At 45.2% G+C, this 144,179-nt stretch overlaps 5 protein-coding genes, 1 long non-coding RNA gene and 1 other non-coding gene across 14 annotated transcripts in view; 5 read left to right on the top strand and 2 right to left on the bottom strand.

Annotated features, from left to right (window-relative positions):
* Positions 1-26,806, top strand: part of LOC147029088 (protein RCC2-like) — a 164,158-nt gene extending 137,352 nt beyond the window's left edge. For both annotated transcript variants that reach the window (XM_085880054.1, XM_085880053.1), the window contains 8 exons: positions 1,380-1,468; positions 2,283-2,397; positions 3,610-3,776; positions 4,336-4,516; positions 4,630-4,735; positions 5,044-5,116; positions 20,711-20,788; positions 21,304-26,806. In XM_085880054.1, the coding sequence (XP_085736180.1) occupies positions 1,380-1,468; positions 2,283-2,397; positions 3,610-3,776; positions 4,336-4,516; positions 4,630-4,735; positions 5,044-5,116; positions 20,711-20,788; positions 21,304-21,408 (914 nt within the window). In that variant the 3' untranslated portion in view covers positions 21,409-26,806. The remainder of the gene's footprint in view (positions 1-1,379; positions 1,469-2,282; positions 2,398-3,609; positions 3,777-4,335; positions 4,517-4,629; positions 4,736-5,043; positions 5,117-20,710; positions 20,789-21,303) is intronic.
* Positions 26,807-38,937: 12,131 nt separating this feature from the next.
* PRKCI (protein kinase C iota) lies at positions 38,938-88,854 on the top strand. 6 transcript variants are annotated; one of them, XM_085880020.1, is made up of 20 exons: positions 38,940-39,357; positions 40,665-40,726; positions 44,035-44,156; positions 44,367-44,456; positions 53,857-53,907; positions 54,181-54,266; positions 54,517-54,648; positions 55,249-55,324; positions 56,427-56,479; positions 56,654-56,797; positions 69,538-69,635; positions 79,478-79,564; positions 79,730-79,865; positions 80,143-80,230; positions 80,314-80,439; positions 82,665-82,679; positions 86,491-86,570; positions 86,760-86,849; positions 86,967-87,085; positions 87,423-88,854. In XM_085880020.1, the coding sequence occupies exons 2-20, from the start codon at positions 40,689-40,691 to the stop codon at positions 87,508-87,510; spliced, it is 1,719 nt and encodes a 572-aa protein (XP_085736146.1). In that variant the 5' UTR covers positions 38,940-39,357; positions 40,665-40,688; the 3' UTR covers positions 87,511-88,854. The 6 variants fall into 6 exon arrangements, with proteins under 6 accessions (XP_085736144.1, XP_085736146.1, XP_085736143.1 ...); XM_085880018.1 differs by lacking the exon at positions 40,665-40,726 and having other exon boundaries at positions 38,938-39,357; positions 87,426-88,854; XM_085880017.1 differs by lacking the exon at positions 40,665-40,726 and having other exon boundaries at positions 38,945-39,357.
* Positions 88,855-92,604: 3,750 nt separating this feature from the next.
* SEC62 (SEC62 preprotein translocation factor) lies at positions 92,605-104,248 on the top strand. The gene is made up of 8 exons (XM_085880026.1): positions 92,605-92,760; positions 94,886-95,000; positions 95,410-95,515; positions 99,942-100,140; positions 100,358-100,438; positions 100,570-100,630; positions 100,729-100,848; positions 101,879-104,248. The coding sequence occupies exons 1-8, from the start codon at positions 92,725-92,727 to the stop codon at positions 102,280-102,282; spliced, it is 1,122 nt and encodes a 373-aa protein (XP_085736152.1). The 5' UTR covers positions 92,605-92,724; the 3' UTR covers positions 102,283-104,248.
* LOC147029084 (uncharacterized) lies at positions 104,232-107,879 on the bottom strand. 2 transcript variants are annotated; one of them, XR_015057821.1, is made up of 3 exons: positions 107,494-107,879; positions 106,600-106,695; positions 104,232-106,441 (listed from the first exon to the last, which is right to left on the bottom strand). It is a non-coding gene; the product is annotated as an uncharacterized LOC147029084 (long non-coding RNA). The 2 variants fall into 2 exon arrangements; XR_015057820.1 differs by having other exon boundaries at positions 104,232-106,695.
* Positions 107,295-107,348, bottom strand: LOC147029085 (U7 small nuclear RNA). The gene has a single exon (XR_015057864.1). It is a non-coding gene; the product is annotated as a U7 small nuclear RNA (small nuclear RNA).
* Positions 107,880-108,030: 151 nt separating the features above from the next.
* CENPS (centromere protein S) lies at positions 108,031-129,723 on the top strand. The gene is made up of 5 exons (XM_085880027.1): positions 108,031-108,165; positions 111,440-111,563; positions 112,244-112,277; positions 126,415-126,481; positions 129,065-129,723. The coding sequence occupies exons 1-5, from the start codon at positions 108,115-108,117 to the stop codon at positions 129,215-129,217; spliced, it is 429 nt and encodes a 142-aa protein (XP_085736153.1). The 5' UTR covers positions 108,031-108,114; the 3' UTR covers positions 129,218-129,723.
* Positions 129,724-142,971: 13,248 nt separating this feature from the next.
* LOC147029082 (uncharacterized) overlaps positions 142,972-144,179 on the top strand; it is a 136,785-nt gene continuing 135,577 nt past the window's right edge. The window contains exon 1 of the mRNA XM_085880025.1: positions 142,972-144,179. This exon is cut by the window's right edge and continues 4,949 nt beyond it. The gene's annotated coding sequence lies outside the window, so the exon portion shown is untranslated.

Raw genomic sequence — 144,179 nt, 5'->3', positions numbered from 1 at the left:
CAGAGGGGCACTGCATCAGCGGCACCGCCGCACCCATGCAAGAACTGATACTTACGTGCAGCTACGCGTTGTTGTGTACGAACCACCACGACCGCAAGTTGATTGTACATCTGGAATGTGGATTACGTGTCCAAGTTAAATGCGACCGTCACTGATGCTGCATTTGTCGCTCACCTCGATCGACTTACTCAAACGTGTATTGTTCATTATGAGATGTTCAAAAAAAAAAAAAATACAAATTAAGCCACAAATTCATGCAGATTTACACAGTCAATGGAATAGGATTGCAACTTTTGCATTTTAAATACATTTTGATGAATTATAATAAAAAAATGTGGAGTTTGTGTGGGTCACCTTTCCAAATATCCCGCCGAGGCTGATCCGCGTGGTTCAAGGACTCTGTGCAGTTTTAGACATCTGTCATGATAAATAATAATTATTAATAACTCTCTTATCTGAAGCCATTATCAGATTTTAAGGTCGTTTTTTATTTATTTTTATTTTTTAGCAAATTGTGGCCGTTGTGGCCAACAAGTAGTTAACAGATCCGGATGAAATGTGGTGGGCACGTTGGGCGTGTGACAAGGACGAAATGTTTCGATTTTGGTGAAGATCCGGATCCGGATCTGGATCCGACGAATTGAATTTTTAAAGCGATTCTTCGCCATTGAGACATCGGACCAAAAACGATCGCATAGCACGATATCTCAAAAATGTATCGGGCCCGGTATGTTTTCGTGGATCAGGGATTACGTGGCGGAGGTATGCGCTCTACCGAGTGCCCTTAAAGTTGTAAGTTGTGTTGCTCTTTGAATCTCCCAAACAATTTTGCTTTCTTCGAGATTTCGTTTTATTTCCGTTTCTTTCTCTCCGTACCAGTCAAGGTTTTTGTGTTTTTTTTTTTTTCGCATCCTTACATCCATTGTGTCCTTCAGCTCAAAGGGCATCTTTCAAAGTTTTATATTAGAAATAATTTCGTCTTCCCGATAAAGACATTAACAGCGGACACGCCATTGTTCAGACACCATTTTGGAGACAACATTTTACAACGCCCCCTTCCTGCCATCTCTCTCCATTCTGTCGGCCTTTCTCATTCTCTCGCAGCATTTTGTTCTCGGTCCAGCTCCAAGGTTGTCATAGCAACAGTACTGCACCACAAAACTTTTGCTGTGCCCATTGTAACTGAGAATAATCAAACATACAATTTCCTCAAAGACCTCTCTTTCTCTGTCACACATTGTGATGCCATTACATTGAATACGACTCTGTTAATGGCACCAAAAATATATATATATAAATATATAATTCTTCCCAAAATGTCTTTTATTTTCACATAGTCGTGTTCCTTCTTTAAAATTCCTTCATTTTATCTTTTGCAGAAGAAGGAACGGTGTTTGCCTTTGGGGAGAATCGACTGGGGCAGCTGGGCTTAGGAAATCAGACCGACGCTGTGCCGAGCCCAACACAGGTGACTCATTGCTGATCCACCTGGTGAAGTTACTATTTTTAGCAATTAAGAGAACAGACAGATCACCATGGGTAGGACAACTCGGATAACCTTTGGGTAAGGCTGTTTTCAGTTCATTGGAACTGCCGATACGTACCCATTGAGGTCTGTTTTTCGAAATATATCTTCATGCAGACCTGCATCGCTTCAATGTCCTCATGTAGGGTGACCGCCTCTGTTAAGATGATAAGATGCAAATGTATGGTTTCCTTGTCCGGGTGCCTGGAGCGATTTCATCTTACCCCTGCTGATGGCGAGTTCCCTCTTTGAAGTGCTTGCTTCGAGGCTAGGCAGCAGATTTTGCTGACAATCAGCAAACGTGACAATCATAAGGTCACCGGTGTAGGTTTTTTTTGTAGTTCAGGAGCAAGGAAGGTGGTCCACGTGAGAACACATACTAACGTCGATGACACCTTACCTGCGGCACAAAAGGAACACATTTGGTATGATCCTGGAATATTTTTTGGACAGAATGGCTGAAGATCATCAAAACCTGGAGATAACACCTTGAGGTGGGATTTTATCGAATTAGCCTGTGCAATGCCCGTAAAGGAGCGGTTCTTAAGGACTTTGCTTACATCGTAGATAGATTTGTTCGGTGTCAAAATATCCTGGCTCGGAACTTTTATGTTCAGAATTGACTCTTCAATGCACATGACTGAAAGAAATGAATGGACAGCATGATTGACCACGTTTAAACCAAATGTGATACCAGGTTTATTTCACCCAGGAAACAATGCCTGGAGATTGGCACGCTCATTCCTTGCCTTCATAGATTTCGTACACTGGCAAGCCGATCGTGCGCGTGGCATGTGGAGCGGAGTTCAGCATGGTGCTCGACTGTAAGGGCGGCTTATATTCCTTTGGTTGTCCTGAGTATGGGCAGTTAGGTGAGTCACTTTTTAATTTAATTTTTGTTTTCGACAGCGTTGCACTTCATTAACTCCGCCACCGAAGGTAGACGGAGGTTAGGTTTTCGCCCCTGTCTGTCTGTCTTTGAGCAGGATATCTCAAAAACTTATGGACACATTTGGACAAAACTTGGGGGGTCACAAGGACAAATTGATTCAATTTTGGTCAAGATCTGGATCCGGATCCGGATCCGGATCCGGATCCGAGAATTTAATATATATATATATATTTTTTTTGTGATTCTTCATTATTGAGAGACGAGCCGAAACCCCGTCACAGACGGATTTGGTTCATTCAACCACCCTCACCAGCTCACCCACACTCGAGGGACATGGACTGGACAGGGCGTGCTTGCCCCTGCCCCTGCCCCATTCCCCCCCCCCCGCCTTCAATTTGCTTAACCCCGCTCAAAAATTAAATTACCCCGGCCCCGCCTCTTCACTCCCCGCCCCTCCCCGTCTCTGATTCCCCGCCCCACTTGCCCCCGGGCCCCGCCCCCTGTCCACCCCCTCACACTCAACACCGCCTAATTCACCCCAGCCCCCGCCCACTCACCCCCTGCCCCATTTCCCCCCGTCTCCCGCTTTCAATTTGCTTACCCCCGCCCAAAACATTGCTTACCTTGCCTCCCGCCTCTTCACCCCCTGCCCCCCCCTCTTCACTCCCTGCCCCCATCTCTTCATCCCCCGCCCCACCTTGTCATTCCTCGCCCCCGTCTCAACGAAAAGTGTTTATTCTGCTTCAGAGTTGAAAGTTGACTATTGCCACTATGTGCGATGCACTCTTACAGGTACGAAGTTTCTTTCAGTCCAGGTCACAGTACGTGACACGACCGCAAGGAGGAGCACAAAATTGGTCCTTCAGTGTTCATATACAGATAGGGACAAAAACGATATTTGTCATGATATTTCAAAAAGTTGTGGATGTATTATGGCAAAACTCAGTGGATGATTTGGGTAGATGACAAGAACAAGCCGATTAGATATTGGTTATGGTCCAGCCTGCAGATCCAGCCTATCAATGGCATACAAAAGGTAAACTGTTCAGCCTGGCGGAGGTATGCGCTCGACGGAGTACCGTTCTAGTTACACCTGGAATTAAGCTTGTAGTTCAACTTGTCATGGTGCCTTGAGACGATCAGCTTTCCATTTAATGTGGCATAGATTGTTACCTTTATCGTCTACCCACAGGCCACAACTCAGATGGCCGGTTTGTGGTACGTTCCCAGCGTACCGAGTTTGCATGTGGTCTAGCTCCACGCCGCATCGCCTTCTTTCTGGAGAAGACAAGGGGAGGACAGGTGCTGCCTGTGTCAAACGTCCTTGTGAAGGACATGGCATGTGGGGCCAATCACACGGTGGGTTCCTTCAGTTCCAAACTTTGTTGTGGAAGTTTGTTTTAAACATGCAAAACACAGTGATGGCTATCTCGGGCAGTGATAATATCCTTAATTGCAAGCACAACGTCATTTATAAACACTGCTGCATTGTTTTCAGTCAAGAGGTTGGTGTAGGTAGTGCTACCTTTTTGAGGTAGCATTTTACTTGCTCATCCCAAATTGCCCTGAGAGCATAAAGAGTCAACCACAAAATGTAGACGAGACCAGAACATACAGGGCACATCGATTACCCCTTCCTTGAAGATTTTTATTGAGCCAGTGAATTCCAATTCAGATGGTGGTAATTTTCTGAGACAAGCCTGGGTTCCAGAGCCTTAAAATTCAAATTTTTAACTGCAGCCTTCAGAAATATTTTCACCCACAATCTTTGGGATGTCATTCCATTGTTATTGCAACTAGACACCCACTATATACGCTTGTCGCCGGCTCCTCAAGAGGAATATAACAATCAAAAGAGAGGGAAAGAGCAGAGAGTAGAACACAGAAACATTTGCCACTCTGTCTTCATGTTCTCCAGCTTGCACTGGATGTGCATAAACGCGTGTTCTCCTGGGGGTTCGGAGGTTACGGGAGGCTGGGCCACGCGGAGCCCAGAGATGAGATGGTGCCGCGCTTTGTCAAGGCCCTGGATAGACCAGGTCATGGAGTGGCGCGAATCTGTGCTGGCTTCTCCTGCTCTCTCGCCGTCCTTGACTCTGGTTAGGCAGTCTCAATTTTGCACATAGCTTAACAAACATAACTTGAGATTGAGTTCAGCTGTTTTACTGCAACTACACTCATCCTGCAACCTTGCATGATTTGTTGCATTCAGGATCTTTGTACTTTTGGGGTTCCACAAACACGGCACGAGATGCCACCATGTACCCCAAAGCTGTGCAGGAGCTCTGCGGTTGGCGTGTACGCAGTCTCTCATGTGGGTATGTCCCACCAGGCAATGCACACACCCCGAGTAACACGTGACGACAGGATGTCAATGTTACTTCGGTGCCACTTTGTTAAATAAAAAGCGGCTTCACTATTAGTTCACAATTTAACAACTCGTCACCTTCCAGCTCCAACCCATAGTCATCATTTTATGCAATCCCACTGTAACTCCAACGCTGCTTCCCATCTCCAACGTCTGGTCATTGGTAATTGCACCCACAGCCTTCACTTTAAAAGTACTTTGCAGCACCCTCACTCTCATCTGACACTCACCCCTCCCTACTCCACACCTTGTGAACAGAAAGAGCAGCATTGTAATTACTGCTGATGACAGCACAATCAGCTGGGGACCCTGGCCGACATATGGAGAGCTGGTAATACAACGCACCTCTCACACATCTCATTGTGTTTTAAATGATCTGAGGTTATAAAGATACTGTCTGACTGTGTTATCTGCTAAAGTATTTATGTAATGGGCTTGTCCTGCACATATAACGTTCACATTCCTTTTATACAAGGACTTCTGTGGTCACTGACAAGCATATTGGCCCCATGAGGTTTTCTGATGTTACATGAGGCAGATGTGACCATCCAGCCCATTACTAACATGAAATAATATCATGAATAACAATGTTCATTCCCCAGTTTTTGTTTGATGTAAATTTGTGTACGTAGTGACAACATACAAGTTGCCATAGAAAAGGGTTCAGCATAGAGTTAACTACGTTGATTCCAAAGCTAGTTCAAATCAGCAATGAGGAGCAGCTAAAGGAGACAGGACTCTGTACATCAGAAAAGAGGTGATTATGATAAGATATGATGGAGATGTTTAAGATAATGAAGAGTCTCGATTAAATAAGTGCAAAAGAGTCTTTCAGCGGAATAGACGTTGATAGGAACAGGAGTCAAAGCCCGAGGATAAAGAAGACGAGGGTTAGGAGGGTAATGTGGCGAAGGTCTTTCACCTAGAGAGTAGTTGGTGCATGGAATGGTCTCCCTGAACAGGCAGTCATAACAGAAACAGTAGATAGGTTAAAAATGGAATGAGATAGGTACCTAGAAGCATTGGGATAAAGAGGTACAGGGATATTGGCAGACTGGTCGGTAGCTTAGTGTGATTGTATATACTATTTGTCGGGTATGTGTAGCAAGTGTGATGTCCATGAGAGGGTCTTGACACAGCCCATCACCATTTTCACCACCACCACCACCACCACCATCATCTCAAGGAGATGGGGATGGGCCTGGCATCTGCCTGGGGGATGGCCAGACGGAGGCCCCTGGAGTACCGGCGGAAAGTGGATGCAGCGACGTGCTGTTCTGGCACATGCTTCCATACCTGACCTGACACCACCACCCCCATTCAAAAAAAAAATATATATATATATATATGTATATATATATGGAGGTGGATGGAGTACTTTTAGGTGGATGGAGTACTTTGAGGAGCTGATGAATGAAGAAAATGAGAGAGAGAAGGTTGGAAGAGGTGGAGATAGTGAATATGGAAGTGGGGTGGATCAGTAAGGATGAAGTGAGGACTGCTATGAAGAAGATGAAAAGTGGAAAGGCGGTTGGCCCAGATGGTATACCAGTGGAGGCATGGAAGTGCTTAGGAGAGATGGCAGTGGGGTTGTTAACCAAATTGTTTAATGAAGTCTTGGAAAGTGAGAGGATGCCGGAGGAGTGGAGATTAAGTGTACTGGTTCCGATTTTCATGAATAAGGGTGATGTGCAGAGCTGTGGAAATTACAGAGGGATAAAGTTGTTAAGCCACACCATGAAGTTGTGGAAAAGAGTAGTGGAAGCTTGGTTGAGAGGAGAGGTGACGATCTGTGAGCAGCAATATGGGTTTATGCCAGGAAAGAGCACCACTGATGCGATGTTTGCTTTGAGAATGTTGATGGAGAAGTATAGGGAAGGCCAGAAGGAGTTACATTGTGTGTTTGTGGATTTAGAGAAAGCTTATGATAGGGTGTCAAGAGAGGAGTTGTGGCATTGTATGAGGAAGTCGGGAGTGGTAGAGAAGTATGTGAGGATCGTGCAGGATATGTATGAGGATAGTGTGACAGCGGTGAGGTGTGCGGTAGGAATGACGGACCGGTTTAAGGTAAAAGTGGGATTGCACCAAGGATCGACTCTGAGCCCTTTCCTGTTTGCAATGGTGATGGACAGGTTGACGGACGAGATCAGACTGGAGTCCCCATGGACTATGATGTTCGCGGATGACATCATGATCTGTAGGGAGAGTAGGGAGCAGGCTGAGGCGAGCCTCGAGAGGTGGAGGTACACACTGGAGAGAAGGGGAATGATAGTCAGTCGGAGTAAGACGGAGTACATGTGCGTAAATGAGAGGGAGGGTGGTGGTATGGTGCGGTTGCAAGGAGTTGAGCTGGGGAAGGTGGATGGGTTTAAATACTTGGGATCAACTGTCCAAAGTAACGGAGAGTGTGGGAGAGAAGTGAAAAAGAGAGTGCAGGCAGGATGGAGTGGGTGGAGAAGAGTTGCAGGAGTGATTTGTGACAGAAGGGTAGCTGCAAGAGTGAAGGGGAAAGTATATAAGACGGTAGTGAGACCAGCTATGTTGTATGGTTTGGAGGGGGTGGCGCTAACAAAAAGACAGGAAGCGGAGCTGGAGGTGGCAGAGTTAAAGATGCTGCAATTCTCGTTGGGAGTGACGAGGACGGACAGGATAAGGAATGAGTATATTAGAGGGACAGCGCAGGTAGGACGGTTTGGAGACAAAGTGAGAGAGGCGAGATTGAGATGGTTTGGACATGTGCACAGGAGGGAAGCGGAGTATATCAGGAGAAGGATGTTGAAGATGGAGCAGCCAGGCAGGAGGAGAAGAGGAAGGCCAAAGAAGAGGTTCATGGATACGGTGAGGGTGGACATGCGGGTGGTTGGAGTGTCAATGGAAGATGTGGAGGATAGAGCGAAATGGAGACGGTTGATCCGCTGTGGCGACCCCTAACGGGAGCGAGCCGAAAGAAGAAGAAGAAGATATATATATATATATATATATATATATATATATATATATATATATATATATATATATATATATATATATATATATATATATATATATATATATATATTGTTGTGGTTGACGAAATTCGCAAACCACCATTCAGGTCCCTTAGGTGAGATATCTCTGTAAGTATATGTGTAGTTAGGCCCAAACCCGTTGTTTAGAGGGAATAAATGTCATTCATTCGGGCGGCGACCCTTCTAGATAGCCGTTTTTCTTTTACTATCTTTATTTTGGACCAGCCGCCATTACTACCATTACTACCACCACCAACCACGTCTCAACAGCCATCACACAACAACCATCAACCGCAACGCCGCTTCACAACCACAGCCACGACCCTTGCCGTCACATCTCGCTCTCGCAACCATCGCATCACCGCCATTCCCGCGCCGCTTGTGGACACCGATCCTGGACTCGTGCAGGGCGCGCGCCGAGCGGCGGGTGCAAAAACACCAGCCTTTCCGAAGAAATCGGATCAAAAACGATTCACGCCCACTTCTGTTCCGTCCTATCAGTGAGCATGGGGCGATTTTGCCCCGCCTCCAGGTGCGTCGGAGTATAATCGCTATATGCAGATTCGCGGATCAAAAAGCATTCACGCCCGCTTTTCCTCTGTCCAATGGGGAGCCAGCCAGAGGTAAAGGGTCGAAGGTGAAGGAGCGAAGCCACGGGGGCTATAAAGGGCCGCGTTCGCTCGCCAAAAAGGCAGTTGAGTTGGGAAGAGTCGGAGAGTTGAGTTGGGAAGAGTTGGCAGTTGAGTTGGGAAGAGTTGGCAGTTGAGTTGGAAAGAGTCAGTCAAGGAGAGTTGAGAAGAGAAGAGTCGGAGAAAGCAGTTGGACGGAGCTGTGGAGAGTGGGAGAGTTGGAGAGGTGGCGGCGGCGAAGGCAGTCGAGAGGGCGCTCGTGTCAGAGTCGGGGAGCTGCGGAGAGGGGAGGCCGATAACGCGACCGAGGTCGCGGTGGAGACGCTCGTCGCGGGACCCGAGCCAGCGAGATATCCTCATCCCCCCCGAGCATCAACAACCCCCTCCTGTTTCCCCCTGCGCTGAGATAGTGTGAGAAGGGGGCCCCGTTCCCACCCCATTCCAGACACTGTCCACGAGGCCCGCGGAGTCGGGGCGCCACCGCCATTTTGCGGCTCATCACCAGACGGGTAGGCTCGACGCGGTCTCGGCCCCAGGCCCGTCTGCCCCCCCTCATCGTTGAGGGTGGTCCCTTTTTCTTTTGCTTTGAGTATATGTGTTGTCGGCGCCGTCTGTGAAGTAAAACTGTATAAGTGTTGCCGTGTGCTCGGTAGTCGGTTAGATCTGCATTGTTGCATTTGCTTTTTGTGCAGAATTGTGTGTTTCTTCTATTTTTACATTTGCTTTTGGTGTATAATTGTATATGTGTGCTATCCGTGTGCCATCGCGAAATAAATGTGCTTTATGTTGAACTGTTTTTCCCGTTTCGCTTCGTCTTTTCCTTTATTGAATCTCCATCTTACTTCACGTAAAGGGTTGGTAGTGGGCTAAATACGCCCGAGAATTAATCGAACCGTCGAGGCTGACGATAACACCGCTCGGTTATCCCGATAGTACGGAACGGGTCGCTTAAAGTTGCCCGTGTCCGAAGTCGACCTGCGGCGAGGTGCGATCGCCCGGTCTATCCTCCGTGTGGGTACTTAGGTAGGTCGAATTTGGCGAGCAACCCTATCCCACGCGGGGGGCCGATTGGCACGATCGTGGTGAGGCCGAAAGGCCCACCCGTGACTAGTTCCCGGCGTTAGTCCGAGAGGGTCACGACGGGATTGTCCGTCCAGTGGGCGACGTGCCGCGATTCGAGTTACGTGGCCGCTCGCACGCCGGCGGGCGCGAATCAGCAACACTGGTGTCAGGTCGTGCGATATAAACTCATCGCCCTCCTAGCGGCACTGGTGTCGGAGAACGGGAAAACGGGCTCTCCTGTCTCCAGCTAAATTCACGGGAATCGGTCCAGGGGTGAGAGGAGCGACCCCCGATTCCCTCCAAATTACGAGCGAGCTAAATTAACCCTTTACGAGAAATAAGATGGCGTCTCAAGGCGAGCGGGAGCCGGGGGTAGTAGAAATGGATATAGAATGTGTAGAATCCATGGTCCAGGATGAAATACCCGTGCAGGAAATGTCGGTTGTGCAGGAACACGAACTCGCCCAACTGAACCCAGAGCCCGAAATAGGTGCGGCGGCGGCCGCGGTGTATGACACCTCCCCTCCCCCCCTCCGCCAAAACCCCCCGATCCTGGCCGAATCGGCTCACCCAAGCGCACCCGACATGGCCCAGCTATGCGCCATGCTGGCAGGAATCAGTGGGGACATGCACGAAATGAAAACAAAAATGGAAACAAACACGAACGAAATAAAAGGCATGAACAAGCAAATGAACGAAGTGAAAACGAAAATGGATGCGAATACACAGCAAATGAACGAAATGGAAACAAACATGAAGGAAGAAATGAAAGAGCTGCGGGGTGAGACGCAGAGCATGGGCCGAAGCCTGCAGGCGGGCATGAAGGCAATGGCAGCGGAGCTCAAAATGGCAACTCCACGTGTGGGAGCGAACGAGCTGGGAGGGAGTGCAACGGCTGTCAGGCCCGCGGTGGAGGCGGGTAAGGAGAAAATAATTCGGGGGACGTATTGGGCTAGAAGCGTGACGGAGACGTGCACGAGGGAGATAAGAGACGAGGTGAAAGTAATTGCGAGGGAGAGAAAAGAACAATTAATACGGAAAGCAAGGAGGAGGTACGCGGAGATCGTGAAAGAGCAAGGAGTGAAAAACAGGGAAGGACGGGAGCGACTTAAGGAGAAAGCAAGGTTGACCTACATAAAGATAAGGGAAAGACGCCAGAAAGAAGCAGAGACCAATAGACACGAGGAGACGACAGAAAGAATAAAATGTATAGAGACACGGGAGATAGAGGGTGAATTGGACAAGGTTAGTGACGCACACACACACACAGAGGTAGTGGAGGATAGTGAGGGTGAGCTCGCGGAGCGTGTAGGGACCCAGTGCGAGCAGCGGGATGGCCTCCTCCAGGAACGAGGGGAGGGAGTATGCCCCCTTGAGGTGAGTCACGACCAGGTGAGTTCGGTCGTGCTTTGCGAGTTCGGAGGGAGGAGTGCTGTGGACAGGTGCCCGGAGAGCTTGGGGGGTATAGAGGCCCCGGAGACCCTTGTGGGGACACGAATCCCCAGTGTGGTTGTCCCGGTGTGTGTGGTGTCGAGGTGTGTGTTCACGAGTGTGGCGAAATGCGTGCTGCGACGCACGCATAGCGCGGGTCCAAGGGCGTGTGTGAGAGCGACCGGGTGGGTGACAAAGACCCCGTGTGTGGAAGCGACCCCGTGTGTGAGTGGTGTGGTGGTAAGTGTGCAGAAGGGCGTGCTTCCCAGCACGCCGTGTGTGGATGAGACACTGCGGGCGAGTGCCCCCGCGTGTGTGAGTGAGACACCGCGGGCGAGTTCCCCCGCGTGTGTGAGTGAGACACCGCGGGCGAGTGCCCCCGCGTGTGTGAGTGAGATACCGCGGGCGAGTGCCCCCGCGTGTGTGAGTGAGACACCGCGGGCGAGTGCCCCCGCGTGTGTGAGTGAGGCACGATGTGTGAGTGAGACACCGCGGGCGAGTGCCCCCGCGTGTGTGAATGGTGTAGTGGCGGGTGTGCCAAAGGGCGTGCTTCCCAGCATGCCGTGTGTGGATGGGGCACCGTGTGTGAGTGTCGCCGTGTGTGTGAGTGAAGCGGCCAGTATGAATGGAGCACTACGTGTGAGTGGTATGGGTAGTGTGAGGGAAACGGCATGCGTGAGTGAAACGGCCAGTATGAATGGAGCACCACGTGTGAGTGGTATGGGTAGTGTGAGGGAAATGGCACGCGTGAGTGAGCGGCCGAGTGTGAGAGAGACAGCGTGTGCCAGGTCTTTGTGTGTAAGGGAGATGTCGGTCGGCATGTGTGAACATGCAGCCGCGTCTCCCGGTGTGAGTTTAATGGTGAGGTATGTGAGCGTCGTAACACGCGGGAGTGCGTGTGTGGAATGGAGACGGAGACGGCGACAGAAGAAAGAAAGCCGAGTAGCGGCTGTAGTTGTTTCGGGGACCGTGCCGGGTTCACCCAGCAGCGAGCACGAGGTCCGTGCTGTGCAACGCACGAGGCCCCCACGTGCTCGCTTGCGGGAATGAAGTCCCGGTCCGGAAACGCACGCGGTGGATTTGCCGATCCCGCGGACGGACAAAGTTTAGGCAGGATTACGGATTTGGACCGGACGGGTTCTCCACGCGATCGTGTGTGTTAAGCTCCAACGGGCAACGCACATGTGTTCGCGTGGGGAACCCCTCGAGACGTGGGGCTTGTGTTTTTTTTTATGCGCACGGTGACGTCATGGCTGCACGTGGGGTTGGAATCCGGCAGGAGGGGTATCCCTGCTGGATGGTACCGTCCAAGGAGGGACGAGGTACACGTGCAGCTGCATGACGTCACGGGCAGGTGCAAAGTGCGCGAGCTGTGAGTTGCCGCGCTGGTGCTGCGCATGTAAAAAAAAAAAAGAAAGAAAAAAAAGCAAGCCTCACTTTCGGGTGCACAGGATTCCTGGGCAAGGGGTGGAAGACCCCCTTGACCAGGGCACAGGATGGAAACTAGTTAGGGGGAAGGGTTAGCTTAGCTAGACCGGCTCCATGGGGCAGGGGTAAGTCCTCATGGGGCCCGTGGAATGGATTAGTTAGAGGGATGATAGCGAGATTTAGGTTGGGTAAATAATTTTTGGGACATTTGAGAACAGTGACAGACAGTGAATGTGTAGTGGGGACGTAGCTTAGCTACGTAGTGTTAAAAGGAACGTGCTGTAGTTTAAGGGACGACGTGGGAGCACGAGTTAGTTAGGGGAGGTAGTTAGAAGGATGGCAGAGTTCAGCGGTGAGTGTGTTGAAGAGTTGTTGGTGAGTGAAGTGGAAGCATGTGCTTGGTGAGTGAGTGAGGCCAGCGGGTCTGTGTGTATGGAGCGAATGGGGACTGCATGGTGCGACGAGTGATTGGGGAGAGGAGTGACTCCTGCCCAAGGGACCCCGGGGTCAGTGTAGACTGAGTTAGGGGGTTAGTCAAACTGAAAAATGGAGGTTGTTTTGTTGTTGGTGGGAGTGTAGGCTCGAAACCCGTTTGGAGGGGTGCAGGAGCCCTGTTGACTGGCTGGGAGCGTGGCTGCGAAAGGTGAGTATCGCTGAGTGGGTACCCCGGGCACCAGGCTAGTCGGCCGTAGTAGGCCAAGGGCCCATGGGAGGCCGGGATAGCGTAGTGGGCACGGGTGCGCCTGCTTGGTGCGGGGGCCCGGGGCGCCATTAGCCGCGTGGGCAGTGTTGTGGGCACGGGTGACCCTCGGAAAGGGGCCTGAGAAGCCAGCCTGCCACGTGTGCGTTTCAGGGGAGGTGCCATGGGGGGCACTCCCCGGTGTTTAGGGAGCTGGTAGGCTCGGAGGCAGTGTAGTGCCCGGGGGTGCCATCGTCGGAGAATCAGCAGAGGGTCGTGCCTGCCAAAGGGAGCCACGTGTCCCAGCCATGAGACCGTGTGAGGGCACGGGAAGAAAATTGGGGGGCGAGGCCCAAAATTGTAAGGACACCAACACAGGCGACGGGAATCTGGGTTGTTAGAACCAATAGTTTAAGCGAGAGGCGCTTGTTGAAAGCCCCGGGGTAGTTTAACAGTTAAATGGTTAGGGTAGATAGGAAGTGTACCCCTCCGCACCATCCATCCCCTCGCTCTCGTTGTGGGCCGCTGGACCCACATTGGGTTAGATCGCTGAAGTCTGGGGAGGCCATCCTGAGGCTTGAATTGGGCCTCGACACAGGATTTTAGCTCTCCCTTGTTCCCCTCCGGGAAGGGAACGTAGGGGCTGGGAGTAGGCTAGGTGACAGGATAGGTTAGCCGAACAAGGACGGTACAGGGGGTTAGGGGACGATTTATAGTGGGGAAGTAAAAAAAAAAAGAAAAAAAGTTGGGGCTAAATTGGGGTTTGACAAATTAAGGGAGTGGGTATAGACAGTGACAGGCAAAGGCGATAGGTTGGGAGGGAGACCGTAGGGTAGGTCCGAGCCCGCCTTCCGAGTGGCCAGCACCACCGCACTCCCTCCACCAACCTCCACTGAACGGCAAAGGCTGGCCAGCTTCATCTGCTGGCTGCGTTGCTGCAAGGCAGAGGCCGGCCAACTTCATCGGCAGCTGTTGTTTTGCTGCAAGGCCTGTGCCGGCTGGATCGGCTGCAGCTGCTGTGCTGCAAGGCCTGTACCGGCCGGATCGTCTGCAGCTGTTTTCTGCAAGGCCTGTGCCGGCCAGTTCATCTGCCGGCTGTGTTTGCCTGCAGCGGCCTTGTTCTGCAGGCTGTGTTTGCCTGATCACCTTTGCCATGCCATGCCCACTGCCCCTGTTCAACAGCCCCGTTCAACTTTTGCTTTGCCCCCCCTGTTCATTGCCATGTGCGCCAGGATCAGAAAGCAACAGTTTGCAAGCTGCAAGAACTGCCCTGTTGGCAGCTACAACACGGGCCTGCAGTGGCGGCCCGTGCACCGTGTTTGCGTGCATCCATTCATCCATCCATTCGTTGTGCTCATTGCGTGTGCCACTTGAGCTGGCACGGAGACTGCGTTTGTGCAGCCCATGCCCCGTTGTGGTTCACTGCGTTCAGTTCAAAAGGGAAGGCCTTGGACTGCGTGTGAGCAGCCGGCCACGTTCCCTGTCACCTGCATTGTTTGAGCCAGAGACTGCATGCGAGCAGCCTGGCTCCCTGCTAACTGCTTTCTTTTTGCAGAGTTCAGTGATCCTGGGCCATGGTTTAGTGTAAAATTTGTAAGTTAAGGTTAAGATGTACTGTAAATATGAGTGCGCCCCCGGCATGTCTGTCCTAGCGCCGGCAATTTTATTTAAGTCGTCCGTGTGAGTGAGTTTGTTTAGGTAGTTACTCAGCCCTCAGGTTATTTATTTTGGGGACACGAATACCATGAATGTCGCACTCAGGGATCCGTAGGTAAAATGTACTAGGGGAAAACTACACATGATGGCACACGAAAATTTGACGACTCGGGACGAGTCTGTAAAAAGGGGAGGGGGTAGTGTTGTGGTTGACGAAATTCGCAAACCACCATTCAGGTCCCTTAGGTGAGATATCTCTGTATGTATATGTGTAGTTAGGCCCAAACCCGTTGTTTAGAGGGAATAAATGTCATTCATTCGGGCTGCGACCCTTCTAGATAGCCGTTTTTCTTTTACTATCTTTATTTTGGACCAGCCGCCATTACTACCATTACTACCACCACCAACCACGTCTCAACAGCCATCACACAACAACCATCAACCGCAACGCCGCTTCACAACCACAGCCACGACCCTTGCCGTCACATCTCGCTCTTGCAACCATCGCATCACCGCCATTCCCGCGCCGCTTGTGGACACCGATGCTGGACTCGTGCAGGGCGCGCGCCGAGCGGCGGGTGCAAAAACACCAGCCTTTCCGAAGAAATCGGATCAAAAACGATTCACGCCCACTTCTGTTCCGTCCTATCAGTGAGCATGGGGCGATTTGGCCCCGCCTCCAGGTGCGTCGGAGTATAATCGCTATATGCAGATTCGCGGATCAAAAAGCATTCACGCCCGCTTTTCCTCTGTCCAATGGGGAGCCAGCCAGAGGTAAAGGGTCGAAGGTGAAGGAGCGAAGCCACGGGGGCTATAAAGGGCCGCGTTCGCTCGCCAAAAAGGCAGTTGAGTTGGGAAGAGTCGGAGAGTTGAGTTGGGAAGAGTCGGAGAGTTGAGTTGGGAAGAGTTGGCAGTTGAGTTGGGAAGAGTTGGCAGTTGAGTTGGAAAGAGTCAGTCAAGGAGAGTTGAGAAGAGAAGAGTCGGAGAAAGCAGTTGGACGGAGCTGTGGAGAGTGGGAGAGTTGGAGAGGTGGCGGCGGCGAAGGCAGTCGAGAGGGCGCTCGTGTCAGAGTCGGGGAGCTGCGGAGAGGGGAGGCCGATAACGCGACCGAGGTCGCGGTGGAGACGCTCGTCGCGGGACCCGAGCCAGCGAGATATCCTCATCCCCCCGAGCATCAACAACCCCCTCCTGTTTCCCCCCGCGCTGAGATAGTGTGAGAAGGGGGCCCCGTTCCCACCCCATTCCAGACACTGTCCGCGAGGCCCGCGGAGTCGGGGCGCCACCGCCATTTTGCGGCTCATCACCAGACGGGTAGGCTCGACGCGGTCTCGGCCCCAGGCCCGTCTGCCCCCCTCATCGTTGAGGGTGGTCCCTTTTTCTTTTGCTTTGAGTATATGTGTTGTCGGCGCCGTCTGTGAAGTAAAACTGTATAAGTGTTGCCGTGTGCTCGGTAGTCGGTTAGATCTGCATTGTTGCATTTGCTTTTTGTGCAGAATTGTGTGTTTCTTCTATTTTTACATTTGCTTTTGGTGTATAATTGTATATGTGTGCTATCCGTGTGCCATCGCGAAATAAATGTGCTTTATGTTGAACTGTTTTTCCCGTTTCGCTTCGTCTTTTCCTTTATTGAATCTCCATCTTACTTCACGTAAAGGGTTGGTAGTGGGCTAAATACGCCCGAGAATTAATCGAACCGTCGAGGCCGACAATAACACCGCTCGGTTATCCCGATAGTACGGAACGGGTCGCTTAAAGTGGCCCGTGTCCGAAGTTGACCTGCGGCGAGGTGCGATCGCCCGGTCTACCCTCTGTGTGGGTACTTCGGTAGGTCGAATTTGGCGAGCAACCCTATCCCACGCGGGGCGCCGATTGGCACGATCGTGGTGAGGCCGAAAGGCCCACCCGTGACTAGTTCCCGGCGTTAGTCCGAGAGGGTCACGACGGGATTGTCCGTCCGGTGGGCGATGTGCCGCGATTCGAGTTACGTGGCCGCTCGCAAGCCGGCGGGCGCGAATCCGCAACAATATATATATATATATATATATATATATATATATATATATATATATATATATATATATATATATATATATATATATATATTGTGTCTGTGCCGTTGATTGTTATCTCCATAATTAGCGTTTCAGAGGGTGGAACGGAGCCCTTCCATGACTCAAAGTGTCCACCTTCGTTTCAGTGAAGCATCGTGATTCATGGCCTAATTTGTGAAACTTTCTTGTTCGCAGAGTTTTGTTCCAAGGTCTCTTTTCAGGGACGTCACAGCTCTGGACAGCCTCCAACTGCAGTTCATTTGTAGTAATGTTCCCAAGAATGGTTTGTCGGAACTTGTTGAGGTTCTTCTGTATCATTCGCATTGCTCCAGTTATTATCACTGGAACAATTTTGGTGCTCTTCGGCTTCCAGGATCTTTTCGCTTCATTCTTGAGATCATGATATTTGGTCGTTTTCTTGATTCCTGCGTTATTTCGACCAAAATCACTGGGTACTGAAACCTCAATTAGCAATATCTTATGGTCCTTTTTGTATTGAGGGAGGCACACCCGTGCGCTCCCCCATTATGCACCTTCCCTGCCATCAAAAGCGATCATTTTTTTTTCAGATGTATTGAGGTGTATATAACCGAAGATGTGGTCATGGAATGTGGGATCATCCGATATTCCTCAGACCACAGCTGATGTTGAGCGTTGCGTTCAAAATGGATCTGAATTGTATCATTCAGTTTGTTCCCATGGTGGATACTTCATGATTAATGAATTACCGGAATGATTTGTCATCGGAGATGCTTCTTTTCTCTGAACCATTCGTGAACCAAGAAGTGGAATGGTATCCTAAATATCAGATAATCCAGAGTCCCCATCATTCTGTTTGAATTTGGCAATCAGTTTGTGTTTTCAAGACTCAAGAACATGCTTTTTGACCGTGGGAAATTCTCCATGGTGCACAACAATCGGCATCAAATGTGTTGGAGAAGAAATCTTTGTTACGAGTGATTCACATCATCGAGATGTTTAAGGCAAATGTTCAACTTATAGCAAAACCATAATTCTGATCGAAGGTCACTTCCATGTCAGACCTTGTTCAATACGTCAGACATTGATTTGTTTTGATCATTATGTCAGTTGTTTCATTATATGCAATGTCTGTGTTTCATTCAATGGGATTTTTATGATGAGACAATAATTAAAATAAATGTTGAGTTTTGAACGAAAGTTTTTTCATCGGAGTACTTTTCAAGTGTATTAGAGCATTCTTTGTCTATATTTAGAATCGTCTTTAGAAAAAAAAAAACATGTGTGGGAATAGTCCCACAAAAAAATGTCCCACTCGCCCTGCTCGGCAAAATTATATTTTTCAGTGCAATGTAAATTTTTGCATCTTCCCCCAACCTAAAATCATGGATCTGCACCTGGTATCTGAATATTACGTCCTGTCAAAGTGCTTTGTTTTCTATGCTCACATAAGATGGGATAATAGGTCGTACGTGACCATTCTGTCCTTGTTTTCAATGAGTGCTTTTGGTTTGTGTTTCCATGAGTTTTATGGAACTGGGATATTACATTTTTGCAAATGTGCCAGTGGATTACTCTACATAGCATGTTGTGCCTTTGTGTGTACAGCTGCTCTGCCATGAGTGTTTTACATCCCAATAGGAGGTGGCTTGTACTTTCTGTTTCGACCTTGCAGAACCAACACTTGTCCGATTGACTCAGTCCCACCATTTCTTAAACCATTCATGTAGTGTCCTTGGTCTTGGGCATTTATAATAATTCATTTTCTGTCCCAATTGAGCTGACCTCTTCTCAACCATTCCAGTAATCTCTCTTTGTCCATTCCCAATGTGTCAAACTCTTTTTAAAAATATTTTTCTGCTCTTTTGTCTTTCTCACATTTGTCACTACACGTCTGTTGATATTTCATCTTGTATTTTTATTTTGTCTTTTTGCAATTGTTACGGCTGTATTTGTTGTTGTGTTAGTTTTCAGGATCAGCCTCATTCGACACACGTATTCTTTGGCAATTGTTTGTGACATATTTGGTGGCCCTTTTATACAATGAGGTATTTGTATGATGCTTTGCTGTTGAGATCCTTTATTGTTGTATCTCAGTCGATATTTATGTTGTCCGTTTTTTTGTTGGTTTACCTTGTACGAAAGTGCATACTTACTGAGGCCAAATTCCATTCGAATGTCGAGTACTGTTTCACTAATTTCAGTTGTTCTACCAATTTTTTGTCTTTGGTACAAAGAGTTTTGGATCATCCATGTACGGTAGATGTTTCACATTCCCTGACTCCTTGGAAGTTCTCTTAATGCACGTACAGGGTGTATCAATGTCCTTGCTCATTAGTGAGGTTTCTCAGTGGGTCCAGGGCCAGGCAAAACAGGAGGGGCGAAATGCTATATCACCTTGGAAGATCCCTCGACACATCTTCACTGCTGCTATTTTGATCCTTCCTTCCGAGTGTTGCAGTATCAATGTGCTATTCCAAAGCTCCATTGCTTTCTCAATCAGTTTGATTATTTGGGGATTGATTTTGTACAATTTTATCATCCATGAATGTCGGACACAATCAAAAGCTTTTTTGTCGTCTATCCAGGCTGTGGACAATTTGTTTCTTCTGGTTTTATGCTTAAGTATGGCTTTCTTGGTCTACCATTTCATTACCCTCTGTGAGCCATTCATCATTGCCATCATTACCTTGTCTAACAACTGGTTTTGTTTTTCCCCTTTGTTAACTTCATCATAAAATTTTTTTTTTATCTTCCTTGCTCTTCATTTCCATTTTGAGTTTTTTTAGCAACCATGACCTTTAGGTCTTTGTCCTTGGAGATACATACATACATATATATGTATATATATATATATATATATATATATATATATATATATATATATATATATATATATATATATATATATATATATATATACATGTACATACATACATTGGATTCTCTTTAATAGCTTTGGACTTTTGTTTCCTCATATCAACTGCTGCATTTGTCCTGTTTTCTTTCTCAGTTGTTCTCTATTTCATTTGTCCCCATTTCCATGGTGGTACTTGGTCTTTGTGTGGAGGGCCTGGTTTATTTTTCTTGCGATGATGTTTTCCTGTCACTTTTTCTTGAACGAGCCATGCTGCCGCAAAGCTCAGAGTGTTGATTTCCTTCAATCCGGTTGACCTTGGAATGATTTTTCTGAGTGCCGTGTTGGCTCTTCCTCTCCAGTATTTTCTGTCCCTTTGTTATGTTCTATTTTGTAGAGTTGTGGTCTTTCTCTGAGTGCTATGAGCCTCATTTACTCTATTTTGTTGGCCAGCTTATCCTCCAGTTCATGCTGCTCTTCATCTTCATCGTCCTCGTCTTCTTGCTTTACCTCATTTTGCCATTCTCCTCTTCTTCCTGCCCATCATCTGCAATTCATCTTCCTCCTCTTTGTGCCCATCACTATCCACCCTTCCCGTCCTTCTATTCCCCCCCCCTCAATGACTTGTCATACCCGTCGCTGGTGCAATACTGCACCCTCTCCCATGCCACGCCAGCTTCCCAGAAGGTGCACTTGACAACTCCTATTGCATACACCACCCCATAGAACATGTCTGAGTTCTGCAAAACTCGAGGTTCTTGGAAATATAATGAAAGCAATTTTTGTTCTCCAGTGTTGAAGCATATCATTCAATTTAAATAAAGGTTTGCAGGAGTTTAAAGAAAGGTTTAAAGGCTTATAAATTAATTAATTCCTGGTGGCACCACCGTTTTACCAGTGTCTATTAGATCACCCAATCTGACACGTTACATTAGTTCTTCGCGCCTGTTGTTTGTGCCATTTATAACATCCTTAAAAACACAAAGTTTCCTCTTTGGAATGATTTTCAAGTTTGTTTGACAGGCAGACAAACAGAGTAAAAATATTATCCCACTCATTTTCATCAAAGGAGTAAGTTATTTTCGCTGAGTGCTTCTTGTTGTTTTTATTTATTTATTTAATGATTTTGGGACCTTTTTTTTCAGGGGTATGGAGAGGGTCGGCCACGATCCTCGTCTGTGCCACAGGAGCTCAAGAAGCTGGATGGAATCTACATCCAGGAGGTATTTGAACTCTTGCCTTGAAATTCTCATCTCAGATCCATTCTTATTGTTTCTATGCAGCATATGACTGTGGGGTGGCATCCCACAGGAAGGTGATGGCAGGAATTTGGAATTTGTTCAGGGTGTACCGGCGTTAGCTTGCCTCCTCTTCGGGAAGGACACCTAGAAAGTTTAACGTCCATCCGAGGGACAGCACACACATTGATGAATCACCCTGCCTGGGAAGCACCAGGATGACAGTTTATAGCTGGGTCTTGTTTAACAACCACCTCTAGAGCAACCTTGCCGCAACCTCGATGCCTCATTAAATCTATAGATTCAGGCTCATGACTGACTTTGACAATTACAAATGACCAACAGTCCTTGCTTTAGCTCTACCTCTTGAGGTCAACCATGGGGTCACACGGCCATGAATCCAGTCCGAGCTATTTCCATTTTCTCGTTTGCTTTGAACTCCATTTTTTGTTCTTGCTCCATCATCATCATCACGTTTATTCTCACACCATCTGCTGCAGGTGGCAATGGGCTTTGCTCACTCGCTTTTCCTCGCCCGTGATGAGACGGCTGAAGACCGAGAGAAGATTGAAAAACTGCCCGAGTATAGCCCGCGCCCACTGTAATTCCTTCATCGCTGCGTTCCATCATCCTTCTACAGCAACACATCGACTGCTTTTCCGCAATCAATTCACGGTCCTGCTTCACTGTGAAGGATCTGTTTTATCCACCATTATACACACACAATTATCAATTATAAATGTGTAATGCAAACATTTCTCGGTGAACTGTAATCGGTGAAAAGTTTGTTTTTTGAAACTTTAACAACAAACGGTAGCTGAACATACCCAAAGCTGAACTTTTGCTGGTTCTCCTCATCATTAGTTATTTTAATTAATTCTTTTGAAGTTGAGATTTCTTTTTATTGTGGAGAACGGTAATTGAGTTATTTAAAAAAAAAAATTTTTTAATCAGTTGAGGTTTTTTTTCTTTTTCAGGTTGGAGGTTAAACTCATCTTGTCAAGCAGTAGATAACCAGTTTAAATGGAGCGTGCCGGTTTTTTTTTTATTTTTTACGGTGGCCTGCTCCAAGTTGAAGGGTGCCCATTGACCCCGACTCAATTTTTGCAAAATTCATGTTTGCCTCGTTTTCACAAACTTGCTTGGTAAAACGTTCACTTTTAGAACACAAATTTAAACCTGTTGGAACTTAGACTCATGCAAACCTTGAATTTTGTTTTAGTTTCATCATGGGGGCATGGTCAGATATCCATCTGGCCCCTGGCCTTTGATATGCATCGTATGGCATGGTCAGATGTCCGTCTGGCCCCTGGCCTTTGATCGTATGGCATGGTCAGATATCCATCTGGCCCCTGGCCTTTGATCGTATGGCATGGTCAGATGTCCGTCTGGCCCCTGGCCTTTGATATTCATCATGTGGCATGGTCAGATGTCCGTCTGGCCCCTGGCCTTTGATATGTATCGTATGGCATGGTCAGATGTCCGTCTAGCCCCTGGCCTTTGATGCTGCTGTCACTTCTCCGAGAGTAAACACATTAACTTCATGGGAAATAAGCATTTGTGTGGAAACAAAGGTTTATCTCGAAAAGTGTTCACTAAACAGAGGCAACAGTGTTGTAGGTGAATGTTCATTTCAAATGAAAATGTTTGTGAGTTCACATGAATGAAGAATATCTCTCCTCGTTGCTGGCAATACAATAACTTGCGTCTCCTCGTGTTTGGCTCAGAAATATATATATATATATATATATATATATATATATATATATATATATATATATATATATATATATATATATATATATATATATATCTGCAGTTCAAGGTTCAGGTGGATGTTTCATTACAGAATATGTAAAAATAATAGTTCACTGCTGAAAGTTTGTGCAATATTTTCTTCCCCGAGCAAGTTATGCAGGAAGTGACGTCGATAGTAGTCAAAGCACCCTGGGCAAAATCAAGATGGCGGCCAGCATAATCACTTGTGAAGTGGGATAGAGGTGTCTCTTGAAGTTCCTGGTGAAGGTAAAACAAACGGCTGAGTTCCACGGGAGACTATCTGTGCAACTTGGTGATTCATGACTTTCACACAGTTTGTTTAAATGTTGCAGTGAGTTTTAAAATGGCCACAAATTCGTGCGCGATCTTGGATATCATAGCACGCAACTAATTTCAATCAATGAAGCAAACATAAAACGTATTGAGCAGCTAATTTTGGAGAATCCCCGGATCACTTGAGCCGAAATTGCAGGATAAGTGGATGTCGGTGTTGGAAGTGTGGAAACAATCATTCATCCTTACTTGAAGTTCAATAAGGTTAGCGCAAGGTGGATAAACAAAGGACTTCGTGTTTCATCGAAATCTATAACTTGTGAGGCTGTTTCAACACGAGCTCCTGGAATGCTACCAGAGGGAATCGAATGGTTTATTGAATAAGATTGTGACAAGTGATGAGACCTCATTGGATCATTTCGTGCGAGAATCGAACCAAGCCAGGCAAGGAGTGGATCGAGATATTCTTGGTCCCATATTCCAAAAACATTCGAGGTTCAGGCATGAGCCAGAAAAACAGGCATTTGGACCACTCGAAGAACATTTGGGTGGCATTGAGTTTGTGAACGATGAAGACGTCAAAGCATGTGTCCAGAAATTGCTATACAGTCTACCCATCCCAAAGATTTATACACAGGTGTCAAGGCACAGCGAGCATAATGATTGGACAATCGCGTATGTGAGGCAAGGGAATACCTGAAGAAATAGGTGACGTTTCATCAAGCTCACCTGTACTTTTTGTGTTTTTCCGGAATAGAGTCCACATCAACCTTGAACTACGTGTGTGTGTGTGTGTGTGTGTGTGTGTGTGTGTGTGTGTGTGTGTGTGTGTGTGTGTGTGTGTGTGTGTGTGTGTGTGTGTGTGTGTGTGTGTGTGTGTGTGTGTGTGTTGTGCCTCTGATGTTTTTTCCTTTTTCTCGACTACGTATATTAAAGCTTTAGCCGTAAGATATTTTGGAGAAACGTCATTTGGCATAACTAGGTGAGAGGTGGAAATTTTTCCGAGTGAACTCGGCTTCCCAGGACAGGGTTAACAGTCTCCTGCAATCATTACTTCGATAACTAACTGTTGTTTTGATGATGGTGTTTGCTACAATCCATTGCATTTCACAAAATGGACCTGCAGACAGTGTTGAAGGATGTGTTCCTATCCCACTGGTTTAGGGAGCTGTTGGAGGGTTTAGAATGTGGTTACGGTGCCTTTTATTAATCATTACCTCCGCCACGGAAGGTGGATGGAGGTTATGTTTTCACCACTGTCCGTCTGTCCGTCTGTGTGAGATATCTCAAAAAGTTGTGGACGCATCATGACCAAACTCTGTGGATGAGATGAATCGGTGACAAGAACAAGCGGATTCGGTTTTCGTTCAGGTCTGGATTCATATTCGGCCTATCAGTGGGATGCGCAATGCAAACAGTTCGGCTTGGCGGAGGGATGCGCTCCACCGAGCGACGTTCTCGTACAAAAACTTGTCTCTCCGTGTGTCGACCTCAAATCTCAGCTATATTTTTTTTTGGAATAACTAAAACAAGTTGATGGTCTTGTTTCTTCAAATACAATAGAATACCCAAAAAAGGTGATAATCACTGAATATAATTATATTACCCAACACCATTGCTTTGTCTTTTTCTTGGAATGTTCCTCCTGCAATTATGAGGCTCGATGTTAATGAATGTAAGATAAGGGTACAGTCAGTGTAAGACAACTTTCTGGTTTATGTCAGGTGTGGTTTTTGCTTCATCCATTCGCCGGCCCCCACGGCAAGAAAATACAAAATTCTCTTTGTCCACCGCAGAACCCACCTGTGGTCTCATTAAAATGGTTACCATGCCAACAAATATATTCCAGTTTCATAGGCTGTGGGATTTTTGAACCGTTAACGCTTGGTACATGTCGGTACCATTATAGTGCTGCAAAAGAATGTTCTTGGTAGATCTAGTACATTGTACAAGGTACTCAAAGCACAATATGGAACACATGGATGACATTGCCATCCTGGATTGCCTTACAACAATTTGGAACGTTTGCACCGATTTGGGATACATGATCAAATTGATACGGCGGGGGGGGGGGGAGGATCTCAATCATGCCAGATGAAGGTGCAACTGATCTTGATATTGATTGCATTCTGCAACCGACGTCGTTTGAGTGACGACGTGAATCCAAGACAACGATGTGCTTGTTTTTGCCACGTGTTGGGTGAAAGATGATCTGAAAGAGCACAAAATGTTTATTTCACCGGTTCCATGAATTCTCAATTTTAATGCTCCTGGAAATAATAGCGATGGACATTTCCGTTCCTTGCACTGGTTTGGAGATTGAGCATCCATGAACTTTCACCAGATGTTGCATTCTGACTCGTGACGTAAAGTTTTTCATGGAAACATTGCCATATTTTGCGCCGAGTCACTCTTGAGCTGCTCTTTCTTGATAATTTGCTTGATGAAAGCTTAAAACCTCAAGTGGAGCGACTCAAGGTAGACATCTTCTTGCTCGGAGTTTGTCAGTGCAACGACGTATTATTTTGGGGGACCGGATGATCTTTGTGCCCCGTCAAGATGCCCCTCGATAAATCACTGAGGCTTGCTCTCTTAAAATTCTTCGGAAAAGAAAAACACACTTTGTAGCGAGCTTTTTGTTGGTCTAACAGACGATGTGGCACGTCACGTGACGAGGTGCTTGATCACAAATATTTGCGTACATTTAAGAGATTTAAATATTTTGTTTTTGTGTTTTTTTTTACTTTTGAGTATTAGCCACACACATTATCCTGAAGTCAAAAGAGCGGTAAAATACTGCACAAAGAGATGTGTTTGTTTGATTCTGGATGTAGTGATTGGTATGTTTCGTCCCATCTCTGGGTTTAATCTTTCGGGCTTGGTGGTTGCGCGTGGTGAGGCCCACAAGTACGGTCTCCGTTTGTATTGGAAAATCGTGTTTTCATTTATTTCACATTTTCATCATCTTGGAGTGTCCTTTAAATGTCATTCAGAGTAATTTTGTTTCGAGGCTCTTTTTATAGTTGTCTATGATCGCTGGGTGGCTTTTTGTTCAAGTTTAATTGATTGTTGTTGCAATGTTTCCATGTATCTGTCTTCAGTTTTCTCTTTGATAGATTTTATCATTCCTGTTGCAGTTCTTTTCAGGTTTTATGACATGTTTGTGTGTGTATATATATATATATATATATATATTGGTACTTTTTCTCATTTATTTTCTCTCTGCTCTGATTAAACCAAAGCTTTCAGTCTGTGTTACCCTTTGGAAATATGTTGTCTTGTTACATGTTTTACCTCCGAATAATTTTGCTGCATTTTCATCTTAAAGGGCCTGGTGTTGTCAATGATGCGGTACCTGATGTGTAGACCGTTCATCAAAGTACATCTGTGGGTAATGAGTGTCGGAATATTCACCGTTGATGTTTGACTTACATTTTCATTCGGAATGTCCTGTCTCCGTACAAAGGCACACAATTCACAAAACCTTCAAGCAGGGTTGGGAAGAAGATTATTAGATTTTGCGCACGGCCAAAGGGTGTATTAATTAAGTCTCTATGTTATCGATCACACGACAGCTGTTCTTTAGATTCGAGTTTTTTTTTTTTTTTAAGTGTTTTTGTGATGTGTATGGAGGCAATGGTCGAACCAAACATTATATGCCGAAATGCATTCAGTCCGCTATCATCGCTTATCTGTTCGTTTTGCTTTTGAAAACAGAAGTAAACATTTTATTATGTTGTTATAAATAAAAATATGGTCAATTATGGAGAATCTTTTAAGATTTCGTACAGTCCTCTGTCTGGCTACCCTGCGGCGAGCCGTGGTTTCCTGTTGTATCGTCACTGCGGTAGGGCAAAGTCTGTGCAGTGGTGTGTTGCATTGTGCCATTCACAAAAGTACAATGAAGTTTCTTTTGTTATGGTTGTTTCAAATAAATATCCTAACTGAGTTCACCTCTTGTTGATTCATTTCGTTTTGGATGCATATGGGACGCCCAGTTTTACATCCATCCGAGGGACTGCCTGTGAGACATCAGGATGGCAGTTTATAGCTGGGGGCTATATTCAAACCCTCAAGGTATGCACACTCGACAGGTGGAAGCAACTGGCTGGGGATTCAAATGCGGGCTGGATGGCTCAGACAGGTGCAAGTGTGCGTACGTCGAGGTCTCGGCCAACCTTTCATCTTTCGTGAAAAAGTCACTGGTATGGAAATATAATTTCAGTATTGCTTTGATCTCATGACCTCCATAAGGCCACATTTATTCATTATTTAAGCACAACGGCCAAGTTTTCTCTTTTTTTTCACCACTTTCTTGTATATTTCCATATTTTCTCCTCTTCCTCCCCAAACCACATACCCTCTCTATTCTCAATTGGTCCAACTCCTTTTTCCTCTTTTGATGTATGAAATCATTTGCATGTAGCCCTAAACTATAACTGACTGCAAACTGTTATTAGACCTGTTGTTGCATACATCTGTAATTTCATATCAATAACTCATCTCTCAGTTAACAATCACAACAACCAACCTCGAGGACCGTGTCAGGAATTGTAGGTTTCTGTGCAAAATGCATAAAATTAGCATATTGCATTACTAATTAGAGAATAATTAGATAAGTCAACATATTGTGAAATTTTTTTGTTTCTTTATCATGATCATTACTTTATGATCTGTGCCTGTGCAAATTTTCAATTTCATTGGACCATCGACGGCCAATATCTAAGGGGGTGCTTGGAGTCCTTCTCTCCCCCCCCCCAGTCAGGAAATTTCAAAATCACTCAGTTCACTTCAGGTTAAAGCTAGATTTTCACAGTTTTAGTCTTGGACATGTGTTTCTCAATTGAGGTTTTAAAACATCAAGAATGCCATCTGTTCTTGGCTGTTAACGCTGGAAACTCGTGTTCAAATCCAATACACTGTCCTATATATTATTTGTCACATATTTACTCATGTCCTTGTGATTGATGTAAAAGTACATTGTTAAAAGTACATTGATGAAAAAGCACTGAGATGCATCTTAGTTGTAAAGCCAAATTCATGGTCATACAAGCTACGCCTGCTGTCTTTCTGCCCCCCCCCCCCCATAAAAATACCTTTTTATACATATGGGGAAAAAAGAAGTAAGTTTTTTTTTTATTTTATTTTATTTTTGAGAAAAACACCTTTTTATAAAAATAAAAAAGGAAGAATGAACAATCTGAGCACAAAAGTGAAATATTTGGACAAAACTCAACACGTGTACTTTAACCTGAAGACCAAAGTACATGGTCATACAAAGCATCTAAAATTAATGCACAACAAACAGCGAACAAACATGGAACAACTAGAGGGGGAGCACTCAGTAGAGTGCAAAACCTCCGCCGCCAAAACTGCTTGGTCACTCAAGTGAACCTGATATCCTATTCATTCAATTTGACGTCAACAGTGCTCACAGAGTTATAGTTTGCAACTTTCCCTTTTACTTTTAACTTTTACATACTCAATTCACGCCTGGTGTTGGCGCAGTGGTTAGGGCAGCGGCTTGGGATCCAAAAGGTCCTGAATTCAAGCCCCGTTGGGCCACTGAATTAATACACCAGGGGGTTGACTCAGCCTGTCATCCTTCCGAGGTCGGCGAAATGAGTACCAGTATACTGGGCCGGTGTATACCCGGTTAAAATAGGTGTACCATATCCCTGTGTCGTAAGAGGCGACCAGGGTTGCGTCAGGAAGGGCATCCGGTGTAAAACATGTGCCAAATCACAATGCGGATCATATGGATTATCCGCTGTGGCGACCCCGAACAGGAACAGCCGAAAGAAGAAAAAGATACTCAATTCATTCGTCATAACTAGATTCCTTGAGACAGAAATTGATTTTACATGGGTTTTTTTTTTTTTACATGGGATTTTACATGGGATTTTACATCCACCTGAAGTTCCAAAATCAGCCGCAATTATAATTTTGGCATGTTTTTTGTTGGAAATCACTTTTAACATGTAGAAATGCAAAAAAATAATCGAAATTTTGATGAAAAAAAAGTTACAAATTTTTTTTTTCTCTAACAATTTTTTTTTTGGGGGGGGGGGGGTTGGAAATCACTTAAAACATGTAGAAATGCAAAAAAAAAAAAATTAAAATATTTTTTGAAAATGGCCGCAATAGCGGCCCTATTGGATTTTGGACCAAGTCCAAAATCTAATGACATGATCCTTGGACCAGACCTAACCCCCCCCCCCCCCACCAAGTTTCGTCGAAATCCGTCAAGGAGTTTTTCCGTAATACTGTTCACAAACAAACAAACAAACAAACAGAAAGGGGTGAAAACAGTAACCTCCGATCTTCGATGGCGGAGGTTAACAAGGAGCATACATGGAACAAACAGGGAACAAATAGGAAACATATATGGAACAAAGAGGGAACAGACAGTGAACAAACAGTTAATGAACAATGGACAAACAAGGGAATAAAGAGGGAACAGAAAGCGAACATCGCGGGAACAAACAAGGAACAACCGTTTGTCTTCTACCGCAACCCCCTTCTGGTGAAACTGCCACAATCAAGAATCACTGCTCACCTTCACTCTTTCACTCATCTTTTTATTCCCACCTCGAGAACAAACTCACACACACTCTTCAATCCCATTCTTCCCTCCAGGTCTTCAAAACAGCAATTCACCACCATCTCTCATCTTCCCCCATCCAAAACCACGATCTTATCTAACCCGTTCATCCACCCCAAACCAACCTCCTTCAAACCAACCCTGTTTTGCTTCCTTCCCAGTGCCCATCTTGGTTACCCCGTGTACCCCATCCCATCCTTTTCCCTTACACAGACATCCTAATGTCTCGATTCCCCACTGCTTTGTGTTTCCCTCTTCCACCCCTCTTGTCTCCTGCTCCCTTTGTTATATGTTCTGTGTGTTAGGTCTCATACGAGCCTCGACAATGTACACAAAAAAATGAAACGGGGAACAAACGGAGAACATGTAAATATACAGTGAAGTAGAGAGAACATACGGATATCAAACAAGAAACAAATAGCAAGCATTCAGAGATCAAACAAGGAACATACAGTGAAATACATTACACAAACAGGGAACATACAGAGAACATACAGGGAACATACAGGGAACATACAATAAAATACAGGGAACATACAGATAACAAACAGGGAACATACAGAGAAAAAACAGTGAACATACAGGGAACATACAGAGAACAAACAGGGAACATACAGAGAAAAAACAGTGAACATACAGCGAACATACAGAGAAAAAACAGTGAACATACAGCGAACATACAGAGAACAAACAGGGAACATACAATAAAATACAGGGAACATCCAGCGAACATATAGGGAACATACGGAGAACAAACAGGGAACATACAGAGAAAAAACAGTGAACATACAGAGAACATACAGAGAACAAACAGGGAACATACAGATAACAAACAGGGAACATACAGGAAACATACAGAGAACATACAGAGAAAAAACAGTGAACATACAAAGAACAAACAGGGAACATACAGCGAACATACAGAGAACAAACAGGGAACATACAGCGAACATACAGCGAACATACGGATATCAAATAAGAAACAAATAGCGAGCATTCAGAGATCAAACAAGGAACATACAGAGAACAAACAGGGAGCATACAGTAAAATACAGGGAACATCCAGCGAACATACAGATAACATACAGGGAACATACAGGGAACATACAGAGAAAAAACAGTGAACATACAGGGAGCATACAGTAAAATACAGGGAACATCCAGCGAACATACAGATAACATACAGATAACATACAGGGAACATACAGAGAAAAAACAGTGAACATACAGAGAACAAACAGGGAACATACAGATAACAAACAGGGAACATACAGAGAACAAACAGGGAGCATACAGAGAAAAAACAGCGAACATACAGAGAACAAACAGGGAACATACAATAAAATACAGGGAACATCCAGCGAACATACAGGGAACATACGGCGAACATACAGAGAACAAACAGGGAACATACAGAGAAAAAACAGTGAACATACAGAGAACATACGGATATCAAATAAGAAACAAATAGCGAGCATTCAGAGATCAAACAAGGAACATACAGAGAACATACAGAGAACAAACAGGGAGCATACAGTAAAATACAGGGAACATCCAGCGAACATACAGAGAACATACGGATATCAAACAAGAAACAAATAGCGAGCATTCAGAGATCAAACAAGGAACATACAGTAAAATACAGAGAACATCCACTGTACATACAGAGAACAAACAGGGAACATACAGTAAAATACAGGGAACATCCAGCGAACATACAGAGAACATACGGATATCAAACAAGAAACAAATAGCGAGCATTCAGAGATCAAACGAGGAACATACAGTGAACATACAGAGAACATACACTGAACATACAGAGAACATACAGGGAACATACACTGAACATCCAGAGAACATACTGTAAAATGCATGAAACAAACAGGGAAAATACAGAGAACAAACAGGGAACATACTGTAAAATACATGAAACATACAGAGAACAAACAGCGAACAAACAGAACATACAGTAAAATACATGGAAGATGCAGAGAACATATAGAGAACATTCAAAGATCAAACAGGGAATATATAGCAAAATATAGGTAACATGCATTGAACAGACAGTAAACAAACAGGGAACATATAGAGAGCAAACTGGGAACATACAGAGTACAAACAGGGAACATCCAGGGAACATACAGGGAGCAAACTGGGAACATAAAAAGAACATACAGTGAACATACGCATGTTTGCCCAAAGACAAAAAATGAACAGGTATGCAACAAGCACTTTCTATCTCTACCTTCAGTCATCATAAACAAGGTGTTTTTTGGGGGTTTTTTTACTTTAAAACAGAAGACTATCGGCTTGCATTCCATACATGAGAGGCACTTTGAGCAAATAATTGATTTCTCTAACCCAACCTGTAACTGGAGAGGTCAGATTCGACTGACCAAACGAAGAAAAGAGAGCCAGGTGGGAGACATCCTCAAGTAAATAGACTCGGTGATCTAATGGTTAGAGCGTCAGATAAATGAACTATTGTTTTCAGACGGAAGAAAGAAGCCTATTGTTTTCAGGTCAAAAGGGCAAAGATCAAGGTCACATAAAATCATCATTTTCATCTGATTCATTTGAAAGTTTAACAGGATTTGCAGATTGGGTCACTGAATTGTTTCACCGAAAATCACAACGATCGATTGTGCATGCGCAGAGAGGAGTGAGATAATATTTTTACTCTGTCTGCCTGTCTGCCAATCAAACAAAATAGAGAAATAGGGGCATTACCCCTTACCTGGGCGCTCACCTGGTAGAATGGGGATACTAAGGAGGAAGTCAACCTGAGACGGAATCAGCAAAATGTACCAATGAACCATTGTTATAGGAAATACTTATTTTGTGGAGCAACCCCACCCCCCTCTCCGACCACTCTTGTAAACCCACTTAGACCCCAATTTTTTTAAATAACGTGAACAAACTTTGGCACATTATGGGTGATGAAGGTTGTCATCAAGTTTCATCGAAATTGTGTGTGTAGTTTCTGAGAAGAGAGAAAATACCTATTTTGGGGAGAACCCTCCCCCTTTCCACCCCCACCACCACCGTATACACTTTGAGGGCCAGATTTTTTTTTAATGCCATGAACAAACTTTGGTATATACATGGTGATGAAGGTTGTGGTCAAGTTTCATCAAAACCGTTTGTGTAGTTTCAGAGAAGGAGTTTCAAGCGTTTGTGGACAGACGGATCGACGGAAGATGCGCCATTCCATAAACTCCCCGGAACTACATTCCAGGTGAGCTAAAAATCATTTCAAAGAGGAAACCTACTGTTGTGAAGGACGGTATAAAGGACACAAACAACAGGCACGAAGAATGAATGCAACGAGTCAGACAGGGTGATGTAATAGACACTGGGTAAAACTTCCGTCCAAACATAAATACCGCCCGGACGCATCCGGAGCCAAGTTGTCTGGAGACAAACACTGCCCGGACACGTCTGGAGACAAACACTGCCTGGACACGTATGGAGACAATCACTGCCCGGACAAGTCCAGAGACAAACACTGCCCGGCCGCGTCTGGAGCAAAGCTGGTGGGAGACAAACACTGCTCAGACACATCCGGAGACAAACCCTGCCCGGACACGTCTGGAGACAAACACCGCCCAGACATAACCACCGTCCGGATATGTTCAGAGAGAGAGAGAGAGAGAGAGACAGACTCGGGGGTAGAGGAGTTAGCAGAGAGAATATGTTATGCTTTCTGAACAACACACACACACACACACACACACACACACACACACACACACACACACACACACACACACACACACACACACACACACACACACACACACACACACACACGTACTTGGCCGACATCGCCAATGTTTTGTGAATCGGCAGGTTGGAGGCAGTGTGATGTCCAACTATAGTACTTACTGAAAACAACCCAGAAGCCTTGAGTAGGTTTCACCGAAAAACTGCGTTACATTTACATCGACATTTCAGGGATATGTTCACAAACATTATTCTTTATAAACAGCTGCATGTGATGGGTGAACAAAAAATTGACTCGATAATTTAGAAAACACGTTGATACGGCAAACAGCTAGAAAATCGGGTGTTATTTCACAACTCACTCAAAATGACGGAGCACGAACCACTCGCTCGGGGTGACGGAGCACAAACCACTCGCTCAGGGTGACAGAGCACAAACCACTCTCTCAGGGTGACGGAGCACGAACCACTCACTCAGGGTGACAGAGCACAAACCACTCTCTCAGGGTGACAGAGCACGAACCACTGGCTCAGGGTGACGGAGCACGAACCACTCGCTCAGGGTGACGGAGCACGAACCACTCGCTCAGGGTGACGGAGCACGAACCACTCGCTCAGGGTGACAGAGCACAAACCACTCGCTCAGGGTGATGGAGCACAAACCACTCGCTCAGGGTGATGGAGCACAAACCACTCGCTCAGGGTGATGGGGCATGGACCACTCACTCAAGATGACAGAGCATGAACCACTCGCTCAGGGTGATGGAGCAGAAACCACTCGCTCAGGGTGACGGAGCACGAACCACTCGCTCAGGGTGACGGAGCATGAACCACTCGCTCAGGGTGACGGAGCACGAACCACTCGCACAGGGTGATGGAACACAAACCACTTGCTCAGGGTGACCGAGCACGAACCACTCGCTCAGGGTGACAGAGCACAAACCACTCGCTCAGGGTGACAGAGCACAAACCACTCTCTCAGGGTGACAGAGCACGAACCACTGGCTTAGGGTGACGGAGTACGAACTCACTCAGGGTGACGGAGCACGAACCACTCGCTCAGGGTGACGGAGTACGAACCACTCGCTCAGGGTGACGGAGCACGAACCACTCGCTCAGGGTGACGGAGCACGAACCACTCGCTCAGGGTGACGGAGCACGAACCACTCGCTCAGGGTGACGGAGCACGAACCACTCGCTCAGGGTGACGGAGCACGAACCACTCGCTCAGGGTGACGGAGCACGAACCACTCGCTCAGGGTGACGGAGCACAAACCACTCGCTCAAGATGACAGAGCACGAACCACTCACTCAGGGTGATGGGGCACGGACCACTCACTCATGGTGACGGAGCATGAACCACTTTCTCAGGGTGACGGAGCATGAATCACTCACTCTGAGTGACGTGGCATGGCAAAAGCGTCCGCAGTGAGTGAAAGATTCACTCAGAATCACAAAGTGCTGTACCGCTTTCAACAATAGGCGCTCAGCAAGTGGCTTCAGCACTCCAATTAAATGGTTGATAAGGAAGGGTTGGTTCGGCTGTTGTTGCATTCCAAAAAGGATCCCTTTAACTTTAAAGCCCGTCTTCACTGCGCACGCAGCAGTTAATGAAATAAAATGAGCCTATAAATCAGCCATTTTGCCTGCTCTTCTGTGCATGTGTCATGTGGTACATTGGTTTGGGGTCGCGCAAATGTTGTAACTTTTTATTAAAAAGTCCATTTTAAAGGTCCCATGACAGTCAAAACTTTCTGGTTATTTATATATTAACTTGACCTTCCCAGTGAAGAAATCACCCATGTTTCTTTTTTAAAATCAAAAATTGGATAATAATTAGACCAATATTTCGAACATTTCTGGTGCTTTTCACAACTTTCTATGCCCCACCCATTAAAAAAGTTGACTTCAGCGAACCACAGGTCACGTGACCGTTGACGTCATCTCCAGAACGCGACTCGCACAGAGTGGATCGATTAGACGTCGCACACCGTATAAAGTACGTACAAATGCATGTGCACATGTGTTTGTTATCTCACTGATCGTCTTAATTCCTGTGATTGTTTCGCGAAAGTTTTTAAGAGTTTTAGTCTTACTTTCGAAAATGCCTGCTTGGCGAGGTATGATTCCACATACATACAAGCCAGGTATGGCTGTACTCGACATACATGGGTTTATTCAAAAGTGAAGGTACTGCTTCCATTGGCTTGCTATTCATTAACATTTAGCCAAAATGCTGTAATAAATGAACAGGGAAAAATATGTTGGCACAACTACGAAAGACAAATTTATCTGTCCTATTACACGGCCTCATATCCTCGGGACTCTTACGCATTGACTTATACATTGTGTGCATGCTAATACAAGTTACTTGTCAACTCTATAGAGTCTAGACGAGTCCGATAAATCCGTCGTCCGTCCGACCAGTCCGATAAATCTGACGTGCTGTAGCTTTCTTTTATTATTCTCTTTTCTTCATTGTTTTTCAATGTAGGAATAAAATAAATAAAAATGCAACAGAACGTCAGATTTATCGGACTACTCTAGACAATTGTGTCACAAGGTGTGTTCTGCACACAAGTTTTCATCGTATCCGGACAGCGAGATTGCTTCGTTTTATGCGCGGAGAGATACGGCCGATGACATGCGCCGGCCTTGTTTGCGATAAATTCGTCACAGAGCAACATGTCCGCTGCGCTGTGCTGGTCACGTCACCTCACTAAAATATTTCTGATATCGAGCAGTATGCAAGTCGAATTTACATCATTGAATTACGAATAGGATTTAGTCTAACCAGTTGTTATTGCAGAGTCTTCCTTCGATGTCCTCCCGATCATCATGAATTCCGGGAATTTCATCGCCAGTTTCCTCTGCTTGTCCTGCTTCGGGCTCAAACTGCTAAGGCCGTATTCCATTTCCAGCTGCCTGAACTTCACCTCCCGCGACTACGTACATGAGGTCATGTGGGTTAAGTAGATTTCGGCAGAATTTTTAGGGGCGTTCCTGAAGAGGTTTTTTTTTTTTAAATTTTACATTTTACAGAACGAGTTTTGTGAAAAAAACATTGTCAGATCTGAAATCACGATGAAAAACTCCTCTAGGACATATATATGCAATTTCAGTACTTTTGGGTGTCATGGCACTTTTAAACCAGATTTGCTTTGATTCTCTATAGAGCACCTCGCGAAACCTCTAAAAATATAGACACAGATCTGGCAACCGCTATGGATGGGCAGTCCTTCTGGGGGACAGCGTGTGAGGTCAAGCAGTGAATTAAATCATTTAGCTCAACGAAGCTGGTTAATTTTGGCACGTTACTAAATTTTTTGTTCATTCAATATAATTCTCCAAACAGTAGAAAAAGGTAAGTTTAATGTTTTGGAAATTTCACATTTTCTTGTGTATCTATGAAGAAGGAGGGAACATGGCCTTGCTTGCTTAAAGTGAATAGGTGTATCAGCTTAGTTATAAGACTCGTTATTTCTTTAAATTATCAGATTTCACAACAGATTTTGACACTTATTTAGTCCGGACGATATCCGATCCTCAAAACCGAAATAATATTTCGATGATATACCTTAATTAGTCCGTGAAAGTACATCGTGGAAAATCGTATCATATAATGCATGAAATCGCTCCAAGCTCCAAATTTGGAAACTATAGAACTTACAAAAGTGATGTACACAGCGATTCGGAGCTGTGATGAACGGGCATTCGATAACATGAGTGAGGAAAGTGAAAACAACAATTTTATCCTTAAGAAATCGTTGCAGCCTGTTCCAAGTCAAGGCATGGTTGAGCAGGCCCCCAAAAAATATGGCGGCATCAGATCCCCGTGAGGTTACCAAGGAAACGCCTTAAAAACCGAGAGAGTGAGGTGGCCGAGGATCGCCTGATGAAGGATATAATTAAATAAGGCCGTTAATTATCTTCATAAAGGGTGTTTTAATGAACCCAAACACCCAATTTTCACTCTTGTATTTCCTTGGAGTTTTCTTAGTATGCATGCAAAGTTTCAGGCTGCGAGGTTTGATGGTTTTGGAGTCATACAGGAGACACACTGACGCACGCACACACACACACACACACACACACACACACACACACACACACACACACACACACACACACAGACACAGACATTTATTGGTGTCGATTGATTTATTAGACGTGATCGACAAAGCTCATGACGTCACACATCTAAGTTACCTGAGGGACACATTGCACATCGGCTGCAGGTCGCTCCTGGGGTGTGTGGGTGTGTAGGTGTGTGTGTGCCATTCTCAGACAGCTTGCTATCGCTTGCCAAGCCAGCCGTTCCTTAACAGCGTCAAACGGAATGCTCCCTTGAGTTTAAGGGACTTGGCGAGCGCTCCACAAGAAACTTGGTAGCTGTACTGGTCCCAGGTCACTTGCCATCTGTGTGAAGGACACCGTGAGGTCTTTAACGTCCACCAGCCAATGCCGGCAGCCAGGACGCCCGGCTTAACGGCGATCTTCGGGTCGGCGCACACATGATGAACCACCTTGCCTGTGAGACACCAGGATGGCAGTTTATAGGTGCGTCGGGATTCGAACCCAGGTACAGGTGAGACGGCTGAGAAGCGAGTGAGTGTGCGTACCCGTCGGCCTCCCCCCCCTCCCCTTTTGAATCGAGGTGTCATGTGGTAATTACACCTTTTATTTTTGATCGCGGACATCCTTGTTAACAAAAAGGTCATTGTGTCCCCCCCCCCACCCGAGGAAAGGTCGTCGTGAGTCTTCAAAATGACGTCACCACTGAAAAATCAATGTGAACGCCGGACCCGTGCGAGAAAAAAAAAACAACACATCACCGATTTGTTCGCTCACGTGACATAGAACCGTCTTTCAATTGGCTAAAAGTTTTGGGGAGCTCGATTTGGACCTGGGGAGCTCGATTTGGACCGGTCCACTTTTGATTTACCGTCGTGCGCATCACGGGGCCGGTAAACGATCGTAAACATCATTGTAAACACCATAGTAAACATCATTGTAAACACCATAGTAAACACCATTGTAAACACCATAGCAAACACCATAGTAAACATCATAGTAAACATCATAGTGAACACCATAGTAAACATAGTAAACACCATAGTAAACATCATAGTAAACACCATAGTAAACATCATAGTAAACACCATAGTAAACACCATAGTAAAGATCATCGTAAACACCATAGTAAACATCATTGTAAACACCAGAGTAAAAATCATCGTAAACACCATAGTAAACATTGTAAACACCATAGTAAAGATCATCGTAAACACCATTGTAAACATCATTGTAAACACCATAGTAAACATCATTGTAAACACCAGAGTAAAGATCATCGTAAACACCATAGTAAACATCATTGTAAACACCATAGTAAACACCATAGCAAAGATCATCGTAAACACCATAGTAAACACCAAAGTAAACACCAGAGTAAACATCATAGTAAACACCATCGTAAACATCATAGTAAACATCATAGTAAACATCATAGTAAACATCATAGTAAACACCATAGTAAACACCATAGTAAACACCATAGTAAACATCATAGTAAACACCATCGTAAACACCATCGTAAACACCATCGTAAACACCATAGTAAACACCATAGTAAACATCCGTGTGATGTGGAGACTAAACAATATGTTTCACATTTAAATGAATCCATGGATGAACACGTGGAAGTTATGGACGAGTTATCCGGAAAACAACCGGGGGAAAGATAAATGAGGAAGTTCGAGGTGAACCCCGTTCGCTCAGAGAAAAAATCAGTCGAGTGAAGGAAATGATCGGGAGACTTTACAATGTGGGGATCGGTGGGATTTCCGAGATGAAAGGATAATTTATTGTTGGGATCATAAACATAAACAACAACAACAACAACAACAGGAAAAACTTTTTTTTTTTTTTAAAGAAAAGAGAAAGAAGTTTCGGTCCTGGATGAAGAGTTCTTGACAATTTGTACTTCGGCTGGAGTCGAGGAGGGTCGTTTCTCGCAGGGACAGGTTTGTTTGAAAGGATCGGGTCGTTGACGTGTCGACTCGGGGCGAGAATACCGGTGAAGGAAGAACGGAGAGTGGGACGGTGGAACCAGCAAGATGTCTCAAACGGAGGAGGGGAGCCGCGTTCGAGTCAAGGCTTACTACAACGGGTGAGACACACACACACACACACACACACACACACACACACACACACACACACACACACACACACACACACACACACACACACACACACACACACACACACCCACACACCCACACACCCACACACCTACACACACCGACACACCCACACTCCTACACACCCACACGTACACACCCACACCTACACACCCACACCCACACACCCACACACCCACACACCTAGACACCCACACACCCACACACCCACACACCCACACGGCCGCCCACACGCCCACCGACACGGCCACCCAGACACCTACACACCCACACACGCACACGGCCACACACCCACACACCCACACACCCACACACCCACTCATCCACTCACCCACACACCCACACACCCACTCACCTACTCACCCACACACCCACACACCCACACACCTACACGCACACACCTCTACACGCACACACACACACACACCCACACACCTACACACACCGACACACCCACACTCCTACACACCCACACTCCTACACACCCACACCTACACACCCACACACCCACAGACCCACACACCCACACACCCACACACCCACACACCCACACACCCACACACCTACACACCCACACACCAACACACCCACACACCCACACACCTACACACACCCACACACCCACACACCCACACACCCACACACCCTACACACCCCCTCACCCACACACCCACAGACCCACACACCCACACACCCACACACCCCCACACCCACACACCCACACCCCCACACACCCACACACTCACACTCCTACACACCCACACCTACACACCCACACACCCACACACCCACACACCCACACACCCACACACCCACACACCCACACACCTACACACCCACACACCCACACACCCACACACCTACACGCACACACACCTACACGCACACACACCTACACGCACACACACCTACACGCACACACACCTACACCTACACACACACGTACATTGGTGAGACACACACACACAGACACACACCACACACGACACACACACATGACCTCGTTCTGGTGTTGTATAACCTCGGGGTTGTGCGAATAACTTGCACTTTCAAATTCCTTGTCCCTCGACTCAGTTGGTAAACACCCCTTTACACCCTCCCCTCCCCCTCCCCTCCTCCCTCCCCTCCCCCTCCCCTCCTCCTCCCCTCCCCTCCTCCTCCCCTCCCTCCCCTCCCCTCCTCCTCCTCCCTCCTCCCCCCCCCATCCCATTCGTTGTTGAACCTCATCAACTCGATCCGTGTTTGTCACCCTTTGTTATCCCCATCTGTGAAGGAGCCGACTCCCATTATCTGGTGGATGTTAAGGATCCCACGGTGTTTCCCAACGAAGAGCAGGCGAGTCATCTCCGTCACCCCAAACCAAATTCCTGACATCCACACTCTGGCTACCGCTGGAAAGCCAAAGTCGATGCAGCTTGTGTAATCCTTACAGTGAAACTGCTTTGGCAGCACTGAACCTACCTTCGGGTGGAGGTGCAGATATGTAGGTACATATGACCAGAGGTGATCAACCCCACGTGATTTCCCACGTTTGTGGGCGTCAGCTTTGCCACATCATCACCCGTTTGTATCCGTGACAAATTGTGTGACTCAGATTGATGGATTGCATCTATTTTCAGGAAGAACAACCGTGGCAAGAGATTATTGTTGATCATCACTACCATTGTGCTTGCAATGCTTCAGCAACAACTCGGACTGACCTAATAAGGGGCCACTTCCGTGGGACTCTGACTCGGAACTGAACCCGAGCTCCAGCTCGTGCTCGTTGAGTGATGAGTGTTGGGATTTCCACCCGCCAGTCGTGGTATGATGTGACGTTAACCACGTGACACATCGGGAGCGCTGCGACTCGACCTCTGTGCGTCGAATGCATCCGAAGCAAGACTTGAGCGAGTGTAGTGTCTGCAACGCAGCACAATTGGCAATCTACATATTGCATACACTCCTTTAGTTTTGAAAATAGTGCTGGCAGGATGGCCTCGAGGTACGAGCACTCGCCTCTAAGCTGTCTCGCCTGGGTTTTAATCCCAGCCCAGTTATAAGCTGCCTTCCTGGTGGTTCATCAAGGTGTGTGCCGTCTCTCGGATGGATGTTAAACGGGGATACCTGTCTGCCGGCAATGGTCATCTGTGGACGTTAAAAATCCAACGGTGCCGTTCGTGAAGACTGGGCGAGTTGTCGCAGGCATCCTGAACAAATCCCAAATTCCTTCTCACACCTTCCAAGGGCACTGCATCAGAGGCACAGCACACAAAGGAAGACGTTTTGAAAATGTGGCAACATAATCATCCACTCACACTACGGAGTGGATTATAAATCAAACTAACCAGCGTCCTATAATCAGAAAACTTGTAACTGTGGACATTAGAAGGGCGCTCGGTGGAGCGCTCACCTCCGCCATGCAAATGCCGGATGCAATAGAACATATCGAGCCCATCTCTCAATGGTGAAGAATCGCTTTAAAAATTAAATAACCCATCTCCAGATCCGTATTCGGATCTTCACCAAAATCGAAACAATTCTTCCTTGTCACACACCAAACCTGGCCACCAAGTTTTGTCCGAATCTGTCCACAAGTTTTTGAGATATCCTGCTCACAGACAGACGGACAGACACTCGACCTTCAGTGGTGGTGGTGGTAATATTGTTGTGCCGGGGTTCGGTGGTGAGGATGACAACTAGATGGAGCAGTTGGGCCGTCTCCCTCCGAACACCCGGAATTGAAGGTCGTCACTCCGGATAACTCCGAAGTCGACGGGTCGCTTAATGGACCGTGGACGCCAATATTTTGACCGCGCGGTTAGGGTCTTTATGTCTGATTCCAATTTACCTAATTAGCCGCGCGGTCGAGTAACCGGGGAAACCACACCCTCGGCTGGCTTTGTCCGAACCGAGGCGCTGTTACTGACTCGGATCCGGCGTAACCGAGTGGAAATTACCAAAGCTGTGCCGGCCCAAGTGACAGTTTACGGCACAATCGGCCTCCCTAATTCTCAAGCCCGAACCATACTGGGTCAACGAAAGAAAGCACAGACTGGAACATTTAGCAGTTATTTATTTACAAGGTAATAGGGAGGGAAACACAGAGCAGACTTCATGACAAATATAGATGTAAGCAAATGTACAATGGCAATCACTTAAACGATTTCTACTTATCAGACTGGCCACAGACAGACAGACAGACACACACACCCAAAAAGAAATGGACCTCGTGGGTCTTTATTCGGCCCTTCAGCTCGCGATGGAAGGCAAGCTGAGGGTCAGAGTCTGGCCGGGTACCTGGCCGCCTCGTGCGGTTTTACCGACTCGCACTTGTAGAGCTCGGAGTTCGTGGACGGGAACGGGGATCCCCAGCTCGAACGCTCCAACACAACCCACCACCGTAGGACTCGAACCCACGACCCAGAATCCAATGAGCCCACGATCCTGGCTGCCACGAACGACGATCGACGATCGACGACACGAGTACCACGAAACACCTCTGCCACGACCACCACCACCACGAGCACCAACACGACCACTGACCACCAAGGAACCCCGAAAAAGACCGCCACTGAGACAGCTCGCCACCCTTCTTATCTCTCCCCCGAGCGGGTGGAGGGATCCGCTCTGAGGTAACTCGCCTCCGGATTGGTCGGGGTCGTCGGGCGATCGGTGTCCTCCCCTCATTGGACGAGGCGTACATTCCATCTGGCTTGGGCAGGGTCGGCTCTGAGGTGATCTCACCTCCGATTGGACAAGGGGAACATTCCATCTGGCTGGGCGGGGTCGGCCCTGAGGTGATCTCACCCCCGATTGGACGAGGGGAACATTCCATCTGGCTGGGCGGGGTCGGCCCTGAGGTGATCTCACCCCCGATTGGACGAGGGGAACATTCCATCTGGCTTGGGCGGGGTCGGCCCTGAGGTGATCTCACCCCCGATTGGACGAGGGGAACATTCCATCTGGCTTGGGCAGGGTCGGCTCTGAGGTGATCTCACCCCCGATTGGACGAGGGGAACATTCCATCTGGCTGGGCGGGGTCGGCCCTGAGGTGATCTCACCCCCGATTGGACGAGGGGAACATTCCATCTGGCTGGGCGGGGTCGGCCCTGAGGTGATCTCACCCCCGATTGGACGAGGGGAACATTCCATCTGGCTTGGGCGGGGTCGGCCCTGAGGTGATCTCACCCCCGATTGGACGAGGGGAACATTCCATCTGGCTTGGGCAGGTCGGCTCTGAGGTGATCTCACCTCCGATTGGACGAGGGGAACTTTCCATCTGGCTGGGCGGGGTCGGCCCTGAGGTGATCTCACCCCCGATTGGACGAGGGGAACATTCCATCTGGCTGGGCGGGGTCGGCCCTGAGGTGATCTTACCCCCGCCTATGTCCGTGGCCTCGAACACGTGCGTGATGGCGCTGAAGGAGTGGAGGGGGATTTATTGCAGAAAACTAACTAGAAAGAAACTCGCAGCGCACACATGAAATTCCCATTAGACATAGTGGAGAGATTCTAACTATCCACATATACTTAACCAAATAACTAAACTTTGGGTCAACTGTCTGTGTGAAGGCGAATGGTTTCCAGATTCGTAACAATATATTTGCTTCTTTATTATGTACACTGGAAGTTCTGACATCGTGCTGACTGTTTGTGTGTAGGGACATTCTGATAACAAATGTGGAACCAGGAAAAAGTTTTTCCGACCTTTGCATGGATATTCAAGAGATGTGCGAGTTTGCCACGGAGCAAGAGTTCACCATGAAGTGGGTCGATGAGGAAGGTGGGTTTCTTTGAGTCTGAAGGTACAGACGCCTCCGCATTCACTGTCGATTGTAAAGTTGTTTTCCATTGCATTGTGCCGTGAGGACGTGCACAACGCTATCACGTTTGTTCCAGCTCGATCTTGATGTCAATCCCCACTCACCCTCCTCCCCCACCACTGACACTCCCACGCACCCACCGCCACCGTTGCATCATTTTTCATTTCTAGGAGACCCGTGCACAATTTCATCCCAGATGGAGCTGGACGAGGCCTTTCGTCTCTATGAACTGAATAAGGACTCTGAGATGATCATACACGGTAAGGACTTCAACCAAGTAATTGTGGTTGCAGAGGGGTGTGGTTTTTTTGTGGGAGATATTGTGTTCTTTGGCAACCACACCAATGATTCATCAAGTGATTTAACCAGACTCGGTGGTTTAATGGTTCGACCATCCACTCTGACTCTGGGAGGTCGATGGCTCGTACCTTGGCCAAGTCATACCAAAGATGATAAATGTGGTCCATGCTGCTTCCTTGCGCGATGCTCAGCATTTGAAAGGATGGAGCACGGACAAACAAGCAAAACTTGGCAATATTAGTGCATGGGCCGAAGGGCCTTCTCCTGAAATTAAGTTCCTTGGAAGGGAACTCGTATCACAAGTGGTGGTTTAGAACAGAACTCAAGCCTGGTGTTGGCTTCGTGGTTCGGGTGGCTGGCTTGGGATCTTAGGGTCCTGAGTTTAAGCCCCGTTGGCTGCTGAATTAACACCAGGTGGGGTTGACTCAGCCCGTTGTCCTTCCGAAGTTGGCAAAATGAGTACCAGTGTACTGATAGAGGGGCACAGCATCTGCGGCAGTCGTGCCCTAACAAAATTATCGCTACCTGACAGCCAAGCTGCCATTCGCAAGAAGAAGAAGAAAAAGAAGAAGAGAACAGAACATCATTCTTGAATATTTAATTTGTCACAAAAATTGACTTTTTGTTGTTTTTTTTTCTTCTGCCCATTTCCCAATTCAGATTGTGTTTTGTTGCAAATTGTGTGAAAGTTTTTTTTTAAGCAATTACTTGGTTATCTTGTTGAGACTTTAGTTCCAACATTGAAATGGTTTTTATGATTATAATCTGCATTTTACGAGTCAACACCTTTATGATGTGGTCGTGAGGGCAGTTTTTATCCCCCGCCGCGTGGCGGAAGGGGGATATTGTTATCACCCGGGTCGTCCGTCCGTCCGTCCGGCTGGCTGGGCGTCAACATTTATAGCTTTGAGTGCGATAACTCATAAACTATTCGCCATATCGATTTGAAATTTGGGTCACACATGTACCACCTGAAAAGGAAGAACCCCATTGATTTTGGGCATGGCCGGATCCAACATGGCCGACTGGGGCGGCCATCTTGAAAAAAAGTTTTTTCGCCATATCGATTTGAAATTTGGGTCACACATGTACCACCTGAAAAGGAAGAACCCCATTGATTTTGGGCGTGGCCGGATCCAAGATGGCCGACTGGGGCGGCCATCTTGAAAAAATGTTTTTTGTAATAAATGGAAAACTGCTTATCTGATTTCAATTATTTTTCAATGGCGGGGGATTCCCCATCTCTGATGATATTTTTTTCTTGATGACGTGTAATCCCACTTGGAATGAGAATGTCAAGGCTCCTCTTATTGGGTTTACGGTGCCACTTTGGGATTTCGTTTCCGGACACGTGCTGTCATCGCACGATTTCAGAGACATTTTTGATTTTGACCGAAACCTCTTAAGATGGCACAAGCGGGATCGTCGGTGTTATTTTGTGCATCATGCAGTGAATGTGGATTGGTTCCAGCACCGTGCTGGACTGTGTGAAGGGAGTATCGCATCCATGGAGTAATTAAGTAGAAAAAATAAAATAAAATTGGAGTCACCGCCGCATCTTCCTGATGTGTGATTACAACACCACTTCAAAGATCTTCCGGTGTATAAGTAAGCTCGGTGTTGTTGGAAAATAAAAGTTTTAATTTCCTGAAAAAGGTTGGGGGTGCCACAGTGGTGAACATTTCTCATTGGATCCCTGAGTTGTGCACGCGTGTCCGACGGGATGGTGCACAGGTGGCGCACTTACCTTCGAGTAGTCGAGTCTGGGTTCGATTCTCGACCCAACTATAAACTGTTCGACTGTTGCATCACAAGCAGGGTCTTGTCTCGCAATGTACGCAGACCTTGGGACGCATGTTGAGCTTGGTGCCCAGTTTGTTTGGTGTGTCGAATTTGATTGTGGACGATAAAGATCCCACGGCGCCAATTGCAAAGGGTAGGTGAGTTGTCGTCAGCACTCTGAACAAATTCCAAAATCCGACACAAACTCTCACTTTGGCAAGCTTGGAAAGAATGACAAATATCCTTCGGCATGAGTTGAGGGAGGCCTTTGTCCTGCGATTCAGTGAAAGTAGGCCGTTGTGAATGCTGTATGTGTATTGTGGCATCGACTGCTCAACTAATGTCGAGCTCATCACGGCGGGAGGGTAAAATATCGCGATGTCCCGAGCGGCTTAACTCCTGTGGAGACGTTTCGAATTTATGGCGGACAACACGCATGTGGGACATGAGAGACCCAAACAACCAGGGGAAGATGACTGCACGTTGGGAGGGAAGGAAGGGAATGCAATAAATAAATAAATTTTATATATATATATTTTTATATATATATATATATATATATATATATATATATATATATATATATATATATATATAGTTACTGACAGGAAGGGGACAAAACCGAGGGGGACTCGGTTCTGGTGGTAGCGGGGATGAGCAGGCGATGAGGGGGATGATTAGGACGCAAGGTGGCAGGTAGTAGGCAGACAAAACCAGGCACGGTGTGAAGAAAACTGGCAGAGGCAGTCAGGCAGGCAGGACGACCTCATCAACACTCTTTTGATCCTTCGAACACGCACAGCTCCTCAGACTCTTTCTCCTTGGCCATCTTTTTACCTCGGACTTCATCCTCTTCCTCTGTCATCTCCAACTTCCAACTGCCCGATTAGCTCCTCCCTCTTCTCTCCCGGACAATGCTTCGCCTTCTTGGGAGGCGTTCACAGCTCCACCCTTTAGAGGCGACACTCTACTCCCCCCTCTCTGGTTCCCCCCCCCCCAGTAGAGGTTGACATGGAGGTTGTATGCACAATTTATTTAACCATAATCCCTGACTAACTATTACCATGCACCACCCCCTGTATGTTGCACATTCAAACAAGATTTCTTAAGCTAACGCTTCCCTACTTGTACCTGGACCATGCTACACTGTACATTCCTATCCACTCTGGTTATATCTAACCTCCCCCCTACAAACGTAACACAGCCCCCACCCCAGAACCGCAGCTCTTGTGAGGTTCACTACAGGAGCAACAGCTCCAGCCTTAACACTTAGGCTCACACCTAATTAACCTCAACAAAATAAATTGGGAGTGGCTGTGGGAAGTGAGCCGTACCTAACTTACCTAACTCTTTACCATACTACCCACTTAGTTGCAAAGAAAATTCAAAATTTTGCAATTTTATATACAATGCTCTTCCTTCTCGTCCCCTTGCTCCGATGTCCAGCGAATGGCTGGCAAAAACACAAACGGGCCGACCTTAACCACAATTAAACTTCTTAAACAAACAATCCCTTCTAATTGACCACGTTCCCCAGTGCAAGCAGCTGTCAGCTGAGGCCAAATACCAATTCAGAAACTACGTATCCAATTTCATGGGCGACCTGCCTTTCACAGTGCATATCAAGTCGCACGGAACCGAGTGGAACGTTCCCACATTCATACACAACGAGAACAACAGCAACCACGGTCAAATTCCCTGCAAGGCTTCATCTTTCAACACAGCAGGTGTGGCCCTCAACTCGGCAGCGGGGAGGTCCTGCACAAATAAGGTGGTGGAGGCGATTCAGGCTGTGGTGCCCGTAGTCCAGGTGCAGTCATCGATCTCACAACTTCTTTGCCCCCTCCCCTCCTCTTAACTTCTCGGCCCCCAGCAGGCAAACAGCTCCTTCACTGTACATCCCGTCAGGGAGGGTCTCCACAACACACAGGCACTCTTGGCCACAGGCACTCCTTGCCTCTCCCTGGGTCGCCAAAGGTCTCAATACCCGTTGCTCCCCAAACCAGACCCTCCTCCGACAGGCCCCTCACACTCCAGACATCTCTGGCTGCCAGGTGAGAGTTACCTTGGGAGGTATCGCAGTCACTGCTCCTCCAGAGCCTCATCCGTACCTGCAGACCACACACGCCTTCCCCCACACACAAAACACCAAATGTCATTCCCTTCCCCGCTGCCATACAATCTCCAACACCTACAGTGCAAGGTATTTTGAACCAACCCTGCCATGGCTCGCATACATGCTCATAATCACACACTCAAACAAAATGCAATTGTTGGGTAGTCGATGTAGTCGAAAATGTTATTTTTTTTTTTTGAGATTTGTTCTACCCTTATTATCAGTATTTAAAATGGCGATTTCAGTTAACACAATGGCGATTTCGATGAAACTTGGTTGGTAGGTTCATACCATGACCTAGTTGTGTGCAAATGAGAACCGTTGCTATGGACACCACCGTTGCCTAGCAACGGGACTTTGAAATTTTTGAAAAATCATAAAAAATTAATTTTTTCAAAAATCGGGCCACGAGCGACTGGGCAGTACATTCAGCCATATTGTCAAAAATTTCCAGCCGGATCCTATGAAAACTGTCGGAGAAGATAGACTTTGAATGAACCCTGGTCAAAAACAATAAAAAAACGAAGTTCGTTATATCTCAGAGACTATGAGTCAGATATACATGAAACTGGTATGGTAGTGTTACGGCTGTGGAAATTTGCATTACACCATAAAGGGCCCGTAGGTGAGATATATCTAAGTACATGTGTAGTTAGCCCCAAATCCGTTGTCTAGAGGGAATTTATGCGATTAATTCGGGCTGCGACGCTTTGAGATAGCCGTTTTTCTGTTCTATCTTTATTTTGAACCAACCACGTCTCAACTGCCATCACACAACAACCACCACGCCAGCCATCGTCACCAACTGCAACCACGCTCCAACCCTCAGACAACAACAACAACGCCAACAGCCACGACCTTTACCTTCACAACTCAATCCCGCAAACATTGCATCACCGTCATTCCCAAACGGCACCATAACCATCAAACCACCACCGATAAACCCTCCACCACCCTCACCTCTCTCGTTCTACGGCCATTCCCGCACCACCTGTGAACACTGAGTGTCGGGCTGTCTTGGGCTCGTTCAGCCATACGCACCGAGCAGCGAGCGCAAATAGCGGCCTTTCCGAGGGAGAATTCAGATCAAGAACGCTACACGCCCACTTCTGATCCGTCCAATTAGCAAGCGCGGAGCGGCTTGGCCCCGCCTCCAGCCGTGTCTGTGTGAAATCGATATATGCAAATTCTAGGATCAGGGGAGGTTCACGTCCACTTTTCCTCCGTCCAATTGGCGAGCGTGGCTCCGCCCCCGAGGTCATCCTGATCCGGATATTTGCATATTGTTTTCTCCTGCCGGCCTATAAAACGGCGAGCGCAAGGCGAATCGGGGCAGAGTCAGTTTTTGGTTGGAGAGGAGAGTGAGTCGAGTCATCAGTGTGGCAGAGAGTGGAGTCGGGTGGCGAAGTCATCGGTGTGGCATCGAGTTGGGTTCTCCAGTCGGCTGAGGAGAGTTGCGGGAAGAGGCAAAGGAGCTCGGGTCCGAGGCGAGAAGGACGGCGGTCGGCGACGAGGTCGCGGTGTGAGATCGCTCGTCGCGGGACCCAAGCCAGCCAGCCTTTCTCCCTCCCCCAGGGCATCAACAATTCCCCCTTTCCCCCACACTGAGATAGTGCAAAAAGGGGGTCCTGTTCCCCACCCCCCACTCCAAAACGTCGTGCCAACGAAACCCGCCAAGGAGCACGGAGTCGGGGCACAGCCACGCGGCCACATCTGCGGCTTGTCCGCCAACGCGTCAAGAGGACGCGGGTAGGACCCCCCCCCCCGGTTTCGCGGACCTGGCCGCTCCTCCAGGTCACGCGCACATATTGGCCTCCAGGCCTGTCTGCCCCCTTGTCTATGAGGGTGGCTTCTTTCCTTTGCTTTTGAGTAAATGCGTGTTGGCGCTGTCTGTAAAGTATAACTGTATAAGTGTTGCCATGTGTACACGTATTCGGTAGTAACTCTGCGTCATTGTTTCTTTTGTTTTAACTGCTATATGTGCATTTTGACTGTTTGGCTGTATATGTGTGCTTTCCGTGTGTCGCGTAATAAATGTGCATTGTGTGAAATGTTTTCCCGTTTCGCTTCGTCTTTTCTTTATTGACCCTCCATCCTGCTTCATGTAAAGGGTTCGTAGTGGGCTTAATACGCCCGGTAATTAATCTGAACCATCCAGGTCGGCGATAACACCACTCGGTTATCCCGATAGCATGGAACGGGCCGCCCAAGCGGCCCGTGTCCGGAGTCGACCTGCGGCGAGGTGCGATCGCCCGGTCGACCATTCGCGCAGGTACTTAGGTAGATCGAATTTGGCGAGCAACCCTATCCTGCGTGGGTGGGCAATTGGCACGATCGTGGTGAGGTTAACCCCCCACCCGTGACTAGCTCCCGGCGTTGGTCCGAGAGGGTCACGACTGAATTGTCCGTCCGGTGGGCGACGTGCCGCGATCCGAGTTACGTGGCCGTCCGCACGCCGGCGGGCGCGAATTCGCAACAGTAGGTTCATGGTATGTCCCAGTTATGTGTGAGAAAGAACCGTTGCTATGGACCCCTCCGTTGCCTAGCAACGGCCGAAAAACCTCTAAATGTGGGGGTATTTTAACGAAAAAACAATCTGCAGCATTAACCCTTGAAGCTAGAATCATGAATTTTCTTGTGCTTAATCCTCAGGTCATTCCCCATCGAACGGGCCCATCGTGTCAGGTTCTTTTGGGTAGTCGACTACCCATGTCCACCTACCGGCTTGTTAATTTACAGCACACTTCACATTTTAACCTCTTCCACCCGATCGACACGCTTGGCTCTCTTGGCCACTCTTGCCCGTCACCCATACCAGTTCCCAAACTCACCTTCATACCCCCAATAGCGGAGCGTGGTGAGTCCTGACAATGGGGAAAGGGTAAATTTAGTACAAGTTCAACACCAGCAGTGCCTGCTGCAGCCATTCTTCCCGTGAAACCAATGCCAATTAAAACCCAGGGCTCTCTTCCCAAACCGAGAGCCCATAAATCATAGTGGACCATTTGTGGAAGGTCCACCATGCACCATCCACTGTATGGTGCACATTCAAACAGGACAATTCTTCAATTAGTGTTTCCCTACTTATACATTGAGATGGCTAACTACTCCTTATATGCTATATTATCAAGTCGTATCTCCTCTATGGTGAGATCTAATCCACCCCCCCCTGCCCCCCACTTACGTAGCAGTATATGCACCGTATCTTTATATATAGTGCCTATAGAAAGTCTACACCCCCTTTCAAATTTTTCACCTTTTATTGCCTTATAACCTGGAATTAAATTGCATTAAATCAGATTTTTTTTTCCACCTGTATTTACACATCATAACCCACAACTTCCAAGTGAAAAACAAATTTGACAAATTTCAGAAAATTAATTAAAAATACAAAACTAGAATATCTTGGTTGGATAAGTATCCACCCCCCCCGCCCCCCGAGTGAATACTTGGTGGAAACACTTTTGACAGCATTTACAGCTGTGAGTCTGTTGGGATAGGTCTCTACCAACTTTGTGCACCTTGATTGGGCAATATTTGTCGATTCTTCTGAACAAAACTGTTCAAGCTCAGTCAATGTGTGGGGGGGGTGTTGATGGACAGCAATGTTCAAGTCATGCCACAGATTTTCCATTGGACTTCGGTCAGGGCTCTAACTGGGCCACTCACGGAAAGTTATCTTTTTGTTCCTTAACCCCTCCAGTGTAGCTTTGGCTGTTCCATTCGGGTTGTTGTCATGCTGAAAGGTGAACTTCCGTCCCAATTTCAGTTTTCTTGTTAAAGGCGGCAGGTTTTCCTCTCGGATTTTTGTTTGTTTTGGTCCATTTTCCCTTCTATCCTGACAAGTGCCCCAATCCCCGCTGATGCGAAACATCTCCACAACATGATGCTACCACCACCATTCTTCACAGTAGGGATGGTGTTCTTTGAGTGATGTGCTGTGTTGGGTTGACACCAAATGTAACGTTTTGCGTTTATGCCAAAAAGTTCCATCTTTGTTTCGTCAGACAACAAAATTTTTGCCACATGGCTTCAGAATCTGTTTACAGATGTGGTTTCCTTTTTTGCATTTCTCAAATGGGACTCAAGGTGGGCTTTTCTGAGTAATGGCTTCTTCTTGCAACCTTTCCAGGCAGGCCAAACTTGTTGAGTGCTTGGAATATTGTTGTTACATGCACACAGTGACCAGTCTGCCATAAAGGCATGTAAGTTGTTTGCCTCTTTTAAAGTTGCCATTGGCCACTTGGTGGTGTCTCTGATCAGTCTCCTCCTTGCTTGGTCATCCAGTTTTGAGGGACGGCCTGATCAAGGCAGGGTCTTAGTGGTACCATACGCCTTCCGCTTCTTAATGATTGTCTTGATTGTGCTCCAAGGGATATTCAAGGCCTTTGAAATATTTTTATACCCATCGCCCGATGGGTGCTTTCCACAACTTTATCTCGGAGGTCTTTTGAAAGCTCCTTGGTTGTCATGGTTGAGTCTTTGCTGTGAAATGCACTACCCAGCAGAGGAAACCTCCAGGAACAGCTGATTTTATTCTGAAATAATCAGAATCACTACAATTTAACGCAGGTGGAGGCCAATTAACTTTGTGTGTGATTGGTGACACCTGAGCTAATTTGCAATTGCTATTATAAGGGGGACGGACACTTATCCAACCAAGATATTCTAGTTTTGTATTTTTAATTAATTTTCTGAAATTTGTAGAATTTGTTTTTCACTTTGAAGTTGTGGGTTACGATGTACAAATAAAGGTGGGAAAAGTCTGATTTAATGAAATTTAATTCCAGGGTCCATATAAGGAAACAAAAGGTGAAAATTTTGAAAAGGGGGTGTAAGGCTTTCTATAGGCACCGTATAAACATGACAACGGTCCGTGAGTCCGTGAAGTTGTGACGCCGTTCGGGAAGCCGTGTGACTCTTTGCTTATTAATCACGTTCCGTTTCAACGTCGGTTGGAGATGACAAACGTCCATAAATGACGTTCCTTTCACCATGAAGCTGTGAGACTATATGTCTTGATTACGTATTGTTTGTACGTCGGTTGCAGACTGCACGTACGTCTATTAATTATGTACTTTTTGAACATCAGTTGCTTCTCACTTCACACACACACACACAGTCCATTAATTACGTACTATTGGGATGCACGTTTTGACACTTTAGACTGCTGAGACCCCTTCAACCATTGAAGACCACAAGGGACCAAAAGACCCAGATGACCCAAAAGTCCCCGAGCACCCAAAACACCCCAAATACCCAAAGTTAATCTAAATTATCCCTTCCCTGAAGGCCGAAGCCAATTTTGTTACAATGTGTGTCCACGCCATGGAAGGATGTATGTGTTTGGTTCAATACCATACAATATCTATTGCATTTGAGTTATATACATTCAAGCTTTAGACAGTGGAACTCTGGACTAATTTAATGTTTTTTTTTTTTTTTCTTTTTCTCATTTCCAGTTTTTCCGAGTATCCCAGAAAAACCTGGAATGCCATGCCCTGGCGAGGACAGTAAGTTGTGGATTAAATTGCTCGACGTGCTCGTTTTAATTTTGCTCTTTGCTTAAGCACAAATCTCATTGTTGTATCCGTCACCGGACGTCTGTAAGTGTTAGATGGTTGAAGGGAGAGCGAATGGTGAGGCTGTGAAAGTTTTTACAGCTTTGCCTTTTGAGAGGAGGTGTGCATTGTTTGTGTTGTTTGTGTCGCCGCGTCTCATCAACTTCATCACCAGCTGCACCCGCACGTCTCGTCTCCGGTGACCCTCGTGTTTTTCTTCACCAGAGTCGATTTATCGACGTGGAGCGCGAAGATGGCGGAAATTGTACCGTGTCAATGGTCATACATTCCAGGCCAAGCGGTTTAATCGGGTGAGCACTTCAACGCTTTGGTTAAAAGTTCAGTACATTGAGATCATCATCATCAAAATCACAACGATGATTGCTGTGGCTTTAACTGTATAGTACATCTCGTACCAGATTGTTGCGTTCCTCCGCAGGATTCAAACCCATATCTATCCCCCCTTGCCCTGTGCCGAAACCTTTCCTGACTCCATCATCATCTAATTACTTAAGCATGCTTGACTTGCAAATAATTGTTCTGTTCTTTGCACTCTTTTAGCGGGCATTTTGTGCTTACTGTGAAGACAGGATCTGGGGCCTGGGCCGCCAAGGCTACAAATGCATCAATTGCAAACTGCTCGTGCATAAACGTTGTCACCGGCTCACACCGACATCGTGTGCTCAGCGACTGGTCAGTGTTGGCAAGCTGAGGGGGTGTGGGGGTGGGGGAGTGGGATAGGGGGGCATGTTTGATGTTGCACAGTGGTGCAAACCACATTCCAGCCATTCCCCATTGTACCAAATTGCCCGTTTGACTTGATCCAAAATGCATCAGATTTTGGAGTGACTGGGGCATGAACTAAAAGACTAATTCCATTGGTGTGGAACAGTGTGTTATTATACGAGTTCCTTTGCAAGGAACTTAGGCGCAGGAGGCCATCAGGCTCATCAAAGCCTGCACTATTATTACCAACCTATGGTTGTTTGGCCGTGCTGCATCCTTTCTAAATGCTGAGCGTTGAGCAAGGAAGCAGCATGTACCATTTATTTTTATATCTTCGGTGCGACTCTGCCGAGGTTCGACCCACCGACCTCCCACTCAGAGCGAACGCTCTTAACCATTCCACCACCGAGGCTGTTGCCGCCCCAGAAAAACCTGGAATGCTGTTCCCTGGCGAGGACAGTAAGTTATGGATGAAATTGTTCGGTCTCATTAAAAACTCCTTTCGGATAAAATGGCGACCAAGTCATTATAATCGTACCGATTGCTTTGATTTAATTTCCATTGCAGGAACAGTCCACTCTGCCCACATCTCTTCACCATGGGAACCGTGACACCGATGACAATGAAAATGACCACCGAGGAGGTAATGGTTTAGCATTTGTCACCCTCCTACCTCCCTGCAGTTAGTCATGTGACAGTTTTCAGCTATTTTGAAATTAACTTCCAAATTACATCTGAGTACGTTAAATCGGAGCTCTCCAGAAGTTGAGGTGTGATCGATGCGTTTTCCAACACCGATGAAAGTGTTCTTTGGTCGGTTCGAAATTTTACTACGCCTCGTCCTTGGTCCTGCTTTTAAAGTGAAGACCCCGTTGAAGCTGCAAGTTCACCTTCGGTGAATGTCCCAGTTTATTACTTGAAGGCAGCCGTGTTTTGCTTGGTGACGTCACGTGGTTTTTACACAATTTACTGTTGTCTTTCGTTTGACTTTTTTTTTTTTGATTCGCATTAAAATATTACAAAATCTGATAATATCTTGTAATTCGATCATGAATGAGCTTTGCGATCCACTTTCACCTTTCCTGATTAAAATAATTCTTTCTTCTCTGAGGCCTCTCTCCGAAGATTCGAATTTTCTTCGCAATGACCTTTGTTCTGGGAAGGCCGTGCCATCAAGCGTAATAATCAGAATCCTTTTTAATTATCAAATGCTGACGAATACCACAACGCTCTTTAATGGTCTAATTACAATGATTTATCGAATTGTAATATTTCCAGTCAAATTACAAACTTGGTGATGAAAAGAGTAAACATCCTATTGAATGGAACACATTATTACGTCATCGGGGAGGATGTGAGTACCTCCTGGTGAAATCCGATGAAGTTGCATTTCGATGGCCTAAAGGCAAAAATCTCAAGTTTATACACGAGATTGCATTCTGTTCGAGATCCCAGCCAATCGACGTAAGTGTTTTGGCCACGTGATCACTTTCAGCGTTTAAACGGTTTCTCGTCACCACGGAGGTACAACACCCACCTCAAACATGTCGATCCGAGGCCATCAGTTGAATGTCTAACGACACACATTGGATGTGCAGAGAAAAAAAATGTAAATTCCATCCATTCGTTCTCAATTTTTGAAATCTTACTTTTGTTTCGCTTTGAAATAATTGCTTCGTTGAGCAGTTTACTTTCTCGGATGTAAGGATTTATTTTCTGCGCCCTTTTTTTTGCATCTCACACAGAAATGTCGAATCAACCGTCGATTCACGATGCAATCAAGGGATCGGACAAAGAGGTTTGTACCGTTGCTCGCGCCGGTTCCAACCGAAGCATGACCCTCGATACTGACAGATAAGGCCATCCAGCGCGTATTGAACGTGTTAAAGTACGGTGAGCAAATTGCGAACACCTTCAAACAGACGTGATGTTTGGTCGGTTTGTTCTTTCCTTGTATCCAATGATTCCACAGGTGGGATTTGGATTGTCTGATTTTGAATTGTTGCGCGTCATCGGGAGAGGAAGCTATGCCAAGGTGTTGCTGGTTCGATTCAAGAAAAATGAGCGCGTGTATGCTATGAAAGTGATCAAGAAGGAACTCGTCATCGATGATGAGGTGAGGGTGTTTGTGGATGTTGAATAGCAATAGTATTCAACGTTGAATAACGTTATCACATTTGGTCGTGGGTACCCTTTTGTAATGTCAGTTTAAGGATTTCTCTGAATTCACAGCGTTTCTCTCGCTGATTTATCGTACTCTTCACAGAGAGTTGGTGCCGCCAAAGCAGCTTCCTGAGCAAGGGTTATATTGGGTGGTTTGCCATTGCCTCCCAGCAGTATTTAGGGCAGGAATTTGTAATTTGTTCAGGGTGCCGGCGGTAGCTCGTCTACACTTCACGAAGGACACCGTGGGGTCTTTAATGTTTGCCAACTTCTTACGTATGGCAGCTTGGCTGCAGGGTAGCTATCATTTTGTTGGTGCGCAACTATGCCGCTGATTCTGTGCCCCTATACCAGTGCACTGGTACTTATGTCGCTGACCTCGGAAGGATGATAGGCTGAGTCAACCCCACCTGGTGTTAATTCGGTGGAAAAAGGGGCTTCAACTCAGGATCCTAAGATCCCAAGCCAGACACTCTAACCACTAAGCCAACACCAGGCTTACGTCCACCACTAATGCCAGCAGACAGGGCGCCCAGTTTAACATCCACTCAAGGGATGGCAGTAGATGATAAATGGGGCTTCTGGGACACCCATTCAAATGAATGGGGAAAAGGGAAAAACTTTCTGACTAAAGCCCCAAAAGCCTAAAATAGGAGACTGATTTTTCTCCCCACCTATTCCCTTCCCTCCCATACAAGCAAATGTAAAATTGAGTGATTTTTATCCCCCTCCCATACAAGCAAATGTAAAATTGAGACTATGAAAGATTGAGACTGACTGATTAAAGCACTTCTTCCCCCCAACATAATCACAGTCCTTTTATATTTTCATTCCACTCAAAGAGCGAACCAACAAATATTTGTCCATGTTCTACTTTAAGGAATAACTTAATTTTCTTATAACATTCATTTCCATTGAGTATATTCACAAAGAATAACTTGGTTCTTGGTAGGTATAAGTATCTTTGTTGAGCAGAAATGAAATGATAAACTTTTCTTAATGCTCTTATTTTACCACCTCCTGAGCCACATATTTTGAGATTGTAGTAAATTGTTTTTCCATTGCTCAATTGATAACCATCAAAGTTTTCAGTCCATTCAAGGATATTTTTTTTTCTTTACATCCTCCAACTTACTTGTAATTAAATGTATCTGCTTATTTGTTTTATCTACTTTTACCCTGGTTATTTCTTCAATAAGACTTATTTGATATGTCTCACATTCTTTATGTTTCCCATTTAAATACCAAGGCTGATTACATCTCCACTCTTCGATTTGGTTATTGTTTGGTTCTATCATTTATAAATCAGTATCTGCTTATTTGCTTTTATCTATTCTTACCCTGGTTATTTCTTCAATAACACTTATTTGTTATGTCTCGCATTCTTTATGTTTCCCATTTAAATACCAAGGCTGATTACATCTCCACTCTCTGATTTGGTTATTGTTTGGTTCTATCATTTATAAATCAGTAAAAAGACTGCGGTAGCCTGTTGAAATTCCCAACCCAATATCTTATATCTAACACTTATACTTATAACCATAAGTGAGACTTTATTATATTCTCTAAAATATATCTTTTATCATCAAAAGCTCCTCATGCTTTCCTATTTATCTCTTCTGTATATAATTGATGTTTATAACTTCTTATGTATTCATTTTTCTGTACTCTTCCTTCTTTAAGGTTAAACAGTTGTAATAATGTTTAAAGTTTATTGTTTCCTTGATTTATATTTTTCTTTATTTCCTTTAGCTTCTTATCACACCTTTCAATGTTATTATTATCAATATACGTAAAAGCATAAGACTTTGATCTCAAACCCACAAATTCACTCATGACCTTTCCACCCAACTCATCCTAAAACCTACCAATAACCTTTTTATTCTTTGATGAAAACAACACATCACCTGACTTATAATTATGTGTATCATATATATCAATCATATCCTCATATACATCACTTGTCTTAATTTCTAATATAAATCTATTTGTATCCATACATAACAATGACACATTATCCTTATACATTGATTTTAAATTATTATAGTAATAGTCATACATTAACGACTTTGACAAGTCAAGAATTGTTGTTCCTATATAAATAGGTTTATCCATTTCAATACTCTCTTTTTTTTCAAATGAATAGCACAAAAGTTCTCTGAAAACACCTCCGCTCGCTCAAAACTTGGTCTATTAATTAACTTTGAAGCCTGTTTCCAAGATGTAGCAAGTCTTGTGTTTTATCGATTCCTAACATTTTCCACAGTCTTTCCAAATACAGCATTATTCATTAATTTATAAAAGTCCTTCTCAAAATCTGTTTTTGCTTCTGTTCTCCTTTTTGTATTAAACTCGATACACTTCTTTAACCAATGACTGTTTAAATTTCAAAATCCGATGAATTTTCCTCTCTCAACCCAGCAGATAAATATTGTCTCAACTTCCTTTGATGCAAAACATAACTTTCTTTATCATTTAATGTAGTAAGTAGTATTTCTGGAGATTTACTTTTTCTATTAAATGACTGTTGGTAATCACTTAACCATTCTTTTCTTGGACTTTCTTTATCAGGGGCATAAGGTAGGTCTTTATGTTTGTGATGAAGTTCTTCTGGATTTTTTAAATCAACCTCAAAATATCCAACTTCAGCTTCATCCAATTCTTTTTGAGAGGAGACAACAATGTCTTGTAAAACTTTTTCATAATGTTTTTCTTCAACCCATTTAAGTTTTCCAGAAGGAAAAGATTGAGACATCGCCCACCCATACAAATTGTTAGTACCCATACATCATAATACATCAGGTAAGAGTTGTCCTCATTCTTATTATAATCAGGAAGATATATGTTATTTGCTTGAGCATATCTCTTAGAACATACTTGAGATATTCTTCCTCGTTTAGCCTTCTCTATCATTAAAAGCATATCTATATCACTGATTAATTCCAAATTCTGTTTCGTCATTTTTAACATTTCAGCAGCAGTGAAAACTGCCAACGAAAGGAAGGCTCAACTCCGGGCTCAAAAATAATTGGAAAGACATAACAAAGAGTTGGAGAAACAAATTAGTGAAAGTGGTGTAATTGTAGATTTTGCTGAAAAACTTGAAAGTCTGCCTGATAAAGCGAGATTGTTAGTTGGTGATATGCTTTCTTCTATCGCACAAGCAGGTGTAAAATTAACTAAAAGGGGTAATGGATTATATATTTATAATATATAAATGAGCATTGATGAGTGGTTTAAAGAATTTGGAAAGAATAAAACATCAAATTTCGAACTTATCAAATATTGTAAGAATTAAAAAATTCATTATGTGGTTATTTGTATGAGGGATGAATGATTCTATCCATTCGTTCTCAATTTTTGAAATCTTACTTTTGTTTCGCTTTGAAATAATTGCTTCGTTGAGCAGTTTACTTTCTCAGATGTCAGGATTTATTTTCTGTGCCCTTTTTTTGCATCTCACACAAAAATGTCGAATCACCCGTCGATTCACGATGCAATCAAGGGATCGGGCAAAGAGGTCGGGCAACAATAACAAACGAGTCTAAACATACAAAGAATATTATTATGAACTTAGAAGATAATAATGGGAACGGTTCTCATTGGGTTTGTATTTTTAATAGTAAAGACAAATATTATTTTGATAGTTTTGGTCTTCCACCACCTGTTAAAGTAATAAAATTCTTACAGAATGGCATTTATCAAACATTTCAAGTCCAAGAATTAAATTCCAAGTGTTGTGGTCAATTATGTCTGTATGTGTTATTTAAACTCAACAAAAATTAATTCTTTAATGACATTATTTTTAATCTCATATAAATGACATGTTGGTAAAGATGGTTCTATCTTTGGTGTATCCCAAGAACTGGATATTGATTTATCAAATTATTACACAAAGGCACAGGCTGAACGACAGAAATATAGTATAACAAAAAATATTAATATGAAAAATGCTTATAAATTAATAAATTATCCAAGCCCGACTGCCGTGAATGACTTGGTGAGATTAAGTGATTTATCACAATATATATATATATATATATATATATATATATATATATATATATATATATATATATATATATATATATCCTTAAATAAAATGGCTGTGTATTCCAAAGATACAGAAATGTTGATTTTTCTCTCCGGGTCATACAGAATTCACAGTTCCAATTAAAATAATTTTTTCTACAGAAGGGCGTATCGTTTGTATGAGAATAGAACAATGGGGATATGATATGAATGATTTAGGGTATAATTGGTCATTTAAAATTAACTTAGAAGACCTGGAACAATCAAATCAGTCTTGTAAGGAAGAATAATATCCACTTGGTGCCGAGAATGAGTTTTGTGGAAGCACGATTAGCAAACAACAAATAAAATAATTTAATAAGGGTAAAATCAATCATGGTTTTGCCCTAGTTTATATCATGAAAACACAAAGAACAGGATTATATATAATAAGTAAGGGAATACAAACTGATTTAATTATGGGAAGATGGGGAGGTATTTCCTGTCATTATATTAATCTGTCATATATTTCTGATATAGAAATGACAGCAAAGAAGGCTTCAAGAAAATTATCATTTCTGTGTCCAAGCATACCTTCAAGAAAAGGGTATTAGGTATTTTAATAAATATGTTCTACAACATAAAAATGAGGTATTTTCAATAAAAGATTGGCTTTATACTGATGTTGATAAACCAACAAGTTTGGATTTAACTAAAATGTTAACTAATGAAAGAATTTTAAAGTTAAGAAAACGCAAGGCTTTTAGAAAATCAGAAGAAATTTTATTGGTTTCCTGTTGTAAAAATTTTTATTTTGGATGCAGGAATATCAAGTAATCCAGATGAATATATGTATGATATTCTATGGGATGATAGTGGTTCAAAGATAGTAAGGGATGAGGAAGGAGTTGAAGTAACTGAGAAGAGAGAGAGGGGGAGGAGAGGGAGAGGGAGGAAAGATAGAGAATAAATAAATACAAAAATATGGAAACCAGTGAGATGATAAAAAGATCAAAGGTATTACAGAAAATAAATAACAAACAAACAGAAAGGGGTGAAAACAGTAACCTCCATCCATCTTCGAAGATGGCGGAGGTTAATAAATCTCAACGCACCGAGGAGGAAAATGAAGAATTGGCAAGTCTATTAGAAATATTTGTGGCAAGACTATTAACATCGGTTTCAGGGAGAAGATTTAAACAAGAAAGTGGAGATGAAGGAAAAGATTGTATTATTGATGATGTTGGTGTAATTGCCTTTGTTTAAAGTTTTACATTTTTTTTCTTAAATAAATGGAGGAGAGAGTGAAGGCATTTGTAAGGATTCTTTATGTTTTAAAAATTAAGTTTCACATGTGCATGTTGGAAACTAAAAAGTTTTTCGCACTCTGTCGGACTTTTTCACATAAATAAATGAGTTATTGTCTAAAATGTAAAGAGAAAAACAAGAGTAAAAATATCTCGTATGTTAAAAGTAAAAATAATAGGGTTATACAAAAAGGTACATGTTCGGTTGTGGCTTAAAAAAAGAGTAAATTCACCAAACACAAACGAGGGGGAGATATACAAACGTTTTTATCAGGAAGTAAATTTACAACTACTGGAATACCAGGGGAATTACATCTACCAGGGTATTCTTTCTGTGGTCCAGGCACAAACTTGGATAAAAGATTAAATGAGGCAGACAATCCTAAACCGTGGAGCAAACCTTTCAATAGGGTTGATGAAGTGTGCATGAGGCACGATATTGATTTTGGAAATAGCACAACGTTGGAAGAAAAACAAGAAGCCGATAGGGAAATGTATTAGTGTAGCAGCATAGCAAACCTGTTGTGCATTTTGTGATACAAGCACCAAATTTGGCACAAATGTACATTAATATGTTGCGAACATTTTCAGATATTGGGCCACTTGAAATTCTCTCTATGTCCGCCATATTGGATTTCAAAATGGCCGCCACTTGAAATCTACATTTGCTATTATCTCTGGACGTAATGCAGCTATTGACTTGATTCTGGTATCTAAATGTATGTTTTTGGGGGCAAGGAATCCAATGGTACCATTTTCAACTTAATATTATCTATCACAGTTTGTTATATAATTTTATTTGGAAATTATCTTGGCAAATATTGGATTCAACACAATACTTTGAAAAGAATGTCTTAGTTCTGTAAATGTCTTGGGTATAATACTGACATGCTACATGGTCTAGTATTTAAGGCTAGGTGTACTGGTATCTGAGGCTAGGTATATACCGGTACTGAAGATACGTGTACATAAAGTGTCATGTTAACAAGTTCAGCATTGCCACAAGTACATGTATGTTGTTGACTCATCGTCATGTGCAGTCCCCTTCACACACACAGAGGGCTGTGCACTGAAGGGCAGCCTTTTTGCACTTGCAGCGCCTCACACACCCTTTCTTGCACTTGCAAGAAACCAGCTCAATGCAGCTGTGAGCTGCCTCAGTTAGCCTGGTCCAGTAAGGTGTGTACTGTCCTTCTCCAGTCCTTGACCAACCCCAGTTGGTTGGTGGAGGAAGCTCTGGTGCTGGCAGCAGTATCTGACCCCACACATGTCCACCTTGATACACTGCCCTCTTGACATGTTCCTCCAGAGCTGCCTTCGTTGGAGGGATGAGCTGCACATTGTTCTTCCTTGCAAAGAGTTTCCTCCTGGCCTTGTTAATGTCTGTGCATTTGCTGGTTCGATCATACAACAGGATCACGAACCTCTCGATGATGCGCATTGCATTGTCTGGTATGTCACGAGGTGCATATGACAGCAGCAGCAGCGCCTCAGTGAGTTCTGGCAGTACCGTCCAGACTGCCCACGCAGTCTTCTCGCCATGTCTATGAAAACTAGACATAGTGTCGCATCCAGTTAGAGCGTGGAACATTGGCAGTGCACGAGCCTTCTCTCGTCCCAATCCAGCTGCTATTTCGTGTGCTGCTAGGTATCGGAAACTCTGGCCTGTTCCGAATGCCAGCCACAGTTTGTCTTCTGGTTGCAACTACTGTGCCAGGGACACTGCCAGCACCACAACATCGGTGTCTACAGTCCGGATGAGTATTGCATGGTGTCCATGCTGGACTGCGTGAGATGCATGCAGCAACATCCGACTGTCAGCTTCTTACATGGTTACATGGGGCGAGTGAGGTCAGATCTGGCAGTGGTGGCTTGCTGAGCACTGCCTCTCCATCAGTAATGACGAGTTGCTGGTCCTGGTCAAACCATTCCATGAGAGCTGCTGAGAGGAACCTGAACAGCTCGGTCTTGTTGCTGTCCACTCGTAGGAAGTTCTGCCAGTTTCCTGGTATGGCTGCGGCAGCCACCACACGTCTCCGCACACCTTGTCCCCGCTTTGCACGTGTACTACCTTTCAGTGAATCGGCAAGGTAAGTATCCCAGACCAGATCCAGGTGTGACACTGTTTGCATCTTCGTGGACATGTATGGGATGAAGATCTGTTGTGCATACTCTTCAAAGGTCTTTGATGCAGCCGGCTTCAGCATCTGGACGATGGCTGCTCCATCAAGCACAATACAGGTCGTGACAGGAGTCTCTGTCTTTGCGTCGGAGACTTCTTCCAAGCATGTGAGGAGATCACTCTTGGTACCAGTGCAGAAGCTTCCACCATCAGACAATGCAGGAGGACATGCCTGATTCTCGTGACAAAAGAACTCCTCAAGGTTTCCATCCCTCGTCTGGCAGCCAATGTACAGACGTGCGAAGAGTTCACAGTCATTCTTGATGGAGGCGAGCTGTTGCTGACCTATGCTCTGGCTTCTTGGAGTGGAAGTGCTGAACACCTTCAGCTTGTTACGAGGAATGGGTGCGTCCACTTCCTTTTTTCTGTCCAACAGACACTCTCTGGTGAAAGCCTCGAACTGCTCTTGGCCAATCCTCTTGGCATTCATCACGGTCTCCACAGCAGCAGGATCTGCGATCTCCTTTGTGTCCAGTTTGACTACATCCTGACTCTCCTTCTCGAATGGGTTGCCCATCTCCTCTATGACACTGACGAGAGAGTGAACATCTTTCACAAATGAGGCCTGTACACTTGGCGTCTGATCATGATGACGTGTGTCTGCTGTTTGCCGTCTCCAGTGTTGGTTCCCATCCTGGAATTCTTAGATCACCCTGGCAACTTCTGGTCCCGCAACCATCCAGCGACGTAGGGCACTAGGATTGTCAGTGAGCCCAATTGCTCCACCGTCTCCTTTGATGCAGGCATTATTCTGCTCATGTGCCTGGTCAATCAGGATTAAAGAGAACACCTGTGTTTTCTGAACGGTGAAGTGGCTTTCCCTGAATTTCCTGGCTACATCTGGGTGTTTGATGGTGAGTTCGGCCATGTCCTTCAGGTGCACTGGTATCCACCAAGCATAGTGGGTGTGATCCAGTGCATGGAACCAGGGGACCAGCTCTGTCAGAGCATCGAGGTACATCATTAACGATCCCTGCCTGAGAGAATGCACATACACTAGAACCAACAGTTCTAGTTCCAGCACGGTTGCCCAGTAGTGAAACTGGGGGATGTCTTCTCCTCTCTGGCAAAACCAGTCTTCAAACTCCGGAAGGTCCTCTGCATCGCTGGTTTCTCCCAGACAGTAGTGGTTGTAGGCACGGTGTTGCAGGATGTACAGTGCTGCTGCAGTCACTTGATGTGCTCTTCTTGTGTGCAAGATATGGGATGCTCGCAGGAATGAGTCTGCTGTCCCTGCTGTTAGGGTTAGGGTTAGTTAACAGCTAACCCTAACAGCTAACAAATCCCTAACAGCTACCAGAATCAAGTCAATAGCTGCATTACATCCAGAGATAATAGCAAATGTCGATTTAAAGTGGCGGCCATTTTGAAATCCAATATGGCGGACATAAAGAGAGAATTTCAAGTGGCTCAATATCTGAAAATGTTCGCAACATATTAATGTACATTTGTGCGAAATTTGGTGCTTGTATCACAAAATGCACAATTCTTTTGAATATTTGGGCTAAGCCGCCCCACTATATAATTTGTCTCTGACACAAAATCCAACCTTGAGAGAAAAAGTTGATCGGTTCATCGTGAAGAAGATGATCAGTGCAAAATTGAAACTTGGGCTTGGAAATTAAAAAAAAACTTATAGGCTCTAATGATGTCATTAAAATTGAAGAGCAATTAGCTGATGAATTACATAAACCAATAATCACAAAATTTCATAGAAGGAAGGTTTATTCCAAGGAAGTTGATTATATCTGGTCCACTGATTTAATTGAACTCAATTATGATGATTTGAGGAGTAGATATGCGTGGGTTGTCGGTTGTCCCTTTGAAAAACAAAACAGGTAATATTCTTATGTTGGCTTTCCAACAGATATTCAATAAAAGCAAGAGAAAACCTAAAAAATTGTGGACTGATGAGGGTACAGAGATCTACAACAAAACATTTATGAATTTTCTTTAAAATAACAACATTACATGATACAGCACCTTTAATGAAGGAGAAGCGGTTGTTATTGAGTGTTTTAATCGCACTTTAAAAGAGAGACTATATAAAAAAATTCACTCAACTCAGTTCTCAACAATGGTTATCTTTAATTCAGGACATTGTAGATAAGGACAACGACACGATTTCTACCTCAACAAAAACGAAGCCATCAGAAACATTTACAAAATTAAAATATGAAAAAGAGATTCATGTCAGAAAGCCTAAGTTCAAAGTTGGTGATATAGTAAGAATATACAGGTGGAAATCTAATTTTGAAAAAGGTTATACCAAGCGATGGACAAATGAACTTTTTAAAATTGTTGATGTCGTCTGTGCAGTTCCTTGGACATACAAATTATGTGATTTTAAGGGGGAAGAGATTTTAGGTTCATTTTATTCACAGGAATTACCATTGACAAAGATAAATTGAAACCTTTTTTTTAACTCTGACCCTTTTTGACTCCGCCCACATAAGCCACATCCACGTCCATCATATCCACATAATTAGTGATTAGTTTATTAGTTCCCACACACAACATGTTTATTTAATTTTAAAAAGTTGCTCCACCCACACAAGCCCCACCCACCCCCCTGTGCACCCCCACCTTTGACCCACCACCCCCCTCATCCAACCCCCACCCTTCCCCACACGGGGTGGGGAGAGGGATGAGGGAGGTGGTGGGTCGTTTGGGAACCGCACCTACCCCCCCCCCCCCATTAAATCTCCTTTATTCTTTTCTTGTAATTCAAAATCAGATAATTATAAGGAAAGCATTTATAATTAAACAAAAGCAATAACATTGAACAAAATCTTCTTTCGCAGCAGTCTGATGGTTTGTTTTGGTTTTAAAACTCGATCAACATATTCTTTTCGAAACAAAGAGTGAAGAACAATTAGGGTATTTAAAGATGATAATATTATGATATTAATAAAATAATAAATATAACATTTACCTCCAGAAGATAGAGTGTTGTGTCAGATTCCTCCAGAAGATTAATGTGTGTTTGGTTCATCCAGACAGGTGTTTAAACTGAAAAAAAAATAATGAGTCAGACAGAGACAGACAAACACACACACGCACATGCATGCACTATTGCACACATACACATATAAACACACACACATACACATATAAGCACACACATATACACACACACACATACACATATAAACACACACACACATACACATAAACACACACACACATACACATATAAACACACACACACACACATACACATATAAACACACACATATAAACACACACATATAAACACACACATATAAACACACACATATAAACACACACATATAAACACACACACACACACATACACATATAAACACACACACACACACACACACACACACCCACACACACATACACATATAAACACACACACACATACACATATAAACACACACATATACACACACATACACATCTAAACACACACATATACACACACACATGCACACACACACATACACATATAAGCACACACATACACACATACATACACATATAAGCACACACATGCACACACACATACATATAAACACACACATGGAGGCAGAGATAAAGACAGAGGGAGAGAGACAAAGACACACACAGAGAGACAGAGGGATAATTTCTCACCTTTGACTCGACTCATTCAAGGTTCGAGGACGTGAGAGAACTTCTTTCCAGCCACCAAAAATATCATTCAATTCTCTTCTGAATGATTGAATGTCTTTAAGGAAGTCATTCATTTTTAGCCACTCATCGTGTAATTCAAAGGCCTCCTGTTCGAGATCAGTTATCAACGATGTTCTTATTGGGGACAACCTGTTAGAAAAAGACATGCAATAATTATTGGTTGTATGGTGATTTAATTCTGTATCAAACAACAAATAATGAATTGGGTTAAGGATCTCACCTGTCATCTTGTGAAAATGATTGATCCGTAAGGTCAGAGGAATTATCTGCACAATCCATTCTCTAAATAAAACATACGGAGCCCGAGCATATGAAGCAATAAATATCCTCCTGTTGATGACGTAATGGGAGATTACACAACAATGGTTTTTTCAGGGTGTGTCCCACATAGGAAATGACCGGAATTTTTTTGGCTTGGTTCATGCGACGCAGCTTGGCTGACTCCAGACTGACTCATTTTAACACAAAAATGAAACAAAGCTTGCTTTTAGCTAAACTTTGTTCTGTTAGTGTTCTGATGATTTAAGATATAACCTTGAGAGACATGGGCACAGAATACTTCCTCATTTTCACAGCACGACTGTGCTCTTTAAGGCACTTCCCCATTTTACAGAACCGAAGGAGGGATACTGAACTTTCCTTTCTTTCGTGCTTGAAGAGATAAAGTGAATATACTCGATGGAAATGAATGTTATAAGAAAATGAAGTTATTCCCTAAAGTAGAACATGGACAAATATTCGTTGGTTCGCTCTTTGAGTGGAATGAAAATATAAAAGGACTGTGATTATGTTGGGGGGAAGAAGTGCTTTAATCAGTCAGTCTCAATTTTACATTTGCTTGTATTGGGGGGGGGATAGGTGGGGAGAAAATCAGTCTCCTATTTTGGGCTTTTGGGGCTTGAGTCAGAAAGTTTTTCCCTTTTCCCCCATTCATTTGAATGGGTGCCCCAGAAGCCCCATTTATCATCTACTTTGAGTAGATTGATTTATCAACACACATTGATGAGTCACCCTACCTGTGAAACACCAGGTTGACAGTTTATAGCTGGGATTCAAACCAAGGCTCGACAGGCGCGTGTGCGTGCTGTTAGGGTTAGTGTGCGCCGTCTTTAGCACAGTCATGCTAATGAAGGCCAAGCCTGGTCTTTGCATGACGAAGAAAATAATTAGGTCTGACAAATGCCATTTCAACCTTTGCATGCAGATCCAATGATTCCACACCACGCCTGCTGGGAGGGGACCACTGATTTTGCTATGCTTACAAACCCGATACAAGTAGACTCTTCATTCACTCGGGCAGTGGTTCATTGGAATTTTAAATTGTGATTGCCATTGTTGGTGCTTTATTAATTTTATAAGCAGCAAACCATGTTCAAGATAACCATCAATTTGAATCTTTGAGATGCTGGCTTCTGAGATCGCAACAATTCTGGCATTTGTCAACTTGTGATGATATTCCTTAACCAAGGTCTCCATCTCCCCATTTGCCCTCTGAAATAACTTATCTTTCAGGACATAGATTGGGTCCAGACTGAAAAGCATGTTTTTGAGCAAGCTTCAAATCACCCTTTCCTGGTGGGGCTACATTCGTGCTTCCAGACCGAGAGCCGGTGAGGATTGTGGGGGTTGAGAGTTCTGGGGAAAGGGCTGGGTTCCATGATCTTTGTATCATTACTCTGTCATAATGAACTGAACATGCAGAATTTAAAATGTAATTTTTGAAGGACTGGTCCAGTGTTCATTCCAAGTGCCCTTTTGGCACGAGGGATGTGCAGAACACCTGGTTGCAAGTTTGTACGTAATGAAATTGCCTCACGCAATAATCATTCAGCACGTGCAACTCGTGCACCTTGAGATTTTTCGAGGTGACGTGAAGCATTCTGAGCAAGTTTTACATGGTCTTACTGAGAGACCAGCATGTAGGTCATCCACAAATCGCACTCATTACAATAACAAATGATTACAATGCCACGTCTATCAGAAAATTAGAAGAATCAAATCATTGGATACCTTCAACCAGGGTTTTCCATTCGCCATGGTGCAAGGCTCTTTAACGTGACGAGATAAACGGTTTATGACCTGATAAGACGTTGTCAAGCCATTGGATCAACAAGATGTATATCAAGAAGTGGACGTCCCAGGATGACTCCCACTCAGGACCGATGCATTAGCATGTCCCATATAAGCAATCAATTTCAAATGCCCAGAGTACTGCTGCACACACTCCTTGAACGTCCAGGATAAGTGTCAACACTGTCTTGAGGTGTCCGTGATACAGGGATCCGTGCTAGTCGTCTTGTTCAGCGTCCACGACTTGCACCAGGACACATCCTAGCACGCTTGCAGGGGTGAAATCGGTACATCCGATGGACAAGGAGGAAATGGGAAAGTGTTTTGTTCATTGATTAATCCAAGAACGGCACTCAATAGAGCGCATACCTCTGCCATGCAACGCCTGATCCAGGAGAACATATCGGGCCCAATACATTTTTGAAATATGAGATATATATATATATATATATATATATATATATATATATATATATATATATATATATATATATATATATATATATATATATATATATATATATATATATATATATATATATATATATATATATATTGTTTTTGGCCCAACCTCTCAATGGTGAAGAATCGCATTAAAAATCAAATAGTTCTTGTATTCAGATCCGGATTTGAATCTCCACCAAAATGTAATCGATTCGTCGTGGTCACACACACAACCTGTACCACAACTTTTTGATATATATATTAGTTTAGCCCCATCTCTCAATGGTGACGAATCACTTTACAATTGTACTAGTCCGATCCGGATTTGTATCTTCACCAAAATCGAATCAGTAGTCCTTATCACATACCCAACCTGCCTACCAAATTTTATCTGGATCCGTCCGCAACTTTTTGAGATATCTTGCACACAGATAGACAAACACACGAACAAACAAACAAGAAGACGACGTCATGCGGAGCACGATACTTGCAAAATCTAACTTTGATCTAACTTAACAAATTTGACCTCAAAAATAATTGGTGGTTGAATTCAGTGACCAAATATGGAACTCCTCTTCAAATTTCAACTCGATCGGATGAAAATTGATAATTGTAGAAATTCGGCCGATGTCCTTTTGGCCTATATTGACCTCAAAAATAATTGGCTCGTTGAATTCAGTGACCTGACATGCAAATCCTCTTCTAATTTCAAGTACATTGGATGAAAATTGAGGATTTTAGAAATCTCACCTTAGTTGACCTTTGGCTTCTGTTGACCTTTTGACCTCAAACAATAGGCTTCTTGCTTACGACAAACTCTACCATGTGGTGAAGTTTCGTGAAGATTGGTTTAAAATTGTGACCTGCAGGCGACAAACAAACAAACAGACAGAAAGACCAACAGGATAAGGCATGCAACCAACCAATATACTTGAAAAATCTTTGATTTTCTCACACAGGGATTGTCTATCCTTCATCCTCTAAATTCTATGAATCAAGTGAAGAAGAAGACATACTTTTTTATTCATTTATTTATTTATTTTATTTGTTTTTTGAAGTATTTGGCATGACTCTGTGCAGTCTCCGAATTGAACCGTCCATCTCAAAAACGGCCGCTCGAATCACGATGCCACTGAAACCGATAAATGCTACGGTTTTCCGATTGAGAAAGCTAATTCGACAGATTCAGAAATGTCATATGTGCAATGTAATCTGGATTGTGTAGGTGTGCGGTTAACGAAAGGCCCAAGCACAAATGAAACCTGGTGGTAAGTTGTCAATCGACAGGCACCAAGATGACTTCATGAAATGCTGAATTAAGTTTCAACGTGGACATGAAGAGCTCAGGAAGGTTGTGGCAAAAAACCAACAGAAAATTGTTTACTGCATTCGTGCGGTTCTGGGTAAAACGGTCCACCGACCAAATCCCTGAACCATGCAAAAAAGTTATCACCGTGGCCCAAGGTTCCACACTTGCCCGGTTGACGTCGCAGCATTGCTTTCAAAAACCGACGAGATAGAGACAAATATTGAGCAATTTACGAGTTCTGGCACTCCTAAAGATTGAAAATAAGAGGAAATTGTGACGAACATTCCGAACGACAAACGGAAAAAAATCTCTTGAACCATTTGATTCACAAATTACTTGCCGACTGTTTGATCCGAAGCTTCATGATGCACAAAACAATTCCTTTAAACGTTAAGTCAACAGTAATCAAGACATGAATTGATTCTGCTAGCTGTCGAATTCTTACCTTTTGAGCAAAAGGGCAAGCTGAGGTCAAAGGTCAATTTTATATGTGCATTGTAACTTTATACCAAAACCCTGAAAACTACAGTTAACTTTGTTTTTAACTTTTGTTGCAGGAGTTGTGGGTTATCTATGCTGGATGGTAATACCCAAGTTGAACATTCTCTATTGGCCTGAAATGGGATTTGAATCACGATAAACTGACCTTGGAGTTAAAAATTCAGGTCAGAGGTCCATGAAGGTCAAATTTCATTTTTGACCAGAATCCTGAATTGACATATTAATTTGCATAAGATATGCACCCACTGGTTCATTATTGTTATTACTTGGGAAAAACAAGGACAAATGTGTCCAAGAGCCGCGTCCTAAAGGCAATAACAACAACAACTTCCGATATTTCGTCACGTGCCTTGATGGAGCCAATAGCGAGACCCGTCATGGAGGCTCCTGTTCATGACGAGAAAATCGTGTATTTACGAAATTACAACACATTAAATGGAATCATCTTTAAATAGTAACGTGAACTTTTCGAAACTTTAAAGCAAATGTCCAAATATATTTAAAAGTTCATGATAGACGCTCTCAAAAGGCACCCTCAATGTGAGGATGTGTACAGGTGTTTAGTATTTATATTAAGGAGATCCGGATCCTGTATATAAAAGACCACGTCCTAAAGGTTTTGTCTGAACAAGAACAACGCGGAGCTCTTTAGAGCCACGTTCGCTACACGAGACGCGGCTAAAAAAAAATCACGTGTGTATGTATATGTATATATATATATATATATATATATATATATATATATATATATATATATATATATATATATATATATATATATGTATGTTTCTTTGTGTGTGTTTGTTTGTCTGTCCACTCGCCTCCAACCCAAACCGCTCAACCGGTCATTCTGAAATTTTCAGAGATTAATGTCACCGACCCTGCAACGGTTCTGCATTGAAGTTTCGTAAAATTCGGTCCGCCAAAAAGGTCTACTTAGGCCAATACGCCAATTTGAGCCAGATTTTCTGGAATCCTCAAATTTCATCCGATTGACTTGAAATTTGAACAGCACTTGCAGATCAGTTCATTGAATTCAACCACCTATTATTTTTTTTAGGTAATCTTAGGTCAAAAGGTCAACCCAAAATTTGCTAAATTTTTTAATCGTTTTTAAAATTGTCAATTTTCATCCGATTTACTTGAAATTTGAAGATCATTTGCATATGAGGCCACTGAACCCAACCACATTAATTTTGAGGTAAACATAGGCCACAAGGTCAACAAAGGCCGAATTTCTAAAATCCTCAATTTTAATCCAATTAACTTTAAATTTGAAGATCATTTGCATATCAGGTCACTGAATTCAAACACCTACAAATTTTGACGTAAACTTAGGCCAAAAAGGTTGACATAAGCCAATTTGGGCAAAATTTGTACACCCCGTGTTTATACTTGTATACCCCGTGTTCCCCGCCCCATCCCTTCTCCCTCCCAGAGATCTCCTAATGTCTCTGTTCCCCACTGTTTTGTCCTTCCCTCTCCCGCCCCTCTTGTCGCATGCCCCCTTAGCTGTGTGTTGTGTGTCCGCTCTCATACGAGCCTCGACAATGCATGCAAAAAATGTTTTCCCCAAAATCTTCAATTTTCATCCAATTGACTTGCAATTTGAAGAGCATTTTCATGTCTGGTCACTGAATTCAAACACCTACTAATTTTGAGGTAAAGCTGGGCCAAAAGGCCAATTTGGGCTAAATTTTCTAAATCCTCAATTTTCATCCAATTGAGTTGAGATATAAAGAGGATTTACATATCAGGTCACTGCATTCAACCACCTATTAATTATTTTTGTGGTTACCATAGGCGAAAAGGTCAACATAGGCTGAATTTCTAAAATCCTCAATTTTAATCCAATTAACTTGAAATTTGAAGAACATTTGCATATCAGGTCACTGAATTCAAACACCTACTAATTTTGAGGTAAATTTGGGCCAAATTTTCTATAATCCTCAATTTTCATCTGATTGACTTGAAATTTGAAGAGCATTTTAATGACAGGTCATTGAATTCAACTTCCAATTAATTTTATGGTGAAAAGGTCAACACAGGCCTGATTTCTAAAATTGATAGTTAGGGCCAAAAACTAAGTATATCACTATATCTCAAAAAGTTGTGGATGAGATGAAGAGTGACAAGAACAAGCGGATTGGATTTTGGTTTGGATCCAGCCCATCAGTGGGATGCAAAACATGAACCGTTCCACTTGGCAGAGGTATGCGCTCTACCGAGTGCCGTTCTACTTTGTGCTGTTTTACTAAGTTGTCACTCTGAGGGATTTTTTCATTTATTTATTTATTTATTTATTCGTGTGCAGCCTGTGGCTGTTTGGCTGCATCATTTTCTGGGGGCGCAGCTTTGCCGCTGATGCACTGCCCCCCTGTTAGCAGCACAATGTTACTCATTTCGCCAACGTCGGAAGGATGGCAGGCTGTGTCAACCCGCCTGGTGTAAAGTCAACAGGTTGACGGGGCTTGAACTCAAGACCCTCAGATCTTAAGCCAGCCACCTTAACTGATAAGCTAGCATCAGGCTTATTACTTGCAAAATCGAAGATTTTCAAGTATATTGGTTCGTCGATTTTGTTATTCTGTCTGTCTGTCTGTCTGTCTGTCTGTCTGTCTGTCTGTCTGTCTGTCTGTCTGTCTGTCTGTCTGTCACCTACAGGTCACAATTTTAAACCGATCTTCTCGAAACTTCACCACATGGTAGAGTTTGTCATCAGGAAGAAGCCTATTGTTTTTGAGGTCAAAAGGTCAACATAGGCCCAAGGTAGACAGCTAAGGTGATATTTCTAAAATCCTCAATTTTCATCCGATTCACTTGAAATTTGAAGAGGATTTGCATATTTGGTCATTGAATTCAACCACCAATTATTTTTTTTTAGGTCAAATTTGTTTTCTGGATTTTGCACGTTTCATGCTCTGCACAACGTCTTATTCTTCTCGTTATTGTTGTTGATTTATCAACAATCTTTCGTGGGTAAACCACATTTTAAAGTTGGCATCCAAAGCCAGCCGCTAATTGGGAATCCTCCATCATACAAAGTCCCTTCCTTGGCACACCTGAAATCCCTTCCAGCGACGAGGCTTTTATCCACAGCTTGATGGAGGACTGCTCTCCCTTCCTGGCTGGCTCCCCTGCCTCACTTCTTGCTCAGCTTGACACTGTGGAAACCAAGGCCTTTAAGATTATATGAAGCTGAGTCTCTTGGCCTATCACTTCATCATCACAAACAGGTCAGTGGTCTCTGGCTTCTACCACCTCCTTTCTAGTATTGCACCCTCTGCTCTTTCCATGCTTTGTCCCCCTCCCCCAGGTTTCTGCAGGGCTCATGCATGGTCAATCATCAACCATCTCAGGTCCACCTTCAAACATCTCAACAACTCAGGTCCACCATCAACCCCCTTCTGGTGAAACTACCTAACTCCAGGATCACTGCTCACCTCCACTCATTTGTTTCTCCCTTTCCCTGCCTGTGGAACCAACTTCCACATCCTCTTCATTCTCATTCTTCCCTCGAGATATTCAAGAAATCTGTTCACCACCATCTCAAATCACCCCCAACACAAAACCATGCTCGTTTCTACCCTCGTTAACCCCCACCAAATCAATCCCTTCTCTTTTGAAATTTCCAGTTTTCCTTCCTGAGAGTTTCCTTCTGTATGCATCTCTCCTGGCCCCCATTCCTCCCCACACCTATTGATTGTTCACCTCCCTCTGTCTTGGCCTTTGGCTCTGCTGTTGGTGTTTTTTTTCCCCCCTCTCTCTGCTGTTCCTTTTGTCCTGTTGTATCCTGATACGTTCAGCAGACTGGTGCGACCTCTTCCACGAGCCTCGACGATGTATACAAAAAAACCTGTGTTTCAGCACATCCAGCATGCATATCTGTCTCGACTTCTGGCATTTGCAAGCTCCAGTGTCATTTGGTTGTACACCCACAGGTGATGAGTTCCAGACGACTGCTTTGCACAGATGGCTTGCGAGTCCATACAATGTCTGGACAACTGATTGTCTCCCACCACCCTCCTGTGTCTGGACTGCTCAGCTCCATCCGGTGTTTACCTGACGTCATACCTTCATTTGGAAATTTGCATGTTTGAGGTGCAGTTCCAGGTCATCACTGGTTGGGGGGATCATCTCAAGGTAGTTTTGGTGGGTCAACAAAACATGTTTCAACTCCACATTGTTGTTGTTGAACATCTTCCTTCTGGAAATGAAGCTATCTGACATAACTGTTTGGTTTTCCTCGCGATTGTCAGATACATTTCCCATGTCATAGACATGACTCAAAGCAAGACCATCTCACGATGTATGGCAGAGTTCTTGAAGACTGAAATCTGTAGAATGTTTCTCCTCCTTCCTCGCCCTCCTTTCAACTTCAACTCGGCTTCGGGTGCAATGTTTGCCTTAAGCGGTACATCAGCTCTCTGAACTCGCATAACAAAATCAACTTGGGAAAGGCGAAGGATTCTCTCAGATATGTTGGATAGTCATGATGTTACTTTTAAAGGTCCCAATTAATTTGTGGCAATTTTCATCCGTGGCTTTGTTTATAAGAATCCAATGTCTGCTCGTCGTTTTCACTGATCATTCCTGCAGAAGACTTGCTATTGTCTTTGTCGACATTTCTCTGCAACCTGTTCAAATGACTGTCTGAGGAAAAGTTGATTTAGAACAGATCTTGTGCCTTTCATCTCCAAATGCCTCCAGCCATGGTCTGATATATGATTGAGTCATCGGTAAGCCTTTCTCGTTCATCCGTGACATCCCTGATGCGTTTCTTCCCATCCACAGAGCCGATACGAACTTGTTCACCCACTCTCACTCTATTGGCAGAAGAGACAGCATGAGTAATCAATGGTGGAAGAAGAATCTCGTTTTCGTTTGAGTGTCGTAACTGGAGGGATAATGCCGTCAGCCACGTTTGACATCTGCAAAAAGAAAATGCCACCACCGCAGAAGCGAAGCACCACATCACATTGGAATTGTGAAATCAACAGTCAAGTAGAATGAAGCCGCACCTTTGGTCAAGTTCAATCGTACATGTTAACGATGCAGATGAAAGATGCATTAAAACAGGGACTACGGACACACTGACTTTGACTGACAAGGACATGTACATAAGTGGAGCGGACATCTAAACCAAGTTTGAACCCATTGAGTGCCAAATGTGGGCCAAGCCTTTTAGAACATTTTCATGCATCACAAATTTGAGGACTTCTTGGTCGGCAAGTATTTTGTGAGTCGAACGATTTATGAGATACGAGACGACCCGTGAACCCTTTGGGTTCCCGTTGTGAGAGCGGTTGATTAAAAAAAATAAAAAAGATAGCTCCAGCGAACTATACCGCTGAGGTTGTTTCGATTGATCAAATACTCCTAAAGAGGACTTCACTGAATCGGGAATTTATTTTTTAATAATTTTTTTCATTGCCCGATTTTAATGAAACTTGATACTGCACATCGCAGGAGAATGGTGAGTAATGTGGCACTAAAATTTTTGCACTATCGTGTACTCTTTTGGCTGTATTTCGGGAACATACATCCATACATACATAGATATATACATACATACATATATATACACACACAAGATGAGAGTTTTAGTAATATATAGATTTGCATTAAAAAAAAAATTCAGGATTTTCTTCACAATTTAATATTATTTTCAATATTCACAGCACCATGACTGATTAATTGGTGGATATTTTTGTCTTTCTCTCTGGTTTTTTTTTTTTTCAAAGCATGCAGATAGGAGATCATTTTTGAAGAAAATTGCAATTTAACCTTTTGACCTCAATATTTGAACTTGACGGTGAAACGTCTGAAACCTTGGACGCATGGTGATACTTTTTGGCATGGTTAACAAACTTCAACAAAAAATGCCATTAAAAATATATATATTTCGAAGCGTATTTTTGGAGGTCGGCGTGTCGCCAAAAAGGGAAATGTCGAGCAAATCTCGATGCTGGTCAAGCAGTCTTGCTTTGCCTGCTTTTTGCACCCGAATGCATTGAGCCTCAATGAGAGAGATCTTTTAGGACACTGCTTGATGTTGCTCGCATTCCTGTGCACTTATATTTATCTCCGCCACCGAAGGTGAAGGAGGTTGTGTTTTAACCCCTGTCTGTTTGTGTACAAGATATCTCAAAAAGTTGTGCACGGATCTGGGTGAAATTTTGTGGACAGGTTCGGTGTGTTACAAGGACGAACCGATTCGATTTTGGTGAAGAACCAGATCCGGATCCGACTACTAGAATTTAAAAAAGTGATTCTTCACCATTGAGAGATAGGGCTAAACCAATATATGGCACTATAATCTCAAAAAGTTGTTGATGGATTCGGATGAAACTTGATGGACAGGTTGGGTGTGTTGCAAGGATGAATTGATTCGATTTTGTGGAAGATCCGAATCTAGATCTGGATATGAAAATTATTTAATTTTTTAAGTGATTCTTCACCATTGAGAGGAGGAGATTGGGACCATACTCTGTGCAGAGCGTTGGTGCTGCCGAAGCAGTCTCCTTGGCTATTGAGCACAATCCTGGATGGGTCGCCACTCCGACACAGTACACCAGCATGCTGGCACTCATTTTGCCGACTTCGGGAGGATGACAGACCGAGTTAACCCCACCTGGTATTAATTCAACAGCTGAGCGGGATTTCAACTCAGGACCCAAGGATCCAAAGCCCGCCACCCAAACCATTAAGCAAACACCAGGCATGCCATTGAGAAATGGGGCTAAAAACGATATAGTACTGTTATGTATAGCATGATATTTCAAAAATGTATTGGGCCCGATATGTTCTCGTGGATCAGGCATTACGTGGCGGACGGAGGTATGCGCTCTACCGAATGCTCTTTAGTTTTTTTTTTTTTTAATACAACATACTGGCTGAGGATGAGCTGTCTGTGGCTATAAAAGCATTTGCTGCCGATCCTGCTTTGGGCGCTGAATCATATGAGCTCACCATTGTTTGATCATCACTTTCTTTTGTCATTTTGAGCAAATGAAACAGTAGATCTTACAGATGCAGTATTAAAGCGACGTCAGCTTGAGGGATTTAAGTTTGAGAAAAGTTCTGCCTTCCCAATCGATAACATTTCCTCACATTCTCCCTTTGCAGGCTTTTCTTTGTAATCGAGTATGTGAATGGCGGAGACCTCATGTTTCATATGCAGCGCCAGCGAAAGCTGCCAGAGGAGCATGCAAGGTCCATTTATTTTATTTTTTGCAGAATTTGGGGTCTAATTTACTATTTTTGTTCCTGATTTGAGTGCCGTTTGGCCTATACAAAAGCTCAAACTGTTTAATTTAGTCACATAAGTGGTATACGAGTCAAATGGTAATCTCACAGCTCTGTCTATTGTTCCTCCAGGTTCTACGCTGCAGAAATCTCTTTGGCACTGAACTTTTTGCACGAGCGTGGGATTATTTACCGGGACCTGAAGTTGGACAATGTGCTACTTGACAGTGATGGACACATCAAACTTACCGACTATGGCATGTGCAAGGTGGGACTTGCACTGCGAAAGCTTTCTCAGATTGATTCGCACCACCGACAAAATAGGACTTGAAAGACCTGGGGAGGTGTTTTTTTTTATTTTTAATTTTATTTAACAATCGCTATGACGTGTGTGTGTGTGTGTGTGTGTGTGTGTGTGTGTGTGTGTGTGTGTGTGTGTGTGTGTGTGTGTGTGTGTGTGTGTGTGTGTGTGTGTGTGTGTGTGTGTGTGTGTGTGTGTGTGTGTGTGTGTGTGTGTGCGCGTGCGCACGTGTGTGTTGCTACAGGAGGGTCTTAGACCAGGTGATACGACAAGTACCTTTTGTGGTACTCCGAATTACATTGCCCCTGAGATTTTGCAAGGAGAAGATTATGGTAAGTGAAATTGCTCAGCAGTCCAGTGGAATGAAATTTGTCCATTTGAGCTTGATTTGTCCATTTTCCTGGCTGTGTGACAGGCCTGAGTGTAGATTGGTGGGCACTAGGGGTGCTCATGTTTGAAATGATGATGGGCCGGTCACCCTTTGATATTGTCGGAGTGGCAGATAACCCTGACCAAAACACTGAGGACTATCTTTTCCAAGGTATGTTCAGAATAGGCTGTGTGCTTCAAGAAAAAAACATTTTGGTAACTGTCACAAACTGTCAATCATCTTTCATTTGTATCTTCCTTCCTCCCACTGTGCAATCCCTTCCCTTCCCTCCTCCCCGCAGGCCCCCTTCCTCCCCCGTACGCGCCCCCTTCCTCCCCCGTACGCGCCCCCTTCTTCCCCTGTGCGCGCCTCCTTCCTCCCCGTACGCGCCCCCTTCCTCCCCCGTACGCGCCCCCTTCCTCCCCTGTACGCGCCCCCTTCCTCCCCTGTGCGCGCCTCCTTCCTCCCCTGTGCACCCCCTAGTCCTCCCCCACGTGCTCCCCCTTCCTCACCCACGTGCTCCCTTCCCTCTCCCTCACTCCTCACCTTGCACGCACTCTCACTCTCACTCTCACTCTCACTCTCTCTCTCTCTCTCACTCTCACTCTCACTCTCACTCTCACTCTCACTCTCACTCTCACTCTCACACCTCTTGCCCAGCGTGCGTGTGTCCTTGCCCCCTCACCCACTCACTCTCTCCACTCTCTCCACTCTCTCCACTCTCTCCACTCTCACGCTTCCTCTTTTCTCTCACTCTCTCCCACTCTCTCCCACTCTCTCCCACTCTCTCCCACTCTCTCCCACTCTCTCCCACTCTCTCCCACTCTCTCCCACTCTCTCCCACTCTCTCCCACTCTCTCCCACTCTCTCCCACTCTCTCTCTCTCCTCTCTCTCCTCTCTCTCTCCTCTCTCTCTCTCTCTCTCACCACTCTCTCTCCACTCTCTCTCCACTCTCTCTCCACTCTCTCTCCACTCTCTCTCCTCTCTCTCTCTCCACTCTCTCTCTCCACTCTCTCTCTCTACTCTCTCTCTCCACTCTCTCTCCACTCTCTCCTCTCCACTCTCTCTCTCCACTCTCTCTCTCCACTCTCTCTCTCTCTCCACTCTCTCTCTCTCCCACTCTCTCTCTCTCTCCCACTCTCTCCCACTCTCTCCCACTCTCTCCCACTCTCTCCCACTCTCTCCCACTCTCTCCCACTCTCTCCCACTCTCTCCCACTCTCTCCCACTCTCTCCCACTCTCTCCCTCTCTCTCCCTCTCTCTCTCCCTCTCTCTCTCTCTCTCTCTCTCTCTCTCTCTCTCTCTCTCTCTCTCTCTCTCTCTCTCTCTCTCTCTCTCTCTCTCTCTCTCTCTCTCTCTCTCTCTCTCTCTCTCTCTCTCTCTCTCTCTCTCTCTCTCTCCCTCTCTCTCCCTCTCCAGTCTCTCTCTCTCTGTCTCTCTCTCTCTCTCTCTCTCTCCAATCTCTCTCTCTCTCGCTCGTCTCTCTCTCTCTCTCTCTCTCCCATCTCTCTCTCTCCACTCTCTCTCTCTCCGTCTCTCTCTCTCCCTCTCCCTCTCCCCCACACTCTCCCTCTCCCTCTTCCTCCCCCCTTCTCTCCTTCCTCTCTCACGCTTCCTCTCACCCTCTCACTCTCTCACTCTCTCTCTTCCTCAACTCTTGCCCCTCCATCACCCCTCACCCCACACGTGCACTCTCTCGCCCTCCCACCCACACACATCTTTTTCTTGCCCCACTTCCTTGTTTTTTTTTCCCCCTCTCACCATTCCTTCCCTGCCAACATAGGAGAAATTGATGACGCTTGTAAAAGGTTGTACAAAAGAATACTAAATAGTGTTGTAGTTTTTGTATTATTCCATCTTCATCGTGTTATGTATGCATTCCTTTTGAAGGCCTCACCAAAGCACACCGACAGATCCGTCAGAAAAGGGACAATCTGTAGACAATGTACATCCATTGGAGGAAGGAGGTAGATTGAGAAAATAAATTTAAGTGCATCAGACAAGTGAGAAAAAAACCCCCCAGATATTAGGAGGGTGGAGGATTGGGTGGGAAAGGAACGACAAGAAGGGTCTCGAGGGTCTGCTAGTTTTGTGTACATAATAGGGCAAAGGCCCAAAAGACCAAAAATCTAATTATTCCTTACCCAACCCTTGATTGCATTTCAGAAACCAGGCTTTGTTTTTCTTTCAGAATTCTTACTTGCATTTCCATAAACATTGGAGAATACTCTTGTAAATAGGTTTTCTATGTTATCCATGATTGCGGAGGAGAGCGGTACAGCGTGGGATTTAAAATGTGTAACCGTACTCGCGTCACCTGGCACGGCCATTCAGCCATTCCTGCCGTTCTGTTTCATTACCGTGCACACAAGGGGCTTGATGTGTATTTTTGCAGGACGTGTTTACACAGGTACACAGTGAGTAGTTGCCCCCCTGAAACGGACGCATGGCATGTGTATCGATGAACTGACTTTTTGTTTCCCTCCTGCTGAGTTCAATAATTATTAACAGACTCACCTGGTTTTGTTTGCGCTCAGAGCATGGTTGTTGATTCATTTATTTTTCTTCCAATTCTTGCCATTAATTGAAAGTGTAATATTTGTTGTTCGGATTCGTTGTGAAACAAGTTTATGATCGTGGTTTTTAAAATTTATTTCTTTTTGTGGGCCTGCATTGTGCTCTTGCTGCAACTCTGTTTCAAGGAATGAAATTGATTCGTAATTTATACAATTTGGGTTAAAACTGCAAATGCAGCATCCGATCATGAACCTTCCACCCGTAAATACCCGAAACCTGTGAAAAAAATTTGGGGCTGCCAGGATAGCTTAGACTTGGAGGGTACGCACACTCTCCTCTGAACTGTCTCACTGGGGTTCAAATCTCGATCGAGCTGTAAACTCTCACCCTGGTGTTTTCCGTGCAAGGTGATTCAATACCTGTAACCTCTATTGGAAGCATGTTAAGCTGGAGGTCTTGTATGCCAGCACTGGTCATTGGTAGATGTTAAAGATCACGCGGCGTGTTCCGTGAAGAGGGGCCAAGCTATTGGCGGCATCCTGAATGGATTACAAATTCCTGTCGAAACTCTGGAAAGCAAGTGGTCTGATCTTCCGGGATATCCTGAGAAACCAGGTGATGAGACTTGCTATCTCAGAGTGTGATTGTTGTCTAGGCAGAAGGTCCTGCACGATACACAGTGGTTCACATAACTGGTACGCAGGTGCACATGTGTGGTTTAAAAACAGGACCACCTGTCCTGAAGCTCACCTGGATCGGGAGCAACAGTCACTCAACCCCCCCTCTTAGAACCCCTTCGACCCTGATTGTTTTTTTTCAATGCTGTGAACAAACTTTGGTCCATCACGGGGGATTAAGGTTGTGCTCAAGTTTCATCAAAATCGTGGGTGCAGTTTTGGAGAAGAGAGCAAATACCTCTTTTTTTTTGGGGGGGGGGGGTAGGCGTCCAAAAAAACCCATAGACCCCCTTAATGAGCGCAGATTTTGACGCGGTCAATACACCTTCGTTAGGTATCGCTTATGAAGCTTGTGACCAAGTTTCATCAAAATGTTGTGTTTGGTTCAAGCGATAACAACTCAAGTGTTTACGGTCTGACTCACCTATGGACGCCGCTCGATCGCATAAGCTCACCTGAATAACGTCCAGGTGAGCTAAAAAATAAACTAAATGCATGCTTCAAAGTTGCTCAGAAAGCTCGAAAGCTCAAAAGCGAACTCGCACAGGGAAGATTTTGATGGAAGGTTTTCTCAAGATTCTTCCATGATGATGCTGATGTACTGTGATTTCAAACTTTAAGTGTACAAAATGAAGCACATTAATTATAAGATTATAATTTATAAGGTAGATGCTGAGTTTATTACTTGTAAGATAAAAAAAGATCTATTGGAGATCTTGCGAGAGTCTCGTCTTGAGTGGACGTTCTGAACGAGTGCTCACAAAAGAGTGGGACGCATACAAAGCTGAGTGGCACTTTTGGGCAAACGGACGAGCGCGCTCGAAGCTGAAAAGAGGTGATCGGCATTTGGAGAACAAGCACGGTTTCTCAGCATTCAAATCACGATGGACCTTCCATCAAGGTCTGGTTGTGGATAGTGCAGTTTGGGAGGAAAAAAACAAACTGTTTTTGGCTCGCTGGTGTCTCTGTTCTTAGTGGACCATGTCCAAGTGACCGTGTAAGGAAGGTTTCTTTTCAGTCTCGTCACCTCTTACTGTTCGTGTGTGTTTCAATCTCGCCTGTTGATGTAAAACTGAAAAGGAGGAGGAAGAGCATCATGGCGAGTTCGAAGAAGATGAATCATTTTCATGAGTACCAATCCATTTCTGCTGGTACTCATTGGAGAACCGAATACAAAAAATTAAAAAAAAAAACCATGATGTGAACCCCTGAGGTCTCGAACCAAATTCATGTTCCCGGGTTGTTTGCACGTCACCTTGAAATGGCTGTATTCTGATGTGAATGGCAGCCATGTATAATTTGGTTATTTAGCCAGGTTTTTGATTGAAGGATAAGGGACTTCTTGTTTGAAGGTGGTGACACATCAGTTTCAGTAAGGGGTCACGATTCATGGGCCAATTTATGAAGTTTTTTTTCCGAGGGCTCTTTTGTTGAGGATCGTGCCCCGGAACCACGACAGCCTTATTCATTCACTCAGGGAACACGGGACGGAGGAAGGTGACGAGACAAAGAGAAAGCCGTGCTCCATGTGCCAATGCTCGTGCATGCGGTGTGGCTTCTCGTTCGGGTGCAGTGGACTGGTGCGCGGCGTTTCCTCGCTGCACCAAACACATTCCCTGCGCACCAACTCGACGAATCACAACGTATGCCATAAACCCGAATCGCCAGAACCTCTCCCACACGAACATCAGCGAGCCACCAACAGAAAAAAAAGGACCACCACAGGCCATCAGGACAGAAAAACCACAACACTTGTGGCATGCACGCTTTTATTATGTCCCGTGGGATCCATCGAACCGTCCATGGCATGAGCCCATTGACCCACGCAGCCCGACACGTGTCCATATATGGGCATGTTCTAGACGTGTCTCATGCCCTTGCGATGACTCTGTGGTCGCGCTTGTGGGGCCGTGCTGATTGGCTGCTTGTGGGGCCGTGCTGATTGGCTGCTTGTGGGGCCGTGCTGATTGGCTGCTTGTGGGGCCGTGCTGATTGGCTGCTTGTGGGGCCGTGCTGATTGGCTGTTAGCTAAATAAAAAATTCAATACAAGGACAGATAAATGATGGGGGAAACCTCAACAATTGTATGGGGTGGAGAAGTGTGGTGGAGATGCGAACACGAGGGTGGAATTGTGTCGGGTGTAGATAATCTGGAAATGTATATGATTTATTTGCCTCATTGTTTTTTTTGGCTCGTCTTGGACGATGTGAATATCTCTTTTGAAGAACTTTTTGGACAGCCATAACCTTACATATTTCCATATTATCTCAATACTTTTGGCAATATACATACGAGATTTTAACCCGAGGTCACGGTATGAGGTCGATGCTTCGATCAATGGCCTCGGTCAATGATGATAATCAATGGTTTATTTGGTTAATAATGTTTAGTAATACCCGAGGCCCAACAGGATGGTCCAGAATCGCTTCGCTTTGTGGGAAAGTTGTCCAAAGCTTGAATAGCAGTAAAAATCTTCTTCTTCTTCTTCTTCGTCTTCTTTCCCGATGCAGCACAAGGTTGTGATGCAACGCCCCCCTGTAGGATAGGACAGGAATTTGTAAATTGTTTTCGGCTCAAGTCTTTCACGAACTGGCTGGCCAAGCCTGACGATCAAGCAAAGGGCCAGGAACTTGGGATTTGTTCACTGCGCCGGCAATAACTCGCCTGCTCATCACGAAAGGTCTGTCAACGAATGCGATCAGATGTGATTCCCAGTTTAACCCTCACTGAGGGACAGCACACACATTGATGTATCACCTTGTCCGTGAAACACAGGGATGACTGTTTATATCCGAGCCGAGATTCGAACCCAGGCGAGACGACTCGGAGGCACGTGGGCATATCTCTAGGCCATCCTCCCCCGGCTCTGCGTTGACGATCTTTGCATTCAGTGTATTTTGGACGTCCGTGCCGAATGTTGTCATGAGCCATTGGTAAAATTAATTCAGAATCTGATCATGATTCATCCTTTACCGTGGGAGTTTTATCTGTGATCGAGTTTTAGTTTTGTTTTGTGTGCTTGGCAGTGATTTTAGAGAAGAAGATTCGCATTCCTCGCTCGCTCTCCGTCAAAGCAGCAAATATCCTTAAAGGTTTCCTGAACAAGGTACCACGGCACAGATTGGATTCCTACAATGCTCCACTACCTCCTCGTTGTCTCCTTGAGCACCGAATAAAATTGTCCTATGATGCTTTTTTATTTTTCTTTCTTTCTTTAACCTCCACCAAATCTCATGAAGCATGCAATCCCCTCCGATGTCTTAAACGTACGCAATATTGTCCCTAATAACACCAGGATCCGAGAGAGCGCCTGGGCTGCCATCCACAGACGGGATTTGCTGATATCCAAAGCCATGCCTTCTTCCGCTCGATTGAGTGGGACCTGGTCAGTACTTCGCTTCTTCTATTCCTCGCTCTCACCTGCCTGTTGTCGCCCTCTTCGACATTCTTCCTTTGGTTTTGTTTTACTTTGCTAACTCTTCATTCTTCCTCCCAACCTCAGTTGGATCAGAAGCAGGTGATCCCGCCATTCAAACCTCACATATCCGGTGATTACGGGTTGGACAACTTTGACTTGCAGTTCACCACCGAACCCCTTTCTTTCACTCCCCCAAGCAACGAGTGAGTTTAATATTCTTTTATCCTCCACATCGTTTCTCGCATACATTAACTAGTCTGGCCTTTTCAACTTGAACTCCATTTCACCCCCGATTTGTCACGAAAGTTTATGGAATCGAGCACAGGCTAACATCGAATCGGTTACTCCTTTCCTACCAACGGTAGAGTGTGAAACTTGGAATACAACCATATTGTTCTGCCTTGTGTGCTAACGGAAAGACTGGAGACCATTCTGTAGACCCAGTATGTTGATGGAATGACATCGTCTTGTTATCTCTCGTTTATTCACTTTTTTTTTTTCTCTTCTCTTTTTTTTTTTTTGGAATCGTTCTTCCTGCAGCAGCGTGATGCAGAAGATGGACCAGTCCGAGTTTGAAGGGTTCGAGTACATCAACCCTCTGTTGATGTCCACGGAAGAGTGTGTCTAACAATTTGCTCTTTTTGTTTTGTTCTCCGATCGGTCGTGCCGAAGTGGTGCGAAAGACCTAAACGTTTCGGGTGAACCAAGGCCGGCAGTCATCGGCGTCGCCACTTCTCCCTCTGCGATGTTTCGGGTTGATACCTGGATGTTCTCTTAAATTACAGCAACTGCTCAATTAAAGACTTGGAATTTTACTTCCTGGATCCTCTAATGAGGGGAAATCTGCGGAAGAGGGAAAAATCAAGGCCGGGTTTTAAACTGTGTACAGATAACCCAAACCAGAGTTACAATTTCCACCATATTTGGGTTTTTGATGCATTTCCCTTCAAATACTCCCCAAAGTTGCTTATGAGAGATTTTGGAGGAAAAAACAAACAAACAACTAGATCCTAATAAATCATGATGCCCGACGTAAGAGAAATGGAAATCGTTTGTGGAAGTGACGAACAAATGCTGGGAGCCTCTGATGAAAGTCGTCGAGCGGCAAGTTTTGTTTTGATGCCGTTATCCGTTCTCCGGAATACAGTGCGGTTTTCCGATTTAATTCGACCGGATCCACTTGAATCGGAACGCAAGTCTGATTGTGGCGCATTAATCCCCCATATCACGTTCTGAGAAAAGTTAGTGATTTCAGTTGCAGCATAACAAGTACGGGGACGTATCGGTGTGGTCTGAATGCGGACGTGGTATAGAGATGCCGATTGCACAGGAACACGTACGCTGCCATTGATATTTGGAAGATGTCCCCCCCCCTTTGTTTTTCCATATTCATTTCCCTTTGCCAAATGCCTGACACTCCGGTATCTCGTATGCTTGTTCTTTGTGAAGGAACGTTACATTCTCGCAAGTCTCGCTCTCACGGCAACCTCCAGAGTTAAACGTGGCGGCGTGTCGTGCAGCCGGCGACCCGTTCCTTTAAGAACGTCCTTTATTTTTTTTTGTTTTTTATGCCGTCAGTTCAAGTTTATGTTGTCTGACACTACGACCCAAAGGTTTATAAACCACTTTTTATACGTTATGTCTTCAGTTCTTATGGACACCTGAGTTCGGATGTCTTTAGTTGTTACTCTGGTTTTAGTATTGTTGATGTTTTGGTGTCACTTTATCTTGATCATTGCATACCACTCAAATGCACTCCGAAAATGAAAGCACGTTGCCGGTGCAAGGGCATGTGCCACAACAGTGGGATGGAATAGCTAATGTCTGTTTGTTTTTATACTCCTTTTGTATTTGGGAGAATTGGTGAAATAATGTTCTGTTTTTTTTTTGTTGTTGTTTAGGTGGTGGAGTCTTGAAATGTATTTTTCAATGTTTTCATTTTATATTAAACATGTGAGTTCCTCAAGCCAAAGCTCGTTCAAGGTGTTAACTTTGTAAGCTTCAAAGCATCCCCGATGTGTACCTTGTCTCCTCGGCATGTCTTGCATGCAGCTTCACCCCCAATGTAAAGCTATTTTGATTAATAAAAATATTTTGGTTAATGGAAGCGAGGGTCAACAGTTGGGAAAAGGGGAAACGGGAGGAAAATACAGATGTGTGTGAACGGGAGACCGGATCGCAACAGGTTTCGTATCGGTCATCAGAAGGGTTGGAAAGAGGCTTCTACATGTGAAAGAAGGATGAAGAAATGGACGTAAGTTTTAATTTTCCACTCTGGAGCGTCAGTTTTTGCACGGGTTGGCAGGACGGCCCTCAAAACTGTCTCACCTTGGTTTGAATCTCGACCCCGGTATAAACCGTCGTCCCATTGTTTCAGAGGCACGGTGATTCATCAATGTGCCGTCCCTCGGATGGACGTTAAACTTGGTGTCCCGTCCACCAGCATTAGTTGGTGGACATTAAATATCTCACGGTGTCCTCGAATAGTAGGCGAGCTATTTCCGGCACCATGAACAAATTACAAATTCCCCCGATCTACAGGGGGTATTGCATCAGCAGTATAGCAGCATAGTCCTCAGTCTGTGATGCTTCTCTGCATCTTTGTGCTGCATATGAAAGAAGAACAAGATGCTTTTACGTAATATTGGTGACTATCCTTGATGCACGCAGGGGGCCCTTGGAGAATGACCTCAAAAAGAGCGGTAGACGAAGTAGATGTGCAACTCTTGCATATTTTAAGTCGTGATCCTTTAGCTGTGGAAGAGTCGAGGGTGGCTCGGAATTTATCTGCCTTTGTGAGAGAGAAGCACACATGCTGGATGCAGTTTACAGTGAGAAGATGGAGGTCACATGACCATGAACATCAGCAATGTCCATCGTGACTGTCCTTCTTCAAGAGTGAGGAAACTGATGCGGTGCATGTTCCAGAAACAGCCTTGATCAACTGCTTTGTTCGAATTTGAATGACCTTCTCAGGGTGACTTTGCTTCGTATGATGATAGTTATTTCCCTCATTCATGTGTTAGCATAAGCATGAGGTAAAAAGCCTATACGGTATATCAGGAAATGTGTCGCTAGTCGTAAGGCAAGCTGCTGTCAGCTTTCCCTATGTGTGTCTAACACTTCTTTCCCTTTAGCTCTTTTTAATGTTTTATTCCTCTGTACTTTGTCTTTTATGTTCTTTACAAAGATTATCAAGGTTGCAGGTGTGGGTTTTGGTGGGAAAAACCGCCACCACCACCAGACCCACACCATTGAACTTGGTGAGAGGTCACGGCACGTTACCCCACTAATGAACTGGGCTCGCAAGCCAATAACAGCCGTGTGGGGTGGGGCCAATGACCTCACTGGAAATGGGGGGGGAGTGAGACAATAATGGGGAAGCATCAAACCGTGGGGTCGGAGAGATTCTCCAGGACCCCACGAAGAAAGGTCATCACGAGACGCACCCTGCCTGCAGCACTCCTTCCACTGGAGCCCCCACCTCACGCCGTGCCCAGAACCTGTGCTTGTGGCATGAACTGTTTCCCGTCAGGCCAAATACACCTTGGATCTTGCTCTGTCCCGCCGGATGCAGCTCCGGTATTTCTGTCTTGTCCATTTCTCCCTGATTATTATTATTATTATTATTATTATTATTATTATTATTATTATTATTATTTGTGGAATTTCTGAGGCCTTCAGGTTTTATCTAAATTAAGGTGTTGCTGCATGTACGAAACTCGGAGTTTTATTTCCCTCGCCGAAGGAGACGGTATTACATTTGAGTCCGTTTGTCTGTCTGTTTGTTTGTTTGTTTGTCCACACGGAACTTTTGTGTTTTTCTCCGCAACCTCTTGGCGGATTGAGACAAAATTTTCACCATTGGTGTGACTATTCATGTAGAATGGTTTAATGATAATCATGACGTCATAGCTCACGTGGTGTCGCAGCCATGTTGGAAAAATCTTTGGACCTCTGTATCTCTGAAACCGCACCAAGGAAAAAATTGAAATTTGGCACACAGCAAGTACTCCTTATGGGGAATAAGTGTGATTTTTTCATGACGTCATAGGTGCTTTTGTTATGATGTCATACTTGCATATGTAGAATGCTACATCTCATCAGTATGAAAATTTGAGGGCCATCTCGGGATAAAATGGTCTAAAAAAAAAAAAAATTGATGTCATCGGTCACATGATTCGGCAGCCATATTGTTTAAAAAAAAAAAAAAAGAAAACTTAAAAAAATCGGCTTCTCTGAAGTGGCTGAACAGGTTGAGGCAAAATTTTACACTTATGACCGCCTATTCACGAGGAACAAAATGTTCACGTATGACGTCATAGGTCACATGGTTTGGTTGCCATTTTGGATTTAACCTAAAACCTATAAAAGAAATCTCCAGAACGGTTGGACAGATCGAGGGGAAACTTCACACAAATGTTCCCCAAGCCAAGGGTGTAACAATTTGGTTAAGGAATAATTGATAGGTCACATGGTTTGGAAGCCATATTGGATTGAAGAAAATATTAAATAATGTTTTCTCATGGAAACAATCGAAGTGAAGCTTCGCAGTTATGATCTATTAGTGATGGGGGATGCATGTTTTAAATTTCAACTTGATCGGACGCATGGTCTGGCGGCCAGAATTATTTAATATCTTCATCTGGGTTCTTTTTTTGTTTTGTTTTTTAAAACATAAGGCTCACTTGGCGGTGCTTGGATGGGTTTGAGGGTGGAGGAGTAGCAGCTGCAATGTGAATCCTATCCAGGTTCCTCCTGATGACTTCATCTTTTATTTTTTCTTGTTCAGGTTCCTTCTGATGACTCCAATGCAGGAGTTGTACATATTTGCTCTTCCATTTGATTTGAATTGAATTAATTTTAATCCCATTCTGAATTCAATTGAAAAAATATATTAAAATGTCATGGGTCAGGGTCAGGTGTCCGATCAAAGCGGGACGTCTTGGTACCCCGGTCATCACTGTCAGCAGTTATAAAGTGACAGTTCTAATTGTCTCTTATCAATTACATAACACACCAGTACACAAACTACGCCACATAAACACCGCACAAAACAGGCCTGGTCAGCCAAGTCGTGAAAGACTTGGGCTGGAACATGGACAGTATTATTAATATATAGTTGACATCAACTCCGGTTAAACTTCAGCATTCTCACGTTTGTGGAATCTAAGCCACGCCCCCCCTCATTCATCCAATCATGTTGCTCAGAGTGTAATCTCAAGCGTCCTCTCTCGCTAACTCCTCCCCCTTTCCCCACCCCCTTTTAAGGCTTCTTCTTCTTCTTCTTCCACCGCTGGTTTTTGGCTCCCTGTTCCCCATTTGATTTTTTTCCCGAGCAATCTGTGAGCCTGCTGCCCTCTGTCGTTGAGCTCCAACACGAGTCGACGTTTTTTGTGCACAACAAGTTGATGAATTTATCAATAAATAAGCAAACGAGTAAATAGATCCATTACTAACATTGTTTGAGTTCATTTTCCCAGCAGATGACGGTCAAAAAATCAATTCGCACTCGTGAAAGAGTAAATATCAGCCATAAGTCGATATTTCCGTGAGTTTCAGGGAAGTTTTAACGTCCATCTCCCTATACGTTGTTGAAGTCACCGAATTATTATTATTAGCACGTTGTGAATTTTATTTGCGTCACTGGATATAATTGTATCAAACACATTATGGTGGAAATGGAGTAACAAGACTATATACTGTTCGGAATCGATTAGGCCTGCTGCAGTTGAAGGACGAAAATGTATGATAACGTGGTTGTCATAGTAACCAAGTTGTCAACGTTTAAAGTCTCGTTGGAAATATCGCGATAGTTGAAGCGAGACGCGGCTTGTCCAACATGGCGGAGAGACGGCGTCACCGGAGGAGGTTGAAGGTGGTGACGTTTCTCTCGGATCCTTGATACGAGTCCGTGTTTGGTGCCGGTTTTATTTGCCCCTTTTTTATCAGTCCTGCGTTTTCCTCCGTGAAATGGCCGCGTGTTTTTTGAGGATCGTGACCACGTCCTCCGTCCACATGTCCCGGCATGATGATTCCTCGGCCGGTGAAACCCGCTATCCGTGGCAATGCCTCGCGCGGCCCTCTTCACGGATCTGCTTGTTCACTTCGTCTCGTCCTGACATTCTCTTATTTTAATCATGGGATTTTATACCGATGTTTTTTTTCTTTCCAAGAGTTATTTTATGTGATAACTACAAAGCTTCGTGATGGGATGTGATATGATCCTCCATTTACCGCAAGGTTTATATAACTTCCAACATTATTGGTGGTGGATGGACCGATGTGATGGACCGATGATTACGGGAAGCGCTGGTGGAGGGGGGAGGGTTGTGGGTGCTGGTGGAGGGGGCGGCGGTTGCGCCTGCCGGTGGAGGAGGGGGGGGTTGCGGGTGCCGGCGGTGGTGGAGGGAGGGTTGCGGGTGGTGGAGGGGAGGGTTGCGGGTGCCGGCGGTGGTGGAGGGAGGGTTGCGGGTGGTGGAGGGGAGGGTCGCGGGGGCCGGCGGTGGTGGAGGGGGGGTTGCGGGTGGTGGAGGGGAGGGTTGCGGGTGCCGGCGGTGGTGGAGGGGAGGGTTGCGGGTGCCGGCGGTGGTGGAGGGAGGGTTGCGGGTGGTGGAGGGAGGGTTACGGGTTTCGGCGGTGGTGGAGGGGAGGGTTACGGGTGCCGGCGGTGGTGGAGGGGAGGGTTGCGGGTGGTGGAGGGGAGGGTTGCGGGTGGTGGAGGGGAGGGTTGCGGGTGCCGGCGGTGGTGGAGGGAGGGTTGCGGGTGGTGGAGGGGAGGGTGGAGGGGAGGGTTGCGGGTGGTGGAGGGGAGGGTTACGGGTTTCGGCGGTGGTGGAGGGGAGGGTTACGGGTGCCGGCGGTGGTGGAGGGGAGGGTTGCGGGTGCCGGCGGTGGTGGAGGGGAGGGTTGCGGGTGCCGGTGGTGGTGGAGGGGAGGGTTGCGGCTGGTGGAGGGGAGGGTTGCGGGTGCCGGTGGTGGTGGAGGAGAGGGTTGCGGCTGGTGGAGGGGAGGGTTGCGGGTGGTGGAGGGGAGGGTTGCGGGTGGTGGAGGGGAGGGTTACGGGTTTCGGCGGTGGTGGAGGGGAGGGTTACGGGTGCCGGCGGTGGTGGAGGGGAGGGTTACGGGTGCCGGCGGTGGTGGAGGGAGGGTTGCGGGTGCCGGCGGTGGTGGAGGGGAGGGTTGCGGGTGGTGGAGGGGAGGGTTGCGGGTGGTGGAGGGGAGGGTTGCGGGTGGTGGAGGGGAGGGTTGCGGGTGGTGGAGGGGAGGGTGGAGGAGGGTTGCGGGTGGTGGAGGGGAGGGTTGCGGGTGGTGGAGGGGAGGGTTGCGGGTGCCGGCGGTGGTGGAGGGGAGGGTTGCGGGTGCCGGCGGTGGTGGAGGGGAGGGTTGCGGGTGCCGGCGGTGGTGGAGGGAGGGTTGCGGGTGCCGGCGGTGGTGGAGGGGAGGGTTGCGGGTGCCGGCGGTGGTGGAGGGAGGGTTGCGGGTGCCGGCGGTGGTGGAGGGGAGGGTTGCGGGTGCCGGCGGTGGTGGAGGGGAGGGTTGCGGGTGCCGGCGGTGGTGGAGGGAGGGTTGCGGGTGCCGGCGGTGGTGGAGGGAGGGTTGCGGGTGGTGGAGGGGAGGGTTGCGGGTGGTGGAGGGAGGGTTGCGGGTGGTGGAGGGGAGGGTTGCGGGTGCCGGCGATGGTTGAGGGGAGGGTTGCGGGTGGAGGGGGTTGAGGTTGCGGTTGGAGGGGTGGGGGATGCGGGTGTCGATGGTGAATGACGGTTCCGGGGTCATGGAAAGACTGCTGATTATCACAGTAACGTTGAGGTAAATTCTTAGTATTTATGAAACCTTTTTTTCTAATGTTTGAGGCATTTAACGTTCTCAGTGCTTTTCCAAGGTCCGATCTCAAGACGTGTTTTTAAAGTGTGTAACGGTTCAGGGATTTGTAGCCTTTTACGCCTGTAACATGGTACGTTGGCCCAAGAAAGAATCTCATTTTTCAATTGTGCTGTGTGTAGGGCGATGTTGAAGAAGAAGAAGAGAAGTTGGACACTGCTGTGGCCAAGTATCTCCGTTTTAAATGTCCGACAAAGTCATCCAGCATGATGGGTCAGAGGGTTGAGTACTTTACAGGTGTGTAATGGAGGAATAATGGGATTTGACCAAGGTGTTCAAGTTCTACTAAATGCTAAATTAATCCTTTGACTTGATTTCTAAGAAGTATTTTATTTTTATTTTGGCAATTTTGTATTCTGGAATAAACTGGTTGCCCAACATTATTAGTCTTCGACACCAAAGGTATTGTTCTGTTGCTGTTTTTTTCCCTTGCTTGTTGGGCAACATCTGTCATGCTGGAGCAGCAAATAATCTCGGTGGAGCATTTGTTGAAGCCTCCAGATGGTGCTTGTATCCAGAGGGATGTCTTCTGTATCCCCAACCAATTATATGAACCACCTGCAGCCTCTTGGTTTTGGATTATATTGATCTGGTGACAGATTGAGAGGAAATGCCGTGGTTGTGATGCCACGATACCTTTGTGTAGGCTCGCGAGCGGTGGACGTGTTGCTCGAGTCGGACTGGGCGACAGGCAAGAAAGGAGCACCACTTCTCTTCACCGGCCGCGATACTGCTGTGCATTTCTGCAACAAGTTTGTCAAACAACACTTTAATTTGTTAACCGACTGAGCATTGCTCTTCAGCTTGTAAGATCTTCAAACGATTGTCCTGGTGCAAGTTCCAAGTTTGAATGGCGCGTTGCTGTGATCCCGCACGTTGGCGGTCCACGATTGAGAAACTATTTAATTTCAGTCGAATTATTGTATACCCACGGTCAGCCAAAAATCGTGACTGTATTTTATACAACAATGTGGGAAATAAGAAGCACGTTGTGTTGAATATAAATAAGATGGAAATGAAAGCACACTTTGGAGATTGTTCACAATGTATTTTGTGAAAAATCACATCCAGGAAGTGACTGCCACAGGCATCCACACAAAATTGTATCCACCGCACAACACACTCCATCACTGATGCCAGTGTTTCCGACTGAATGTTCCCGATTTCTCTACGAATATTGTCCTTTATTTCCTGTAAGGTAGTGGAGGGTCCTGTTGAACATGAATCCGCTTGTTGGCACTTCCAAAAACCTGCAGTTTAGCAGTTCTTTTGGCTCCGACGTCGGGAATGTTGAACGCCATCTTGAACAATCAAATTTTCCGCTCTTACTGCTCCACTGCTTTTAAAAAAAAAACGCTTTCGATGTGAAGACGAACAGAGATACTTCCACCAAATCAATACTGTGCTCTCGTGAGACGATTGAACGGCGAACGGAAGCAAGTAGTCGCTTTTAACAGTGCTGTATTTTCAAAGAAGAATGCTCCAGTGGCGTAATGGCTGACGCGTCCACTCCGAGTCAAGGAGGTTCGGGTTCAAACCCCGTCCAAGTCCTACCAAAGACTTATGATAATGCAGGTTTTGATGGGCGTAATGGCCGTTTCTCGCATTGAAGTTCCTCGTAAGGGAATTGTTGCACGCAAAGCGAAAAGCCGGATTAAGCGATTGGCTCATCTCCGTCTTTCTGTGCACAAATGTCAGTTGATGATCGGGGAACGACGACTTTAAATTAAATGTTGTATTTGCAACATGAATCGGAAAACGAATCTGTAATCTAACAGTAATTTGTCTCGATCAATCATGCATGCGCAGAGGAGTGAGATCATTTTTTAAACGGTGAAGCCGCTTCAATATTTGACTGTCCTTCCATCCATCCATCCGTCAAAAATGAAGAAGAACCTTTCTAACCTCTTCTTCTTCTTCTTTCGGCTGCTCCTGTTAGGGGTCACCACAGCGGATCATCCGTATGATCCGCACAGTGATTTGGCACATGTTTTACGCCGGATGCCCTTCCTGACACAACCCTGGTCGCCTCTTACGACACAGGGATATGGTACACCTATTTTAACCGGGGTATACACCGGCCCAGTATACTGGTACTCATTTCGCCGACCTCGGAAGGATGACAGGCTGAGTCAACCCCCTGGTGTATTGATTCAGTGGCCCAACGGGGCTTGAACTCAGGACCTCTTGGATCCCAAGCCGCTGTCCTAACCACTGCGCCAACACCAGGCTCAAAGAACCTTTCTAACCCGCCGTGTTTAATTTGAAAGGGTCCCAATGGGTAATTCTAAATGGTTTTGTCCATTACTAGGCATTTCCTATTTCATATTAAAAATGTTAAACTGAACTGCTTCCTTCAGACATAGGTGAGGTATTTATTTATTTATTTTAAGTCTGTCTGCTTGCCTGTCAGTGAAACAACATTGTAAATCATTCCAAACACAGGAAACTTACTGTTTTTAAGGACGTCATAAAGGACACAACAGGCATGAAGAACGAATGTAACGTGCAAGATAGGATGGTGTAATCAACAGTGCATCAGTGGCGGGAAAATGGCCGTAAATTGTGGAATTTATTTCTTTATTTATTGATTGATTTGTACGACTTTTACCATCTTTATTTTATTTAAATAGAATTATGCACCTGAACACTGTGGATGACAACTCGTCTTCTTTGCCCTTTGAGAACCCTTCCGCTTAGCAGTACTCAGACATGTTACATAAGGTGGTGTATAAGATTGCTTCAACAGCGCTAAGCTTGTGGAATTTTCTAAAATGATCTTTAAAATCATTATTTTAGTCGAATTGAAGTACGTATGTACTTGAGCACTGCGTGGGGTAACATGTTCTACGAGTGTGAACTCTCGTTATCCCCAGGTCAAACTTGGTACAAGTATGTATCATGATGTGAAGATTAACTGATTAGATTACGGGGTCAAGAGGTGTAACGTGTTTTTTATGCCTCCACTGACAAAATTGCTGGAGACATTATGTTTTTGGGTTGTCCGTGCAAATTAACCTCCGACATCGAAGATCGGAGGTTACTGTTTTCACCCCTTTCTGTGTGTTTGTTTGTTTGTGAACAGTATTATGGAAAAACTCCTCGACGGATTTCGACAAAACTTGGTGGGGGGGTTAGGTATGGTCCAAGGATCATGCCATTAGATTTTGGACTTGGTCCAAAATGCAATATGGCCGCTATGGTGGCCAATTTGAAAAAAAATATTTGAATCTTTTTTTTTTTTGCATTTCTACGTTTTAAGTGATTTCCAACCCCCCTGCCCCCCCCCCCCAAAAAATTAGAGAAAAAGATTTTTTGCAACTTTTTTTTTCAACAAAATTTCGATTTCTTTTTTTTGCATTTCTCCATGTTTTAAGTGATTTCCAACCCCCCCCCCCCAAAAAAAAATTGTTCGAGAAAAAAAAATTTGCAACTTTTTTTTCAACATAATTTTGATGTTTTTTTTTTTGCATTTCTACATGTTATAAGTGATTTCCAACAAAAAACATGCCAAAATTATAATTGCGGCTGATTTTGGAACTTCACGTGGATATACCCACGTAAAATCAATTTCTGTCTCAATGAATCTAGTTATGACGAATGAATTGAGTATGTAAAAGAGAAAGTTGCAAACTATAACTCTGTGAGCACTGTTGACATCAAATTGAATGAATAGGATATCAGGTTCACTTGAGTGACCTGATATCACTCAAGTGATATTGGTAGCAGTATTGGCCGTGGAGGTTTTGTAGCAGTAATACCTTTTGTAGCAGTATTGGCCGTGGAGGTTTTGCACTCTACCGAGTGCTCCCCCTCTAGTTTTCTCTGTTTTCACTGAAACCTCTTATCCGATTGACAATATTTTACCATAGGTGTGACTACTCGTGTGGAATGTTTTAATGATAATTATGGTGTCATAAGTCGCATGGTGTGGCAGCCATGTTGGAAAAAAAAGGAAAAACTTTGGACCTCTGTGTCTCTGAAACCGCACCAAGGGAAAAAAATTTAAACTTGGCACATGGCAAGTACTCCCCATGGGAAACGAATGTGATTTATTTATTTATTTATTTATTATTTTTATATTTTTGATGATTGTGTCAAAGGTGGCTTCATTATGACATCATAATTACATACGTCAAATGCTTTATCTGATCGGTATGAAAAATTTTGAGGGTCATCTTGGGCTTAATTGTATGGGGGAAAAATAAATTGATGATGTCATCGGTCACGTGGTTTAGCAGCCATTTAAATTGTTTTTTTTTTAAAGGTCAGAGGTCATGTTAGGTAAAAATTGTTACTGTGCTAACTTGTGAACCCTTGATCGGATTTTTCCCAAACTTGGCACAAGTATACAGTATGACGAGGATAAACTGATTAGATGGTGGCATCAAGGTCAAAGGTTAGAGTCCATGATAGGTTTTCGTTACCGAGATAACAAGAACGGCTGAAGGGATCTGAGTCAAACTTGGTACACTTATGTATAATGATGTATCAATCAACTGATTAGATTATGGGCTCAAGAGGTCAAAGGTCATGTCAGGTAAAAATGTGATATTTGAGAACAGCTGAAGGGATTTAAATCAAACTTTGTACAAGCATGTGTAATAACGTGGGTGGAGGCATATCTGGTGACGTCGAAGAGTGCCCTTGTGTTTTTTTTTTTTTTTTTTTTTTTTTTTTTGACCCCTGGTTTATGTGCCAGGGGGTGGAGAATTAGGTTCACAGGGGTCAAAACGGGAGAAGAAAATGGAATCAAAATTTGATATTGGGTCATTCCTGGTGGAACTTTATGCAATCTGTCAACTTCGCTCTTGGTGGGAAGCATGGGGATTTGCAATGGTGCGTCATCGACTTCTCTAGTTATTATTATTAATGGTCAGCCTGTCAAATTGTATCGAGTGTTCCTCAGTGCACCCTTCCCATGTCCTTTTTTTTTTTTCTTCTTTTCTCTACACTCATTGGGGTAGGTAAAGTGTTCTTTTTAATTGACTTGCACTGATATTTATCCTTCAACTAAAGCTTGCATTTCATTTCGATTCGTAAACCTTAGTTTCTGAGTGGCAAGGTAAATGCATAACATCAGGAAAACTTTCCTCTATGAGTCTGTTTTTTTTTTTTTTTTTTTTTTTTTTTTTTTTTTGATGAAATTTGCTTTCAAAATGCATGTCGTGTCGTCAGGCTGCTGCAGAGGGAATACTTCAGTCGGGGACTCAAAATTGCACGCAAGTCTGAGAGGGAGAAAGAAGGCAAACGAGAGGACGAGAAGAAAGGGAAAAGGGATGAAAAGGTGCGAGAACGGGGGAAAGAGAAAAAGGAGAAAGACAGGAAGAAGGAGAAAGAACCCGAGGAGCAGGATGAAACAAAGAAAGATAAAAAAGTACGTTTTGTAGCACCTTCTCTCCGGTGAAATATCATGGGCCATCGACGTGTTTGTTACTCAAGCAAATATGGGTAATTTATTTATTTATGTATTATGTAGCAAAATAACCATCTCAAACAGGTGTTTAAAATGTACAGCATTCTAACTTGAGGTTCCGTGTGGATTGTTTCCTTTGTAACCATGCTAATGGTGACGCGGCATGTACATCCTCCAGGACGATGATCCAGGGAGCCCAAAGAAGAAGAGGAAGAAGATGGTATTACACGAACAACAGGTTTTCTTGGACGGCAATGAGGTGAATGAGTGGTAAATGAGAAAAATAGCAAAAACGAGTGCTTGACAGGCCGTCGGCATGTAACGGCTCACACAGACATGACTTGTGCATTCGATGGACTTACAATTTAACCAGGGGGTTTGTGTGTACAGATCTATGTCTGGAGCTATGATCCTGTACATTTCAAGACATTTGCGTTGGGGTTGTTTGTAGGTGAGAGAACCCATAAAGTGGCATAATTTACTCTGGTGAGTGAACACTTGAGCAATATTGCCAGGGATCCCTTTGTGAGATCATCTTTCTGTGTGCAGTTGTGGGTGTGATCGCTGCAACTTTGTTCCCACTCTGGCCAGCGGGTATGAAGGTGGGAGTATACTACCTGAGCGTTTCCGTCGGTTGCTTTGTCGGAGGCATTCTCATCATGGCTGTTGGTGGGTATTTTCTATGCTCGTCGATTTGTGGGATTCCCCCCGACCACCCCTCCCCGAAATGCCTCCAGTTTTACTTTAGCATAAGGAGATCTCTTCCCCTTTCTTCCACCCATGTATTGCACAAATTTTAAAGTAGAAATAGTTGGCGACGTATCACTTGATAATTTGCTTTCATTGTGTGCTTTTTATTTAATAATTTATACAAATGCTCACACACACATGAACATACAGACGGATACTTTACATGAGACACCGCAGGGCTGTTGGATAAGACAAACACAGCTACTGAGCTTTGGGGAAGTGTTGTCACTTCTTGGGGTGCTCTGGGTACCGCGACATCACATCACAACAATGGCGCTGCCTTTCTCACCACACTCAGCGGGGCATTTCCGATGGAGGAATTTCCTCTTCCCCATGGATGCCAACCCACAGCGATTGTCCATGCTCTTATACTTTTAAATGCTGAGCGTTGAGCAAGGAAGCAGAATGTACCATTTTTTTTTAGCTCACCTGTTCGAAGAACAGAGAGCTATCGCGATACCCCCGGCGTGAGCGTGAGTGTCAGCGTGAGCGTGAAAATGTTAAAGTTTTTGGTGCAAGTTATTTCCTTTCTAATGTTTTTATCTACCACACTATTTGTTACTGATTACAATATACAAATACATATATTGCTTTAAAATTATTTGGATCAGACTTCACTGCAATGCTTTATAAAAAAAATATTATTAGACGAGTCTTTTAAAAACGATAAATGTATAAACAGGCGAGCATTGGGTGGCTTTGACACCGACTCTCTGGTTAGTCTTTGGTATGACTCGGCCAAGGTTTGAGCCTCCAACCTCCCAGACTCGGAGTGGACGGTCAAAACCATTCCATCACTGAGTCTGTTAATGCTGGTGGAAATGCTCGATTTGATTCCTGTGCTTCAACGTTGTAATAATGATTCCGTCCGAGCCCGCCTTGCTGGTGTAGATGAAGTTTTCTGCAAGTGGATGTACCCTTCACATTTTCCTCCTTGTGCCTTCCTCAGCTCGGTGCATCCTGTTTTTCCTCATCTGGCTACTTACGTGTGGGCGGCATCACTTGTGGATTCTGCCGAACCTCACAGCAGACGTCGGGTTTTTAGACTCGTTCCGTCCACTGTATACGTACGAGTACCGTGTTGCAGAGACTAAGAAAGTAACATGTGGAGACGGTGATAAATCCGACGAAGGTGCCACGTCCAGCGCCACGACGGTGTTGGAAGCAGACGAACAGAATTCACAACCCAACAGCGAAAACAGCAGTGGGAATGACTTTGAAATGATCACGCGAGGTGATCTGGATGGAGTCTGTGGCTCCAGAGAAAACAGCGATAGGGAGGAGAGTTCCAACGGTGGTGAAGGTTCTGCAGGAAGTGAGGTTTCCATCGGTGGGGACGGCGAACGGCCATAAAGCCAAGATAGGTCTAGCGATGGTGCAGGTATCTTGCTGTCACTCTTATTTTGCTACAAGGTGCCTCTTCTCATTGTTATTGTTATTATTTTTTTGTAATTATTTTTACTCTTCATACCAGTCATCCAGCAGACTGCACTCGGCTTCAGTATGCATTAGCAAAAGTATGCCTTACCCCCTTCCCCACCCCATTAAAACCTGGCCATCGCCCCCCCCCCCATATATAGCCGCACAAACTGCTGTTAAAACATTCCTGCAAGTGATGTGGATCCCTCACGTTGTGTGGTGCTTCCGAGTAGGAAACTAGCTTTTGGCATATCGGAGGTTCTTGAATCGGGGAAGTGGGATCTTTTGCATCAGTGTCTGTGTGACATTGTTCAATGAGAGGTAATAGATTTTGGAATGCTACTAATCGCTCATGCTTGCAGTTATCTGCTGGTTCCATTTTGGGGTTTATTTTATTTTCTCGTCTCCCCCTTCTGGTTTCGGGTTGAAAAACGAGCCCTGGTATGCCAACCTATAATTTCCAGCAATGTTTAGCCAGTGTATGGTTTTTGTTTTATTCACTTTGGCAAAGGTTTGGCAAAAATCGCCGGTGATTTGATCAATATGTATAATCATACGTCTGATCGGATTGAATGAAGTAAGCAAGTGTCGCGTTATACAGTGCAGTATTCTAATTCTCGTTTTGAACTTTAAGTGAACAGGGTGTTGACATTTCGCTGTGATTTATCTTGTACCTCTTTCTTGAATGGAATCTTGTTGCATTTCTAATGAGGCTATGCTTATGATGCACACACGTTTTTTTTATCAATTTAAAAACCGAACATCCACAAAGCAATCAATGTCCACATGAGGCTTTAAGTCGCGAAAGGAAAAAAAAAATTAAAAATCGCCATTTCCATCAGAGAACTAATGGTTTGTGATGCTGGGAACAATGATGGATGCTATTGTTTGTCTGTTGTCGACCGATGTCCTTGTAATCCTGTTGTAGTCCACCGTCGTCTACTAATCTTTGTCCTACCTGTGATGTACGTACTTCTCCATGAGCCTCAGACCACTTGATAAAATAAAGGGGAGTTTTTTTTTTTGGGGGGGGGGTTAATTTTTTTGTCTGTCGAGGGAACGGCAATACTTGTACCGGGAAGTTGTTTGTTTGCTTGAAGTGTAACTAAACGGCACAGGTTGGACTTTGATGGTTTATAAAAATCTACAGAAATTCTCTTCGACCAAGAACAGCATTGTTTCTCTTTTTGGTTCTTTTTATTTTGCTCATGAATTTGAATCTCCAAAAAAACACACACACACACTTTGTTTGGAATTATGGCCTCTTTTTTTTTTTAAATGATCATTTCCTCATCGTTTAAGTGTTAAGGTAGGCGAAGAGGGATCATCTTCACCATGCTACTCCAATTAGCTAAAAGTTCATTATGACCATTTATTGCTGCTAATTTTAATGCAAAATGCAAATATTTTCACAAAAAATGACCTGTTTCCTTCTAAATCCCTTTTGCAGTCGTGGGTTCAGAGCAATTTAAATTTGCTCTTTAAGTGGTTGGGTGTGTTTGTGTTAAGGGGGGGGGGGGAGGGAGGGTGCCATGCACACTGCAATCTCAAGTGATCTGATTAATCTCCAGCTCTGATGGCTGATATATTGATCTTTTTCCAGGACTTTGCACTTCCGTGACTTGTGGTCGAGAATTGTTGTTGAGGTCCGCTTGTAATGGAATCCGTTTGGTGGTTCGTAAAGCAATCTATTTTGCTCAGTTATTAGTCAAACCAATGTGAACTATAAAATTGAATGCTACCTGCTGGGTGACTACATCCCTTGAGGCTGAATGTACAATCTATTTCATTTTCATTACGTGCTTGGAGCAGTGCTGCAAGCTTCTTTTCATTGTTGCCGATCCATTGTGCTGCATTATTCTTTTCTTTTAAACAAAAATAAATTTTTTTTTTGTGTGTGTGTTTATTCTGTATCTTTCTCTCAACTTGATTCATGTTTTAACACTTCCACCCCCCCCCCCAACCCAACTCCACACTGCAATAAAAAAAGAATATACATTGATGACCTCATTCATGAAATAGCTTGGCATCTTGACTTTACACCTTAATTTCTCTGCAGGTATATTTCATAATGAGAATATTGTGTGAAAGATGGTTGTAAATGCGGAAGCATGGCCATAAACTAAGGCTCCTTACCCCATCAGACCCGCGTCACATATGCTCAGTTCCTTCTGACGTTTGATTTGGTTATCAGTATGCAGGCTTTACGTGCTCATGATTCCTATTACCACACCAAATGGATACTTTTGGAATTTGAAGGTTCTCTTGCAGACATGATAGTTGAGTTAATGTCCTGCCTCCTCCCCCCCCCCAAATAAAACAAGATGGTGTAATTGATCAGTCTGGTAATTACATAATGTTTTGCTGTAACTCCATTATTCCTCACATCTGTCTCTGAAGCTGCCTTCGTACTCTTACCTCCCGGCTTTCTTGCAGGCAGTGCACCTCCACCTCTTGTCACCCTCTCCCTCTCCCCTCCAATCCTGAATCATAATCTTTATTATCCCCATGAACTCTTCCTAAGCCAACCTCCTAACTTGCTGATTTTGGTGTTTCCTCCTCTGCTTTCCCTCTCTTCCTTTCCTTTCCTTTATTCCCTTCCCAGTTGCCTTACCATCCCCCCTGTTAATTTAATTTTGCTCTTTGTTGAGCCTCTTGTAGAGGAGGAAAAAAAACAACTCATTCTATGACTGGAAATGATGTGAGTCTGCACCATTACTGGTTAGGTAGCATCCATCATTGTTCCTGTAACTCGTATCACAACTTCCCCAGAAGAGGTGAGCTGGACCAATTTGGCTCCTGATACATTTGTAACCTTACAAGCAGGTTGTGTCTAAATGCAAGGACACCTGTTGTTGGGGGGGGTGGGGCAGGGGCATACAGGTATGCCTGGTGTTAGCTTAAGGGCTAGAGGGTGGGCGTGGGATCCCAGGGGCCTGAGTTCAAATCCTGCTTGGTTGTTGAATTAATACCAGGTGGGTTCACTCAAGGCTGGAGAGGAGATGGTACAAGACAAGACCACCGACCAACCTGCGGTGATTGAGTGAGAGACCCAAAGACTCGGTCTCATTGCAGGAGATACCAATGATCCGAAATGCTTTGGTTTCCACAGTGTGAAACCGAGAAAGGTGGGAGGCGGGAGCACCAGCCCAAAGGGAGAACAGTACTCCGTCAGGGTGCAGAAGAAAGCTTTGTCTGTGGTCAGGAGCTCAGGTGGGCTGAGGAAGGAGTTTGCAAGATTCCCAGTCGGCGACTGGCTTTGGAGGCCAGCTTGGAAATGTGGCTTTCCCAGGAAAGATCATGGCATATAGTGAGATCCAGAAGCTTGAAAGAAAGGACTTCTTCAAGAGGATTGTTGAGAAAGTGGGGGGGGGGGGGGGTTGACTCATCTCGAGTGACCTGATCAGATCTGCAGCGGGCAAAGAAACTACAGCTTGCCGGTCTGACAGATGGTACAGCAGAGGGCAGAGTCAACAGCAAAGAGATGGAGGATTTTCCAGAGAGTCAATTGATGAAGAACAGGGCCCAGAACGCTGCCTTGAGGAACTCCATTTTGGACAGGAAGAGGGGATGAAAGAACTCCATTGAGGGCCACACGTTGGCTGTGAGCCATGAGTGGAGATGGCCTTGGATACCATAGGAACAGAGTTTGGTGAGCAGGGCAGGGTGCCAGACTGTGCTTGCTGGTATTGTTGGAGTGAAGACCTGTCCAGGATTGTGCCTAATATCGCAGGAGCCTGTTTAGGCAGCACCAGTGCTCTGCACAGAGTGTGGTCCCAAGGGATGGATGGGTACCTTGACCAACAGCCTCCGCCTGTTTTTGCGCACCACAGTCAACCCAGCACACACCCAACCATCCATTTGTTCTTGTCACACACCTAACTTGTTCATCAAGTTTTGTTCTGTTCCATCCACAAATTTTTGAGATATTGTGCTTTATATCAGTTTGGCTTTATCTCTTAATGGTGAAGATTCCCTTGAAAAATTCGAGTCGTCGGATTGAGATCTTCACAAAAGTCGAATTGATTCATCTTTGTCACACACCAAACCTGTCCACCAAATTTCATCCGCATCTGTCCATAACTTAGATATCCTGCACACAAACAGACAGGTATAAAAACATAACCTCCTTCCACCTTGGGTGATGGAGGTAAAAAAATAAACTACTATTTTAAAAAATATATAAAATTTCAAATCATGCGAAGTTACATGAAATTGCTGTTATTCAATGTTACTAATAAATAAACTTACACTCATCACATATGATCAGAAAAAGGTATCCATCTCCAGCGTCAGATTGTGACAGAGGGATGTCACCTCCAGATAACTCCACCGAGGACGGCGTGTCTGAAAAGAGCACGACAGCCAGTTTACCCAAACAATGAAACGTCTGATGAATGCCAACTTCATGCAACAAGAAAAAGAATGAATAAACAGAATGAAACAGCTGATGAACACCAATGTGGACTTGTGGCAGTAAGAAAAAGAATGAATAAACAGAATGAAACAGCTGATGAACGCCAATGTGGACTTGTGGCAGTAAGAAAAAAGAATGAATAGACAGAATGAAACAGCTGATGAACACCAATGTACACTTGCACGGCATGCATCCACAAAAACAACAAGCCCATGGTCCATTTAAAGTGCACCGAAGTTTTGCCAATCGTGGGAAAGCGTTCGCAAATGAACAAGGACAAATGTGTCCAAGAGCGGCGTCAGAAAGGCTTTGCCTTCACAAGAACAAAGCGGAGCTCTCTGAGCCAGCATGCGCAACGAAAAACCAAATACAGGTGAGCAACCCGAAAAAACGAAGCACGGTTCGTTGTTGCTTACATTAAGTAAGCATTCCCCAATTCTGTTTCACAAAGATATCAAACGAAACACGACAAAAGCGCATTCGTTGATCTAAAACCAGCAATCTCATTGTTCTTTTCTTTGTTTATAGAAGTGGCTAACGTTAGTTAGCCTACTAGACAAATACTAAAAGAGCATCAACAATTACTGAGTCATTGTTCTCCGTCATTCTTGAAGGAAGCTCACTCTCTAACATAAGCGGTGTTTATTCATCGCAAAAACACAATGTCATTTAAATGTACATAAATAAATCTCATGTGTTATAACAACAACGTTTTACACGATATTTACCTGATATCCATTCGAATTGTTGTAATCTTTCGAAAGAAACACATTTTTGCGCTGACAATAAAAAAGGCGATCGCAATGCATGACGGGAGACGCCGTCCACATTTACATACCGGAAGTTACGAAGGAGAGACCATGAAGCTCTCTCTCTCTCCAAGGCTGTGTTATAGTTACCAACGTATTGTTGGTTGTTTATCCATGCTTTTAACGTCAAGCAACGAAGCAGCACGTACTATGACACCACCCAGTCGGGTTCACCACGTGTCATCACCGCATGAATTCATTCTCTTGATAATACTTCAGGTTTATAATGATAAAAATCAAGATGTTTTTAAAATTATGGCGGGAAAATTTTTGTCGCAACAACTCGAGGATACAGACGCAATTCGCTGCCTTTCTCAAAACATTTTTACATCAGAGTAAAAAAAATAATAATAATAATAAATAAATAAATCACAAATAATATATATAAATATATAAATATATAAATAGAATGTACTAAAATAAATATGAAATGGGCTCAATGTCGTCTCCTCGGAAAAGAGATATAAAAACAATTGCAATTTGAACGTTTCATCGCGTTGATTTTGGCGGGAACACCCACCCCCCTACTCCCTCCCCGAAATGGATGTTGTGGCGTCGTCAGATGATGAAGGCGAACAATTAACAAAGCAGGTTTGAGAATCACACAGCAAGCTTTATTTTATTTAACGTTAATAATCAAGTTTTCTTTCATTAATCGCTCCCTATTCCGTTGTTCTTTCCTCAAAACTGATCTCAACTGGACGTAGGCCCAAGCGAGGCCTCAAGTTTAGTTGCCGACTGCTGGTTCTGTGAGGGTGTTTTAACCTTGCTCGTTTTCATGAAAGTTTTCGTGTTGCTTTTTCTGTTTGTTTTGCGACTACATTCGCGTTCGTTTTGATTTCTCTTTCATGTTATTTATCTCTACGGCAGTGGGAAAGCGTTCAATGCGGTGTATATGCATAGCGTTGTGTTCTACTTTTGCGCAACCAGGGGTGTGTTCCGCAGCGAGCGACTTGCTTGATTGAAAGCGCTCAAGCTCGTCCTGCCACGGAGCGGAGTGCTCGGCACCGCTTAACAACAAGGTGGTTTCCATGGAAACGTTGCGATCCATCATGCGACTCGAACGAATGCTGTCCGAGTTAGAAGGAGGAGCCCCTTGCCAAGCTTATCTATACACCCTCCCTTGTGCATTTAAAGGTCCAATGACACTCAAAACTTTCTGGTTATTTATTTATTAACTTGACCTTCCCAGTGAAGAAATCACCCATGTTTCTTTTTAAAATCAACAATGGGATAATTAGACCAATATTTCGAACATTTGTAGTGCTTTTCACAACTTGCTATTCTCCGCCCCTCAAAAAATTTGAGTTCAGCGAACCACAGGTCACGTGACCGTTGACGTCATCTCCAGAACGCGACTCGCACAGAGTGGATCGATTGGACGTCGCGCGCCGTATAAAGTACGTACAAATGCATTGTGCACGTGTGTTTGTTATCTCACTGATCGTCTTAATTCCTGTGATTGTTTCACGGAAAAGAAATTCTGCTTCTGAGCCGTGTATGCACAACAATCACGAGGTAATTATTTATCCCTTTACTAGCTTGTCGTAGTCGTGAACAAATCCAATACATGTATGTACAATAAAGGGCTATACCCCCATGTCCACAAAATATAAAATGTGACTGTTGAACGTTTCCATTAAAAAAGAAACTTACAGGGACATACAAGTAAAATACTAAATATTAATATTGCATCATTTCAAGGGGAAAGGAGGTAATTTTAAAATGAAACAATGTGAAAAACCTGCACCCACATTTTGCAGCTTATTGAATTGTTCGTGAAACCAGCCTGGTGGTCTCGGTACGATTCCACATACATACAAGCCAGGTATGGCTGTACTCGACATACATGGGTTTATTCGAAAGTGAAGGTGCTGCTTCCATTGGCTTGCTATTCATTAACATTTAGCCAAAATGCTGTAATAAATGAACAGGGAAAATATGTTGGCACAACTATGAAAGACAAATTTATCTGTCCTATTACACGGCCTCATATCCTCGGGACTCTTACGCATTGACTTGTACATTGTGTGCATGCTAATACAAGTTACTTGTCAACTCTATAGAGTCTAGACGAGTCCGATAAATCCGTCGTCCGTCCGACTCGTCCGATAAATCTGACGTGCTGTAGCTTTCTTTTGTTATTCTCTTTTCAGCATTGTTTTCTACTGGCGCTACATGATGACAGTCGGAATAAAATAAATAAAAATGCAACAGAACGTCAGATTTATCGGACTACTCTACACAATTGTGTCGCAAGGTGTGTTCTGCATACAAGTTTTCATCGTATCCGGACAGCGAGATTGCTTCGTTTTATGCGCGGAGAGATACGGCCGATGACATGCGCTGGCCTTGCTTGCGATTCATTCGCCGCGGTGCAACATGTCCGCTGCGCTGCGCTGGTCACGTCACCTCATTAAAATATTTCTGATATCGAGCAGTATGCAAGTCAAATTTACATTATTGAATTATGAATAGGATTTAGTCTCACCAGTTGTTTTTGCCAAGTCTTCCTTCGATGTCCTCCCGATCATCATGAATTCCGGGAATTTCATCGCCAGTTTCCTCTACTTGTCCTGCTTCGGGCTCGAACTAGTAAGGCCGTATTCCATTTCCAGCTGCCTGAACTTCACCTCCCCCGACTACGTTATCCGACAATTCTCCATCTCATTCAGACCAAAATCCTTCATTTCTCTCACACTCAGTGTCGCTACCAGACAAATCAAAGTTCATGTAATCCATTATTCAAAACCAAATGTTTGATTTTTTTTAAAGCAGAAATGAACGAAGCGTTTGAGTCGACCAATCGAATGTGGAAACACACAGGAAGCCAATAGAATCACGTAGACCACCAACCCGAGTAATTTGCGTGCAGCCTTTGTCGTTCTGGAGATGACGTCATGTGGGTTACGCGTCGTTCAGTAGATTTCGGCAGAATTTTTAGGGGCGTTCCCGAAGAGGTTTGTTTTTTTATTTTACATTTTACAGAATGAGTATTATGAAAAAACATTGTCAGATCAGAAATCACGATGAAAAACTCCTATAGGACATATATATATATATATATATATATATATATATATATATATATATATATATATATATATATATATATATATATATATATATGCAATTTCAGTACTTTTGAGTGCCATGGGACCTTTAAGGCGAGGTATTTGAAAGGGTTTTGCATGTTTGTAGATCTCGAAGAATTAGGATAAAAAGTATGAAATGCACTTTCAGTAATACTAGCCAAGTACCCACCCTCTGATACTTGTTGAAACATGTAGAGTAGTCTGTATATTGCAAGATTATTATTTTGATATTTGCGTGGTGTGTGTTTAGAGTTGTCTATAAGGGTTTGAAAGGTCTAAAGGGTATGTTCTAATAGTTTGTGTCTAAGGGGTCTAAAGTACATAATTAATAGACGTTGTCACGGTGTAACTGCCATTCAGACAGTACGTAATTTAGAGACTTAAGTACGTCGTGTAACTTTATCTCGGACACAGTCGTGAGATATACAGACATGAAAAGATTTTTATAATATAGATTATGAGTACAGTACTGCATACCGTTAACATGACAAAGTACCTCGCTTAATCTCTTGTTCCACTTACTGAGCAGCTCGGCGAGCGGCTTGCAAAGTGGATGATACGGAACAACTGTATGGAAAGGGACGACAAGCCGCTTGCTAACGGAACGCACCCCTGAATCTGAAGTAGGAGGTTTTTCATTTGTGCCCTCATGACTTGTAGTGTTTTAATGGGTAGTTGTTTTTTTCTTCCTCTTCTTCCTCCTACTGAGTATTAGTGTGTCCAGTTTTTACCTCATTTAATTGGGTTTGAGATTTTGCTCTGATTTGCAGAGACTGCGTGCAGCGATGCATTTCACTGTGGGGAAACTGTGTGAGAAAGTGGCGAATGACGAGCACGTTTCATTCAGCAAGCAAGCTGTTGCTGCGATCGCTGAGGCAACCTTTCGCCAGTGTGGTCTGTATCTCCCTCTTTCACCAGTGTGATCAATGTATGACCTTTCAACAATGCCGACAACACCTTGAGTCATCTGTAGGATTCCTTCTTTACCTCTGACATTGAAGGTGGCCGGAGGTTATGCTTTCACATCTGTCTGTCTGTCTGTCTGTCTGTCTGTCTGTCTGTCTGTCTGTCTCTGTAAGCAGGATATCTCAAAAAGTTTTATGGACGGATTCAGACGAACTTTGGTGGACAGGTTGGGTGTGTGACAAGGACGAATCGATTTGAATCTGAATCCGGATACGATAATTTTTTAATGAAAGTGATTCTTCATCTTTGAGATGAGGCCAAAAACGATATGTATATATATATATATATATATATATATATATATATATATATATATATATATATATATATATATATATATGTATATATATATATAGCATGGTATTTCAAAAAATTGTGAACGAGTTAGGAGAAAACTTTGTGGATACTGGAAATTAGTTGGTTAGGTGATGAGAACAAGCCGATCCGATTTTGGTTCAGGTCCGGATTCAGATCCAACCTATCAGTGGCAAACAAAATGTAGACTGTTCAGCTTGACGGAGGAATGCCCTCTGCCGAATGTCCGTGCTCGTGTGTTTTATGTTTATTTTTTGGCCTAACAAACGTAAAAATGTATCTTGCTTTCACAGAAGTTTTCAGCCGAGACGTGGAGACGTTTGCCAAGTAAGCACCTATTTATAAGTCAGCATTTTTAATAACCAAAGAACTGAAATATGTGATGGTTTATGGTGAACTTTAAAGTTTTTTCCCCATGACGTCATTGCCACATTGAACACACAAACTTCAGAATTGCAAGAACAGTAGTATGCACGCTGACTCTTTGCAAAAACACCGTTTATTTTGCATTCAGGGAGGGGAGGGGATTGGGGGGGGGAGGTTGTGGTGCTACAAATTTTCGATGCATCGTCCATGGGATCATATCTGTCCCTTTATATCTATATCTATATATATATATATATATATATATATATATATATATATATATATATATTGTTGCGGGCCGGGGTCCGGTGGCGAGAGCGACCACTAGATGAGGGAATTTACGTCGATTCCCACCACACTCCCCGGAATTGTAGGCCGTCGCTCACAGATAATTCCATGACACGGCGGGTCGCTTCACCGACCGTGGACGCCAATACTTCAACTACGTGACGTAGGGTCCTCCTGTCTAGAACCAAGTTACCTAATTAACCACACGGTTTCAACTACCAGTGAACCACGCCCTCTACGCCTTGCCCGAACCGGATCACTCTACCGACTCCAGTAGAGTACCAACTCTACCAACTACCTTTCTGGATCGGATGCAGCCGAGTGGAACTGCCGAGGACGTACCGGCTAAAAGGAACGGATTATCGGGAATAAAGACCGGCTAAACTTCGATCCAAACCATGTGGACCAATGGATTAAAAGACAAAAACGAGCTGGGAACGTTTCAACAATGATTTATTGACACGAGGTGAGGAAAAACATGTAGCACAGGAACAAGGTTTATTGGTTATGTTATGCAGGGGAAAGATGAGAGAGATTTAGTGCGACAATTGTACAGCAACTTACCAAAGCGGACAGAGCAGACTGGCGCGAGAGTAATAAAAGCAAGAATTACAATAATCAAAGATCTTGTACAATTTTACTTAAAAGACAGGTGCCACACTCTCAGACACACACTCAGCCAAAAGAAACCCAACAAAAAGAAAAGGGGACCCTTTTGCAGCCAGGAAAGGAGGGAGTTGAGGTCGCAGTTCTCGGTACCTGAGGGTTTCGGGGGAAGGAGTGCTCCATGGTGAGGCACTTGACAACAGTCGTACAGTTCGGACCACAGCCACACGTGTGGAGTTCGGGTCCATGGAGGAGCTTGAGTGGAGAGCGCGGAGTCCAAGGTGGGAACGGGGCAGCAGACATGACCCGACGAGAGATCCGGTCGAGGTCGGGTGTGCGCGGACCAGCACAACAGGCGGGCCGCCGAGGTGAGACGTGGGCAGACACTCCGTAAGAACGACCCCTTCAACAACTGCACACTTCCAATCCTTCTACTGCAACCTCCTTCGACCTTCCCAACCAACCAACGAACCCACCGAACACGAACCAACCAAGCACTAAGCACTTCCAAATCCAACTCCTTCCTTTCTTTCTCTCAAATCCAACCACGAACTCCTTTTCATCCCATACCACTCTACTCTGAGGATTGCTTCGTATCTTATGGATCACGGAGCTAGGGGGTTGAGCCATGGCGAAGCCGACGTCATCGTCCATCCTGATTGGACCGGGCCTTCATGCGGTCTGCCTTCCTGGGCAGGGTCTCGCCGGAGGCCGGCAAGGCCCGCCCACACCCACATGTCCGGGTCTGGGAAGGTAGATGGTGGTGCAGCTACCATAACCATCCTTGGGATTCTGCCTCAGAAAACCATTCTCTGGGTAGGCACTCGTCATGCTGTGGTTCCAATAAGAAGGGGAATAAAATAAAAGTGAAGAAATGATTTATAATCCTAACTAAAAGCCCATCGCAACGCACCCCCCCCCCCATGTCTTCCCACTACACACAAGGAAGGGGATCTATTTGCACTTGTACTAATGGCAAAACTAACTTGGGACAACTATCTGTTTTATGCATACGGTTCCTACAACCGTAACAATATATATATATATATATATATATATATATATATATATATATATATATATATATATATATTGTTGTGGTTACCAGATTCGCAAACCACCATTCAGGTCCCTTAGGTGAGGTATCTCGGTAAGTGCATGTGTAGTTAGGCCCAAACCCGTTGTCTAGTGGGAATACATGTCATTTATACGTGCTGCGACTCTTCAGGATAGCCGTTTTTCTTTTACTATCTTTATTTTGGACCAATCGCCATCACCACAACCACAACATCAACCACCAACCACAACACCGCTTCACCACAACCGCCACGACCTTTACCGTCACAACTCGCCACCATCGCATCACCGTCATCTCGCGCCACTCATGGGCACCGATGCTGGACTCGTGTAGGGCGCACGTTGAACAGCGTGTACAAAACCACGGATTTTCTGCTTCAAAAACGGATCAAAAACGACACACGCCCACTTTTTGCCGTCCAATCGGTGAGCGAGGGGCGATTTGGCCCCGCCTCCAGAACGATCGATATATGCAAATTTGTGGATCAAAAAGCCTTCACGCCCACTTTTTCTCGGGCCAATGGGGAGCGAGGTGAAAGGTCAAAGGGAGGGGGTCAAAGGCGAAGTTACGGGGGGATAAAAGGACGGTGTTCGTCAGTCAGAGGAGAGAGTCGCAAACGAGAACGAGAAGGAGTCGAGAACGAGAAGGAGTCGGAACGGAGGGGACGAGTGTGGAAGACTGGAGCCCGAAGCCTGCAGTGGCTGGAGAAGCTGAAGAGAATCGGACGAGGGGGTGCTCGCGTCGGTGCCAGGAGCTGCACGCCCGAGGGAGGCCGGCAGCGCGACCTGGCCGAGGTGGAGACGCACACCAGGGATAATAAAGATCCTCTATACCCCGAGCATCAGCAACCCCCTCCTGTTTCCCCCCGCGCTGAGATAGTGCGACCAAGGGGGCCCCGTTCCCACCCCCAGCCAGGCACTGTCCACGAGGCCCGCGGGTTGCGGGGCCATCGCCGCTCCGCGTCTCATCACCAGACGGGTAGGCCCGACCCGGTCTCGGCCTCAGGCCTGCCCCATTCTTGGGGGATTTCTTTTCCTTGGTTCTGGGTATGTGTTGTCGGCGCCGTCTGTGAAGTAGAATTGTATAAGTGTTGCCGTGTGCTCGGTAGTCGGTATTAGCTCTGCACTGTGTTTTCACTTTTATGTTTGCTTTTGTGTAAATGGAATTGTGTTTTCTTTTTTTGTGTGCATTTGGTGGAATTGTATTTGTGTGCTTTCCGTTCGTCGCGAATAAATGTGCTTTATTGTTGAACTGTTCTCCCGCTTCGCTTCGTCTTTTCCTCCATTGAATCCCCATCTTGCTTCACGTAAAGGGTTGGTAGTGGGCTGAATACGCCCGATAATTAATCGAACCGTCGAGGTCGACGATAACACCGCTCGGTTATTCTGATAGTACGGAACGGGTCGCTTAAGTGGCCCGTGTCCGAAGTCGACCTGCGGCGAGGTGCGATCGCCCGGTCTACCCTCCGCGTGGGTACTTAGGTAGTTCGAATTTGGCGAGCAACCCTATCCCACGCGGGGGCTGATTGGCTCGATCGCGGTGAGACCGAAAGGTCCACCCGTGACTGGTTCCCGGCGTTAGTCCGAGAGGGTCACGACTGGATTGTCCGTCCGGTGGGCGACGTGCCGCGATTCGAGTTACGTGGCCGTCGCACGCCGGCGGGCGCGAATACCGCAACAATATGTATATATATATATATATATATATATATGTATATGTATATGTATACATATGTATATGTATATGTATATATATGTATATGTATATATATATATATATATATATATATATATATATATATATATATATATATATATATATATATATATATATATATATATATTAGGGTTTTCCAAAAAAATGAAAGTTTGATTTTGCTGCCCCCTGATTTTGCCTTTGTTCTAATACCCCATAAGAACTTATAGGTCAAAAATGAACAAAATTCCATGATATTTAGGGGTTCCTCAAGTTGGCACAATTATGTCCATTATGGAGAGGGAATTTTGCACTGCAATGTCAAAAAGCTCATCGAGGTCTTCTTGGAAAAACTATTCTTTCATCCTATATGACTGCTGTGGTTTTTGAAAATATCAAACAACCATATTAATTGTGAAGTGTACTGCGTTGTGCATATTCGACAGCAAGTTGTCAGTTTCAGTTTGGCAAATTTCAACAATATTGTGCCAACTTGAGGAACCCCGAAACATCCTCCAATCTGCTTCATATTTGGTGTGTATGTTTCTACTGTCAAATGGAACAAAGGCACACCCAGGGAGCATGAATATTCATACTTTTATTTTTTTACCCCCTATTATGAAGCATCCTAATATATATATATATATATATATATATATATATATATATATATATATATATATATATATATATATATATATATATACTGTACTGTACTGTACCTTGCACCAGGGATACCTCCCCTGATGATTTATTACAGCGCGTGCGCTGTATACAATTGCACTGAGTTTGAAATGTCCCCGGTGTCGTCTACCACGTCTCCGGTGGGTCCGGTGTCCCCCCCCCCACGTGCCTCAAGACAGCCAATGACGGCCGTTCGGTAGATGCACTGCGTAACCTCGATGGAAATGGCGACAATTGATGGAAATACCCGAGTATTTCAATGGAAATTTGTGAAACTAATGTGTTATATATGTGAAAACCATTTAATTAATTGCTTGACGGAAAAAAACGAAGAAACGCTCCCCTCATGTACGAACGAACGAACGAACGAACGAAAGACGTCATTTCCGTCCACCATGGAATTTCGCGCCGAACGCAGAAAGCTAAGTTCTTCTTATGCCATCATTCTCTTTAATATTAGCCATAAACAAGTGTTTCGTCATGCATTAGTAGTTGAAATTTACTTACAACAAGAACGAAAAAATAATCTCCTCAGATTCAAAAAGAACGGAAAAAAAACCGAAAACATCACGTGCAGGACGACACCAATCGAGCTGAAGGAAACGATACTGTAACTGCACTGCTCCTGATTGGTCAAAGGACACCGTGTGTGTTGTGTGGTCGGTGTTATGCACGAGGATTCCAGGCTAAGTTCTTCTTCTGCCATCATTCTCTTTAATATTAGCCATAAACAAGTGTTTCGTCGTGCATTAGTAGTTGAAATTTACTTACAATCATTCTTTTGCGGCCTCCTGCCACGCTGTATCGAACGATTTCATTCATTCTCATATATATATATATATATATATATATATATATATATATATATATATATATATATATATATATATATATGTATATATATATATGTATATATATATATATATATATATATATATATATATATATTGTTGTGGTTACCAAATTCGCAAACCACCATTCAGGTCCCTTAGGTGAGGTATCTCGGTAAGTGCATGTGTAGTTAGGCCCAAACCCGTTGTCTAGTGGGAATACATGTCATTTATGCGTGCTGCGACTCTTCAGGATAGCCGTTTTTCTTTTACTATCTTTATTTTGGACCAACCGCCATGATTACAACCACAACGCCGCTTCACCACAACCGCCACGACCTTCACGTCACACCTCACAACCGTAGCATCGCCACCGTTCTTGCCCCGCTGTGGGTACCGGTGTTGGACTCGTGCAGAGCGCGCGTCGAACAGCGTGTACAAAATCACGGATTTTGTGCTTCAAAAACGGATCAAAAACGACACACGCCCACTTTTTGCCGTCCAATCGGTGAGCGAGGGGCGAATTGGCCCCGCCTCCAGGACGATCGATATATGCAAATTTGTGGATCAAAAAGCCTTCACGCCCACTTTTTCTCGGGCCAATGGGGAGCGAGGTGAAAGGTCAAAGGGAGGGGGTCAAAGGCGAAGCTACGGGGGGATAAAAGGACCGTGTTCGTCAGTCAGAGGAAGTCGAGAGTGGGAGAGTCCAAAGAAGAGTCCAACGGGGGAGTCCAAAGAAGAGTCCAGAGTCGGAGAGTCCAGAGGCGGAGAGGCGGCAGCGGCGAAGGCAGACGAGGGGGTGCTCGCGTCGGTGCCGGGAGCTGCACGCCCGAGGGAGGCCGACAGCGCGACCTGGCCGAGGTGGAGACGCACACCAGGGATAATAAAGATCCTCTATACCCCGAGCATCAGCAACCCCCTCCTGTTTCCCCCCGCGCTGAGATAGTGCGACCAAGGGGGCCCCTTTCCCACCCCCTGCCAGACACTGTCCGCGAGGCCCGCGGAGTGAGGCGCCATCGCCGCTCCGCGTCTCATCACCAGACGGGTAGGCGCGACCCGGTCTCGGCCTCAGGCCCGCCTCATCCTTGAGGGTATTCTTTCCTTGGTTTTGGGTATGTGTTGTCGGCGCCGTCTGTGAAGTAGAATTGTATAAGTGTTGCCGTGTGCTCGGTAGTCGGTAGTCGGTATTAGCTCTGCATTGTGTTTCGCTTTTACATTTGCTTTTTGTGTAAATTGCATTGTGTCTTTTCTGTGTGCTTTTGGTGGAATTGAATATGTGTGCTTCCCGTGTGCCGCGAATAAATGTGCTTTATTATTGAACTGTTCTCCCGCGTCGCTTCGTCTTTTCCTCCATTGAATCCCCATCTTGCTTCACGTAAAGGGTTGGTAGTGGGCTGAATACGCCCGATAATTAATCGAACCGTCGAGGTCGACGATAACACCGCTCGGTTATTCTGATAGTACGGAACGGGTCGCTTAAGTGGCCTGTGTCCAAAGTCGACCTGCGGCGAGGTGCGATCGCCCGGTCTACCCTCCGCGTGGGTACTTAGGTAGGTCGAATTCGGCGAGCAACCCTATCCCACGCGGGGGCTGATTGGCTCGATCGCGGTGAGACCGAAGGGTCCACCCGTGACTGGTTCCCGGCGTTAGTCCAAGAGGGTCACGACTGGATTGTCCGTCCGGTGGGCGACGTGCCGCGATTCGAGTTACGTGGCCGTCAGCACGCCGGCGGGCGCGGAACACCGCAACACTGGTGTCAGGTCGTGCGATACAAATTCATCGCCCTCCTCGCGGCACTGGTATCGGAGAACAGGAAAACGGGCTCTCCTGTCTCCGGCTAAATTCACGGGAATCGGTCCAGGGGTGAGAGAAGCGACCCCCGATTCCCTCCAAATTACGAGCGAGCCAAATTAACCCTTCACGAGAAGCAAGATGGCGTCTCAAGGCGAGCGGGTGCCGGGTGGATTAGGTATGTGTAATAGTAATGTAGAATCCATGGTCCAGGATGGAATCCCCGTGCAGGAAATGTTGATTGTGCAGGAACACGGACTCGCCCAACTGAACCCAGGGCCCGAGGTGGGTGCGGCAGCGGCCGCGGTGTATGACACCTCCCCCCCCTCTCCACCAAGACCCTTCCCCAACCCCTGCCGAAACGGCTCACTCAAGCGCACCTGACATAGCCCAGCTATGCGCCATGCTGGCGGCAATGACAACGAGGATGGATGCGAATACACAACAAATGAACGAAAAGATGGATGCGAATACACAACAAATGAACGAAAAAATGGATACATTCACAAACGAAATAAAACGCATGAAAACTAAAATGGAAACAAACATGAAGGAAGAAACGAAAAAGTTCCGGGGTGAGACGCAGAACATGGGCCGATGCCTGCAGGCGGGCATGAAGGCCGTGACAAAGGAAATAATAGTGGAGACAAGGGAGGTAAAGGGTGAAGAGTTGGCAGAGACACGGGAGATAGAGGGTGAATTGGACGGGGTAAGTGACGCACACACACACACAGAGGTAGTGGAGGATAATGGGGGTGAGCTGGCGGACTGGGTAGAGACCCAGTGCGAGCACCTGGATGGCCTCCTCCAGGAACGAGCTGAGGGAGCATGCCCCCTTGAGGCGAGTCACGACCAGGTGAGTTCGGTCGTGCTTTGCGAGGTCGAGGGGAGGAGTGCTGTGGACAGGTGCACGGAGAGCTTGGGGGGTATAGAGGCCCCGGAGACCCCTGTGGGGACACAAATCCCCAGTGTGGTTGTCCCTGTGTGTGTGGTGCAAGGCGTGGGTGCGTCCCCGTGTGTGGAAGCGACCCCGTGTGTGAGTGGTGTGGTGGCGATGGTGTCGGAGTACGTGCTTCCCAGCACGCCGTGTGTGAGTGAGGCACGGAGTGTGAGTGAGGCACCGCGGGTTAGTGCCCCCGCGTGTGTGGGTGAGGCACCGTGTGTGGAAGAGACCGCGTGTGTGAGTGTCGCCGTGTGTATGAGTGAGGTACCGCGGGTGAGTGCCCCGCGTATATGAGTGAGGCACGGTGTGCGAGTGAGGCACCGCGGGTGAGTGCCCCCGCATGCGTGAGTGAACGGCCGTGTGCAAGGTCGCTGTGTGCAAGGGAGACCGAGTGTGTGAGAGAGCGGTATGTGAGGGAGATGTCGGTTGGCATGCGGGAGCACGCAGCCGCGTCTCCCGGTGTGAATGTGATGGTGTGGACTGTGTGCGTCGTAACACGCAGGTATGCGTGGGTGGAATGGAGGCGACGACGGCGACATGACAGGAAAGAAAGCCGAGTAGCGGCTGTAGCTATTTCGGGGACCGTGCCGGGTTCACCCAGCAGTGAGCACGCGGTTCGTGCTGTGCAACGCACGAGACCGCCACGTGCTCGCTTGCGAGAGTGAAGTCCCGGTCCGGAAACGCACGCGGTGGATTTGCCGATCCCGCGGACGGACAAAGTTAGGCAGGTAAATGGATTTGGACCGGACGGGTTCTCCACGCGATCGTGTGTGTTAAGCTCCAACGGGCAAAGCACATGTGTTCGCGTGGGGAACCCCTCGAGACGTGGGGCTTGTGTTTTTTATGCGCACGGTGACGTCATGGCTGCACGTGTGGTTGGAATCCGGCAGGAGGGGTATCTCTGCCGGATGGTCCCGTCCAAGGAGGGACGAGGAACACGTGCAGCTGCATGACGTCACGGGCAGGTGCAAAGTGCGCGAGCTCTGAGTTGCCGCGCAGGTGCTGCGCATGTAAAGAGAAAAAAAAAAGGAAAACAGCAAGCCTCACTTTCGGGTGTACAGGATTCCTGGGCAAGGGGTGGAAGACCCCCTTACCCTGGGCACAGGATGGAAACTAGTTAGGGGGAAGGGTTAGCTTAGTTAGACCGACTTCATGGGGCAGGGGTAAGTCCTCATGGAGTCCGTGGAATGGATTAGTTAGAGGGATTTAGCCAGATTTAGGTTGGGAAATAAAATGGGATTATTTTGGAGACAGACAGACTTTGGATGTGTAGAGGGGACGTAGTTTAGCTACGTAGTGTTAAAAGGAACGTGCTACTAGTTTAAGGGACGACGTGGGAGCACGAGTTAGTTAGGGGAGGTAGTTAGGAGGATGGCAGAGTTCAGCGGTGTGTGTGTTGAAGAGTTGGAGAGTTGTGAGGTGAGTACTTGGTGAGTGAGTGAGGCCAGCGGGTCTGTGTGAGTGGAGCGAATGGGGAATGCATGGTGCGATGAGTGATTGGGGGGAGGAGTGACTCCCGCCCAAGGGACCCCGGGGTCAGTATAAAGTGAGTTAGGGGGTTAGTCAAATTGAAAAATGGAGGTTGTTTTGTTGTTGGTGGGAAAGTAGGCTCGAGACCCATTTGGAGGGGTGCAGGAGCCCTGTTGACGGGCTTGGGAGCGTGGCTGCGAAAGGTGAGTATCGCTGAGTGGGTACCCCGGGCACCAGGTTAGTCGGCCGCGGTAGGCCATGGGCCCATGGGGGGCCGGGATAGAGTAGTGGGCACGGGTGCGCCTGCTTGGTGCGGGGGCCCGGGGCGCCATTAGCCGCGTGGGCAGTGTTGTGGGCACGGGTGACCCTCGGAAAGGGGCCCGGGAGGCCGGCCTGCCACGTGTGTGTTTCAGGGGAGGTGCCATGGGGGGCACTCCCCGGTGTTAGGGAGCTGGTAGGCTCGGAGGCAGTGTAGTGCCCGGGGGTGCCATAGCGGGAGAATCGGCAGAGGGTCGTGCCTGCCAAAGGGAGCCACGTGTCCTAGCCAGGAGACCGTGTGAGGGCACGGAGAGAAAATTGGGGGGCGAGGCCCGAAATTGTGAGGACACCAACACAGGCGACGGGAATCTGGGTTGTTAGAACCAATAGTTTAAGCGAGAGGCGCTTGTTGAAAGCCCCGGGGTAGTTTAACAGTTAAATGGTTAGGGTAGATTAGGAGATGTACCCCTCCGCACCATCCATCCCCTCGCTGTCGTTGTGGGCCGCTGGACCCACTTTGGTTAAGATCGCCGAACTCTGGGGAGGCCATTCGGAGGCTTGAGTTGGGCCTCGACACAGGACGTTAGCTCTCCCTTATTCCCCTCCGGGAAGGGAACGTAGGGGTTGGGAGTAGGCTAGGTGACAGGATAGGTTAGCCGAACAAAGACGATAAAGGGGGTTAGGGGACGATTTACAGTGGGGAAGTAAAAAAAAGAAAATAAAAAAATTAAGTGGGGGCTAAATTGGGGTTTGACAAATTAAGGGAGTGGGTATGTACAGTGACAGGCAAAGGTGATAGGTTGGGAGGGAGACAGGTAGGTAGGTCCGAGCCCGCCTTCCGAGTGGCCAGCACCACCGCACCCCCTCCACCAACCTCCACTGAACGGCAAAGGCTGGCCAGCTTCATCGGCTGGCTGTTTTTCTTCAAGGCCTGTGCCGGCCAACTTCATCGGCAGCTGTTGTGTTGCTGCAAGGCCTGTGCCGGCCAGTTCATCTGCTGGCTGTTTTTCTGCAAGGCCTGTGCCGGCCAGTTCATCTGCCGGCTGTGTTTGCCTGCAGCGGCCTTCTTCTGCGGGCTGTGTTTGTCTGCTCACCTTTGCCATGCCATGCCCACTGCCCCACGTTCACCAGCCCCGTTCAATTTTTGCTTTGCCCCCCCCCCCCTGTTCATTTCCATGTGCGCCAGGATCAAGGCAACAGTTTGCAAGCTGCAAGAACTGCCCTGTTGGCAGCTACAACACGGGCCTGCAGTGGCGGCCCGTGCACCGTGTTTGTGTTCATCCATCCATTCGTTGTGCTCATTGCGTGTGCCACTTGAGCTGGCACGGAGACTACGTTTGTGCGGCCCATGCACCGTTGTGGTTCACTGCGTTCAGTTCAAACGGGAAGGCCTTGGACTGCGTGTGAGCAGTCAGCCACGTTCCCTGTCACCTGCATTGTTTTGAGTCAGAGACTGCATGTGGGCAGCCTGGCTCCCTGCTAACTGCTTTTCTTTTGCAGAGTTCATTGATCCTGGGCCATGGTTTAGTGTAAAATTTGTAAGTTAAGGTAAGATGTACTGTAAATATGAGTGCGCCCCCGGCATGTCTGTCTAGCGCCGGCAATTTTATTTAAGTCGTCCGTATGAGTGAGTTTGTTTAGATAGTTACGCAGCCCTCAGGTTATTTATTTTGGGGACACGAATTTGTCCGTAGCCTGATGGAGTACTGCTCTCCCCTCTGGGCTGGTGCTCCTGCCTCCCACCTTTCTCGACTTCACGCTGTCGAAACCAGGGCTTTTAAGATCATTTGCATCTCCCGCAATGAAGCTGAGTCTTTGGGCCTCTCACTCAATCACCGCAGGTTGGTCGGTGGTCTTTCTGTCTTCTACCGACTCCTCTCCAGCCTTGCCCCCCCTGCTCTCTCTGTGATTTGTCCCAACCACATTTCCACAGGTCGCTCAAGGTCCGCCAACAACCCCCTTCTGGTAAAACTACCAAAATCACGAATCACTGCTCATCTTCACTCTTTCATTCCTCTTTTTTCCCGCCTTTGGAATAAACTTCCTCACTCTATTCTTTCCCATTCTTCCCTCCAGGCTTTCAAAACAGCTGTTCACCACCACCTCTTATCTTCCCCCATCCAAATACTCGATCTTTTCTACCCGCGATAATACACCCAAGCGCAGTTCCTTCAATTCTCCTCCTTTCCTTCCTGAAAGTCCCTTTAATGTCCATCTTCCCCTCGCCATGTTCCCCGTCCCATCCCCATCCCTCTCCCTTCCACAGTTCACCTGTGTCTGTTCCCCAATGTTTTGTCCCTTCCACTCCCGCCCCTCTTGTCTCATGCCTCCTTGCTGTGAGTTGTGTGTTAGCTCTCATACGAGCCTCGACCAAGGTATACAAAAAAAAAAAAAAAAAATAAAAAAAAAAATACCATGAATGTCGCACTCAGGGATCCGTAGGTAAAATGTACTAGGGGAAAACTACACATGATGGCACACAAATTTGACGACTCGGGACGAGTCTGTAAAAAGGGGAGGGGGTAGTGTTGTGGTTACCAAATTCGCAAACCACCATTCAGGTCCCTTAGGTGAGGTATCTCGGTAAGTGCATGTGTAGTTAGGCCCAAACCCGTTGTCTAGTGGGAATACATGTCATTTATGCGTGCTGCGACTCTTCAGGATAGCCGTTTTTCTTTTACTATCTTTATTTTGGACCAACCGCCATGATTACAACCACAACGCCGCTTCACCACAACCGCCACGACCTTCACGTCACACCTCACAACCGTAGCATCGCCACCGTTCTTGCCACGCTGTGGGTACCGGTGTTGGACTCGTGCAGAGCGCGCGTCGAACAGCGTGTACAAAATCACGGATTTTGTGCTTCAAAAACGACACACGCCCACTTTTTGCCGTCCAATCGGTGAGCGAGGGGCGAATTGGCCCCGCCTCCAGGACGATCGATATATGCAAATTTGTGGATCAAAAAGCCTTCACGCCCACTTTTTCTCGGGCCAATGGGGAGCGAGGTGAAAGGTCAAAGGGAGGGGGTCAAAGGCGAAGCTACGGGGGGATAAAAGGACCGTGTTCGTCAGTCAGAGGAAGTCGAGAGTGGGAGAGTCCAAAGAAGAGTCCAACGGGAGAGTCCAAAGAAGAGTCCAGAGTCGGAGAGTCCAGAGGCGGAGAGGCGGCAGCGGCGAAGGCAGACGAGGGGGTGCTCGCGTCGGTGCCGGGAGCTGCACGCCCGAGGGAGGCCGACAGCGCGACCTGGTCGAGGTGGAGACGCACACCAGGGATAATAAAGATCCTCTATACCCCGAGCATCAGCAACCCCCTCCTGTTTCCCCCCGCGCTGAGATAGTGCGACCAAGGGGGCCCCTTTCCCACCCCCTGCCAGACACTGTCCGCGAGGCCCGCGGAGTGAGGCGCCATCGCCGCTCCGCGTCTCATCACCAGACGGGTAGGCGCGACCCGGTCTCGGCCTCAGGCCCGCCTCATCCTTGAGGGTATTCTTTCCTTGGTTTTGGGTATGTGTTGTCGGCGCCGTCTGTGAAGTAGAATTGTATAAGTGTTGCCGTGTGCTCGGTAGTCGGTATTAGCTCTGCATTGTCTTCGCTTTTACATTTGCTTTTTGTGTAAATTGCATTGTGTCTTTTCTGTGTGCTTTTGGTGGAATTGAATATGTGTGCTTCCCGTGTGCCGCGAATAAATGTGCTTTATTATTGAACTGTTCTCCCGCGTCGCTTCGTCTTTTCCTCCATTGAATCCCCATCTTGCTTCACGTAAAGGGTTGGTAGTGGGCTGAATACGCCCGATAATTAATCGAACCGTCGAGGTCGACGATAACACCGCTCGGTTATTCTGATAGTACGGAACGGGTCGTTTAAGTGGCCCGTGTCCAAAGTCGACCTGCGGCGAGGTGCGATCGCCCGGTCTACCCTCCGCGTGGGTACTTAGGTAGGTCGACCCGGCGAGCAACCCTATCCCACGCGGGGGCTGATTGGCTCGATCGCGGTGAGACCGAAAGGTCCACCCGTGACTGGTTCCCGGCGTTAGTCCGAGAGGGTCACGACTGGATTGTCCGTCCGGTGGGCGACGTGCCGCGATTCGAGTTACGTGGCCGTCAGCACGCCGGCGGGCGCGGAATCCGCAACAATATATATATATATATATATATATATATATATATATATATTTATATATATATATATATATATATATATATATATATATATATATATATATATATATGTGCTTATCACAATAATAAGATTTTTACATTTCAAATATTAAGTACACTTTTTAATTGTTTTTCAACTGAAAAAGCATAAATTGCATATTTTAACATTAGTGTACTCATTTGATTCACCGAACGAGCTGTATTGAAGGATTTCACTTGTTCAATGTGTATCTCTCCTTTTGTACAACATTTATTTAATATGAGTGAAGCATCATCATCCTTCCTGCTTACAGGCACGCAAAGCGCTCAACCGTGAATTGTGATGATGTCAAGCTTCTGGGCCGAAGGAACAAGAGCTTAGTGAGTTGCTTTTATTAATTTATTATTTACGAAATCTAAAGATTTCGTAAGTATATTGATCACTTCCATCCTCTGTTTGTGTGTTTGTTACTTACGAAATCTAAAGATTTCGTCAGCATATTGATCACTTCCGTCCTCTGTTTGTGTGTTTGTGTTTGTTTGAAGGCACGATAACTTGAGAACGGAAGAGGCTACCAATGTTAAATTACACCACGTGATTCAGGAGGGTAATGGCTAGCGCTGGTTAGATTTTGATCAAAATCGGTCAAAGGTCAAGGTCACAGTGAGGTCAAACATCCAAAACATGATAACTCGAGAACAGAAGAAGCTACCAATGTCAAATTACACCCCGTGATTCAGGAGGGTGATGGCTAGCGCTGATTAGATTTTGGTCAAAATCGGTCAAAGTTCAAGGTCACAGTGAGGTCAAACATTCGATTTTTGATGGTTTGGTACAGAATCATCGTATAAACTTCTGGTTTGCGTTGCTACCTTTTCCAGAGACAGCTTTTATTAGACAAGGTCAGAGGTCAAGTTGACGATTTCGTAAGTACCAGTCTATGACTGCTTGTTACTTACGAAATCTTTAGATTTCGTAAGTATATTGATGACTTCCGTCCTCTGTTTGTGTGTTTGTTACTTACGAAATCTAAAGATTTCGTAAGTATATTGATCAGTTCCGTTTCTGTTTGTGTGTTTGTTTGTTTGTTTGTTTGTTTGTAGGCACGATAACTCGACAACGGAAGAAGCTACCAATGTCAAATTACACCACGTGATTCAGGAGGGTGATGGCTTATGCTGATTAGATTTTGGTCAAAATCGGTCAAAGGTCAAGGTCACAGTGAGGTCAAGCATCCAAAAAAAAGTTATAACTCGAGAACGGAAGAAGCTACCAATGTCAAATTAGACCACGTGATTCAGGAGGGTGATGGCTAGCGCTGATTAGATTTTGTTCAAAATCGGTCAAAGGTCAAGGTCACAGTGAGGTCAAACATTTGATTTATGATTGTTTGGTGTAGAATCATCATAGAAACTTCTGGTTTGCGTCGCTACCTTATCTCGAGACAGCTTTTATTAGACAAGGTCAGAGGTCAAGTTGACGATTTCGTAAGTACCAGTCTATGACTGCTTGTTTGTTTGTTTGTGTGTTTGTAGGCACGATAACTCGAGAACAGAAGAAGCTACCAATGTCAAATTACACCACGTGATTCAGGAGGGTGATGGTTAGCGCTGATTAGATTTTGGTCATAATCGGTCAAAGATCAAGGTCACAGTGAGGTCAAACATAATTCCGTAAATTCATGTGGAGAAATGGAGTGTTTTTGCTTCGATCGACGTTACGAGTTCGTTTTAACTTCGATTTTAATTTTGTCTTCGGGTTTTGCGATCGCTTAGAACGCTTAAAACTCAGTTGTCGAGATTCTGCTAAAAATCGGATGTTTTGGAAACGTTTTAAGATTGTGTAAAAATATTTCACTCGCTGCGTCACGGCTCGTCACGTGGCGCAGCGCGCTCGAGCAGACGCGTCATTGAGTCACGTAAAGGTTTTGCGTGTGCGCGCTGACGTCATCGTGCTCGCCCCGGCATCCTTTCGAGTTGAGGGGGGGGCGTCGAGTGTGACCTTTACGTTACGTTAATCCGTGGTAACTCGAGAACGGAAGAAGCTACCAATGTCAAATTAAACCAGGTGATTCAGGAGGGTAATGGCTCGCACTGATTAGATTTTGGTCAAAACCGGTCAAAGGTCAAGGTCACAGTGAGGTCAAACATTCGATTTTTGATGGTTTGGTACAGAATCATCGTAGAAACTTCTGGTTTGCGTCGCTTCCTTCTCGAGAGACAGCTTTTATGAGACAAGGTCAGAGGTCAAGTTGACGATTTCGTAAGTACCAGTCTATGACTGCTTGTTTATTTAATTAAACGCCTGCAGTATATATCGGCAAAACGCATAAGCATCTTGAGGTGGTGTCTTTGAGTAAGAATGAAACTGGTTCGCGATTTCCATGGAAGCGGAGCAGTCTGCACTTTCCCACGTGGAGCAGAGAAAATGTGCCATGCAACCTTCGAAGTTAAAAACGACCCACACGGAGGAGTTTTTTAGTTTGCTTTTTTTATTTCTCACAGGTCCTAAGGCTCGCAGTGGAGTTGACACACGCACACATGCACACAACACAGGACTGTTAGACGGGACACACAAGCCACCCATCACTTTCCGGGGCACTCTAGGTACCACCGATATCACAACAATGGCGCCGCCTTTCACACCGTACTTTGCGAGGCATTTCCAAGGTGAAATTTACTTCTCCCCATGGATACCGACCGATGGGGATTATCTGTGCTCTTAACGTTTTAAAATGCTGACTGGCAAGCAAGGAAGCAGGCATCACGTACCATCACACGATCAGGAGGGGAGGAGAAGGGGTGAGGGGGAATGATTTCTGGGTTTGTTGTATCAGCATCTTACATGTACAATAAGACCATCTTATTTTCATCGCATCTTTATTTTTACATACCTCATATGCCCTCTATCCATTTCAACTCTCCCATCCCCCCCCCTCCACATCCCATCCTATCTCTCTGTAGCACGAGTTCATCTCAAAACGCAGCGAAGAGCTCACGATGGCCAACCGGGAAATGCGTGGGAAGAAGAAGAAAACGAAAGCAGTGGCTTCCAAGCACAGGCAGGAGGATGACGACAAAGAGGGAGAAGCCAATTCTTGTGCGTTTTCTGTGTAATAACAGATATACAGTATTTATGGGCCATTGTCCAAATTCTTAGCATCAGTTTTTGTTTCTATGAAATTGTTCCCGTTATCCCAAATTATGTTGTAATTTTATAATATAGGAAGGAAGACTTTGGGTCATTTATTTATTGGGTCCACAAAATGACAGACATTTTTGAACACACCCCACTCCTCCCCTCAATCTCTCCTGTACTCTCTCACACTGACGCCAAGCACTCGTGAGTGTGTGTGTGTTTTTATAAAGCATAATGTTCTCTCTGTTTACTTCTCTCTCTCTTCTCTCTCTTCTCTCTCTGTTCCATCCTTGCTCTTCCACCTCCCAATACAGTGCAGCACACTCCTCCCACACCTCTCTCTCTCTCTCTCTCTTGGTTGAATATAAACGTGGCGATGCATAACATTGCACACTCCCCCTTTGGGATTGTGGTCCATGGTAATGCCTTGTGGAGGCCAACCTCCTTAAATCGTTCACAAATAAAGTGAAGCTGGAGTGCCAAATGTGGTAATTTTGTGTTTCAGAGACACGTTCAAGCTTCATGAACGTTGGTGCCAATGGAGCCAATAGTGACGTCACAACTGGCCATGAAGTGCAATGTCTCCGCTCCATTCCTGGTGGAGACATGAATGACGTGGAATCGATTTTGAATTTATCAGCTGCCTTGTAAAGGCCATCAGGTTTTTTTTGTCTTCGCTCTCATAAAGACAGCTAGTCGATTTGTGTCCCGTCTGTTCACGGTATTTCAGAGCCGAAAAGGCGAAAGGAAGTCCAATAGGCCCGAGATGTTAAAACACATTAGTATCAGTACACCATGATCCTGTCCATCTGGCTTTGCACATTTCCCATTCTCTGCACGATTTCCGCTTTCATCTCGGCTCCTTGTGGCCACACACTATCGATTAACCTCTCTACACTGTTCATCAAGCTCGCTCGGCTCTTTCCATCCCCGCCGTGCGCGTCACAGCGCCAGCACGACAAGCCGCGGGCAGAGAGCCCGATCGCTCGGACGGCACGCGCGTCTTTGGGGCTCGGGGATCCCACGCCTCCCCCCGGGTGGTTCACAATTCCCCGCGGCCCTCGAGGCGTTGCGCACTGACCACGGGTGCTTGCACACCCAAGGCTGGCTGCGTGGACCCCAATCGACGTGTCGGCTATCGCGGTGAGTCGATTACGAGCCTGAATCGATTCGCGGGCTGAATGATCGATTCGTGATTCTTTTTTTTTCTTTTTTTTTTTTTCTCCCCTCCGTCTTGCTCTCGTCATTTCTCCTTTGGTTCCTCCGCTTGTGATGGCGAACCGGGCTCAGTTTTACCGGCAGAAGCGTTCCCGCGTGTGGGACTTTTTTGCGGCTCCCGTCGGGGGTCGCGTCCGATGCCGTGTGTGCGGGGCCGCGCTCACGTTCCACAACAGCACAAGCTCACTGCGCGAGCATGTGCGCCGCAGGCACGGGGTGCGCGCAGACAGGTGAGAGGCTCCGCAGCGGACCGGGTTGTGCGTGGCCAGGTGAGGGGCGCCGCAGCGGACCAGGGGATCAAAGCGGTGCATTGCGAACGAGACGCGGACAGTCAGAGATGTGGGTGGGTGGAGGTACTGCTGGGGTGAGGAGGAATGGCCGGGGAAGGTATAATAAGTGATGCAAGTCGATACTGTGAAGATCACAGGTACGGATGAGTGCTGCGGTGATTTGCTGGAACTGTTAGGTGATTCTTCCGCGTATTACTCCTGGCCTTCCTTGAATCCGAGTCCAGGGTTCATGCATTTAATATATCGTCCATTCTTGGAGCTTCCTTCCTGTAACATTTGTTCTTCATGGGTGAGAGGACATGTTCCACGTTGTTCTTAGCTGTTGTGGTTTATTCTGGCTTTGGGTTTGAATCCTACCAAGGAACCACATTTCAGGAATAGCAGTGCCAGCATGGGGCGATTCTGAGGGTGGTGGGGAAAAGCTGGCGATCTCACATGCGGTCATTTAATATCTTGCTGTGTCTTTCGAAAAGACAGGGCAGTTTTGTGCCGCTTATCCTGGTTAAGTACCATCCACTTGGCTGAACTTTAATACCTGCATGGTTACGACAAGTATTGGTCGACCAGATGGTGGTGATGCCTTTTAATCGTGATGAATTATCAAAAGGCAACTACCCACATGTCATGACCTTTAAAGACAGAATACGATTGAATTTGTCCTTTGACTTCACCTCATGGTCAAAGTAGATGATCACAGGATAGGAGGAAAAGGTTGTGGTTAAACGACAATCTTTTTTTGCGCCACAATTTATATTTTCTGTTCAAGAAACCAAAATGGCGATCTTCTTTCTGATTGTGTTGGGAAATGCTGTTCTGGAAATGTCAAAACTTCTTATCCATATCAAGAGAAAGTCGACATCCCCTTTTAAAATTTTCACCTTCTGTTGCCTAAAAGCCTTGAATTAAATCAGACTTTTCCCACCTTTTATTTACACATCGTAACCCACAACTTCCAAGTGAAAAACAAATTCTACAAATTTCAGGAAATTTATTTAAAAAACAAAAGAATGTCTTGGTTGGATAAGTGTCCACCATCCTTATAATAGCAATTGTAAATGAGCTCAGGTGTAACTAATCACCTTCAAAATCACACACCAAGTTAATTGGCCTCCACCTGTGTTAAATTGTAGTGATTCTGATTATTTCAGAATAAAATCAGCTGTTCCTGTAGGTTTCCTCTGCTGGGTAGTGCATTTCACAGCAAAGCTTCAACCATAAGCACCAATGAGCTTTCAGAATACTTTCGGGATAAAGTTGTGGAAAGACACAGATCAGGGGATGGGTGTAAAAATATTTCAAAGGCCTTGAATATCCCATGGAGCACAATCAAGACAATTACTAAGAAGTGGAAGGTGTATGGTACCACCAAGACCCTGCCTAGATCATGCCGTCCCTCCAAACTGGATGACCAAGAAAGTATGATATTGATCAGAGAGGCCACTAAGAGGCCATTGGCAACTTTGAAAGAGCCACATGCCTTTATGGCAAAGACTGGTCACTGTGTGCATGTAACAATAATATCCCAAGCACTCCACAAGTCTCACCTGCATGGTAGGGTAGCAAGAAGAAAGCCATCACTCAAAAAAGCCCAATTTGAGTTCCGTTTGAGGTATGCAAAAAACCACTCTGGAGATTTTTTTTTGTATACCTTGTCGAGGCTCGTATGAGAGCTAACACACAATGTACAGCAAGGGGGGCATGAGACAAGAGGGGCGGGAGTGGGGAACAGAGACATCAGGAGATCTGTGGAAGGGAGAGGGATGGGGCAGGGAACATGGGGTATACAAGATGCACATTACAGAGATTTTCAGGAAGAAAAGCAGGCAATTTGAAGGAGGTGGGTTTGGGGTGGATTAACGGGGGTAGAAAAGATCGAGGATTTGGACGTGGGACGATAAGAGGTGGTGGTGAACAGGTGTTTTGGAGGCCTTGAGGGAAGAATAGGATTGAACTGAGTGATTGAGTTTATTCCAAAGGCAGGAAAAAAGGAATGAAAGAGTGAAGGTGAGCAGTGATTCGTGATTTTGGTAGTTTTACCAGAAGGGAGTTGTTGGTGGATTTTGAGCGCCCTGCGGAAATATGGTGGGACAAATTGCAGACAGAGCAGGGGGCGAGACGGTAGAATACAGGAAGACCACCGACCTGCCTGCGGTGAGAGAGTGAGAGGCCCAAAGACTCGGCCTCATCGCGGGAGATAACAATGATCCGAAATGCCTAGGTTTCCGCAGTGTGAAGCCGACAAAGGTGAGAGGCAGGAGCACCAGCCCAGGGGGGTGAGCAGTACTCCAACAGGCTGCGGACGAATGCTCTGTATGTAGTCAGGTGTTTAGGTGGGCCGAGGAAGCACTTTGCACGATGGAGGATTCCCAGTCGGCGACTGGCTTTGGAGGCCAGGTTGGAAATGTGGCTTTCCCAGGAAAGATCATGCAGATAGTGAGATCCAGGAGCTTGAAAGAAAGGACTTCTTTGAGAGGATTGATGAGAAAGTCGATTGGGGTGGGGGGGGGGGTTCCAAACGGTCCTTTCAGAGAGACATTGTGAGAGTGTGAGATTTGTCCGGATTGAAACATGTTCCACGTGTCGGACCAGTTTGTGATTTTACCCAGATCTGCAGTGAGCGAAGAAGTTGCTGCTTGCCGGTCTGAGGAATGACAGATGGTACGGCAGAGGGTGGAGTCATCAGCAAAGAGATAAAGAGGATTTTCCAGAGTCAGAGAGATTATTGATGAAAACCAGAAAAAGAACTGGGCCCAGAACGCAGCCTTGAGGAACTCCAGCCTGGACAGGAAGAGGGGATGAAATAACTCAATTTAGGGCCACACGTTGACTGTGACCGTAGAGGAAGTCTGCGAGCCATAAGTGGGTACAGACTTGGATACCACAGGAAGAGAGTTTGGTGGGCTGGGTGCCAGACTGTGTCAAAAGCACGCGATGTGTCTAGGGATATGGCTCTGATTTAATGTCTGGCATTGAGGACCTCCATCCATTGTTGGGAGAGCAGAAGCAGCATATCCAGGGTAGAGTGACCTGGTCTGAAACCAAATTGATGGTCGGAAATCAAGCCATTGGAGAAGAGGAAAGATTTAATGTCTGAAGCGATGATGTATTCCAGAACCTTGCTGATGATTGGGTAAGACTGATTATTCTGTATTTGCAGGGATCTGTTTTTGCACCTTTTTTATGCAGCGCAGTAATGTTTGCTTATTTCCAAGCAGATGGCAGGTGAGCTTGAGCAAATGAGAGGGTGAATAGAACAGAGAGAGGGTGAGCTGGAGCAGAGGAGCAGGTTTTTAGGCCACATGGGCTGATGCCGTCTGGACTGGTTGCAGAATCTTGAGTCGAGGTTTGACAGCAAGCTCTCCACTTTGTCAGAAGAAAAGGACACATAGTCCAGGACAGTTGGGAGCGACTGGGTAAGGTGGGTACAGAAAGCGATGGGTTTCAGACACAAGATTTTGATGCAAACACCAAGTTGAGGCATTCAGCCTTTTCACGTGCGGTATCAGCAGTGCGGCCATTTGAGGTAAGGGAGGGGGAACATACACCATAAACAGATTTGATTAGATGCCACCAGGGTTTGGAGGAGGGAAAGAGGTTTGAGAGTCCACACTTGAGCTTGGAAAGATGTTGCTTTCTGGCTCTCCTGAGTGTAGACACACACTTGTTCTGAGCTTTCTGGAAGGAACTGAAATTACCCTCAGTTGGGTTTGCTTTCCATGAGGCAAAGGCAAGTTGTTTCAGGAGAACTGCCTCACCACAAGCTTCAGTGAACCATGGGCGGGAGGAATGGTTCGACAACTGAAGGCGAGAGAGGATAAATCTGTGCATGAGGGAGAGCAAGTTTCTTTGAAAGAATTCCTCGGATGAGTTGATGTTGGAGAACATAGCGATGGGGACCAGTCTAGAAGTTTGATGGCTGCTTGGAGACCCTGCCAGTCGGCCTGAGTGAAATGCCAGACTTGATGGTGTTGAGGTGGTTCTCTGATAATAGCCAGAGAGATGTCCACTTTGACAAGGACGTGGTCAGAAGAACCAATTGGAGCGGAGGAAGAACAGCAGATATTTTCAGGGAAATTTGTCAAAATCAGATCCAGAAGAGATACAGTACCATTGGTTGAGATCCGGGTCGGGAAATTGACCGATTGAGTCATTCCCAATGAGTCGCAAAAGTCTTTTGCTGAAGTGCCATAACAGGTGAGAGAGGTACCCACACCAAGGCAACTGGTATGATGACAATTGAAGTCACCACATATGAGGAAGAGAGTTCGGATGAGAAGATAGAAGTTGGTCCATGTTTTCGGATAGTGAGGTGTAAATGGAGTCATCACTGTTTGGTGGACGGTACAGTACACATATAAACATGAGGTGGGAGTGGAGGGAAGCTGTAGCCAGATGTATTCCTGGGGGTGTGGGGGAGTGAGGGCAGTGCATAGAGAGTGAGGAATAGAGTCGTTGATGAAGAGAGCAACTCTTCCACCAGGACAAGGCTCAGGTCTTTCATACCGGAAGAGGCAGTATCCAGGGAGAGATACTTGTGAGTCAGAGACGTCTTGATGGAGGAAAGTTTCTGTTAGGCAGATTATGTCTGGTTTGTCAGGAGCAACCTGCATAGAAAGAACTGTCAGGTTTGAGTGAAGACCCTGGATATTTGAGGTCCACACTGTTGATGAAGAGGGAGGGAGGAGGCTTTGCGTGCAGGGGATAGGAGGGGGAGGGGAGGACAATGGAGTAGGGGGGGAGGTAAGAAGAGTTGTTGAAAGAGTGTGGAGGATTGCAGAATAGCTTGGGGAGGGGACCAGATGAGGAGGAGAAAAGGCTCTGTGGTGCTGGGGGAGAGAGGGGACAGAAGGCAGTTGAGGATTTGAGGAGATTGAGTGACGAAATTGAGGTGAGAGGGTAGGGGAAGGAGGCAGCTGTGTGTGTGTGTGTGTGTGTGTGTGTGTGTGTGTGTGTGTGTGTGTGTGTGTGTGTGTGTGTGTGTGTGTGTGTGTGTGTGTGTGTGTGTGTGTGTGTGTCAACTTTGAGAATCAACTTTGAGAAGGGTGAGTGAGGGGGTGAATTATGGAAGAAAGGTGAGTGGGGATAGTTGAGGGAGAAAGGTGAGGAGGAGGCTTGGAGGGAGAAGAGTGTGATGGTTGCTTTTAGAGGAAGCAGTGAGAGGGTGAGTTGGCACTGAGGTTGGGGGAAAAAAAAAAGAATGGTTGATGGAAAGCGAACATTTATAGCAAACTGGGTTTTTAAATCTTTTTTCGTTTAGAGATGCGATTAAAGACTTTTCTTGATGGATGCAATAAAGGTGAATGAAGAGAATGGAAAGAAGAAACGCTGTAACAGTTGGATATTTTAGCCAAGGTTTGAATGAACGGTCGAATTGAGAGCAGTCTGTTGAAATAGGAGAAGAGTCGTGCATGATGATACAATAATAAGTACCACACGTGTGAAAGAGGAAGATGAAGCATTATAAGAGATCATCATTATTGTTATTATTACTGTTTTTTTATTTCTTGAGAGAGTTTTCATCAGATTAGGTAATGGAAAGGTTGTAGAAAAAATCGTGAGGTGAATGGTGAAATTGGATCGGTAAATGCAGAGGGTGGAAACAGATCACGTGGTTACCGGAGAAGCACGTGGCTCTGGGAGGTGAAAAGTCAAAAGTGAATTTATTTATTTTAAATAAGGATTGCATAAGATTCGGAAAAGGGAAGGTTGAAGTAAAATCGTGGAGGTGTATGGTGAATTTGGAATGGTAAACGCAGAGTGAAGCTGCTGGGTCAATGAAAAGTATCAGGAAGAGGGGAGAGAGAAACGTGGTTACTGGAGGTGTATCGTAAGGAAGGATATAAGGAAAATTATTTTTTGATGGATTTCTGAAGATTAGATAAGATTCGGGAATGGAAGGTTGTCGTAAGAAATCGTGACGGTAATGGTGAGAGAGGGTCAGCTCAAGTAGAAGAAAGATGGTGTGCCGGCAGGAGGAAGAAGAAGAAAAAGAAGAAGGATCGGGACTCGTGAGTATGCAGGGAGAAAGGTATTTTTGTTTGTTTTTTTTCTTTTAAATGTAAGACAAAAAATAGTGTTTTGTTGGGAGGGATGGGGGCGTTGGGAGAGTGGGGAAAATAGGAATTGAAGGTAACGGAGAGAATGCAAATAAAAACGATCGTACACCTAGAGGGGAAGGATGGGTAGGCCCCAAGGAACCTGGTAAGACAAGGTTGACAAAAACTCACAAAATAACACGATTTTTGAAACAAAACTGAACTAGGAACACACAGTAACATGAAGGTGAGGAAATAAAGTTAAAATGGGACAAATGACGTCCCAGAAACTTAACTTCGAGAAAGTTGACAGAGACCCCTGAGAGAACCTGCCGATGCTCCAAACCCAGAACCGGAAGTCAAATCAGAAAGGCATGAAGCCACGTGGAAAAAGGTTTGGTGGTGTGATGAAACCAAGATGGACCTTTTTGGCCTAAACATGCAACTTGATTGAGCTTGAACAGTTTTGTACAGAAGAATTGGCAATTATTGCCCAATCAAGGTGTGTAAAGTTGGTAGAGACCTATCCCAACAGACTTGCAGCTTTAGTTGCTGTCAAAGGTGCTTCCACGAAGTATTCACTTGGGGGGGGGGAGAGGGGGGGTGGACATTTATCCATCCAAGATATTATAGTTTTGTATTTTTAATTAATTTTCTGAAATTTGTGAATTTTTTTTTTCACTTGGAAGTTGTGGATTACAATGTGTAAATATAGGTGGAAAAAATCTGATTTAATACAATTTAATTCCAGGCTATGAGGTAACAAAAGGTGAAAGTTTTAAAGAGGTGTACCCTTTCGATAGGCACATGTATGTATGAATGGAAGAAAGTCCTCATTTCATTTATTACACTGTATTAACTAACCACACCTCCCTCATCCCTCTCCTCACTGGCCAAGACCATCTTGACCCAACTACCAACCACGGGCCATATCCTTGCAGTCTACACCCATCTCAGCTCACTTTGGTCCGGAGGCAGATCACACACTGATTATAAACTTATTCACAGCACAGTAATTATTGTTATGGTACATGTATAATTTTTTGTGCAATTCCCGAAAAAACCTGATGGATCATAGATTTAATCAATCACCTATAAAATGCTATTGATGCCTCATTTCTGAATGTTTTTTTTGTATACCATACATAGTTGAGGCTCGTAGAAGAGATAGTACTCGTGCATTAAACGGATCTGGACGTAACAGGATGAAAGTTGAGAGAGGGAGGAAACACCTCCAGTAGAGTTGAAGTACAAAATAGAGGTAGACTGACAAACATGGGTGTGTGGGAGGAATGGGGGCAGGAAAGAATGCATGGGGTGGACAAGATGGATACAGAAGGGAACTCTCAGGAGGGAAAAGTAAATTTGGAAGGAGGAGGGGTTGTGGGGGGGGGATTGGGTTAATGAGGTTACAAAGATCATGGTTTTGGATTGGGGATGATCTGAGATGGTGGTGAACAGCTATCTTGAAGACCTGGAAGGCATAATGAGATAGAAGAGGATGTAAAATTTGATTCCACAGGTAGAAAAAAAGAATAACGAATGAGTGGAGGTGAGCAATGATCCTATATTAGGTAGTTTCACAAGAAGGGGGTTGATGGTGGACTGTGTGTGCACTGCAGAAACCTGGGGGGAGGGGACAAAGTATAGAAAGACCAGAGGGTGCAAGACCCCCCAATGAGGCTGGAGAAGACAGAAAGTCCACCAACCTGTTTGCGATGAGAAAGTGATTGGCCCATAGACTCGTTTGGACAGAAATTTGGCCTGTGCACCAGCACATAATACCCTGTTCTTTTCCAAGTACACCATGGGATCTTTAACTTCTGCTAGCCTGCAGGGCACCAGGGCAACAGTTTATCGTCGTGATCAGGAATATAACTCAGGCTAGTTGGCCCAAAGCATCGGTTGCCTGGACAACAGTGAGGCAGAAAATCGACTTGGCGGGAACAAATCTGGCGAAGCACAATTGGAGGTGAGTGTACATATCTCCAGGCCATCCTGCCAACACAGCTGTGATGTCATTGATAATTAATTTATCCATGCGTTCCCCAATAATGGATAATTGGACTAGTCGAGGTGATGCTGAATATCTAAAATATTATATATATCTATATATATATATATATATATATATATATATATATATATATATATATATATATATATATATATATATATATATATATCAGCTCTTTCCACATCTCGGTTATACTAAAGACATTGGACTGGTTATGGGTCAAGGTATTCCTCTGGTTAGCGATGAGACAACCGGAGATACGCTCACATTGTTCTGAGATTATTATGGTCTGATGTGGTTTGCCATAAAATGTTAATGAGTTGAGGTGACTGTTGGCTAACTCCCTTTTGGATCTAATTTGAGATGGAGAAAGTATACAAATTATTTTGCAATTGTTTTCTTGCATGGACTCAACCTACAAACGTTGTTATGGGATTTTGTCAATCATAAGGGCAGATCTGTGGATTTGCATATTGTTGGCTGAGTCTGAATGCTGTGATGATAATCGGTGGATAATTAATTATTTAATTCATACGCAAAATATTTAGAACCCTCGTGTTTTTTATTGCTCAGCATTTTAAGCTATATAATGCTATTAGATACCGTGATGTGCTTTCTGGGTCCAGTGTTTTACACCCAAGGCTCTGTGCACATCGTGATGACATAACAGGGTTTTAGGCAAAATAAAATTCAATCCCGAAGTACCTTGAAACCAAAATTAGTCGAATCGTAAATATTAGTGAAATGGAAATGTCACCTATAATCACCAAAGGTAAATTTCACATTGATTGTTAAATCGTTCCCCATTTGTTCAGTGTCGGCTGCTCTCCCCCAAAAAATCACTGAAACTTCTTCTTTCACAGATTTTAAGCATATTATAAACTTACCAAAGCATCATGTAATGATTTTTAAGTGTATCATTGCGAATATATGTTGTAACGCTTTTGTGGGGAATCCATGCATTAATGAAGTTGGGAGTCGAAGGAAATTTGTGTTCGATCTTCTGAATTGAGATTCTTGAAAGCCTGAGCACCTCAAGAACATCTCTGTGAAATTTCTTTTTCGGCCTTAATTATTCCCACTTCCTTATGGAGTAGGCCGAGGAAGGTTTTTGACCCGATTATTTTCGCAAAGCTGCTGGCCAGACCTGATGTTCGACTGAAGATGATTTGGGCAGGAATTTGTAATTGGTTCCAGGGTGCCACCGATAACTCACCCGGTTATTACAGAAGACACGACAGGATCTTTAATGTCCACGACAACCAACGCGAGCAGATGGGCCCTCCATCTTAACATTATTTCGATAGAGGGTGCACACATTGATGCATCACCCTGCATCTGCAATTCCAGGGTAATAGTTTATCGCTGGGTTGAGATTTGAGTCCAGACTAGACAGCTCAAGGCAATTGTGCATACGTCAAGCCATCCCTCGCATTGCTACTATCACCTTATTGATCTCACAGGAAGACGTTGGACCTGCCACAGAGCCTCATCCATGAATTTTGAGAGAAGTGCATTTGAATATACACATGAACTTTGGAAAAATTGGTGGAAAAATGTAGAAATAATTCATCTGTAGTTGTGTATCAGTTAATAAAATGATAAAAAGAAGAATTTTCATCACTGCAAATGGAGGTCATATTTTTGGGGTAATGATAATGAAAAAAAGTAATAAAAAAATTACATGATGCCGATTACATGAAAATATTTTACAGCAGAAAAACAGGGCCACGAAGGAAAAAAAATCCGCACGAACATTTGCAGGAGCGTAAGCACAAAATGATGTTAATTTTTTTTTATATCCAATTTTTTAAGTCAAACTTTGGGGAAATTTTTTGTCCAGAAACATTTCTGTGTCGAAAGTAGAGTGCCCATGAAATGAAAAACAAATGCAGGGAGGGGAAACGACTTTCACACCTGGAGGAAATGAGTTTCAATTCCATATGCTGATTAATTTTGTCTATTGTTGCAACTTGTGATTCACGATGGAGTAAGTTCAAGAAGACCACCAGGAGGCTAATAGGAGTTGTAGAGAGTCGGAGAACAACAGGAATCTGATGGTTGTGGAGAGTCGGAGACCAACAGGAATCTGATGGTTGTGGAGAGTCGGAGACCAACAGGAATCTGATGGTTGTGGAGAGTCGGAGACCAACAGGAATCTGATGGTTGTGGAGAGTCGGAGACCAACGGGAATCTGATGGTTGTGGAGAGTCAGAGACCAACGGGAATCTGATGGTTGTGGCGAGTCGGAGACCAACGGGAAGCTGATTGTTGTGGAGAGTCGGAGACCAACGGGAAGCTGATTGTTGTCGAGAGTCGGAGACCAACGGGAAGCTGATTGTTGTCGAGAGTCGGAGACCAATGGGAAGCTGATTGTTGTCGAGTCGGAGACCAACGGGAAGCTGATTGTTGTCGAGTCGGAGACCAACAGGAAGCTGAGTGTTGTCGAGTCGGAGACCAACAGGAAGCTGAGTGTTGTCGAATCGGAGACCAACTGTAAGCTGATTGTTGTCGAGAGTCGGAGACCAACTGTAAGCTGATTGTTGTCGAGAGTCGGAGACCAACTGGAAGCTGATTTTTGTCGAGAGTCGGAGACCAACGGGAAGCTGATTGTTGTCGAGAGTCGGAGACCAACGGGAAGCTGATTGTTGTCGAGAGTCGGAGACCAACGGGAAGCTGATTGTTGGCGAGAGTCGGAGACCAACGGGAAGCTGATTGTTGTCGAGAGTCGGAGACCAACGGGAAGCTGATTGTTGTCGAGAGTCGGAGACCAACGGGAAGCTGATTGTTGTCGAGAGTCGGAGACCAACGGGAAGCTGATTGTTGTCGAGAGTCAGAGACCAACGGGAAGCTGATTGTTGTCGAGAGTCGGAGACCAACGGGAAGCTGATTGTTGTTGAGAGTCGGAGACCAATGGGAAGCTGATTTTGTCGAGAGTCGGAGACCAACAGGAAGCTGATTGTTGTCGAGAGTCGGCGACCAACGGGAAGCTGGTTGTTGTCGAGAGTCGGAGACCAACGGGAAGCTGATTGTTGTCAAGAGTCGGAGACCAACGGGAAGCTGATTGTTGTCGAGAGTCGGAGACCAACGGGAAGCTGATTGTTGTCGAGAGTCGGAGACCAACCGGAAGCTGATTGTTGTCGAGAGTCGGAGAACAACGGGAAGCTGATTGTTGTCGAGAGTCGGAGAACAACGGGAAGCTGATTGTTGTCGAGAGTCGGAGACCAACGGGAAGCTGATTGTTGTCGAGAGTCGGAGACCAATGGGAAGCTGATTGTTGTCGAGAGTCGGAGACCAACGGGAAGCTGATGGTTGTAGAGAGTCGGAGAGCAAGAGGAAGCTGATAGAAGTTGCAGAGTGGGAGACCAACAGGAAGCTGATTGTTGTTGTAGAGAGTCGGAGACCAACGGGAAGCTGATTGTTGTCGAGAGTCGGAGAACAACGGGAAGCTGATTGTTGTCGAGAGTCGGAGACCAACGGGAAGCTGATTGTTGTCGAGAGTCGGAGACCAATGGGAAGCTGATTGTTGTCGAGAGTCGGAGACCAACGGGAAGCTGATGGTTGTAGAGAGTCGGAGAGCAAGAGGAAGCTGATAGAAGTTGCAGAGTTGGAGACCAACAGGAAGCTGAGTGTTGTCGAGTCGGAGACCAACAGGAAGCTGAGTGTTGTCGACTCGGAGACCAACTGTAAGCTGATTGTTGTTGAGAGTCGGAGACCAACTGTAAGCTGATTGTTGTCGAGAGTCGGAGACCAACGGGAAGCTGATTGTTGTTGAGAGTCGGAGAACAACGGGAAGCTGATTGTTGTCGAGAGTCGGAGACCAACGGGAAGCTGATTGTTGTCGAGAGTCGGAGACCAACGGGAAGCTGATTGTTGTTGAGAGTCGGAGAACAACGGGAAGCTGATTGTTGTCGAGAGTCGGAGACCAACGGGAAGCTGATTGTTGTCGAGAGTCGGAGACCAATGGGAAGCTGATTGTTGTCGAGAGTCGGAGACCAACGGGAAGCTGATGGTTGTAGAGAGTCGGAGAGCAAGAGGAAGCTGATAGAAGTTGCAGAGTGGGAGACCAACAGGAAGCTGATTGTTGTTGTAGAGAGTCGGAGACCAACAGGAAGCTGATAGAAGTTGCAGAGTTGGAGACCAACAGGAAGCTAATTGGACTTGTTGAGAGCTGAGAAGATGGCTAATGTGGGTCTTTTGAACGACGAGGAATCGGTGTCTTTTTTTTATTGTGCAGTATTTGGTCGGAAAATTAAAATGGGTATACAGTATCATCTTCACATGGTAGTTGTTTATAAGTGTCATTGTTCTTTGAGTGAAGTGATTACCACTTGAAGATCGATCGTGGCTGGTCTCCTCTCCTTGCTTGCATCATTAACACTGATTATTATTGTTTGGCAGAGATTTATAAAATAATAGCACATGTACCAGACTCTGCCATAATAGTTTGAGTGTCTGCTCTGATTTTGAATCTTGAAGGTCAGTGGTTTGATTCTGAGCCAGCCAGTCATACCAAAGAGTTTTTAAATGGTATGTGCTGCTTCTTTGCTTAATGTTCAGCAATACGGCACTTTTAAAATGACGTACTCCACCACAGATTGCTCGGCGCGCATGCGTAGAAACCCCCAGTAATAAAGTAAATTGAGTGGCCTTGACGTATATCATGTGCCAGATAAGGATTGTAGAAATAAATGAGCAAAACAGCTTTTAAAGAAGCTGAAAGTACTTGTAACCATACCTGCGAGAAAGGGGGTGCCTCTGCAAATGAAACAGTTGGAGAATTTCCTGATCAGCTCGTCCAAAAGGATGATATCTTCCTGTCCGTATTGCAAAAACTCCCAGCTATGTGGCCCCATAAAAGGTCGAAGGGTCGTCGATGGTTGGTTCTATCCAAACCTTCGTGCTTATTAACACTGATGTGAAGGTCACATCTGGGGCTTGTCGATGCACAGGGTTAGTTTTAAACGATGATATTTACTATTAATCATGTTTGGGAAGAGGGGGAGTGTGGGTGAGAGTCCTGGATGGGCTGTTATAAATATCTATTTTTGTTTGGTTCCAGGCCCACAAGAGAAATCGTACTCGATATTTGCATCTGTTGGTGAAAGAAGCATCTGTGGTGTTCGTGCGTGTGTATGTGTGTTATATCCACTGCCGTCGCTAGCTAGTTATATGAACAGGAAATGATCGGAAACCAACTCTTCTCATGCATGGATATATTCTTGTGTTCCCACATGTTCGTAAGTCCGATCTGCATTCAGGAACAGAACGATTCTGGTTAGCCATTTTGAAATTTTCACGATCATTTATATGCCGAAAAATCTTTAAAAGATTATTTGAATTGCAGATTTTGAACTTGTAATGACAGTTTAAAAGGGAG

Source organism: Eptatretus burgeri, chromosome 4 (genome assembly GCF_056783735.1).
Source record: "Eptatretus burgeri isolate ZD-2024b chromosome 4, Ebu_testis_v1, whole genome shotgun sequence".
NCBI classification, from domain to species: Eukaryota; Metazoa; Chordata; class Myxini; order Myxiniformes; family Myxinidae; genus Eptatretus; species Eptatretus burgeri.
This window is presented reverse-complemented; position numbering and strand designations above follow the sequence as displayed.

Excerpts from the sequence above, each read along its gene's own strand:
- PRKCI (XM_085880017.1), top strand. The coding sequence starts at position 39,305 with ATGTCTCAAACGGAGGAGGGGAGCCGCGTTCGAGTCAAGGCTTACTAC. Across the intron at positions 44,457-53,856 it reads CTCTGAGATGATCATACACG|TTTTTCCGAGTATCCCAGAA; the intron begins GTAAGGACTTCA and ends TCTCATTTCCAG. Across the intron at positions 86,571-86,759 it reads TTAAAGGTTTCCTGAACAAG|GATCCGAGAGAGCGCCTGGG; the intron begins GTACCACGGCAC and ends TAATAACACCAG.
- CENPS (XM_085880027.1), top strand. The coding sequence starts at position 108,115 with ATGGATGTTGTGGCGTCGTCAGATGATGAAGGCGAACAATTAACAAAG. Across the intron at positions 108,166-111,439 it reads GCGAACAATTAACAAAGCAG|AGACTGCGTGCAGCGATGCA; the intron begins GTTTGAGAATCA and ends TCTGATTTGCAG. Across the intron at positions 111,564-112,243 it reads GGCAACCTTTCGCCAGTGTG|AAGTTTTCAGCCGAGACGTG; the intron begins GTCTGTATCTCC and ends TTGCTTTCACAG.
- SEC62 (XM_085880026.1), top strand. The coding sequence starts at position 92,725 with ATGGCGGAGAGACGGCGTCACCGGAGGAGGTTGAAG. Across the intron at positions 95,516-99,941 it reads GCTGTGCATTTCTGCAACAA|GCTGCTGCAGAGGGAATACT; the intron begins GTTTGTCAAACA and ends TCGTGTCGTCAG. Across the intron at positions 100,439-100,569 it reads TTTTCTTGGACGGCAATGAG|ATCTATGTCTGGAGCTATGA; the intron begins GTGAATGAGTGG and ends TTGTGTGTACAG.